The 142,364-nt window shown below is 42.3% G+C and overlaps 9 protein-coding genes across 18 annotated transcripts in view; 5 read left to right on the top strand and 4 right to left on the bottom strand.

The window, feature by feature from the left end:
- Positions 1-12,390, bottom strand: part of hdac9b (histone deacetylase 9b) — a 37,733-nt gene extending 25,343 nt beyond the window's left edge. The window contains exons 1-2 of one of the 3 annotated variants that reach the window (XM_086218666.1): positions 12,178-12,390; positions 10,545-10,609 (exon numbers count right to left, since the gene is read on the bottom strand). In XM_086218666.1, the coding sequence (XP_086074792.1) occupies positions 10,545-10,572 (28 nt within the window). In that variant the 5' untranslated portion in view covers positions 10,573-10,609; positions 12,178-12,390. Of the gene's footprint in view, positions 1-10,544; positions 10,610-11,756; positions 11,935-12,177 lie in introns of those variants that run through there. The other 2 variants (XM_086218667.1, XM_086218665.1) reach the window with 2 other exon arrangements.
- A 3,161-nt stretch (positions 12,391-15,551) lies between these two features.
- Positions 15,552-33,296, top strand: ankrd28b (ankyrin repeat domain 28b). The gene is made up of 28 exons (XM_086218663.1): positions 15,552-16,123; positions 20,322-20,405; positions 20,864-20,942; positions 21,809-21,879; positions 22,002-22,202; positions 24,321-24,408; positions 24,810-24,952; positions 25,157-25,369; positions 25,909-25,987; positions 26,503-26,617; positions 26,922-27,004; positions 27,194-27,257; positions 27,345-27,413; positions 27,499-27,639; positions 27,790-27,901; positions 28,009-28,035; positions 28,138-28,212; positions 28,300-28,501; positions 28,594-28,681; positions 28,762-28,879; positions 29,307-29,526; positions 29,788-29,875; positions 29,955-30,038; positions 30,134-30,279; positions 30,361-30,443; positions 30,561-30,643; positions 30,735-30,826; positions 31,696-33,296. Exons 1-28 carry the CDS (start codon positions 16,097-16,099, stop codon positions 31,977-31,979), a joined length of 3,159 nt encoding a protein of 1,052 aa, XP_086074789.1. The 5' UTR covers positions 15,552-16,096; the 3' UTR covers positions 31,980-33,296.
- Positions 33,297-34,234: 938 nt separating this feature from the next.
- hacl1 (2-hydroxyacyl-CoA lyase 1) lies at positions 34,235-41,036 on the top strand. Its single transcript, XM_086218657.1, has 17 exons — positions 34,235-34,409; positions 34,598-34,702; positions 34,794-34,834; positions 34,910-34,990; positions 35,064-35,136; positions 35,216-35,293; positions 35,455-35,549; positions 35,815-35,927; positions 36,055-36,190; positions 36,387-36,492; positions 37,539-37,622; positions 37,763-37,864; positions 37,985-38,139; positions 38,921-39,079; positions 39,570-39,677; positions 39,751-39,937; positions 40,770-41,036. Exons 1-17 carry the CDS (start codon positions 34,359-34,361, stop codon positions 40,800-40,802), a joined length of 1,707 nt encoding a protein of 568 aa, XP_086074783.1. The 5' UTR covers positions 34,235-34,358; the 3' UTR covers positions 40,803-41,036.
- A 269-nt stretch (positions 41,037-41,305) lies between these two features.
- colq (collagen-like tail subunit (single strand of homotrimer) of asymmetric acetylcholinesterase) lies at positions 41,306-52,289 on the top strand. 4 transcript variants are annotated; one of them, XM_086218661.1, is made up of 17 exons: positions 41,306-42,206; positions 42,704-42,813; positions 43,049-43,141; positions 43,896-43,940; positions 44,116-44,142; positions 45,001-45,072; positions 46,900-46,962; positions 47,046-47,072; positions 47,153-47,197; positions 47,282-47,317; positions 47,407-47,487; positions 48,601-48,697; positions 49,178-49,308; positions 49,877-49,996; positions 50,129-50,255; positions 50,355-50,457; positions 50,544-52,289. In XM_086218661.1, the coding sequence occupies exons 1-17, from the start codon at positions 42,110-42,112 to the stop codon at positions 50,611-50,613; spliced, it is 1,344 nt and encodes a 447-aa protein (XP_086074787.1). In that variant the 5' UTR covers positions 41,306-42,109; the 3' UTR covers positions 50,614-52,289. The 4 variants fall into 4 exon arrangements, with proteins under 4 accessions (XP_086074787.1, XP_086074786.1, XP_086074785.1 ...); XM_086218660.1 differs by having other exon boundaries at positions 50,114-50,255; XM_086218659.1 differs by having other exon boundaries at positions 47,153-47,317.
- Positions 52,290-54,134: 1,845 nt separating this feature from the next.
- Positions 54,135-62,565, bottom strand: plekha8 (pleckstrin homology domain containing A8). The gene is made up of 13 exons (XM_086218653.1): positions 62,348-62,565; positions 61,796-61,912; positions 61,534-61,689; positions 61,292-61,413; positions 60,910-61,068; positions 60,762-60,802; positions 60,513-60,625; positions 58,914-59,214; positions 58,123-58,208; positions 56,611-56,669; positions 56,236-56,437; positions 56,072-56,133; positions 54,135-55,976 (listed from the first exon to the last, which is right to left on the bottom strand). Exons 1-13 carry the CDS (start codon positions 62,409-62,411, stop codon positions 55,779-55,781), a joined length of 1,680 nt encoding a protein of 559 aa, XP_086074779.1. The 5' UTR covers positions 62,412-62,565; the 3' UTR covers positions 54,135-55,778.
- fkbp14 (FKBP prolyl isomerase 14) lies at positions 61,975-64,813 on the top strand. Of its 3 annotated transcripts, none has more exons than XM_086218656.1 (5): positions 61,975-61,991; positions 62,919-63,057; positions 63,446-63,597; positions 63,685-63,812; positions 64,356-64,813. In XM_086218656.1, the coding sequence occupies exons 2-5, from the start codon at positions 62,969-62,971 to the stop codon at positions 64,512-64,514; spliced, it is 528 nt and encodes a 175-aa protein (XP_086074782.1). In that variant the 5' UTR covers positions 61,975-61,991; positions 62,919-62,968; the 3' UTR covers positions 64,515-64,813. The 3 variants fall into 3 exon arrangements, with proteins under 3 accessions (XP_086074782.1, XP_086074781.1, XP_086074780.1); XM_086218655.1 differs by lacking the exon at positions 61,975-61,991 and adding an exon at positions 62,705-62,804; XM_086218654.1 differs by lacking the exon at positions 61,975-61,991 and having other exon boundaries at positions 62,718-63,057.
- A 1,593-nt stretch (positions 64,814-66,406) lies between these two features.
- Positions 66,407-87,769, bottom strand: chn2 (chimerin 2). Of its 2 annotated transcripts, XM_086218652.1 has the most exons (14): positions 87,738-87,769; positions 87,048-87,189; positions 81,209-81,247; positions 79,024-79,079; positions 77,847-77,878; positions 77,439-77,552; positions 76,757-77,027; positions 71,643-71,726; positions 70,738-70,822; positions 69,342-69,515; positions 69,040-69,117; positions 68,350-68,487; positions 68,164-68,269; positions 66,407-68,012 (listed from the first exon to the last, which is right to left on the bottom strand). In XM_086218652.1, the coding sequence occupies exons 2-14, from the start codon at positions 87,094-87,096 to the stop codon at positions 67,841-67,843; spliced, it is 1,398 nt and encodes a 465-aa protein (XP_086074778.1). In that variant the 5' UTR covers positions 87,097-87,189; positions 87,738-87,769; the 3' UTR covers positions 66,407-67,840. The 2 variants fall into 2 exon arrangements, with proteins under 2 accessions (XP_086074778.1, XP_086074777.1); XM_086218651.1 differs by lacking the exon at positions 87,738-87,769 and having other exon boundaries at positions 66,408-68,012; positions 87,048-87,625.
- Positions 87,770-90,679: 2,910 nt separating this feature from the next.
- On the top strand, positions 90,680-96,112 carry cpvl (carboxypeptidase vitellogenic like). Its single transcript, XM_086217257.1, has 13 exons — positions 90,680-90,795; positions 90,917-91,095; positions 91,176-91,297; positions 92,636-92,750; positions 93,329-93,387; positions 93,459-93,538; positions 93,633-93,699; positions 93,893-94,015; positions 94,104-94,235; positions 94,774-94,872; positions 95,000-95,173; positions 95,251-95,433; positions 95,510-96,112. The coding sequence occupies exons 1-13, from the start codon at positions 90,791-90,793 to the stop codon at positions 95,606-95,608; spliced, it is 1,437 nt and encodes a 478-aa protein (XP_086073383.1). The 5' UTR covers positions 90,680-90,790; the 3' UTR covers positions 95,609-96,112.
- A 1,815-nt stretch (positions 96,113-97,927) lies between these two features.
- creb5b (cAMP responsive element binding protein 5b) lies at positions 97,928-141,191 on the bottom strand. Of its 2 annotated transcripts, none has more exons than XM_086218648.1 (11): positions 141,046-141,191; positions 134,541-134,618; positions 134,105-134,198; positions 132,402-132,523; positions 131,025-131,182; positions 117,821-117,947; positions 116,322-116,432; positions 105,534-105,857; positions 103,667-103,894; positions 102,829-102,937; positions 97,928-101,888 (listed from the first exon to the last, which is right to left on the bottom strand). In XM_086218648.1, the coding sequence occupies exons 2-11, from the start codon at positions 134,592-134,594 to the stop codon at positions 101,734-101,736; spliced, it is 1,482 nt and encodes a 493-aa protein (XP_086074774.1). In that variant the 5' UTR covers positions 134,595-134,618; positions 141,046-141,191; the 3' UTR covers positions 97,928-101,733. The 2 variants fall into 2 exon arrangements, with proteins under 2 accessions (XP_086074774.1, XP_086074775.1); XM_086218649.1 differs by lacking the exon at positions 141,046-141,191 and adding an exon at positions 140,689-140,825.
- Between the last annotated feature and the right edge of the window lie 1,173 nt (positions 141,192-142,364).

The raw sequence follows: 142,364 nt of genomic DNA, 5'->3' as shown, positions 1-142,364 counted from the left end.
TGATTTGGGTGCGCTTGCTTTTATTGGGTTACTCTGTCTGGCGTCCTGCGGTATTTCCTGTTGGACCTTCAGGGTGATAGAGAATGCACTTAACAGGTTGGATCAAATAACATGAAAAAGCATTTAAAGGCAGTTATGTTCGGTGCTTAATCTTGAAGCACTGCCAACAAAGTTTGGCAACACCGCTAATGATAATACAGTTTGATGGAGACTGGCTTTTTGAAGAGAGCATGGTGGCACAGTTCAGGAAGAGATGAATGGTTGTACAGTATATTCTTAAAAGTACAAAGATCCTTTCAGAGAGATGTTGATTCATCTGCTGTGAATCATCTATCGGAAATGTGGAAGAAAGACAGAGCCCTAAAACAATTTTAGAAAAAAAAAAAAACAATTTCAAAGCAATTTCAAAGCATCCACTTATTGTTCACTGACCTTGAGGTCAGTTTACTTTCTAACTTTGAATAGGTCCCTGACGTGTGCTTCATCTGCTGCCATAGGCTTTCCAAAAATAGATGTGGAGCACAAAGCACACTGGAAACAGAGGGCAGCACTCAGTATATTTACTGATCAATTCGTCCATCTCTCTTGGAAACCATTGATCGGCTGTATCAAATTGTCCATGTTGTTGTTGTAAAACTTCCACCCTACTTTCAGTCATGACAAGCCCACACTGTGTTCCACATTGTCACCATCTTCTCTTAGAACAACACAATTTATTGACCTTCTCATGAGATGCTAGCTGCAGCCATGCTCTCCTAACATGTTTAAAAAGGGTTCCATATCAGCATTTACAGAACTATGTCACTAATTGTAACAAGCCACATTTTCTGCCATGGATTATTGTAGTTACTGGCTCATGAGTTCATGATGTTGCTTCATATTTTTTGTGATGTTTCTGGCCTCTATGTATTTTTCCATGGAACACTAAATAGCTGTTCTTTCTTTCTGCCACAATCTTGAACGAGATACCTTGGCAGAGGAAATAATGTATCACAATGGGACTTTTCTAGATAAATAAAGAATAAATAAAAATGAAACAACATAGATAACAAAGAGAATTTGGAAGTAAATTTTGGCTACCTGAAACCACAGAATGCAAAATCATTGCATCAGTGGTTACATGACAAAAATGTCTACTAAAGTCATATGCTCCATCCGTAACATGAGACACACACACACACACACACACACACACACACACACACACACACACACACACACACACACACACACACACACCAAAACAGGAACATGTGACTGTGATGGAATACAGCCAAACTTAGCTGACCTTAAAAATTCCCTTGGGGATTAATAAAAACAAAGGTTCTCTATCAGAAGCATTTTCCAATCTACATCCTGCTAGTCCGGCCCGTATATAGCTGGATTATCATAGCCTCGCCCTCCAAAATGTTTTGAAGATATAATCTTAGATTATAATTAAATCAAATATTGATGAAGAAGAGCTCAATTTTGCATAATTACGTGATGCTTCCCACTTGCCTGCTGCTGTGGATTCATCAGTAACCAGAGACAAACAACACTCCAGTCATTGATTTTTATAAGCTCTGCTTTAAAGCAGGAAATCAAGTTTACTATGGGAAGGGTGGGCTGGCGCTTATTGTCCAGGCCACTTCCACCTACGCCATTGCTTCTCTGCACAAGCACAGTACGGACACAGTTCTTTCCTCCTGCGGAGCGTGTCTCAAAGGTCTTGAACATAACAATACCTCAGAAAAATAGCGCTTCCTCTTATTATCAAGGTAGTGCTATGCATACCGGGAAATGTCCCCCACCACCTTGGTAACAATGTTAATGTCTGGGCTGCTCTATATGCATAAACCTGGAGGGGTTCCAGATGTATTTTTAAACACTTTGGGTGACCTTGACATACTGGATCTTATTACAGCATCAATTCTTTTTTAAGATAGTAAAAGAAAAAAATCAGACAGAGAAGCGATCACATAAATGCAGTGGAATTTACTTGCTGAGATTACACAAACTTTCAAGTTAACTGTAGAGATAATGATGATGACGTTAACAACTCTGAAGGAAGTGCCTTTTTCCTCTGCGGGCTACGGCATAGTTTGAATGGGGTCACTTGACCTGTATAATGACGAAAGTAGTGCTGCCTCCATGAATTTTGATGACTTTCTTGTGTCTTGTGTCCATTCCCATGCTGTTTATCCACCAAATCTCAATATATCTGTCTCTTCCTCTTTTACAGACATTTATATCACATTTTATCACACTTAAGATAAGATAACCCTTTATTCATCCCACGGAGGGGAAATTGGTGCTGTTACAGCAGCAGAAACAGAGAAGTAGCAGCAGAAAAATTAAAGAGCAATAAATCGAAGAAACTACAATAAACTACAGTAAAAAAAAAAAAACTATAATACACTTATACAATTACATGGCATTATGGCTTATGCCATCGCTTGAATACACCAAGCTATTATAAAGGCCCTGCCTGTCTCTATGTTTCTTCAGCTAATTCTGCTATTAGTGAGAGTCATCAGCTTGATTTGGAGCAGAGGTGAGAGAGGCAGGCCAAGTGGGGCAAGACTGGTGGATCTTTCTGCAACAGTGCACCCTGCAGGTGGATATAGAGCGCGAGTGCTGTTAGTGTTGAGTACTACAGCTATCACTGGGAATTTCAAACATCCAACTCCCAACAACTATCCATCCATCCATCCATATTCTTACGCTTATGCTGTTAGGGTTGTGGGGTGACTGGAGCCTATCCCAGCAGCTTTCGGGTGAGAGGTGGGGTTCACCCTGGACCGGTCACCAGTCCATTGCAGGGCCAACACATACAGACAGAGAACCATTCACACTCGCAGCCACACCTACGGTCAATTTAGAGTATCAATTAACCTGGTCCCCTTCAAACAACTAACAAGACAAATACTATGACATGCAGCAAACACTGAGGTGAGAGTACAAGCCTCAAGAAGACAAAATGTTGCACTGACTGCAGAGGATGAAGAGCAGATGTTTTTGAAATAAAATTAAACATCTGCAAACAAGTATAGGTGCACATAAAATCACACTTAAATGTATGAAAACATTGGCTCTGTCTCCACCTTATTCAGTCCTCCCTACTCACTAGTTAGGGGCGTCTACGTGGGAGGGGAAATATATAGGGAGCTCAGCTTCAACACGAGAGTAACACTTCCACTACAGGGGTCTGCTACTCAATCACTCTCTCATCAGTCTGCCTGTATCCTGCCAGGCAAAAGCACAACAGTATATGATGTCTGGTGATTACTGACCATCAGCATTGTGGGGTACATTGAGTTAACTATATAGGATATTATTAGTTCTCACTACAGGACAGCACTACAGCAGTATATCATGGACTATATATGGAGTAGCACAGTTGGATGTGTAAATTACAACGTAATGATTCCTGTGATAACATATGTCTATAATTATTGATATTAAATAAAAGAGACTTAAACTTAATCCAATGGATGCTGATCCAAAAACATCATGACTTCATTACATCCATCCATCGTCATCTTCCGCTTATTCCTACGCATTAAGGGTCGCGGGGGGGCTGGAGCCTATCCCATCGTCAACGGGCGAGAGGAAGGGTACACCCTGGACAGGTCGCCAGTCCATCGCAGGGCCAACATAGAGAGACGAACAACCATTCACACTCACAGTCACACCTACGATCAATTTAGAGTATCAATCAGCCTCGTCCCCAATTGCATGTTTTTGGACTGTGGGAGGAAGCTGGAGTACCAGAGAGAACCCACGCAGACACGGGGAGAACATGGAGACTCACACAGAAAGATCCCGTGCCCGAGCCGGGACTCGAACCCCGAACCTTCTTGCTGTGAGGCCACAGCAAGAAGGTGCTAACCACTGCACCACCGTGCAGCCCACTTCATTACATATTTCCTTCAATTATCTGCATAATTGACCAAAAGAAAAAATTAATTTGACCTGCTTTTACACACACATGCACGCTTGCGCTACAATCACCCAACCTCTAGTCATGAATTGACAAGAGTTTAAGCAGGAAAAAGGAGGACAAAATGGCCAAATGGATTCAAAGTTTAAGGGGTGGAGCTACGTCCAATACTAAAAGTTTGCAGCAGCAAAGAAAAATAATCTGACAGTTAAGTGCAAGGCAAGAAAAACCTTTCTACTGCTTTGAACACAATATTGTGCTGATTGGTTTGTGTATATAAAATCAGTGTAATGTGTAGTGTAGCAAAATACCTAAACACAACAGTAATAAAGTAAAGAATGGCAGTGCTTCTTGAGAAACTAAGGACCATCCCAACGCTAGTGAGAAGAGACTGATTTTGGAGGTAGCTGCTCACATAGCAGTGCCACCATGCTGTTCTTGGGAGTGTCTGCAGCATTCCAGACCTCATCCCTTCATGTCAGATCCAGTAACCAAGCTGACCAGAAGCCAGCCCTTTCAATATCACAGAGTCTAACAAGCTTTGGCTGTTTCCTTTATCCAACAGACTGAAATTATCAGCACAATTATCATCGTCAATCAAGCTTTAGTAAATAAACAAACTGATTTGATGAAATGTCAGTAAAAGGATGAATAAAAAAACACCGTAGATCTCTGAAAAGCTGCTGATGTAAAAAGTTTAGCATATAGGATGAGAAATTACTTAAATGATGAATTGGTTGTCAAAAGGGTTGCATTAGTTTTCTGCTGATCAGCTCATCAATTATTGGACTACTCTTTGCAGCTGTACTATTTGATTGTAAAGACAAGCAGAACTTGGACGTCTACTTCGGAAGAACAAAAAGAGAGATTCCTACCATCATCAGAGCAAAACAGACATAAAAAGAGAATAGGAAAAAACATACAATCCCCTTTTTATTGGTTATTTATGCTTCAAGATATCATTAATTGACATTTTTGTACACTCTCATAAATCTGAGGACAGATTTTTCTGTTTTGAAGAGCACATTATGAAGCATTCCCCTTTCATGATTCCATTTTTGGAAACCTTACATTTCAGCGGCTAATGCTACTCATAGCTAAAAGGAGGAATTTAGAGTATGCTTTAAGGTTGTCACCTCAAAGGGGGGTTTTGAAAACAGGTGGGCTGCTAACCCTTTCACACCTATCTGGCTGTAGAGACCTTTAAGAGGGCTCTGCTCTTAGATATTCAGCCTGTGTGTCCAATCTCTGTGTAATTCTTGGATCAGTTTGTTCTGCAAATTTCACGCAAAGTGGGGAGGGGTTACGGCCATGACCTCCCACAGTGCCATAACTCACAGGATGCGCCAAGAGAGGTGGCAGATGAACGGGAACAACAGAGAGATCAGAGCCTAGGCCTCAGAAGGATGATGAGATTCCAATGAGGGACAAGGGCCTGTGAAGTCGGAGGTTTGTCTGTCTCTACCATCAGAGAGAAGGGCGTCACCTGTGACAGTTGAGCGAAAATCTGCCCATCAGGTCAAGCATTCCGAGAGCTCTGAAGCACAGCTCATTTATCACCTTCACTGATTTCACTCCGCAGACGTGACAGAGCAGGAACGAGCTAATCTGGGAGCGTCAGCATCTCGCCTGTCAATGGGAACACTAAACAGATAAGCACACGAGATGAAAGAGAACATAAAAGAGAGGAACTTAGGACAGTGGACACAGGCAGTGTTGAGCTGCAAAAAAAAAAAGTGAATGGAACTCAACTATATTACATCCGCATATTCATACAGAAAAACTGCTCTCTGACAGAAAGTATAAGCGATTCATCTGTCCTAAATACATGAAGCAGTACCCGTTACTCTCCTCATTATTCATTCACACAAAAGGCCTCTCAAACACATGAATGATTCATCTCTCCAACTCCGTTCTGACAGGAAGTGGAAACAAATGCGTCCACTCAGACAGCCCTGTGGTCTCTTCGGAGAACAAACCCACCAAGCTCTGGGTCTCATCTGCAACAGGAGCCAGACTACCCCTCTGGGCCACTGTTCACCTCTGCCTTCCATCTATATATAGAGAGAGAAATATTCCTCTTCACACAGAACTGTTCCTCAGCAGCTCCAGCCACAACGCTTGACTTGTTCACCCCACCAGATTTAGGATTACAATTGTATTTATAACATATATATCATTTTCAAGACTTAATAAAATGTTTTTAGTATGCAATATTTCTGTGGCACCTGGATTCCATTCAGATCATCTGCACAATGTCTGCTACATAGCCTCACTCTTGCTTCCACTGTAGCGGCAGCAGCCAAGAACAACAAAACAAATAAAGGTGTGAACAAGGCTCCATTTCTTTTTTATGACAACATGCCGAGATAATATCCAGAACTTCACTCCATCTGCTTCTGTTTAACCTCAAAACACACATGGTAGAGTGTGATTAAATAAAACGTCTGGACAATACAGAGTATGAAGTTGCATCACTTTCTAATGACTCTGAAAAACAAGGAGGTCTTACGATTGATGACATTAGTTTTTTTGTTTGTCTGCCAGTAGATTTAGAGTAGACCCTGCTCCAGAATAAGAGGTGGGGTAAAGTTAAAAAAAAAATTACACAAGTTGTTCACACCTCACCCATTAGCAACAGCAGTTAATGACAACATTCTGTGTGGTATTTTGCACATAAAAAAACAACAACATAGCAACATCCATCCATTTTCTATAACACTCAACCGTTAAGGGTGACGGGGGAGCTGGAGCCTATCCCAGTAGCCTTCGGGCGAGAGGCAGGGTTCACCCTGGACAGGTCACCAGTCCATCGCAGGGCCAACACAGAGACAGACAACCATTCACACTCACAGTCACACCTACAGTCAATTTAGTGTATCAATCAGCCTCGTCCCCTCTTGATGTCTTTGGACTGTGGGAGGAAGCTGGAGTACCAGAGAGAACCCACACAGGAACAGGGAGAACATGCAGACTCACACAGAAAGATCCTGTGCTCGAGCTGGGGCTGGAACCTGGAACCTTCTTGCTGTGAGGCAAGAGTGCGAACCACTGCACCACCGTGCCGCCCCAATAGCCACATGTCTGCAGATAAAATATGATCACTACTGTGTCCATGACTAATTTAATGTAAAAAAAAAAATTTGACAAAAAACTTCTAAAAAATGGATATAGTCAGAGAGTTCTTGCATCTAATGCATGCAGCAGCCTTTTTGAAGCATGTCAGGTATCTAACGGTTTCCAAGTAGGAATTCTGCCCTCCCAGGTGGTTCCAGTTGAAATTTCCACGTGGGAACTCAGAAATCCAGACTTCTAACCTCAACTGAAATATAGCATAAGTACTCATGTAACACACGTTTCACATCAAGATTGCACTGCGCTGTCCTCACATGGTATAAAAAGCAATGTGATATATCGTGTGTGTTCTCTAGTGCCAACTAGTGGACGACGGAAGTGATATATCAACCACAGTGCACCTTTGAGTCTGCTCATTCATGAAAAATTCAAATGTAATCAGGGTTCACCTCGGGGGGAAAATCCACACTGCAAGGGCCCACTCATTAGGGCCCAAGCAAAAAAAATTGCCTTTCCAAAAATATCAGCTCTCTGAGTGCCTTCCAGTTCACCTTTTTGTGTGTTTGACTGTCAGCAGAATAATTTTTAAAATTTGAGGATGGATTTTGATTACATTTGGTAGGATGATAGATCTGGAATTCGGGGGAGGACCAATCCATTCGATTTTGTAATTGATCAAGAACTGGGCCTGAAGCCATCGTCTCACCTTGGTGTAAGTATGTGCTCTCTTGTCATTTATTTCTTAGGATATTTCACCTCTATTACAAATATACATACATGACATATTTACAGTGACAACATCTATTAATGTGGAGGGTTTATGTGTTGGTCCTGACAAAAGTTGATTTAAGAGTCTTGGCTGGCCTGGGGCTGAGTTCTGCACTTTCCGAGTACCCTTAGTTATACAACTTATTGACATCATATTTATTTTGGAAACTCTAAGAGGAAAAGTGCAATCGGAGAAAAACATTTATGATGTCGTTCCTTTATTAGAAAACATGACCGTCAGCCAACTTAGACAAATCTTTTAGCAGGAGAAGACAGTTCATGTGGTGATCTTGATGCCCTTTGCTATAAATATAATGCTGTATCTCAGCACATATAATTGCTAGTTCGTCCTGTCATTTAAGCCTCCTGATCCACACAAACCAAGAGAACATAACAATGTGCCACTGCAGAACAGAGACCGGCACCGTCCTCTGGGCATCAACAGCAACACCCCTCCTCCCCCAAAAACTCACTGACCCAAACCCATTTTTTTCCAGTCTAGGAGAAATGTCAAGTCCAGACCGAGAACTTGTCTCTTTGAAGGGAACATAGCAGCTAAATATAGCGTGGTAGCCTCTATGCCTCCTGACATACATCAGGCTCTACTAGTTCTGCTAACCGTGGTTAAATTTGGCTGTCTGCCATGTAGTCACTTACTATTAAACATCATAACTACACAAAGAAAATTATAAGCGAGCGGCAGAGAACACTCACTGTTGCCTGGTAACCTAATGCTACATTGGGGATTCATCTTATTATGGAACAGAAAACACAGCCAGAGCCAATAATAGACCGTAGACGACACATAAATTAGTTTAAGGGTGTCAATGAGCGTGGCCAACATGAAGCTGAGAAGCCTATCATGAAAGATGTGTGTTTCAGACCAGCATCTTGGTGTTTCTGTAATTGCAACCACTGGTAAAATTACATAGTGACAGCTGTCATTGTAAAAGTGAAATGATGGATAGAATGACAGCTTGGTCCTAGGTGCTTATTACCAAAGCTGTTTTTAAGTGTTTTGGATTCTACAGGATAACATAAATTTCACACTTGCCAAAAATATAGAGATCATCACAGTCATGTGCTTAAAATTCAACTACCACCAAACTCTTAATGAGTTCTTTAGAGGCCAGTAAAATATGTTTAATGTGTTATTAAAAGCTTATACAGAGGTTTCGCCTGTTTTACCAGCTTACTTTATTCTGTACTGTATAAGCCAATATATTTATATATATATATATATATATATATATATATATATATATATATATATATATATATATATATATAAATTTTTTTTTTTTCAGCTGTGGCTTAACACTTTAAAGGAATGTTGGAATCCATGGAGAGGCCATTGACAGAGAAAAACACATTTTGTGGTCTTAAGATATAAGTAGGTCCCATACTTTGATTTATTTGTGGCCACAAGTTCTAGTTTGTTCCTATGCTTTCATTAATTTTAGCCCAGAGGATATAATTTTGAAGATAATTTCTGTCTTGTTTTTTTTGTCTATATCTCTATATGGCCACTTCAGAGCTTCTTCACATCCTGAGATTACCGTGTATTCATTTTTATTATAGAGTAATAGAAAATATCTTACTGCTATTCTACCAACTGCATATCGTCAATGTATAGCAGAAAGTATTGTTACACTGGCACTCATGTACAGAAACCCACATACACACAGGTTTCCGACTATGAATTTACAACAATTATTATTTTGCTTTAGGTCAAATTTACATAAAAGATTGTCTCAATCAGTTTGTCATAGTTGCCATCCTCCAGCACAGAACACCCTGGCATTCTTTTTCTCTTTTGGAACTGGGATTTCTGCTGAGCGACATGAAGGCTGCCTTCACACTGTCACGGTCAGTCAAGGTTGGCACACATACACAGGAAATAAATCCACAGTGACAAAGCGTAATTCATCACTTTCATCACTTTAGTTGTGAATAAAAGGGAGACATTGTATTTTCCACACTCTGATAAACACGCTCACTCTCACTTCTTATGTCATCTCTGCTGGCAGTTAAGTAATTATTGTGCAGTGTAAAATAATTTTACCCACACAAACCTGATGCCAACTTAAAGACGAGCTCAGTATGAGCATAAAACATGCTCCTTCTTCTGTTTGACGAATGCATACCAGAACATGCTATCTTTCAGTGAATAATTCATAGAAGCCTGCCAAGAGTTGTTCAATCGAAAAACACTTTGTCTCATTAACACATTCTTTGGTACTATGAAATTATGTGTCAGGCTAAGTGTAAGGTGCTGTTAAAATGACTCTCTCTCCCTGACACAGCTCAGATGGTACCTGCCCCCTCAAGCCATCTGAGCGGCACAGACATCTGTGAGCATTAACCTGCCAAGAACAAGTCTAATGTAAAAATATCATAAATATTCTGAAATGGAAAGACGACTGAAGGGTCATTTGGAGTGACTGCAAAAGGCTTTCATGTCAAGTATGAGCTGTGTTTTTCTTGTCAGAGTGAAAATGTTCCTGTGTAGGTCCATGGATCTGGTGTTTTCTTATTACCTTTGTGTGACAAAGACTGAAATGCTGTCACCGTACGACACCCTTCACCTGAAGAGAACGCCAAGGCCGTCAAACAAGAACCATTTCCAATGTAACACATCTGCTAAATGTTTTAGTTGGAGTAGCAGGGCATCCACAGAAAAGCCGAGAACCAAACTAATGCTAGAACAGCTGTACTGTCATTTAACTTGAATTCACTGGCATCTAAGAAGATAAATGAAGAACATGCAACTTACTTTTGACTTTGTACTCCAGCGTGTTCATGTCTTCCCCTCTGTTCACAATGTTGGTACATCAATATCTGTAGGAAAAAAATAAATCCTTAACTAAAATTGGGTATGAATACATAAGTGAATCTATTTTTTTCTAAATTCAGGACTGAAACTAATGTTTTTTTAATGATTGATTAAGCTGCTGAATATTTTCACAATTAACTGATCAATCATGTAGTGATAAAGTGTCCAGAAATTTCTAGAAATGCTCGTCCTAATTTCCCTGAGCCCCAAGTGATGCATTCAAACAGCTTTTTTTTGTTCATCCAAGAGAAAATTTCCATTATAAATGACAAAAAGGCAACAAACCTTATATATAAAAGTGTGGCATCTGCAAAAGTTTGACTTCTTTACTTTAAAAAAAATTACAAAAACAAAATTAAGAAAATTGAGATATGAATATGCAAATATTCGTATTGCTTGATGCAACTTGTCTTCTATTTCTATGTTCCACACTGTCCTTGTCTATGCTGAATTCTGAAACAGGATCGGGTTCCAGGATATTCGCGATGTCTGAAATCAAACTCCACCTCTGAAAATCAGATTTTCAATCGGCACTGAGAAAATTTCACCACTGAATGTGAAAGCATCCTTTTGTAAAATCTGCACATCTGTTATTGTACACAGCAAATGTCAAACATTCAACCGTGGGAGGAAGAAGAAAACACTTTATGGCTGCAGAGGGACTTTAACTTTGGATTTTGAATGCATGACATTTACTTATTGCAGAGTAATAGTGGTATTTTGTTTGAGGAAATTACATACTGTAACGGGAGACAAAAAATTTCTAAAAAATCACCCGTGTTACTGTGTGTCATGATGAGATGATGCAGCCCAAGGATTCTGAACCTATTTGTTGAGAGCAAACATTCGTAAGCAACAGTCTATTTCTGGTGGAGACTTTGCATTACAATAGCCTTGCTGGAACAGTCTACGGAAGCAGTGGTGGTGAGGTCAGTCATTACAATAATAAGCGAATTACGCTTTTTTCCACTTTTATGCGGGGAATCGCGATGTGACGCCTCCGGTACATTTTTTTATTGGCGGATTCACAATAGAAAAAAATAAAACGACCACATCTGACCCCTAAACAAACCATGCATCCATTTTCTTCCGCGTATCCTGTTAAGCGGAGGGGGCGGCACGGTGGTGCAGTGATTAGCACTGTCGCCTCACCGCTAGAAGGCTCTAGGCTCGAGTCCCGGCCCGGGCACGGGGTCTCGCCGAGTGGAGTTTGCATGTTCTCCCTGTGCCTGCGTGGGTTCTCTCCGGGTACTCCGGCTTCCTCCCACAGTCCAAACACTAGAGAAGACTACACATATAGCCTACGGTCAATTTCGAGTATCAATCAGCCTCGTCCCCTCTTGATGTCTTTGGACTGTGGGAGGAAGCCGGAGTGCTAAACAAAATATTCATTCAAATATCAATGCGCTGGTCAAGGTAGCTCGCGAACAAGATTCCCAATAAGCTAGTTAGCGTCAAAACATATAATTATTCCTCTATGAATATTAATTACAAGCAACTATTTATTTTTACATAATGCTTTTTAATGACACTTAATACCGTTAATGAACTTCTTTTTAATCAGTCATATCACCTGATATCTCTCCACTCACACTGGTGAAGTAGAGACGGACACGTTGCTCGTCTGCCTCGAGGACAAGGTTTGTTGGCGGATGTCGACCGGTGCCTTTGCCTGTGTGACGACTGAACTAAAAATAGTCCCACTTGGTGGTTATAAAAGCCAGACAAACAAGAGGCAGACAGGCTGATGCGTCTGCTCTACTGTCCTCTGATAATCTCCGGGAGGAAGCTCTACTCCGTCCGCTGGCTGCCCCCAACAGGTGCACAGCCTCCATCACCATCGCTTCATCTCTCATTGCACACAATATAGCCAGTATTGTTGATCCTGCACAGATCTGATAAGAAATTGGCTCAGAAAACGCTGACAGCATTTATGTACAAGTGTTGCTCGCAGCTTCAGGAAACCTGCGTGTTTCTTTATTGCTGCATAACCTTAAATTCTAAAGAGTGACCACAATGACAGCTGCATCTACGAACAACAGTGACACCCTCTAAAGAAATAGCACCTGTAGCGTCAACTCCTTCACTGCCAGCGTTTAGTAAAGCGCAGGTAAGCAGCGCCTTCTACTGGATTTACAAGTCATTGCCACACTCAAGTAGTACAACGTTTATGAGTAACTTTTGACCTGTAAATATAACCAGGGATCCCATGTTTGTGTGTGTGTGTGTGTGTGTGTGTGTGTGTGTGTGTGTGTGTGTGTGTGTGGAGTTATAGTTTATGATGTCAATCAAAAGTGGGGGATGAACAGCAGCTGTCTATCATTGCATTTTATGATGCGCCTTAAACCTAACGAAGCACTTTCCCACTGGTTGTTGAACAAGCCGAGAGGTTTCTATCTGAACCAGGAGCAATATCCGTGTGATTAGCACAGATTATATACAGATTTGTCATCGTCATAAATCTACAGCTGTTCGCAGTCTCACATTTTTATTTGTCACTTCAAAGCATTCTTCACTGCCTCTCTGTAGTTTACTGTTTGGCCCAGTGGACAAAAGTCTTCCCTGCAGGAGAATAACAAAGCGCGTCGCTATTCTCACCAAAGGTGTTTCCCACGTCAAATGTAACAGTGTGCTTGGATGCCACAATGTTTGTTATTGTTCACTGGAAAGATCTGATGCTTGTCTTATCTTTATTTATGTCTTCCCTTCCTGCAGGCTACAAGGAGACATAGGGATTTGGATCTGCTGTATTATGTGACTCTCCAGGAGCAGCGGTGGGAAATGGGTGATGGGTGAGTTAGGATTCTGTTTTCACTCTACCCATCTTGCCGCTGTCCTGCAGCAGCTGGGGTCGACTCAGTCAGTGACACCACTTTCATCCCGGGACCTTGACTGTTCAGCTGTTTGCTATCTCTCATCGTGATGTGTGGAAAGACAGGGGTGCATCCCAGGCATGATCCTGCATGTCGCTGTGGTTTTCTCTTCCTTGAGTAGGAACCCACGGCTGGCATCTGTATTTTAAGGGCCGTGTCCTTTCACAGCAAGAAGCGTTAGTTTGTCTGGATAAAAGAATGCGATGAGCTTTGCAATGGCCACAGATATATAGAGTGATGTCACTCAATACAGCAAACCAAAAGTTATTGTTTAAAAGCCTGATTTTCCTGTCCATAAATGAGGAAGCGTAGTCAAACTCTTTTTTACGCATCTGGCAGGCAACAGCTGTAGGTTGTAGGAAGTGTGCTTTCAGGTTTCCTTCAGTACATTTATCAGTCTGTTTATGCGTCCCATTTTCGTTAATGTGATATCTCTGGAATGCCTTAAAGAAATTTCTTCAAATTTGGCTCAAATGTTCACTGGGATGAACTGAAAACATGTTGGTCAAAGGTCAAGGGTTCTCTACCCATGTCATCTGTTTGTATGCACGCCTTATTCTCATCAACGTGTTATCTCAGGATCCTCTTGTTTTAAATTGTTTTCAATTTAGCCTCAAACATCTACTGGGACTCAAAGATGAACAAAAACATTTTGGCGGTCAAATGTCTCTGCACAACTGTGATGCAGCATTTCCAGTTTAAAACTTGTTTCAACTTGCCTCTGTATTTGTATTTATAATCTTCTGTCGTATTTGGTCGTTTTTTTACTTTTCATGTTTCCTTTGGCTCCACAGGAAACCTAAATTTTTGGTTTGACGACAGCCAAGACGATTGTCTTAAAGAATATTTCTTTTCTACCTTAAATGTTTACTTACTAGAATAAATCAGCACCAAGTTATGGCATCGAAACATCATCACTATTTAAAAGAGATCTGTGAGCTCCAGCAGCCTCTCTTGATTTGCTGATGTTCTAAATCCAGGCCTGAGAAGCACCTGAGATACATCTCATTTAAAAAGGTGGAAGCAACAGCCTCTCTCGCTCTCTCCCTCACACACACACACACATACACACACCCACACATACCAACACACACCACACACACATGCAGTTATCCTGTAAACAAGGAGGGCATAAACACAGGGCCGGGCTGTGTCAGTTTTAGAGATGGGTGGGTGGGTGGGTGGGTGGGGGAGTGTTTAGGCATCTGTTTTCTTCATTTGTGCAACTCCTTTGTCCACAGTTTTTCTTCTTTTTTATTTTAATTTGTGGGAACGCTCCTCCACCACAGCCTCATCAGTGAGAAAGTATTCCTACTAGAGTTACTGTGGCTTTCGGGGGGTTTAGGAGCAGATCCACGAGGATTACCCCCAGCATAGGCGACCAATCTACACCCAAAATCATCAGCATAGTTGCCCCCCATGTATCCAAAGCCTTGAAATGTGAGACTACCATGGAAACTTGTCTGGTGTGCCTAAGCCACATTCTTTCACAGGACCATTAATGCCTACTTCACTTACAAAAATGACTTGTTTCCTATGTTGTACTGGTTATTCTTTGATGGAAAGATGTCCCTTGATGGCACGTAATCACTTGAGTAATCTCGGTGCCCTGCCCGACTGCTGAAGACATGGCTAAGATATTAATGTAGGGAAGTCGCATAAGATTTGACTTTAATTCCTGAGACTTAAAATTCTGAGTACTTCCTCTAAATCTAAATATCCTGAGTCTTTGATAAAAGTGTTGAAAAACTGAATGCACCAACAACATAAAGTTTTGAGTCCAAGGCTTTAACTTTATGTTATTTATTTTATCACAGATTACACAGGTTGACTTATTTATCCAAGTCAACAGGTCTATCAGATTCCTCTTGTCTCCTTAAATGTGTACTGTAAGTACTGATATTGACACTTGGACTTTAAGTCAATAGAATTCAGAATAGTACAATTATACGTCTTATTTTAAACACATCATCTAATTTGAAAGCTTGCTGCTACGTCACTAGAGGGCCACACTGCGCCACATTTTGGATGTTGGGTCACAGGACCAAAATATAATCGGCGTGTTAACCAAAACGCATGGAAGACTGTTCGGCGAATCCAATTCTTCCGGAGAGAAAATTATTTCTATTCATCATTTTAATCCAATTGCTCTTCTTTAAATCAGCATTGCGATCGTTTAGCACAAACGCCACTTTTGTAACGGGATACTTTACCGATATTTTCATCTGGATATTTAATTTTAATTTTTTTAAACAATGAAATACCTGCATAAAATATGAGATGAATCGTCAGTAATGCAATATTCAACACAATGCGTCTGTTGCGGGGAGCTGTTGGCAACAACCAACCAATGTCGTTCTTACTGCAACATAGAGCACTTTTGACCAATCGAATTGCTTCGTTTAGGAACGTTGAATATGGCGGCTGTAATGTTATGGAGTTTCCGCTACTCGCTAATTTCATGCCATCAGGTTAGTAAGCTAGCAAGATAGCAACGCTAGCGTCACGCTAGGCCTCCAGCAGACCAGCGGGAGAGGTACCAAGATCAAACCCTGCTGTTCGGAAGGAGACAAATAGCCCTTTATGAATCTGCATGAGAACAGTTAAAATCCCAGAAATATGGTGGTTCTCAAAATTCGAGACCAGGTAGGTGAACATTGTGTCAAAATCTAACCCTAAGTTTAAGCTAATGTTGGCAGGCTAGCATTAGCTAGCTACCCCGATTTCAGCGTTTGCCATCAGAATGTAATTCGAGTCCGACCAGCTATTCTCTGAAATTTTCTGCAGTGTTTCACGTGAATGAAGATACTGAATTGTCACCTGCTACGCGTGTGTCACACAGTATCAGCTATTAATGCTCGGTGGAACACATGTAGAGTCAGGTTTTTCTTGGTAACAGGACGCATTACATTTACATGGAAACACATGTTCAAGCGGTTGAGTAGTAACCTGCTTCTATTACTGTTTATCTCCAGCAACTAGACAGATCCCCCTCTGTTGCTTTTCATTGGGGGAGGTTGACTTGTGAGCGTATTGTGACAAAACAGCACAGAACTTGACACTTTAATTTCTTAATGATTCTGTGGTTTAATGAGTTCCATTGAAAGTGAATAATGTAGTGAGAGGCGCTCATCATAACAGCCCAAGCGATCTATTGACTGGGACTCCAGGACGTTTGTGACAGTTGCTTCGCTTCCTCCAGCTGGAGATGTGGTGTGACGGCTGTAAGACTGGATGACATGTTAAAACTCAGTGATACATCTTAAATTAACCATTCATCCAAATTAGCTGAAATTTGTTTGAATGGTGGCTCTAAGTTGGAATAGAGAGGTGCTTTCAGAAGTCCCGGAAACCTATGTTTATTCTTTATAACGAATGTATAACAGTGTTGTAGACAAGTTACATCCTCGACTATAGTCATTTAGATTCCGTCCGTCGGAACTATTCCTTAAAAGTTATTATACTATACTTAATTTCATTTATTATATGAAGTGGGCACAAGCAGGTTAGTTTTAAGAGGTGATGAACAATATGACAGGATTAGACATGTCTCTCATCTCACTATTTTAACCTCTTGACATCTACTTGTGTAAACAAGAATAGCCTTCTGTTATCATTGGAGAACTTGTTTTGCACATGGCTGCTATTCTAGTAACACACGTATGTGCGTGTGTCTTTGTGTGTGTGTGTGTGTGTGTGTGTGTGTGTGTGTGTGTCTTTGCTTGAATGATCTTGTGCCTGGGCTCCTGTGAGGCTGTGTAGTTGCCAAAGAGCTGTCTCCATGGTGATGGTATTAACTAGGCTGGCTTGCATGAGTAGAGGAGGTGCACACACAGTCATGCAGCTAGAGGAGCATAGAGAATCTCCTACATCACTTGTGCAGGACTGTAGAACTGAAAACAAAATGCAGATTTGTCTGTCTTTATCAGAAATTGTCAAAACAAGCCAGTGTGAGGAGCACAAGTGCGTACTTGTTACACTGAATTTGTCCCCAGTCAATCCAAACTTTGTTGAGCCCTGAAGATATTCATGGGAATTATAGAATGAAAGAATGGTCTCCAGTTATTGAAAAAGTGATGCCAAGGCACTAGCTGGTAGTCATCTGGGTCAGCCTGAGTACTAGTGAGCGTCAATCCATCTGCTCAGTTAGCTTGTGACTGTGCTTCAGAAGGTAGTAAGTGCACCTATGAGACTGCTTAAAACTGAAACACTTGTTGAAACTCCCACCTTGTCAAATTGATAACAGTCCATTCTGTGTTCACTAAAAATATAAGTACTTTCTGTGTTTGACTTTTTATGCGCCGATGCAACAGTAAAGTCAATTTTATTGATGTCTGTCTTTAGTGGGATTTGTACAAGACTTATTCCTGTCGGCTCGAGGTGGACGTGCTTGGCTGTATGCACAGATTTCATAAAGCCTTACAAAGCACCATGGGGAATTTCAAAGGATGTCGTTAGTCATTGAAACCTATCAGGAAGCAGCTCAGAAAGACTCACAGGATCCAACAGTTAATTCCTTTTGATCTGGATTATAAATTGTGTAGCTCAAATGATACTATATACTATTAGATGTGTCCTATAAGCCTCAGGACTATACATATGCTAATGAGGCGGTGATGCAGTGAGAGAGGGATGAAATTCTAATGACCAAATGTCATCTGCATACACTGATGTGGCTGTAAATATTCAGTCGCAAGTCTCACGTTCAATAAACATTCAAGCATGGTGCATTGATCAGCACTGATAGACCGATAGATTAGGTGATTCATGGAATTTTTTCATTGGATATAATTGTGATTATTTTGACTGATATTGTGATGATTTGCAGCAAGGTTGATTCTTACAACATTGTATTCATTTTAAATGTAAAAGTCGTAATAGTGTCGATGGTGTGATAATTATCGGGCTCTGTATAGGCAGGACATCTCGGCAGTGCAAATGCTGACGCACAGTTAGCCTATAATGAGTGTTATGTCCTTTTTTTTTTTTTTCATTTTGAACATTGTGGTACACCATGTTGCCGTTTCGATGATATCGCAATTAATTGTGCGGCCTTTATTTATTTGTTCAGAGACCAAAGTCCGGAAAGAGTTAAGTTTTAGTGGAAGCCAGGAATGTTCCATCTGGGTCTTTGATGGGTAACCAGTTGCAGCCGCTGGAAGGGATCCCCTGCCCTCACTGCTCTCCCCATCCATGCCAGCCTCCTCCCCCCGGCAGCGGAAAACATCCTGATCCAAGACTCCACTGGTGTGCAGGAGGAAGACATAGACCAGTGCTACAACGCTAGAACTCCGTTAGCACAAAGCTCAATCACGCTGTTTTTTGGGGGGTTTTTTGTGACTGATGAGAATTCCATTGATTTCAGCAAATACACTTGGCGAGTCATAGAGGTGTAACAAAGGTTAATGACGCATCTCTCCTCCATGTAATTGACAGGATGCAGTTTTAGAATGAAACAAGCAAAAGTGGGAATGATTCATCATGTGCTGATGCTTCTTTATCGGTCAAGCTGCAGCCAGCCTACTTTAAAGATTGTATGGAAAATTATTTACCTGAGCTGGTGGTCACAAGATAATGGGAAATTATGATTTCTGTTATTTGAAAAATGAAATTACGGTAGATAGATATTGGCATATTGGTTGCTACCTGCTATAAAATCAAGAGAAGGACTGCTGTTATGCCATTGGTTTCTGCATTTTATGTGCCGTTTTAGAAAGAAAAATGTTAACCTTGGCACTTATTAGAAATATGTTCGCCCATGTAGTATATCTATGATAAGATGATATATATTGGCTGATCGATACATCTCTGATAGGCCCCAGACATTGGCCAAACGGTGACTTCAGTATTTGTTGTGCATTATTTCTTATAAGTCTGCATTTTGGATTTCACACCATCCAGCTAAGACCAGATGGGAATATACTAAGGAAGTAACTGTGATTTATTTAGTTGCACACCTGGTAGTCGCGCATGTGAAGACTCAGTCTTGTGTGTGTGTGTGTGTGAGTGTGTGTGTGTGTGTGTGTGTGTGTGTGAGAACACGCCTGAGAGAGTCTGAGTCAGTGTTGTGACTTTTAGAGAAGTGAGAGTAGGAAGCACGATACCTGCATCAATCGTCAGTCGTCTAGTGTACTTCATTTCGAATCCTGGTAACTTAGATTGTGTTTGATTTTTTTTTTTTAAGCCATTCAGACACATGACATCATCTCATGTTGGATGGGTTCAGTTGCATCAACTGGAGACTTTTTATTATTATTATTATTATTATTATGGCTTATCTTCTTTTTACTTTCATTAAGGTGGAGCCATTACAAAATCAAACTACTGAAATACTGTTAACATTTGTACCTGCCAGACTTTTTTTTTCAGCTTCATTTCCTCTCGTCTACCTCAACAGGCTTGTCTTCCAGACGCGTTAATTATATTTGAGTGAACATTGAAGCTGCGTGGTGCTGCAATGTTCAGTCATCACTCATTTGAAGCATGTGACTGGATTTTATTCATCCAAAATCAGACTTTGTTTTTATTCTATTCGTCTGGAGTCTATATATGATAGAGTTCCCTGCCTTGAAAACAGAATTGGCTTATTTGAATGTGGTCAATAACAGTCTGCTAGTATCCCCCCCCCCCCCAAGTCATGCTTTGCTTTGAGCTCTCCCTAATCACAATTATTTTGGAAGTGAATCGTGTGTGTATGTGGTTCCTGAACTCTCTTCAAGGTTCTTTCAAAACCGAACCGAATCATACACAGTTCAGAGGTCACTCTAACTGTGCACGTCTTCGCATTTGTCGCATGTCAAGATAAAAACCTTGATTTGACTCACACACTCTCTGTCTCTTATAGCCTGCTTTGCTGAAAGCTATTTTCAACGTGGATCCTGATGAAGTACGATCGCTCATATTCAAAAAGGAGGACGTGAACGCACAGGTAATCGCCCAGACCTTCACATCCGTTTCCTTGTGTTTGGTCTGTTTGTATGAAATACCCAGCAACACACAAGTGAAAACCTAAAAACGTAGCACTGTCCTTGAAAAGCCTCAGGCAGCTTGTTGAGTAAATAACAGTGCAGTGACAGTTCCAGCTGCATGTTCTAGCTCTGCTTATTTTGTTGCATTCCTCGCTATTACTGCTCGCTGGTGGGGGTGTTTGATTCAGAATAAGGCTGCTTTGTGTTTACTTGAGTTTCATTGGAAAGAATCTGTGTTTAACCCACTTTTGAGGGCTGTTAATACTTATTTCTCCCTATTTAGCACTACACTGTGCCAAAGAGAGTAGTGATCAGTTTAGCTGGCTCATATATAGTGGAGCAAGAAAACATAGTTAAGTTGCAAATGTACAATATGGAATTCGTATTTAATCCCAGTGTTGTCTTTGACACCTTACAGGACAATGAGAAGCGAACTCCCTTGCATGCTGCTGCCTATCTCGGAGATGCAGAGATTATAGAGCTTCTGATTCTTTCAGGTATGATTTTTCATCCTAAAACGAACTCAGACTAGAAGTTGGATCTTTCCGAATTGTGATTCTGAATTAAAAAACAAAACAACATTGCTTTCCTGTCCACCTGCCAATTTATGTGTGTCCAGGAAAGAGTAGAAGCCATGAAAAGCTAGCAGATGCTAGTTCACACGCTTACTGTTAGCCTTCATTCACGGACACCAAACTCCAGTGACCCTGAGCTCCTCTTGTTTCTCTCAAGTCACAGCTGTGGCATCATTTTTCCCTTGTGCGATGAAAACGCCAAACTTGTTGCGTGTGCATGTTGTGAAGAGTTGAGAACTGCAGTTTTAATGAGAGCCACTAGATGGGAAATGGTACCTCACAACAACAGCTTGAGATTTCTACATTTTGTTAACCGCCACAAATTGTTGCCTGTATTTTTACAGAAGGAGTTTGAAAATACATTAAAGAAAATCACTGATTACTTAACATGTTAACAAATCAGAGTTAGTAGTTTATCGTTTAAATATAGTGAAAATGTGTTCATTTCATCAAATCTTCCCCTTAAACATGAAAGCGAAATGGAATTATAGATTTGGGCGTTTGGTAGAACTTTAGACTATAATGGCAATTTTCAGTATTGAAACTTGGTGGACTGTTTTAATACTTTTTGAGTTTACAGCCAGATGATGCAGCTGCATTCAGTGTTGAATATCTACCAACTTTCCTGTCCGGTTCGCTCAAACTTCTAACCTACACCTATAGATGTGCTCTTAGAGTTTGTCCCTCAGCTTGTCAAATGGCTTAAATCATTCTGTTAAAATATTGTGATGAAATTGTATGACCTTAAATGGTCTGACAGCCAGCGTCGTCTAACTTGTGTGTCGTAGGTGCCAGAGTAAATGCCAAAGATAACAAGTGGCTCACTCCTCTGCACCGAGCTGTTGCTTCCTGCAGTGAGGTATGTCCTTATCTCACACACACACACACACACACACACACACACACACACACACATGTTGTGATTGTGCATACAAAAAACCAACTAAATAGTCTAAAACTAAATCCTGTGTTTTCTTGCAGGAGGCCGTCCAAGTACTGCTGAAACACTCTGCAGACGTAAACGCCCGAGACAAGAACTGGCAGACGCCGCTTCACATCGCTGCAGCTAATAAGGCTGTCCGCTGTGCTGAAGCGCTCGTCCCACTACTCAGCAATGTGAATGTGTCAGATAGAGCGGGCCGGACCGCGCTGCATCACGCAGCCTTCAGCGGTCACCTGGAGGTAACGTTAGACCTCAAGTATTGATTGACTCCCCTGTGAGCCCTTGCCCTAAAAGTACTTGAATCCGTTTAGTATTGATTTTGTTGTTCAATGGACGAATTCCCTGAAGAACCAAGTATACGCTAACATCAGGGTGGGTGTATTTTACAGCTATAACTAAACGTGTCTAAAATCCACCAGACAAGCCAGCCTGATGTTGTTGGTTTTTAGTCCGAAAGTCTTAAGCTCCCTGATGGTCTCTTACTGAAAGGAAGTGTTTCTGCTCCCCTCGCTCACAATGGTCATTGTATGTGGCAGTTCAGTGGAGAAGTGAACAATGGTCACGTTCTTGCTCTTTAAAGAAGTGTGATGTGAAGCTGTCATCGTCCCCTTATAGCTCCTCTGACTGCCTGCCAGAGTTGTGCCAGCCACAATAGAACTGTCACAGCCACAGAGAATCATGTATAATCATATTGATGACCACATTTACACCAGTCAGCTGTTCCACTTTGTTTCCAAGGGGAAAGTGTTTTGTGTCTGCATGGATAAAAAGCCAATCAAATTTTTACATTGAAATTTAGATTATTGCGATTTCAACAGAAAAAGTGTTTTGTTTCCGAGGATAATCACTAATGAGCATCATTTTCATGCTTTTTGAGTGTAAATGCAAATATTAGGCACACAAAGCTATAAACAAACTGCATCTACTTCAACTACTACTAGTTTTGCGCCTGTTCTATTTTCAGCATGAAGGTGTTTCATGCCCGCAGCAACCTTTTTAGTCTTTCCACTTTTTTCGTGTCTGCTTGTTAACAACCGTCGTTTTTAAGATTCATAAAAAGCTTTGACATTCACAAGTGTGGGATTCACTGATGCAAAAAGAAGCCCGCAGATCAACAGAGCTACTGTCCAGTGAAGCAGACAGTCTGTAAGGAGATTACACTGAGGGCTGTCAGTCATACATTGTACTCACACTTACAGCACCACAGGTTCATGGTCGCGCTGGCGTGAAGTCATATACTGTATACTGATTGCATGTAAGCTGATAAGACAAACAGTGGAACTAATCGTGGCTGAGCAACACAGTTGATGAGAGACTGAGCCTTCGGAAGGGCAAGACCATGTCAAGATTGAGACCAACGCAGGGTGAGGCTGAACTGAGACCAAGGCCGGTTAAGACCAAGCCAAGACTAAGGCAGGGCAAGACTTAGACTAAGGTAGGGTGAGGCTGAACTGAGACCAAGGCTAGTTATGACCAAGACTAAGGCATGGTGAGACCAAGTTAAGATCAGGACAAAGGTAGGGTGAGACCAAGTCAATACTGGGCCTAAGGCAGGGCAAGATTGAGTTGAGACCGAGGCAGGATGGACCAAGTCATGACTGGAGTGTACTGAGAAGACACAAACAAGATTTTGAGAGACCTAGACTAAGGCAGGGCGAGACAAAGTCACGACTGAAACTAAGGTGAATTTTAGCCAAACCAAGAACCAGGCAGGTTGAGACGTAGCCAAGACCAGAGGCAGGAGAAGGTCTCTCCAAGGGTCCTGCTGCAGTATTTACAGACAGCAGGGGGGCTTTTTTTTTCCAAAGTTTGTTTGCATTTGAAATCTTAATGGTTTGTATTGCTGTATTTAATTATAGAGGAATTGGCTGACATCTTCATCCCAGCTCCTTCTACTGACAGTTGAAGTGTGTGTGAAGGGGGGTGGGGGTGGGGGGGCAGCAAGGATTCTAGCCATGTTCTAAAGTAATCAGCCAAATTATAGGTTGCATTTGAAGCCGGATGTTTTTAGCACCACAGCAACACTGGACAGTTTAACGCTCTGTGTCATCTTATCCTGCATGAACACACAGTTTTCAGTACAGCATTGATCAGTAATTCAAAACAGAATTTCTTTTAAGCTCTGTGAAAGCTCATTTAATTCATGAGAGTAGATCAAAGCCGGTTCGGGGTGTGGACATGCGGATCTGTACATCGATCCTGCCATCAAAGCATCACACACGGTTTTCTACATCATTGTTCCCACTCAGACTTTGAAGGACAGCACCACACAATTAGCAGCGTTCAGTCGCAGGCCACCCGACACATTATTCCTGATTGCCTTTTTTTTTTTTTTTTTTTGTCTTTGTTGTCATCAGATGGTGAGGCTCTTACTCTCCAGAGGCGCCAACATCAATGCCTTCGACAAGAAGGACCGCCGCGCAATCCATTGGGCGGCCTACATGGGTAATAAATCAAGACTTTTTCAATCTTTTATCGTGTGAATAGTTTTTCATATACGATTAAGAAATCTTCTCATCTCGTGGTCCATGAAAATTTTAAGAACCGAGTTGAATTTTTGATTATTTTCGCAGGCGTAGAATGTATTATTTATTTGATGTAATTTTTCTAGATGGCGTTAGAGTGCTGTGGAGGACTTCGTCACTGATGACATCGATCCTTTTAATCAGTGTAGAAGAGGCAGATTGTATTACATATTGAGATGCTTCAGTCTCCATCTGTTGGAGGAAAATTGCTCAGTGCAGCCAAATAAGAGCAGATGAAATATTTGCTGTTTGATGGCTTGTTTAAGTAAATTGTAAATTGTCTTCTTTCTTTCTTTTTCTTTCTTTCTTTTTTGTCTTCAGGGCACATAGAAGTAGTGAAGCTGCTGGCATCTCATGGAGCCGAAGTGGCCTGCAAAGATAAGAAATCTTACACACCCCTACATGCAGCAGCCTCCAGTGGCATGATCAGCGTAGTCAAATACCTCCTGGACTTGGGGGTGGATGTGAGTACCTCCTACGACTGTACTGTCATTACACTGTAAAATGCTGATAGAACCTCTGCTTTGATCATGAAAGAAAAGCGATAGCGCCCCGTGCACAGATTTATGGTATTTATGTTCAGGTCTGTGACTCATCACGCTGACACGCTTTTTCAACAACAGTCTAGAAAATGCTTTTGAATACATGGCGTCCATCTGTGTATCTAGATCAATGAGCCAAATGCATATGGCAACACCCCCCTCCACGTGGCCTGCTACAACGGGCAGGATGTGGTGGTGAACGAACTCATCGAGTGCGGGGCCAACGTCAACCAGGTGAATGAGAAGGGCTTCGCTCCTCTCCACTTTACCGCCGCCTCACGCCACGGGGCGTTGTGTCTGGAGCTGCTAGTGTGTAATGGGGCTGATGTCAATATCAAGGTGAGTCCAAACTGAAATGAAACCTTGATCCTGGAGACTTAAACTCAATAACTGACTCTTATTTTTCGGGCAGTTCCATCAGGTTGAAATAATCACTTTTGATAAAATAAGGAATATTTACGTTTTTGAGAGGTAGTAGCGCTCTTACAACATTTAAGTGGTCAAACGTAGTGTGAGCACATGAATCCATCCTTTCACAAATGTCCTGCACAACTGGTTAGCAGTGAAAGGAAAGAAGGAATGAATGAATGAATGAAAAGGCGAAGATCTGCACCCAGAAAGTGCTTGGAGCTGCCACATACAAAAAGTGGAATTTGGTATCAGTGGGAACAAATGCTAAAACACACTCATAAAAAATGCTCTGTGGACAGGGACAATGACAGAGTGGGCTTTTTTTTCCCCTTAGTTTGTGCAATAAATTGTTTTTATTGTTGCAGTTTCATTCAAAGCATGAACCAATTTCCATTTTCATATTTTTTAGGTGAAAGCTGTACTCATAACCTCTTGAATGATTTTGCCATGTCTCCGCTTCTTTCCAGAGCAAGGATGGCAAGACTCCCCTCCACATGACAGCCATCCACGGAAGGTTTTCTAGGTCTCAAGCAATCATTGAAAATGGTGAGCTGCTCGAACATTCAAATCCACACGACTCCCTGAGACGTGAGGGATTTCAGGATGATTTCCCAGCATTGGCGGGGTGTGTGTGTGTGTGTGTGTCTGTGTCTGTGTCTTTCTTCTTCTTTTTTTTTTTTTTTTTGAAGAACTTTATTGCAGTTAGTAACATATATCATTAACATGACATCAGTTACATCATGGGAGTACAAAACACGAACCAGAGCTCTTGAATAAACACCTAGAGGTCTTGGGCCTGCAGTTATAGAGTGTATGTGGCTTCCTTAGTGTTCCATGCTCAACCAAACTGAGGAGAAAGTAGAATATCCCAGCCAACTTGGAAGCGATCAGGAAATCAGTGCAGGACCGCACTCACTTAGCATCATCCCCCAGTCAGTTAAATTGTTCTGATCCAACCACGGGCGTTGTGGCATGAAAAAGACATATGGTCTCTTTGAAAATTCTAGAAGTACCTCTCAGTCTCACTCAGGTTGAGCACTTGATTTGTCTTCTCTGCGAAGGCGCTGAGATCGACTGTGAAGATAAGAACGGAAATACACCACTGCACATCGCAGCTCGATACGGACACGAGCTCCTCATCAACACCCTCATTACCAACAGAGCTGACACGGCTAAGTAAGTCAATCTTTAACAAACACAAACCAGCTGGATGTTTCAGATCTTTCACCAACAGACAGAAGAAGAGAGATGATGCCGTGGCAACTTCCTTCTGTAGCTCAAAAATCACAAGTTGTGCTCAAAGATTGTTTGTATTTTTTTAACTGTCTGTACATCGCACAACACCCTCTTTCTTATGACTATCAGTTGGGACAAATCTCTAAAAAGAGGTCTGCTGGTGAAAAGTGATCAGCAGCTGTATGGATTTCAGTATGTAGAAGTGTTCATGTTTGGTTGACGTGCGTTCTAATGATCTTTACAGACGAGGGGTCCATGGTATGTTTCCTCTGCATTTGGCTGCTCTGAGTGGATTCTCAGACTGTTGTCGAAAGCTTCTGTCCTCAGGTGAGACGATCTGATGAACTCTATCGACTCCCAGAGGTGTCAAACCTACAGTATGATAGAGCTTCTGCATTCACAGGGTCCAGATTTAGTACGGCGAGGGCTTGTATTTTAATTAACCAAGTAACTTGTAGAGGATGGCAGCTACTTCTGAGTAGTGGATCACATTCCCAATCCTTTCCTCTGATGCAGGCTTTGATATAGACACACCTGATGACTTTGGAAGGACCTGTTTACATGCTGCAGCTGCTGGAGGGTGAGGACCACAGGACACCCAGATAGTTCATGACCCCTGAGATCAAGACTTAAGTCGTCCTCACGTAAATCTCTTTTGATTTCTTAGAAACCTGGAATGTCTCAATCTCCTGCTCAACACGGGGGCAGATTTTAATAAAAAGGACAGCTTCGGCAGGTTCGTGGTGTTTAACCTTGGATTTTGGAAATGGCCCCCCAGTTTCCTCAGTTCAGTTTGAACAGCGAACTGTTTGCTTTTCCAGGACCTCTCTGCACTACGCTGCTGCCAACTGTAACTACCAGTGTCTGTTTGCTCTGGTGGGCTCCGGGGCCAGCGTCAATGACCTAGACGAGAGGGGCTGCACGCCTCTCCACTACGCCGCTGCCTCTGACACAGACGGAAAGTCAGTAATACTTTCAGCATTGCATTGCATAAAAGAGACTGATATAAAAGTTAAAAGCTCACATGCACGGAGGGGTAGACTGTGTTTCATTTGAGGACACAAAAGAAGCTCTTGTTTCCTTGACTACAGAGCCCTTTGTTGTGTCTGCAGGTGCCTGGAATATTTACTGCGAAATGATGCTAATCCAGGGATTCGGGACAATCAGGGCTACAATGCTGTGCACTACGCCTCGGCGTATGGACATCGCCTCTGTCTGGAGCTGGTGAGAACTTCACTCTAGAGTGCACGGTCCACATCACCTGCACCATCTCTTTCATTTTTGCGTTACTACATCGTAACCCATAACTGCATGACCCTAATGTTTTTCAGATTGCAAGTGAAACACCTCTGGATGTGGTGAGCACAAATTGTACTTTTCCTCTTTATGCATGTATCATTTTTTCCAAATCAGAAGTGTGTGCTCCAACTGGTCTGTTTTTTGTTGTTTTTTTTTCCCAGCTAATGGAAACCTCAGGGACAGACATCCTGAATGACTCTGATGTCAGAGCTCCCATCAGCCCCCTGCACCTTGCTGTGAGTGACTCAGTTTCCACGAGACAGAATAATACACATTTTTGTTTTATTCACGGCCTTTTTATTGATGTTAAATTGACCTTTCAGGCATACCATGGGCACCACCATGCTATGGAGGTTCTGGTGCAGTCTCTACTGGATCTGGATGTGAGAAACGGTCAAGGACGTACGCCTCTAGACCTGGCTGCATTTAAAGGCCACGTGGAGTGTGTGGACGTCCTAATCAACCAGGGTGCCTCTATCCTGGTCAAAGACTTCGCCTTGAAGCGAACCCCCATCCATGCTGCAGGTGAAGAGAAGGAAAAACGAGTTACTTATTATCTATAAACTTGTATAATCAAGCTAATTAATGCTAACAACTGCTTCGTGAATTCCCTGCAGCTACTAACGGTCATTCAGAATGTTTGCGTTTGCTGATCGGAAATGCTGATCTTCAAAGTGCAGTAGACATTCAAGATGGAAATGGACAGTAAGTCAACTTTGAGCTGAATTTCTCATTAGTAAGAGTTTGTGAGACATTATTTAACGTCACGTCTTGTTACTCCTCAGAACGCCTCTGATGCTGTCAGTCCTGAGTGGACACACAGATTGTGTATATTCGCTGCTTAATAAGGGAGCCAGTGTAGAAGCCAAAGACAAGTGGGGCAGGACGGCCCTGCATAGAGGAGTGAGTGCACCTCTCCTGCAATACATTGCTGTACAAAACGTGAAACTGAAACTTAACTCACTGTCGGTACGAGACCTGAGCCATCAATTTGATATTTTTTCAATCATATTTTCTTTACTTAAGTGTTTCGAATGTTGCTACCTTTCCTTTTCCCTGCTAAATTCATGTTTTTCATCTGAGTGTATTTCAGCAGTTGTTCTTGGGTTGAATTTCAGGCATGTTGATACAAGCTGCTTCCTTTTTTTTTGGTTTGTTTGGGGGTTTATTTGCTCTGCGTAGTTCCCTCAAGTTTTTGATTCGAGCAGCGCAGCCTTGTACGTGACCAAAACCACAAATGTCCCTTGTGTGTGTCATCAAAGGAGTAGGACTCCTCCCCCGGAGGGCTCCATCAGTAATAACACTCATCTATGTTCTCGGCTGGTTTCAGGCTGTGACTGGTCACGAGGAGTCTGTGGAGGCCTTGCTTCAGCACAGCGCCAACTTCCTGGTGCGGGACTGTAAAGGGCGCACGCCCATCCACCTAGCAGCAGCATGTGGACACATTGGGGTACTGGGAGGTCTGCTGCATGCTGCCCAATCAGTGGAAACACTCCCTGTCTTAACAGACAACCAAGGCTACACCCCACTGCACTGGGCCTGCTACAATGGTACAGAGATGAGGGTTTGAAGACCTCATAAGCATCATCAATGTAGTCATAAAAATGCTTATTTTTCATGCTTGAATTATTGATACATGAAATACAGGCATGCTGCAAACCAAATAAAGAGAAGCACATACGCAAGTGTATTTGAGGCATCGTATTTCACATCTCATGCTTGTACATTTCTCAATGCACCCAATGTTTAGAGTTGGACACATTCTAGAAGCCTGATTGTGAGTCCTGGCTGAGAACTGATTTCTCTTGCAGGTCACGATACGTGTGTGGAGGTTTTGCTGGAACAAGAAGTTTTCCACAAGGCTGAAGGCAATTTGTTCAGCCCCCTCCACTGTGCTGTGTAAGGCCTTGTGCTGTTTTCTGATTTTATTGTTGCTTGTGAGGACAGATGAAAGAACTGGGACTTCTCTCTCCTTCAGAATCCATGATAATGAAGGTGCTGCTGAGATGCTGATAGACACGCTGGGCCCTGCCATTGTCAATGCCAAAGACAGTAAAAATAGGTGAGCACATTCATATTAAGACAATTTATTGATGTACATTGCGCCTGCGTTGCCTGATAAAACCGTGATCCTTGCTTGTCATGATGCGTGTGCAGGACCCCCCTCCATGCTGCAGCCTTCACCGACCATGTAGAGTGTCTCCAGCTGCTGCTGAGCCACAACGCTCAGGTGAACAGCGTTGACGCTGCGGGGAAGACACCGCTCATGATGGCTGCCGAGAACGGACAGACCAATGCTGTCGGTAGGTGTGGTGCTCTGCTTTAATCTGCACACCATAATGTATCAATGAGAGAAGTTACTAACCTTTTCCTCTTGATGTCAGAGCTGCTGGTGAGCAGTGCAAAAGCTGATCTCACTCTGCAGGATGGTGTGAAGAACACTGCACTTCATCTTGCCTGCAGTAAGGTGTGGTTAACCACTAGGCGGCCCCGTTTCAACCACCACTCCATACTTAATTACCGTTAAAGTACATTTCTGGGCTGCTTTGTTAGTGATACTCATCAAGCTGTACTTGTTCTACAGGGACATGAAACCAGTGCCTTGTTGATATTGGAGAAGATTACTGACAGAAACCTCATAAACGCCACTAACGCCGCCTTACAGACGTATGTGTCGCCTGATCGGTCTTCTTCTGTAGCCGTATTTGTGTGAAGGAACAAGTCAGTTATTTGTTAAGTTTTTTCATTCTTCTTTAAGGCCTCTACATGTGGCTGCAAGAAACGGTCTGACTGTGGTGGTGCAAGAGCTGCTTGCTAAGGGAGCCAGTGTTCTTGCAGTCGATGAAAACGGTAAATACACACATTTCCTTTGACTAAATACCATTACTTTTATCTCCAAACAATGAGAAATGCAAATTAAGACAAGAACAGTCTAGTACCAGGTTTTGAATGGGTGTGTATGTGAAAACCGGCTCCGGGCCGTCTGGCTGAGTTGCCTCATGGGTTTGGGGGGGGCTGGGACACTGTTTAGTGTGTGTTTGTAGTGTTTTTAGTGCTGCTAATGTGTTGCTCTGCTGAGCAAACATAATAGGGTCTTCGCCTGAAGTACCTTCAGGCTCAGGCCCTAATTAAAGGTATAGCATAGCAATGTACCGAGCAAATGATCTGCACCTGTATGAGAAGAAATAACTGACCATACCAGCAGGTGGCAGCAGTCAGTATTCATCCTCCAGATATGAACAAATAATTTCACAAGATTTTCTTGCCACTCATTTGATAATCTGCTTCTATTAAGATATAACAGAACTGCTGTTTTTCATGATGATCGGTCAAATTAAAGATGAAAAATTGAACGTTCTGCACTCTGGTTGAAACTCAGTTGTTTCTTTGGTCGCTTATGTTTCTCTTACCGTGTTGTGATTCACTGACCAGCCAATCAGTGCCATTTCTCTCACAGACGGCCTGTGGTGCTTATTCAGCATGTTCAATTGGCTTGGGAAGTGCAGACCAGTGCCAAAGTGCAGGCCACACCTCAGAAACTAGGGCCACAGATGCTCACGACAGCTGACAGTTGGCCCGTGTTGTCAGGGGACCATGCAACATGAGAAATTGTGACATGTTTGTTTGTTGTCTTCAGCTGTTTGTACAGTTTTCATAAACACCAGCAACAAATTGACTTTATGATGTCTTAGAATAAACCCTGATTGTCACTGCTTCAGGTTACACCCCCGCCTTGGCTTGCGCTCCCAACAAAGATGTGGCCGACTGCCTAGCCCTCATCCTCGCCACCATGATGCCTGTGTCCCCCTGCACCCCGGCACCCACCCTTCCTTTCAGTGCCATTAACCACTACACCACCAGCCCCTCTAAGAGCGTCACCTTCGATAGCCTGCCGGTGCTGCGCGGCCAGCACAGCTCCTACTGCAGCTTCAACAACATCAGCCATCACGATGGCTTCTACAAAGACGAGGAGCTCAACGACTCGGACTCAGAGACGTACTGAAGGACAAGAGGAAAAGACCGTAAATGCGATAAAATACACACACACATACACACACTGTGTCTTAAAAAAAAAATCACCCATCGCCAGCTTGGGAGGGCAGAAGAAGAGAAAAGCCCACACAGGAGCCTTAAGAGTCCCCACCTCACCCCCAAGCCCCCCCCAACACACATCAGAGAGCAAGAGAGGGAGGAGGATCAGCAGGCTGGCCCACACTCATCCCAACCTCATCCAGCACCAGGTGTCCTTCAGCTGCTACTGAAGCTAGCAGCTAACCAACATGGACCACCTGGGAAAACTGCAGTTGTTGGGCGAACAGCAACCGTTTTACAGCAATAACATGCTGAAGAGGGATGGTAGCATCTCACAGAAAGCTAAACCGACATGGACCAAAAGATATCAATGCATTTTAACCTAGTTTTAACATTGTAAATGAGGGGGGGGGGGGGGGGTTGCAGACAGTCTTTCCATTTTTGAAATTTCTGTGAGAATTTAAATATTGATGTCGGCACACAACATCCATCAGAATGCACTTGTCCTTCAAGTCTGTACATCACACAGGAGGGAAATGTTTTTTTGTTGGTTTGTTTCAAGATCAAATTTTTTTTTTAAATATTCATGTCTTAAGCTCCTTATCCTCTAAAAAAAAATAATAAAAAAATTCAAATGAACAGACCCTGAGTAATTTAAAAATATTTGTACACCAGGTTATTTTTAAGTTGATTAACCTTACCTTTATGTATTGACCTGTCCATTGCGGTTTAGCCTTTCAATAATAAATTATTTGTGTACTTTTTCAGTTAATATTTATGTTTTCATTTTGTGCCTTCATTAGTTACTGAAAAAATGGGTTTGTAGAGGCAGCTGTGAAAGTAGAGTGAGACTTGTAAGAAGCACTGATCGGATACGGAGATATCCGAGGCTTTGTGAGGAGAAACACTGTAAACCAATGATTGGACAGCGTTGATTTTCTTCCGTTTGAGTGACATGATTTTTTTTTGTTTGCTCTTATTAGTCAGTGTTTGTTGACAGGTTCTGCTTGCTTTAACGTTAAAAAAAAAGAAGAAACCACTCAATCCTTCTATGATTCAAAATTCCCAAGTTTTCTCTGTTGAAGAATTGTTTTAACTGGAAATATGTACAATAGGTTTGCTAGCTTGATTAGAATGGAAAAGCTTCTTTTCCTTGCTTTTTTTTGTCTTGAAGAGGGATGAAACTACAGTGTATATAGAAATTATGACTGTGAATTCAAAGCTCCAATGAATTCTTTCAGTACTGAGATTGCTGTATATTTTATGAGTAATAAAGAAATGAGTTATTTAATAATGACATGAGTCTTTTGAGCCTTTAATCTAGTCACACACAAAAAAAAAAAACCCAACATGAAGCACGAGGACAGCAGTTTTCACAGCAGAGGATGTGTGGATGTCAGTAGAATGAATGATTGCTGAGATGTGTTCCGCTGCCTGGGATCCTGATTCGCGTGCTGACTTGAGCTTTCGTGGATGGAGCGATTGTTAATATCTGTGCTTTTCTCACAATAACAAGTTTATGTGGGCTGTCAAAACCCAATAAGTGCAGACTTGTGTGCGAGATATCTTGATTTTGAACAGAAATATTAAAAAAGCCAGAATCAATACAGGCAAATGACATCGATTCATCACAGCATGGCATCAGAGGAGCAATTTGGCACGTGTAACGTTTTGTGAGAAAAAGATATATGTGAAATCATAAAGTAAAGCAGAAACTAATTTATAATCAAAAATATCATCATTTCAGCTGGCAGAACATATACCTATATTCAGAAATTAGGTAGAGAACTTTGGCTGAGAAGCTTTGACATTCAGTGTACAAATAACAAAAGAGGAATATTTTATTAAAATATTTTAAATGCATGCAAATTGACAGAGGGAGCTTTTTTTTCTTTTCAATCTTCACCAGAGAGTTTAAGTTTGGATTAATATCAATTAAAAAAAAAATAAGTGAATGAGACGTTCATTTTATGTTCAAGGAATTTGCACAAAAAACATCCGACTCTTTGACCTGTTTATGTAGCTGTAAAATTTTGCATCAGTCGAAAACTAATATTTAACACAAATATCCACTTAATGAATGCTCAAGTCTTTGTTTATTGAGTTGTTTTTTTTTTTACAATGAATGTTTGCAATCAAAACAGAGCCAAACTTTGGTTCGTGTGACGTACACAGCGTCGCCCCTCATTGGCTATCAACCCGGAAGTGATAAACGGGGCGGATTGTCTTCATGTGAATCAGGGACGAACAGAAGACTGTTGGACGCGCCTGTTAAAGGTCAATAACTTATCCGTGTAGTTAGTGAGGGCAGTATTTAGTCGCTCTGTAAGCAGTGAGAGGGTTAGTTAGCATGGACGAAGTGACGGGAGCTCAGCTGATTGCTGAGGCTCTGAAGACTCAGGTGAGTATAAACAAAACACTGCTAAGTTTTGTTGAAGTTTACTGTCCAACTGAAACTGAGCCTGCAGCTGCTGTTGAAAGCGTGTCAAAGGTCCTCTGAGGTGCTATGAGCGCTTATAACGGATTATTACATGGCAAAACAGGTAGACTAGCAGCAGCTAATCTACAAATATAATTGTGTGTCTGCAGAGAGTGGAGTACATGTTTGGGATAGTTGGTGTTCCTGTCATTGAGGTGGCCATGGCTGCTCAGGCTGCAGGAATCAAATACATTGGGATGCGCAACGAACAAGCGGTTAAACACTTAAATTTGTGCTCATCAGTTTCCTTCCTAAACACAAGCAATGCTGTGTTGTATTAAAATCAGGTCTGCTTAACTATTGCAGGCGTGCTATGCTGCATCTGCCACCGGATACCTGACCGGGAGGTAAGTGATCTGGATCATGCAGCAGCTGGTGTGTCAGCTTGTCTCTCCATATCTCCTGTGGTTATCTGTATCCAGACCAGGAGCCTGCCTGGTGGTGTCAGGACCTGGACTCATTCATGCTCTAGGAGGGATGGCCAACGCTAACGTGAACTGCTGGTACGACTCCTAAATCTAACCCATACTGACACCTGGTTGTACGATTTATGAAGTGTATGTTGGCTTCGCACAGGCCAGTGGTTGTTATTGGAGGGTCATCGGATCGAAACCAGGAAACAGCAGGGGCCTTTCAGGAATTCCCCCAGGTGATACGCAGCCACATGTTGAATCTGCCTGATGATGCGTCACGAGTGTGACTGTATCTCCTTTTCTCTTTTGTTCCAGGTGGAAGCGTGTCGTCTATACAGCAAGTTCTCTGCTAGGCCGAGCAGCCTGGAAGCCATTCCTGCTGTGATCGAGAAGGTAGCACCCATGCCTGTCTGCTCTGCCGTCGCCTCCCTCGCTTTATTTTATCATATATTTTTGCTTGGTTTCAAATTTAGATCAACTTACTGCCATAAATCGGAGTTCTGTTGTGTATTTTTAACAAGAATATGACATTTACTGTTTTTGCTTTCTCATAGGCAGTTCGCACGAGCATTTATGGGCGTCCAGGCGCGTGTTATGTGGACATTGCAGGGGACATGGTCAATGCTAAAGTGGACAGAAGCAATGTCAGGTTTGGTGTCATTTATAATCCTAGAGTCCTAGATTCAAGAATCCTTTATTTGTCATGTACTTGCAGACATAAAAATGAAGTTTGTAAAATTGAGATTATATAAATAAGTAAAATAGTAATGTGCTAAAAACTGTATTTTAAGGTACAGTCGAGGTTGCCTGATGCTGGAGACTCAGCACTGGTGGTAAATCTCCTGCAGGTTGGAACGCTCCAACGGTTACAGACACAACATGTTGACATTCAAAGGGTTGCGTTTCTCCTGCAGATTTGTGTCCTGTTGTCCGCCTCCTCCGGTCAGTTCTGCTGACCACAATGCAATCAAAGAAGCCATCGCCGTTTTAAAAGCAGCCAAACGACCTCTAGTCATCGTTGGCAAAGGTAGCGCATTGAAGCAAATATGCACTGGGTCTCTTTGGCATGGAAATAAACTGGATTCATTTCCATCCTGGTGAGTCAGAGCGCGTTTGAGTGATGATGATGATGTGTTTGGTGTTGCACCCAACAGGAGCAGCCTATGGGCGAGCAGAAACGGCTCTGAGGGATTTGGTGGAGCTGTGTGGTCTGCCGTTCCTGCCCACCCCCATGGGGAAAGGAGTGCTGCCTGATGATCACCCCAACTGTGTCGCTGCTGCCCGCTCAAGGTCAGCCTCTTTTGGTGATATCTGGTTTATTTTGGTTTTTATGACCATCATAAAGTAAATGTTGATGGCACAATGTGCCAGAAGTCTATGAACAATGAATGAATGTTATATATGCAGAGCTACAAATACTGTTCTGCTGTCGTCTGTTTTCTGTGTTCCATCTTCTTGACCTTCTGCTCTTGTTCCTGATACAAAGGGCTCTTCTCCAGGCGGACGTCGTGCTTCTTCTAGGAGCTCGGCTCAACTGGATCCTGCATTTTGGTCTGCCACCCAGATTCGACCCTGATGTCAAGGTCATTCAGGTATGACCCTGTAAGGTTTACACCTACACTCACCAGCCTCTTCACCAGGTCAACTCTTATGTTGGCATGAAGTCTGCTTTTATAAATACAATAATAGTTTTGACTGACGTTTAACTACATGCTTATTGTGGAGGTTATAGTTTGTCTTGATCTCGAATGGCCAACCCTTTGCATTTCGTAGAGGGGCACCTATCAATATAATGCTCTCTAGTAGACCCGCCATGATGACTCCAGTGATGAATAAAGTCACCGTTCACCTTGTTACTCTGTCAGGGGTAGCAGTGACAGCTGTAAAAGTATAAATTATGATTGAACTGTTATGTGAATTTTGAAGCATTTATGTGTCTTCCAAACGACGGTTGCTGAGGACAAGAGCCACAATAACATTAAATGTCATCACACGGAAAAGTGGCGGCGTGGCTCAGAGATAGAGTGGCTTCCTAGCAACCCAAGGGTCGCTGGTTCGATCCTCACTTCCCCCAGAGACCATGTTGAAGTATCCTTGAGCAAGATACTGAACCCCTCATTGCGCCTGATGGCCCTGTGACAGACTGGTGACCCATCCAACCCCCCTTCTCACCCAATGTCAGCTGGGATAGACTCCAGCCCCTCAGCGACCCTTAACAGATAAACGGTATAGAAAATGGATGGATGGATGGGTCATCACACAGAAAAACTGCACAGGCAGCTGGAGCGAAGTTTTGCTTCTACAGTTTAGTTCCTTCCTAGTTTAGCTTTCTTCTTTTAGTGATTGCATTCTCAAACCAGGAATCATAAAAGTGGTGTTCATTTGTATGAATCCTCTTCCTGGGGAAAAAAAAAAGTTGTTTGCCACAAAACTTATTTTTGGCAGTAACGAGCCCACGGTGATGCTAAAATCCAGGTCACTCATCCCTGCTGCATTCTGTAGCTGTATTTTAATACCATGATATTAATATTACAATGCAGTCTGTGTTTCTTTTTCCTGTTCTGTGATTCACTTTATAACGAAACACTCTTGTGTTCTAAACATGCGTGTGTCTGTGTGTGTCTGTGTTTGTGTGCAGGTTGACCTTTGTGCCGAGGAGATGGGTAACAACGTGAGGCCCGCTGCTGCTCTCCTGGGAGACGTCAATGCTATCATCACTCAGGTATTTTAATGTGCGCACAAACTCTCACCCACTTGTTTTTGCTTCTCTCCTGCGGGTCTGTGTCATGCACTTGAAGAGGTACTTAAAAGAACCTCTCATGTGTTTGTTTTTAATCACTTATTCTTCTTTTTTCCCTTCAGCTCAGAGACTGCGTCTACCAAGACGGATGGAAGTATCCGTCTGATACAGAGTGGTGGAGCACATTGAAGGAGAAGGCAGCTGCTAATGCAAAAATAACAAAGGTGCTTTTTTTTTATGTCATTACCCAAAATCTGTTCCAACTTGTCACATCCTGATTTGGATGCTTTTGTGGTTGTTGTTGTTGTTGTTGTTGATGTATTCTTTGTCTTTCCTCTGCACAGGCGCTGGCTCTCAAGTCGACATTGCCTATGAACTATTACACAGTGTTTCACCACGTCTCACAGCTGCTGCCGCATGACTGCATCATTGTCAGCGAGGGGGCGAACACCATGGACATCGGTCGAACAATGTTGAACAACTACTTCCCTCGACACAGGCAAGGACCGCTAAAAAACGCCAGTGGTGCACAGGAGCTTGCAGAGGTTTTATGGCATGGCATCATCCGCCAAAATAGAAATCTTGTAAACTTTTAGCAGCTCTGAATGTATGCAAGCATACTTCCGGGACATGCGCCGTTCATGGCGGACGAGCCCTCAGAAACCAGTGAAACACAGGAAAAATGCGCACTTCAACCAGTGTATTTTAGACTTCAAGTACTCACAAATGTCTGAGCTTGCAAACACGTTTTTGTTTCCTGCATCATTGCTTTGTGGTTGTAGAACACAGAAAGCGTCAGACATGTTAGTTAATGGTGACCAGCTGCTCAAAAATGTTCTGTTTACAAACTCTTGAGCGCAGCATCAGGTATAATCCAGGTCTTCTTCAGCCAGCTGTATGCTCAGTAATCCACAAACACATTGGAAAAATGAAAAAACTCTACTGTGGTGGAGAGTCGGTTGAACCCGTTTGCTCAGGCTTGTACACCCAAGCTCAAGAACAAAGTGTTTGTTTTTGTAGCTCACACCTAAGTGTTTGTTGATTAATGAGCACATAGCTGGGTACAGAAGATGTGGATTATACCAGATGATGCGCTTTAGAGTTTGTAAACCGAGAATTTTGCATCTATTAGCCCTTAGTCACCGTTAGCTTCATGCTAAATATATATGTCTGGCTCTTTCTGCATTCTGGAGTCACAAAAAAGTCATGCCGGAGACTGATGATGCCTCTTCATGCGCATATTTGTTCAGATGTGGTCAGCTAATCCTCCGCTTAAGCAGGTTGGATGCAGGCACTTTTGGAACAATGGGCGTCGGTCTTGGTTTCGCTATAGCGGCAGCTGCTTTGGAGAGGAGCGAGAATAAAGGCCGAAGGGTCGTGTGTGTCGAAGGAGACAGCGCCTTTGGATTTTCTGGCATGGAGGTTGAAACCATGTGCAGGCAAGTGAATTTGCTACCGTGGATTATTTTGGGGCTTCGTTCAAATCAAAAGTCCAACATCTGAAATCTAAGAGAGAGAATATTTTGAAAGAAAATTCTTTCACCATGGGAAATATTATCAGTCCGTCCAAAAAGAACATTGAAAAATCAAATTGAAAATGTGAAATGATCATTGGAAGTTGGAAATTAGAAACAGACAATAGAAAATCTCAAAGTAGAGATGAAAGGGAAAATGAGAATTCCTGACTTTACGTCGACAAATTATCATTTCACATTTAAATCTTCTATTTCATTTAAAAAAAAATTCTGGGCTGACCGAATTATTTTTATTGTCATAAATTCATAATCTCTTAAATAATCTCTTCATTTTCTATTTGGACTTTAAATCTAAATTATAGCAACAGTAATCTTCCATAATCACCCCTTTTACTCTTTAATCGCAAAAGGAACTGCAATGCAGGTTTATTAACTACCCTCTGTCTTTTAACAGGTATAATCTACCAGTCGTCATTATCGTGGTCAATAACAACGGTATATACAGCGGCGTGGATCCTGAGACCTGGAAAGAAATGGCTAAAACGGGGGATCTGGCTACTGTGTGAGTAATGCAGACTCAGGAGTCACAGCTCGATGATGCGCTGTCTTAAACTGTGTCTTATCTTGCCTGTCAGAGCCCCTCCTGTGACCCTCCTACCTGAGGCGCGTTACGATGAGATCATGACAGCTTTCGGAGGTCGCGGGTTCCTGGTGAGGACGGAGGAGGAGCTACGTGATGCCTTACAGCTCAGTTTGAGTGACTGGGAGAGACCCAGCCTCCTCAATGTGCTCATTGATCCTTCCTCAGACAGGAAACAGCAGGTACAGCATCCCTTCAGAGATAGATTTGTTTCCAGTCATTAAAACATTAAAAGTTTTCTAGAGCTGCGGAATCTCCATTTGATAAATGGAGGGGTTCTTTTGTCTGCACATAAGGAGAGAAGTTGAAAGGCAGGAAGGCATCAACTTGACGCTGCAAAAACTTTAAGCAGAGACGATCAGCTATGAGGGGACACAAGCGTCCCGCCGCCAATTCATTTATTCATTTCAAACTAATGTTTATTAACTTGACTTGCACGCTTCTTATAACTTGAACTATTTTATTGTCTTAGAATGGAAACTAAAATTTGCTTGTTTCATTTTACCTGCACGTAAAACACCAAGAAGTCGGACAGCAGTGATGACTGGTGATGAAACGACTGCGATAGGTGATGAGCAACCAGCAGCTCTGTGTTGACTTGACTCGGTCTCGTCCTCATAGGCCGACGTGACTGACATGCCTTACTGAGCAGTAATCCACACACCCCAGGTGCACGGTAGAACCGTCCTATTCCGCTCACAATCCCTCCACCTCACGCCGACCCGACCTTTCTATTTCAGGGTCCCCATAATTAGACAGCCTGGCCCCGTGTGTTTATGTTGAATGTATCTACGCAACCCTTCGCAGACGTGTTTGTAGGTTTTATTGTTGGACTGTATCCATGGCACTCTCAGTTCCATGATATTGGTCTCCTTTTGTTACTCTGTTCATGAAGATCAAGCTCCTTCCTGCGGGTCTCTGAATTTTGCAGCAAAATAATTTTTTAGTATCATTTAAAAAAAAAAAAAGTTGTCATTTAAGGGAAATATAACACGTTTTTATATGTATTTCCAGGAGTTCCCTTGGCTGACACGCTCCAACTTATAGACGGAAAGAGAGGAAGAGAGAGCGCCAACCCTGCTAACGCTATTTTATCATCATCATCATCATCACCATCATCATCATCATCACCATCATCATCATCATCACCATCATCATCATTGCAGCAGCGACGGTTTGCCTCAGGACACTGGGAAATATAAAGATGCAAATTGTTTACATGAAGTTAATGTACATATATATTTTTTTAATTGATTCTTATTACACACTAATACTGCAATTGAAAACGTAATTCTACAATAAAGTATTTTGCAAAGTAATTGATGAAAGTTACGCCTCTGTGTCCAGTAGTGATTACTTAAACCTGTTAAAATATTATTATACTGGAAAATTTATATTGAACACTTACAAAATACTTTGACAGTAAATTTCTAAATCTTTTTCTGGCATTTTGCCCATTTGTGCATTTTTTCCAATTCCCACTTGATTTTTTGTTGTAATTTTCTAAAATGATATTGTCTATAAATCATTCACAGAGGCATCTTTAAAGAAAGATACGGAAATTATCATCTTAGATAATATCAATCAACTCCTGAGTGCATTTTGAACAGTTATTACATTTGTGTTTGTATGTTCATTCTCGTTAAGTCGCATGATTTTCTCACAATCTAAACTCTTGCAAACTACGGAGACATTTACTTGTGTACATAAACATGGAAAAATAGTTCTATATATAGTCATTATTGCCAGGGATATTTACCGCTCTCACATCTGTTAAAGAGCCTCTGTGGAAAAGCAGACAATTAATTTTGCAGGACTGTCTGGGCAATAAAACCAATCTGGCCTGGAGTAAACTGATACGTACCATGATGCACAATGGCACTCATCGAGCTTAAGAATAGAAGTACTCATCCAAAAGAAAAACAACAAAAAACCTCACTACTACACTTATTATGGCAGGATGAGTACAATGAGCATTAGTGTATCGTTTGAAAAATGCATTCATACTTTTATCCAAATTCTTATATGAAGCTTCTTTGGAAAAGCCAAGTGTGGGTCAGTCAGAGCGGAGAGAGGAGTGGAAACAACAAAGGCACCCCCCTGCAGTAGTAGAGATCTAATATTGGCACCCGAAAGCAGCTGGCAGGCTGTCTCCTGTAATTTTAGTGCACACTGATGCGAAGGAAAGATTTAATGGGCATTGGTCGACGTACCCTCTTCTGAGGGCGTAAAGGAGACGGAGCAGAGAGGGAGGGGAGCATAGAGAGAGGACGTGGAGGATAACGGAGTGGACGAGGCAGAGAGTGAGGGCTGCTGTGGCTCAGAAATAAAGTCTGACAACTCTCTGGAGCACTATGACTCTTCTAACGCTTGGACTGTATCTGCCGCTGTGGTTTTGTTGCGGCCTGGCTCAGTCCTCTGTTTTGGACAGCTTTATTTCATTCCCAGCAGGTAAGAATATTGTGTGTCTATGCATGTGAGTGTGAGTGTGTGTGTAGCTTTTGTATACAGAGCCGTGCACCTACAAGGACATGGGGTGTAAAAGCATGGATAAAAGGCTCATTTTAGGACTTCTTTTCATGCATTTATTTATTTTCTCTTCATGTGGGGGACTGGAAATGCCTCTATAAATAGCTGGAGTAGCCCTTGTGCTTCACGGAGAGGCACTTCACGTCTGTGTCCAGCTCTAGGAACTCTACTGGATGGCTGGCATGATTTGATGTTGTGCACCTGTTTTGTTGCTGCTGCACATTCAAACATTTTTGTTAGAACCGTTTATAGTGTTGGACATTCATTTACGTGTGGTTCGGGTGCATGATAAACCTTCTCATCCAGAGCAAGATTCATACAAGTTGACTTATTAACATGACCTCTCCTGATTGTCTCTGTCTAATTCGGACACCCGGCATCATTTCCTGTGTGGCGGACCGCCTGCACGCCTCTCACAGCTCTCAGATCGCAGGAGCAGCAGAGGAGATTCAGTCCATGCTGTTTACTAAGTCCACCTCCACCCCCACTCTTTCCTCCACCCCCTTCACTTTGGCGCCGCCACACTCATGTGAGTCAAAGTCATGTGACTTTCTATTGTGGAATATCGGACTGTTGACATGTCCTTGGGTTGTATCCAGACTGCCCTGCACTTACTGTCTTGTGACCCCCGAATGAACCTTAAAAAATTTGATGCAGTAGAACGTTCACTTTCTTTCTGTTGTTTCATGATGATGAAGTGCAGAATCCAGCATCATTCTACTAACTCGACTCTCTGAAAGAAATTTTCTGTTTTATTTTTACAGAATGAAGGTAGCGGATCACAGACGGGCAATGAAGACAACAGTTCAAAGTGTGCGCGTGGCCCCCCTGGACCTGCTGGTCCCCCCGGCCCTCAGGTAAGTGTTGGCACTACACTGTCACGGTAGTATTCAAACCCGTTCCCACATTTCAGTAGGATTCACTGCTGAATCCCAAAGTCTCTGTTTCATGTCGGTTTGAACGTGTTAAGAGTTGGTGCTTAAGCAACACATGCTCTCATCTCCGCTCCAACTTGAGAGTTCCTGCAGAGTAAGAGACAGGGATCTCTCTGGCCCATCCAACACAGCAGTCCATTAACGCTCTACATTTAGCTGAGACACAAATAGCCTTTTTCCACTGCCTGCCAGTGTGCCACATGTCATTTTCAGAAACTGTCCGAAGAGTTGTCTGCCTGGAAAGGCGTACTGGGGCTGCGTAAATTCCAGGGATTACCCGCACAACCATGTGCCCATGTGTGTACTAGAGAGATGAATGATATAAAGATATTTTATATCATTTACCAGAGCCCTTTAAACCTAACAACCTTTAACATTTCATAAGTGACAAGCGGATCTGCGTGTCGTGATCAAATGTTGTTGTTGCTGTGTTTGCCTGTCGCAGGCTGTCTCAGCTGCAGCTGGACTGCAGCGGCATTTCTGTTTATCAAAAGAGACCCACGAGGCACTTTTTTAAAATCAATAGTAGCCACTCAGGCCTCAGCTAATTGAAACTGCAGCTGAGGACCTCCAGAAGCAGACATGCCTTTCTGCTGGGATGTTATGGACAATAAAACTAATTCGGAGGGATATGTCTGTGATTTATGGGTACATATTGTTGTTTAATGTTTACCAGGGTCCACCAGGATTACCTGGTATAGGAGGGCCTAAGGGAGAGAAGGTAAGCACCTATCGAGTCCTATTTCATTTATGTGCCTCGTTATACACTGTTCAGTATGCTCAGTGTCTTTTAAGTGAAATTCTTATTGACCTGTTGCTTAAGATGCTGAAAGATGCTTGCTGGAAATGTATTTAATGGGCACTGTCCTTGTCCCTCCTCCACATCCTGTCGTCAGGGAGAAATTGGAAGACCTGGGCAAAAGGTGAGAGTCTCCATTAATCACTCCATATTCTCCACTAAATGGATTTACTCAAAAATGAGATACAATGCCTGAGCCTGATCGCTGAGAGCTGTAACTCTGCCAGCGCGTGGTTGTGAGCAAGCACAACCTTGACAGGAGACAGCACAGACTCACTGACAGGCTGTGAAGGATGCAGAGCTGCTGAGATAGCTTATTTTGATGCGGGGGGGGGGGGGTATACACTTTCCCATCGACTGCTCAAAGACCTCCAGCTCTGTAAGATGACCCCGCCTCTCTATTAGAACGGAAATCCACACAGCTTCATTGAATGTTCAGGACAGGGTTTGATCAGGGCCCCTCAGAGGGAGAGAGTCAACTCCCAGAAGATGGGTGAGTGCAGTGGAGCCGTAAAAGTGGCCCGGTGGGAGAGCCTCGCCGGCTGGTGGCCTGACTGAGCAGCTTTGCAGCACTGCAGTGCAATTTAGCTTAGTGCCTCAGCCAGGTCATAAATCATTTTATTTCCCACAAGCAGGGTCTCCTGTTCTATATACAGGCTATCATTTAATTAAATAGAGCAAAGTGACAGGGCTCGTTAAAGTCATTCTTCCCCTCCATGCACCGCTCTACTAGTCTGATAAATATTGTAGCAAGCATCCTGTCAGCTTATGCAGCAAATGCTGCACTTAGATTTCTTTTATTTTACCATACGGACATTAAGAGCTCCTGTTATTGGATTGTACTTGTACATCTCTCATCCAGCATTTTTTAATGTCCCGATTTTATAAATAGCTAACTGCATCAGTGGTGTAAGCAGAGCTTTAATTAGGTTCGATTAGGTGTTTCTATGTGTCAGGCCCTAAACGTCATCTCTCCCACTAGGGTCGGACTGGTCCTCCTGGACTCCCTGGGAAGCAGGGACCAGCTGGATGGCCGGGACCAAGCGGGCCCAAAGTGAGTAAGTCAGACCTCATCATGTACACTCACTGGCCACTTTATTAGGTACACCTTGCTAGTACCGGGTTGGACCCCCTTTTGCCTTCGGAACTGTCTTAATCCTTCGTAGCATAGATTCTACAAGGTACTGGAAACATTCATCACACACTTGCTGCAGATTTGTCGGCTGCACATCCATCATGCGAATCTCCCGTTCCACCACATCCCAAAGGTGCTCTATTGGATTGAGATCTGGTGACTGGAGTTCATTTGAGTATAGTGAACTCATTGCCACGTTCAAGAAACCAGTCTGAGATGATTCGAGCTTCCTGCTGGAAGTAGCCATCAGAAGATGGGTACACTGTGGTCATAAAGGGATGAACATGGTCAGCAGCAATACTCAGGTAGGCTGTGGCGTTGCAACGATGCTCAATTGGTACTAAGAGGCCCAAAGTGTGCCAAGAAAATATCCCCCACGCCATTACAGCACCACCACCAGCCTGAACCGTTGATACAAGGCAGGATGGATCCATGCTTTCATGTTGCTGACGCCAAATTCTGACCCTACCATCCGAATGTCGCAGCAGAAATCAAGACTCATCCGACCAGGCAACGTCTTTCCAATCTTCTGTTGTCCAATTTTGGTGAGCCTGTGCGAATTGTAGCCTCAGTTTTCTGTTCTTAGCTGACAATAGTGGCACCCGGCGTGGTCTTCTGCTGCTGTTGCCCACCTGTCTCAAGGTTCGACGTGTTGTGCGTTCAGAGATGCTCTTCTGCATACCTTGGTTGTAACGAGTGGTTATTTGAGTTACTGTTGCCCTCAGCTCGAACCAGTCTGGCCATTCTCCTCTGACCTCTGGCATCAACAAGGCATTTTCGCCCACAGAACTGCCGCTCACTGGATATTTTCTTTTTTTCGGACCATTCTCTGTAAACCCTAGAGACGGTTGTGCGTGAAAATGCCAGTAGATCAGCAGTTTCTGAAATACTCAGACCAGCCTGTCTGGCACCAACAACCATGCCACGTTCAAAGTCACTCAAATCCCCTTTCTTCCCCATTCTGATGCTCGGTTTGAACTGCAGCAGATTGTCTTGACCATGTCTACATGCCTAAATGCATTGAGTTGCTGCCATGTGATTGGCTGATTAGTAATTTGAGTTAATGAGCGGTTGGACAGGTGTGCCTAATAAAGTGGCCAGCGAGTGTAGTTAATAATGTATGACAGGAGAGCAAACACGGATATTAGCCATGTAGATGGCGATGGGTGACAGGATGAAAGAAGAAGCTGAATAAACGAGTGGAAGATGAGCAGTACTGTTTTCAAACAAAGATATCTTTTACTGATGCAAATCAATTTCTGCAGTCGTGTTCATAATTATTTTTAAAACATAATTTCACAGATTGATGTCATGGTTACGATTAATTGTGCAGCATTAGAAGTGAGAAGTGTGCCCTGAGGCATGTCTTCCACCGAATCTTTCAAACACAAATCCTTTGTGAACGTTTGTATTTTAACCTGAACCACCTTTTTCTAAATCGAACCTCTCTCTGACAGGAACCCTTCAGAGCAAACGTCTCCCTTGTGCGAGGGAAGAATGGCGTTCTTTGCTCCAGTAGAGCCTCTAACTCGTCTGTGTCAGAGCTGTTCCTTACTAAGACACTTTCAGTTGGTTTTCCCTTGAATTCGTTTGTCACCCGTCCATTTAAATGTTCAAAGAAACATATGTAACCCACAACTGACCCTTTCTGCGTGTCCACGTCAATCTTTATCTTAGATGTTTGTGTGTAACTCTCAGTAAAAGTCAAACCACTGATATCCGATTCTTGGTGTTTTCATCTGTCAGGGTGAGAAAGGTGACACGGGTCTGATGGGTTTGCCTGGTGCCAGAGGACCAATCGGACCAAGGGTGTGACGAGCTACATATCAACTTCTAAACTTACTCGAACTTTGTGCCATCACGAATATTAAACGTTTTAAATCTGATTTCAGGGTTTACCTGGATATAAAGGAGAAAAGGTATGTGACTAGATTTGTTGGAATTATTGCGAAATAGATTTAAAGTTTCTTTTTCATCCGACCCACTTTTGCATGGACAGGGTTCGCGAGGCGATCGTGGTGACAGTGGCATGAAAGGTGACAAAGTGGGTGGATTTATAAGCATTAATTTACTGAAAACATTTAATTGGGAGATTCATTTATGTCAACTGACTGTCTTTTATCTGCAGGGTGGAATGGGCTTCCCAGGAATGCTTGGACAGAAAGTGAGCGCCGCCTTGAAGGGTCGTGAAATATTTAAAATGAGTCATTCAGACTCGTCCGGTGTTAATTTGATCTGATTTGTTTTGTGCAGGGTGAAATGGGTCCAAAAGGAGAACCGGGTATTTCAGGAAACAGAGGACCGACTGGTCGACCGGGGAAGAGAGGCAAACAGGTGATCTGTCGATGGAGTTAAATTGTGTCACAGCAATATTCTCAGGACTTTTGTGTGTGCAATTGGACATTCCTCACGTCTCATACTCTCCATTTCATTGAGAAGGAAAAGTGAAGATTCTGAGAGCTGATTTTCCATTCCTCCCCTCTGCCGTTTCTCGCAGGAAACGCTCAAATTCTATTATTCGCCATAAATGCATCTCTCAGACATGAGCCAAGCTGCCAGATCGTCTATGAATGAAACACAATCTGGAGACACAAACCGCACTCTGCATTTAGTTTCAACCCACCTGTCACCACAACCTGGCAACCTGGCAACCTTACACCTGGCTCAAGGGATGTGTGTGTGTGTGTTTGTGTGTGTGTGTGTGTGTGTGTGTGTGTGTGTGTGTGCAGCTGCTTTCTGCACAAGCGTTTGGTACAGGCGTTCCACCTAAATACCCAAATACGCATGCAAATTTAGTTGGCGCAGTCGGAAAGACATGTATGTTCATATTCACTGATACAACAACACAAAAACTCCTTAGCAAAAGCATTCAGATATTTAATCTCTTGGCCCAAATTGTTAAAATGAAAGGTAGCAACCTGATATTTTGTCATAACAAATTCATAAATATAAATATGCAGAAAGTAAATCTCATTATTCTTCCTTCATTGAACCCTTAAATATTGTACAGTGGCTCTCATTTACACAATAGTAGTAAAACATCCACGTCATCAATTGTAATTGTAGATTACAAGAACCTGCTTGGCGACAGCTTGAGATTCAAATTTATTTGGAAAAGATACGCGCTGTATTTTCATAATGTAGTTTATATTCAATATATTTGTTCTCAAAATGTCAAATTGTGCACAGTGAGACATCAAAAAATGAGAGGAGTTGAACCCTTCTTGAATCAGGAATCGTAAGGTTGCCGGCTCAAGTCCTGCTCTTGACTGTATCAAGATGTCCTGTAACAAGACTCTGAACCCCAGTCACTCCTGGCCAGGTGATTGGCTCATTCCATGGCAGCAATCTGTGTGTGTGTGTGTGTGTGTGTGTGTGTGTGTGTGTGTGTGTGTGTGTGTGTGTGTGTGTGTGTGTGTGTGTGTGTGTGTGTGTGTGTGTTTTCAGGGAATGAAAGGGGACCTAGGCAGTGTTGGTCCAATGGGACCTGCAGGCCCTCAGGGAACTCCTGGCCACCCTGGTCCTCCTGGTTCACCTGCCACAGGTGAAAACATTTACCTCCCCTCACATGACTTGAACCCGTCTGAACTCTGCTGGATTGTAATCAAATACAGACACAATGCTTGTCAGATGTCTCCAGTTTGGAGGGGTACATTTGTGCATGGCTCTGCACTTCTCTGTCCCGGGACAGTATGAGGGGCAGCCAACACCCCCATCAGCAAAAGGAAGCACGCTCAAGAGTCCTTGTCTTGTTTGGCAGCAGAGAAATCGAATCCCCTGAGGTGAAACAAAATGCTCTCATCATGACATCACGTAGCGAAAATGGAATCACAGATGGCGAGGCCCCCTACAGTTTTACAAATAATATGTCACCACGTGATTAAAGTGACCTTTTTTGTCTCGTTCAGGTTTCCAACATTGAGCGCATCTTGACTGAGGAATAAAAAAAACTATCTGTGCACTCTGCTGTCTTCTGCTGACATGTTTCATCTTTTTAAGCACTTTTCTGTCTTTCTACATTTAGGACTTTATATGGTTGGAGCAAAGGGTGCCCGTGGTCCACCGGGGCCCCCTGGAAAATGTAGCTGTGGCTCTCATGGCGGTTCACTTTTTGATGATTATCCAAGCAGAGGGAACTATCCCAAAGTACCAGCGGTGAGTTAGAAGCAAAACTTCAGAGTGAAACATTTTACCCCAAAAAATGGACACAGAACTTTAAAACAATCAAATTAATGGAAAAAAAAAACCTGGAGTATTTGTACACATAGCAGCGATACAGATGTACACTTTTCTACCTTTATGGCACTAAATTTCCTTTACAGTGTTGTATCTACCATCCACACACACAAACACACACTCTTTCTCTCTCTCACTCACACACACACACACACACACACACACACACACACACTAACCTGCTCATCAGGAGCTTTTAGGGATTTAGTACAATGCTCGAGGCATTTATATATCATCTCTGATATGAAGGTGGGTGTTTGTCTCTTCAGCCTGAGGTGTTAATAACTTCTGAATTAAAATTTAAAAACACAAAGTATGAAAGGATAAATAGAAAAGATATATTGAAACTGTTTTGCCTGAAACTGTGTGATATTACACTCTGAAGCTCAAAGCTTCAAAATTGCACTCTTCAAAGACTCAAAGTAAAAAAAATGCAAAAAATGTTGAAAACATACAGCAAACCTGCCTTTTTTCTCCTGTCATGCAGATATTTGTGGTGAGCAGTGAGGAGGAACTGGAGAACCTTCATGCAGACAACGCTCTTGCATTCTGCAAAGACCAGAGATCTCTCTATTTTAAAGACATTGATGGCTGGCTGCCAATTCAGGTATAATTTAATAATCTATTTGACGCTTCTTTGTCTCACAAATTATCAAGCAGCTTTTCCTTTTTCTTTTTTTCTTTTTTTAAATTTTGCTCAAGTTGTTTTTAAACTCTGTTAAAGACTTTTCCATTCCAGCTGACACCTTTCCAATCCATGGAAAACGCACCTGATGAGGAAGGTTACTGCGGCGACGGGATAGTGCAGATTACTAACGGCGAGGAGTGCGATGACCGAAACAGAGTTGTCACCGACGGCTGTGTCAGTGAGTCACATGTCTGTGGTTTATATTAGCTCCTCAGTTGTATTTTGTTTTGCAAATATAACATGACCCCTCCACCCCCGCTGTCTCCTCTTACAACAGAGTGTAAACACGCCTACTGTGGAGACGGCTATCGCTATGAGGGGGCTGAGGAGTGTGACGGGAAAGACTTTGGGTACCAGACGTGTAATTCATATCTTCCAGGGTAAGCACAGAATCCACTTATATGAGTTCAAAACTTTGCAATGATTTCTTAGACTCACCCAAGGGTGTTTCTCTTCGTATTTGCAGGTCATATGGTCACCTGAAGTGCACGCCGTTCTGTGTTATTGACTCCACAAACTGCAAGTATTTCACTTGAGGAGGAAGCTGGACCTTGCGGCGGGATCCTCTGTGTGTTATTTGCTTGACACATAATAATTTCACAGGGAAAAAAAGATCACTACTGCTACAAGCAAGAGACTCTGGAGGAATAGGCAGCCACTGATTCTATGATGAAAGAAAACCAAAACACATTCTATATATAACTCCTCTGTATTGCTGCTATGATGCCACATAGATCCCCGGAGTTATAGAGTCGGTCAGCAGGAAACTTTTATCAAATAAAACACCAAGGACAACTGCACTCTGTCTTAACAAGCAGGACTTAAGACTGGCCTCCTCATGTTGCCCGATTGGACGGGAATCTGTCTCTGGATGCATCGGTGGAGTGACAGCAATGCAGAGACCTGATTAAGAGCCAGTGGGAGATGTTGCAGAGTAGCTGGGGCAAAAGTGTATTCGTCTTTACCCAGAGAGAGAGAGAGAGAGAGAGAGGCAGTAGGACATCGTGGCCTCAGTGTGAAAGACACTGCAAAGCAGTTTGCATGAGGCTGGAAATACTAAGACCATGAAAGCAGCTGTCACCGTCAAGCATGTAACCTATCACTTTACTTCTTATTGCCATGAAAAAAAAGGTTCAAATTCAGTTATAAATGCCAAACCAGGAATGTGTCCATAGTCAAGCTATAGATCAAGGTTTACCGCATCACCACCTTCAAACGGGTCCTGTGAAACGCCATCGATCGACTCGTCTTGTGGTGACAAACAAAAGAAAATCTCTCAGGAACAAACAGGTAATGTATCTCCATGCAGCACATGTCACAGGCATCCTCCACTACCCTCTTTGTGAATGAAATGGCAGCGACTGTACATGGAGGCACACAGGAAACTCACACAAAAGGTTGAAAATATCAAGAAATCCTTTAGGTATGATCCCTGTGCCTCACTGAGAAATGAAATATACTGTTATGTGAAGGCTTGAAACTGTTATGTTCTTAATTTTCTCACTGCACAGGAAAGGCTGGAATCGTCCGCTGCTGCTACATAGGGGAGGAAGTCAATTCCAGTCTGTTCTATGGTCATTACTGTAATACTCTAATACCTCTTTATCCAGTCTTTCTGTCTTACGGTAAACAGCAGCAGCAACAGTTAACAGTGTAGATGTAGTCTGCTGTGTCGTGGGCACCAATCGTGAAATATAAGCTGACCTTTTCCATAAGCTACTGTCGCAGTGCCAAGGGAGACGTATCCTCAGCCATACTTATTCTTCTGTAATAGCAGACAAACAATTGAAAGATAAAGACTGTTACTATATCGTGTCCGCATGCTAATGTGCTAACGCGTGTGAAATGCTTCCACTTTGTCGAATATTATTTTGTAAGTCATTCATCAGCATAGCAGGTGTCTTAAGATATGTCAGCTGCTGGAGTGTAGTACTGTATATGTGACACACCTTATAGGATAGAGGTGAACTGTGCCACGCACAAAACTGAAATACTGTTTGGAAACTATGTTGAATGTTCTGTTTATGGCCTGACATGTTGTGCTTTAACTTGTACCGTGTATGCACAGCAATGCTGAAACATAACATGCATGTGGTAACATATTGTAGGCTTTACAAAATATAGTAAGCACTGTGACTGGGACAGTGGAAGATTGTTCTGTTTCTGATATGATTTATACTGATGTTGTGGACAATTTTAAAAGGAATAAAATGGGGATGAAAATCATGTTTTGTTCATCTTGTTCCCTGGTGCGGTGCCTGGTGTTTGAGGGGCCGTGGGTTGTGTGATGTCACAATATGTCCCTGTCATCTCAGTGTTTCCTATTGCTCTCCATGTCAGCGTGTCATCAAAAAGGCTCTGTCATCTCTATGGCTTCATCAGCTCAGTGTGTCTCCTCCAAAGCTCTGTCATCTCTGTTTGTCATCTCAAAATCTCTGTCATGTCATTGTGCCAGATCCAAAAACCTCTGGCATCACAGTGTCATCTCTATGGTTCTCTGATCTCAGTCTGTCATCTCAATAGCTTTGCCGTTTCACTGTGTCACCTCCAAAGCTCTGTCATCTCAGGGACTCATGTCAGTGGCTTTGATCATTACAGCTCGTCAGATCCAAGACTGCTCTTCCTCGGGGCACCAGCGACGCGCACACAAAGTTTGACATTGATCAGATCAACAGTTGTCGAGGTCAATACATTCCTGCATACCTTCAGAGATTTCCTGCATGTATGCAGCTTTTAACACTGCTCAGGGGTTAGTCAGCAGCTTGTTGATGTAGTAGTGGTGACAGTGATCCGAGGCTCTTCAGAAAGCCAATACGCAGTGATAGAGATGCTATTGATGTTCTTCTAGAGGAGGACTCTTAGCTAAAACAGCCATCAGTTGGAAAATAGACACTGTCAGCAGCCTCTTGCAAAATGCTGCGTTGGTCTAAATAGTAAATAGACCATGCAGTGAACTCTAGGACAGGGCAGTAGCTTTTCGTTTTTTTGTTCTATCTTGATGTGGGCCATCAGAGCTCAGTGAGTCTGGAGATGAGGCGCACTGATGCAGAGTGGGGGTGGGCAGCCGGCCAGAGTTACAGCAGGGATGTTTGTGGTTGGATGCGATATCCTAACTCTATTAGCTTGCTGTATTTCTTGTCTAAATGACATCAGGACAATTTGTCCACCGAGATACCAGAGTAAAAGCTTACCAAGGCAAATCCATCCCATCGTGTGCAAATTTGTACCGGAGATGTCTCTACTCACTGGAGTGCAGTGGTCAACTGGAGTCCATGATGAAAAGATCTGCTCCGCACACCGAGAGGAAGTTGACTATTTATGGAGGTCAGGAATTTCTGGCAAATTCTTTTATAAAGTCATGTTCTGTTTGTCCTCAGGATTTTTTAACAGACCCGCTTCACTTTTCATCACAGTTGCAGGATCCACTTCGGCTTTTCTTGGGCAGGATCCTGTGACACTTTTTCCAACAAAAGGGTTTATTTTAGTGCAGGTTAGGTTGGTGCAGCGTTGCAACTGTGGGGACAGGAAGCAGGCAGGGGCCCAGCTGTTGTCCTGGGCCAAGAGAAAATCCCTGACCTACAGGCAGGAATGGTTGGCACGCAGGGTGCTGTAGTCCTGGCCGGGGACACAATACTGCTCACGCAAAACACTCATTTAACACACACAGCCGGATAAAGTGCTATTAAAGCTCAGAGCCGCTGTTGAAGAAACCACAATACCTGTTTTGACAAGTGAAATGAAGAGAAGTGAAGGTCAGTGAGAGATGGAGGGATTAGTTACTCAATATAGTTATGTCACCCGCGGGAGCAACATTACAAGGAATACAATTAACGATGTACCAGGGCCAAACCCACACAGGATTACAGAGACAGATGCCAAAATCAGGGAGTAAGAAAATGCTGGTGAATATGATTTTTTTTTTTTAGCAGCGATACCTAAAATGTGGTAATCAAACATAAGACTTTAAATAGAGGCAGGATGTGTTACTTTCTAAAACAAACTTTTTACTCAGTTCACTGAAAATAATAAATTCCCCTGGGAAATGAATTATTGTAAACTACTCCCAGACTCTTTTTCTCACTTGCACTCTGCAAAAATCAGTTTCCATATCAGAAAACGTACACGCCGATGCAGTACACAGCATTATCTGGGCTCAATAACGTACTACTGTACCTCTGTGGCACAACACTGACTTTAATAATGAGCACAAACTAGTAAAACTGAATTATATTTATTAAGTACAAATCAAATAGCATCTTATGTACATTCTTAGAAAAAAAAACAAAAACAAAGGTTTGTCATATTACAATTACATAGTTTAGGGATTAATATCGGAATTTATCCGCAACAGGAGATCAGCCTATTGCACATGAATCATGTAAACCTGCTGCAAATTGCTTTTTTATTGTTTACGAACTGACTGTTTGCATTTTTAAAGAGTAAACAGAATACTTAGAATGATGCTAAAAAAAAAAAAAAGAATACTGCGCGGCAGAAATCCTGTGAGAATGTTCTTTTTTTTTTTTTTTTTAGTTGGCTCAGTAACTTTATGGCCCGAACATAGTGTCTTAACAATCTTTTTTTTTTTTTTTTTTTTAATTGTTAAACAGAAATCATAAAATATCAAGTGGCGCTGTTAGCAACACTCACTGCAGGGGAGTTTCTGGATGAGAACTGTGTAGCAGACTGCTGCCGTCGGTAACCGAGATGAAGGAAAACAAACGTATTTTAGATTATTAACTCGGGGCTGTCAACTACATTCGATTTCAATTGGCACCCACTTCACAATCCAAGTGCATGCTCTGATACAAATACCCATACAGTGACCCAGATGGCATTAATCAGGTGAGAGACAATAAATACACATGAAGAAAATGCATACTATGCATAGGTTTGTGCAGACAATTTCCACATAAATAATCAGCAGGTGTCAGTACGTCAACACTGTATTATTTCGTTTGTGTTGTGGTACTATAGGCAGCAGAGGCTAAAGCCATTCACATGACAGTTCCTTTTTGGTCCCATTGAGAGTCACTGACATACAACGAAACAAACAGATTTAAAAAAAAATAAAATAAAATAAGGGACAGAAAACAAACAAGCAAACAAAAAGGATAATAATTTCCACTTAACTTCAACAGTCAGTGCAAGATAAAAGGTTGCGGTTTTACACTAAAAGATGGCCCCGTATGCTAAAGCCATCACCTACATATGCGATCATCGACTAAGTAATGTAACAAGGTTTCTGTCGAAGTAGTGCTTCGTTTCAGCCTTCGTCCGTTCTGATTCAAAGGGGGGGGGGGTTGGACTCTCATCAACTCTGTGGGACAACAAATCTGGGAAGTTACCCTGTGATTATGTACCTTAAAACATAAATAGTACATACAAATTCACAATAGTGACAAAACGTGTTAAAAAAAAAAAAAAAAAGGAAAAAGCCACCATTCGGCATTATGATCCGAGTCAGGGGCTGCAAACCCCTGCATGGCCTTCAACCCAGTAACTTCTTTGTTGATGACTGCTTGGCCTGCTGTGGCCCCTTAATGCCGACATTCATGATTTGTTCAATCCTCCATTCTTGAAGAGTTTAATGCCTCACACTGACACGGGACATGCGCACACCATTTTGTACACAAGATGCGACTGAAGCAGTTCTTCCTTCAACGCCTTGGATTCACTTTTGTTCGTCCTTGAACTATCTTTACACCACCTCGTCCGACTCCAGATTATATTCTTCATAGAGGTCGTCCAAGATGGCCAGCTGCTTCTCCATGGCGGGAAGGTAAACATCCAGGTCCCTGTGCATCCCGCTTGTGAAGCTGCTCTTCAGCTCATCGCCTTCTCTGGACACCAAGGCAGCGGTGAAACCTTGATAAGACGGAGCAGCTCTCAAGGCCAACTGATGTGAATTAAAAAAAAAAGAAAAAGAAAGGGCAGCAGTCAGCACGGAAAAACATCAGACAGAATAAACATCGGAAACAGAACGCGACCTACAGCAAATACACCTCGAACCACCCATCCGTGGTACTGGCGAAGGGTCTTCCCATAGGCGTGATCTGAGTGACAGAAGAGAGCGATTATGAAAACATTTGACACAGGACGAATTTAAAAGGATTTGTGTGTGTGTGTGTGTGTGGGGGGGGGGGGTTGTAACTCACTGAGGGCTCCCTGGATGTCTTGTTCTCCTGCGTTAACCTCTGACAGAAACTCCTTCAGAAACTTCAAGCCTCGCCTGAGCCACATCAGAGCCTCGGTGGCTGAGTTGCGTACCTGGGCAACGTCAGCGTGGACTTCATGCAGCACGATGGACTGGAGCGTGGGGAAGCTGTCGGGGTCGGACATCAGCTTCTGGTGGATTTTCTTCCGAAATAAGAGAAAAATACCCTCAGATATAGTCTCAGGATATTAAGTGTTGATCTTGTATGTTTGCATTTCAATGACATGTTAATGAGTACATCCTGTACTGCAGCCTGCGAGCTGATAAAGTTCTAAATCCTGCAGTGAGAGGAAAGTATTCTCGCATGTCCACTTACCTTGATATTTCCAACAAAATCCATTTTAACTGGTGCAAACACTGTGGAGCCCAGCTTGTCTGAGAAGAAAAACATCGATCATCATTTCTTTGTTCTTTAGGAAGAATCCATTTTGTATCTTTGAAAAAAAAATAGAATGTTGAGGCCATCAAAGACAGCTTGACAGAGTAACTAGTTCAGAGGATAATTTCATCTCTTTGAGAGAGACGGGAAATACGGAGTGGTGACAGAGACGGAGGATTTCTCAGACTTGTCTCAGCGTCTCTGATTTGTAGGACAGTTGTGACATGTAGGCTACAGGCTTCAGCTGTTTATAAAGGTGCTAGCAGCTCTGACAGAAGTTTACACTCATGCAGGTGATTTCTAAAGCTCTTGAGTCCATTTAAACTCACCACTTTTATCTTAAAGATAAATTTAGACTTGCATCTCACCCAGAGCCAGGATAATATATTAATACTATAATATGTTGTCTTATTTAATTGTCAAGAGTGTGTGTGTGTGTGTGTGTAAAGATGAGCTAAGCTTAGTCTGCTCAACAGACACCGTAGTGGCATGAGTAAATACATAATTCTGACTGTGTCCCACAACTTCAAACCAGAATGGTGACACTAGCCTCCTCACTGGGAAACACATCTGAACATCTGGATCAACAGCTGCTGCTCAGTTCTGGACACATTTCTTAGAATGTTAGGTCGAGATCTCAAACAGAGCATGATGTGTATTTTGTTTTGGACTGTAGTTGAAATCTCGCGCTAATATAAGTGCCCTGTATGTGTGTTTTATTATCTATACAGGGTCTGGACCATAATGGGCCGACATGATTGGAAAATTGTGAATACCATGTAAACTTGTTTTTAATATAATAACATCAAAGCAGTTTTCAAATATTGACAAAAAGAATCAATGTGGAGCATCCCTGGTTCTTGTGGTTGAAGGGTGGTGAGTTACTCTGTGATTCCAAACTCTAATTTCACAAACGTGATCTTGACTCATGCAGGTGGCAGTCAGTCAGAAAACAAAAATCACCGAGGTTGACATCCTACAACTCTATTATCTCCGCAGCTCGTCGCTGATGGTTGACCTCCCGAACAGTTGTTGCGTTTAACTTGTCTGGCCACTCAGTGGTTTTACTTTTTTGTGAATGGATCTTCTATTCCTGCAACGGCGCTTTGTGTAAGTATTTACTCCGCTGCACTGACTGAGCTAATACATACAGGTGAGATGTACTACTTACGTGCAGAACAAAAACACACATTCAACATGATAAACGTTATCATAATATTGAGTTTTTTTCACAAAGAACAAATAAAAGAGTTCAAAAAAGATGCGGAAGGAAAATAAAGTAGATGTTAAAAGGACACCAACGCCAGCTTGTAGACCACGTAATAGACAGAACATGCAGAAGTGACACGAGGGGACAGGAAAGTCGTAGTTTTTTGAGTTGAACGAGTACAGTGAGAAAAGAAGAGAGTGGCAGATGAGGAGGAGGAGACTGAAAAGTGACAGGCCTACCTAATACAGGTACTATTGCATAGCATGAGTCCAAAAACTCTTGTGTGGGGATACCATTGTCGTCGTCCAGCCTTAAATCACTAAATCTAAAAAAGTGAAACAGATTCAAACAGGAGAATAATGCATATTAGACACAAGTCACCCCAACTTTTATTGAATCAAACAAAAAAATGAAAAGGATACAAACAACAAAGCCAGAGAAACGATTCACACACAAGTGTCATGCAGTTCTATGCCTCACAATACCTGAGAAACTGTCTACAACATAACTGAGCTGCATTTTTTACTAAATATTCAAATAAATGGTTTCATCAATTTTGGATTAAAACACTCTTCGAAGTGAGTTCTCATCTTGCAGCTGAATCGGGCTCCCCATCATGGTAGTAATACTTGCCTCAAAGCTGAACATTACACTCTTCACACACTAGTGTTCAGTAACACTCTCAGAAATGGAAAGAACACCAAAAAAAAAACTTTACAAACCCAAATATCAGACGAGGGTCTCTCTGTGTCATGTAATCAAGAGAGAACACACTATTATAAAACATGTATCATGACAGCTTCAATGATTTAAAACCTGTTATTAGTCATTTCTACTCTGCAACATGGTTATATATCTATATCTATATATCTATAAAAGTTTCACAAAGTACCTGTCTGGTCTGAAGAAGCAGCAGAAGTGCAGTGCATTGAGGGCACTTTAATACTTTTAACTTAATACTTCACTGGTGCAATATCGCAGTACGGGTGTGTCCTAAAGGATGTGGCCTTCCTGAGTAGCATGTTCATACCTGTGACTCATTGTGCTGAAGAATGTTTCCACCTGCTCTGTGTCTTCAGGCTCCGTGGAATCTTGGAGACTCTCTTGGTCATTCTGAACCTCAGCTTGGTCTGGAACGGTTTCCTGTACGTGCTGAGGCTGGGCAGCATCCCCCTCTTCCTTCTCTGGACTTTGGTCCGTCTTGTGCTCTTGTATGGCCTCCGTTATTTCCTCAGCATTGTTCTCCTCAACGTCGTCGGGCTCACAGGGGTTCTGGGTAGTGTGTAGAGACGGATCGTCTTGCTCTTCCTTTACAGGGTTGCTGCCATTGGCTGTATCAATGATGAACGACAGAGCAGACAAGCACAGAGAACAATGACTCCTATTAATAGAAGTATGGCCTGGAAATTAACAGGCACTAAGAATATGGCTTTTAATTATTTCCAGTCACATTTTTTATATTCTTATTAAGCTAAGCTTCTTTTTATAATAGTTGTTTTTTGCCGCACAGTGGTTCCAATTGTTGCCCCACAGCAGGAAAATCCCAAGTTTAAGACCCATCTGTACCAGGGTCCTTTCTGTATGGAGTTTGCACATTCTCCTAGTGTGGAGTGACTTCACTCTGGGTGTAACATGTCTGCTACATTAATTACTCCTCAAACAAGGTACTGGAGGAATATCTGGAGCTGAAAAAGTAAAATTTTGGTGACTAAAAAATTCCTGCAGTGTCTCTGAAACCACTGGTGAGGTGCGGGGACTCAAACCTCACGATCTACGCTCAGTGACCTATTTAGTCACTGATGTGTATGTCAAGAACAGCAAGATACGACATTTTGTATAACTGCACTGACCTCTATAGGTTGAAATGTTTAGAGTGTCACAGTTGCTTATGTTAAAGTGTTACAGGTCCGCTTATAACCTCATCCAACTGAGATGCGATGTTTACCAATCGTACACTGTGATAACATAATGTCCTGCAGGCCACATGGTGTCCACTGCTGGAGAGACGACAGAGCCACTGGCTGGTTAATACAAGGTTACTGGAATTTGAGAGGTAGTGACTTGTGTGACGTGATAAAACTTTGGTATTGAAGTTCTCATCTTGATCTGAATTCAATTACACGTATTCACAAGCAAAATCCTGACTCTTATCTCAGCCTCTCAGGCTGTAATCTCAAACACTCAAAGGGAAAAGAATTTTGGATTCCTCCTTTCATAGAGATCACTACACGACCAAGGCCTGAAGAGAGACAAGCATTTATGCTGTGCTTTTTGCATTTAAATAATAATTATATACTCTTAATGACATGAATATGACATGGTACATGACCTATGTACATAGAATATTTATGTCAAAAAAATAAATCATCAACTATAGACTGTTGGGAGTTATTTCACATCAAAATCTGCCTCTATAAGACATCCTTGTTACTGCTAGAGGAAATGCAATAATGTAAAAGGCATCCATCACTGTCCATTCACAACAACAAAACACTCTTATCACATCAGTTCAGATGATACACACAACAACCAGGCTCCATCTGTGCTGGGAGGTTTTTTCCTTTATGGAATGTAATAAAGGTTTTCTGTTTTGCCGCACAGAAAGTGAATCATGGTTAACCTGACTTACCTGATGGGGAAGGATGTTGTCTGTCTGGTTCCTCTGGTCCCTCTGCTCCCGAGTCCAGGCTATGGCTGTCATGTGCAATTGATTCTGCTGTAGTTTCAGACATATCTCGCCATCTAAAGCATACATCAGCGAGTGTTGAAGTCGGGAAACTGATGAAAGGGTGTTCAATTTGTGCCTCACATTGATGTGAGCGATAATTGTAGACACAGAGGGAACAAGGTAAAAGCAATAACGACAAAAGTAACCTACTTTTCTCCGAGGTTCTGATTTAAATGATTGACAGGTTTAATCTGTTGAGGAGGGAAAAAAACATCAGGTAATTAAAAGCAAATATTTCTAACATTTCACGAATGATTATTACAGTCTAATGAGAACAGCGGCGGTAAAAGACATGTACCTTCTGAGGTTTAATAGCTGCTACTGGGGGAGAACCTGGTGGGCTCTGTGTTGCCATGTCTGTTGTGAAAGTGTGATTAGCTATCTGCATGCATTCCTCTAGAGTCTTCAGGAACGTAGTGCATGTCGTCTTCACCATGTTTCCAGTGTCTATGCCAGTCTAAAAAGGGCACATAAAAAAAACTCCCATTGTCAACACCGCCGTGACTTCAGTGGTCACTAGCATGCAGAAATAAAGGTCAATGTGTACGACAATATAAAATCTATTAACTCAAGCTCTTCTTTGCCAGAACAAGCACACACACAGTGACTTGGTGTCTGTAGTTGCAGTTTCACATGATCTCCCGCAGCTTCTCTTATTTCATCAGCTCATTCAGTCTTACCTCAGCAGTATCTCCTTGCTCATCAGTGTCCTTGATTTTGTTTACTTGTTGAAGCAGGAGGTCACAATACAATCGAAGTTCAGACATCTTAGTTTTCAGTGCCTCCGTATTCTCCTGGAGCTCTGAAATAGTAACAGATGCACATGCATGGGATGAATGTGTGGAAAGCAAATATTACATTCTTGAGAAGAGTAGCTGCATTCTCTTCTAAGCTCTATTCTGTTGTTAAGGCGAACAATTACCCTTTTCTCTCTTTGTTCGGTTGTCTGTCAGGCAGGCTTTGGCTGTTCCCAGTGCCACCAGCCATTTCTGCCTCTCTGCTGCATTGATGGCTCTGAGGTAAAAGTACTGCTCTCCTGGTATGGTCAGGTCAACTCGCGTTGTGTCAGAGGAATTCACTATAACACAGCAACAGCTAGTTAGGATCATACAACTCAATTCAAAAGGCCACTGGAATGTATTAAAATGAAATAAGACGTAAAAGATAAACTAGGCCATACCAACCTTGGATTTCGCAAACGGAAATTTTAATGCTGCCTTTGCAACCTTTCCATGCATCTTCTTGAGAGTCATAGTAAGACAAAGTTCCTCCATCTAGTACAAACCAACGTGGTTGCCACCCTGGAAGGAACGTAGCATCATTACGACATCTGAAGTTTAACGGATGACCCTGATGTTCGATACTGACTGGCTGAACTAGGTATCTGTTTGGCTTCCTAAACTTTTACTCTTATGCTATGTTAGCAATAACTAATCGGTATAGTTAATCTAAAAAAAAAAAACAGATGGTGGGATCAAATTTACTCGAACTAGCCAGCAATAGGTGTTAATACCTCATAAATATATCAAACATTAAATTCGTCACCCAGCCAGTTATAAATAGCCGATGTAATTCCGAGAGGTGCGTAAGCTCCGACAGACAAACTGCTAGCTAACGTTAGCTTGTCCATAGAAACTCAATGCAGGAGCGCTATGTACGACGCTGTCATGCTAGCTAGCGCTCATTAAAACGGCAGCTACAACCAAAAACACTCAAAGAACGCAGGAATAACTCACCGCTTATGTAATTGGTCCACTTATAAAGCATTCCCTCCATTGTTTGAGTAACTGTTTTTGCCATTCATTACTTGTTTATCATAGCGAGATAAGGCGCACAGCTGATTGCAGCGACTCCATCGGGCCCCGAATGAGAGGTTTCAGGAGTAGCGTATACGGCTGTATAATTCAGAGACGTAGACAAAAGTGCGTAAACTTTTTCTTGAATCGAGCTATAAGTGGTATTTTAAGCAGCAGTTAAGGTTTTACGTACAGTGGGTGTGGATTAGTTCGATTGACACATTAAAAACCAATTAAATTTAGGAATTGTAGATTTAAGGCGGGACTTTAGGGAATCATCCAATAGAAATGAGAGGTGGGAGAATAGCTGAATTAGGGTCGCGTTCACTGCAGAAGTTGGTTGCCACGTAGTTGCCAAACTTGCTATGCACCGATGACTTTTAATTGGGAAAAACTGGTTAAGATTACATTTTTAATTTCTATTTTTTCTAATGAATAGAATTGCATGTCAGAATGAATCTTCTGTCTATTTGTTCGATGCTGTACTCACTGTTTGTATTTGTCAACGGAGGTAAACTGCCTGAGCCTGAAGTCAAAATTGAAGTTCTACATAAACCTCTGATGTGTTACCGCAAGTCAAAATATGGAGACATGCTTCTTGTCCATTACGAAGGTTACTTGGAGAGTAATGGCACCTTGTTTCATTCCAGGTAATATTTTGTGGGGGGGGGAAAAAACTTTAAAGAATGCTGCGGTATTGGCTTTGCAACTTTGTCCAATCAGGATCATTATTGCTGTTATCAGTGTAAAGCTCACGGACATCAGGAATTGTTTCATTCACTTGCATATTGAATAGAGATAGCTGTATGTATGTGTATAGTATAATTGGTTGCAGAATAAATGGAGCTAGTTGCATATATTTAGTTATTATAATGAGCTGTTCATCAATAGCGCTAACATATATCATGATATATTGGATGGGGTTGCATGTGTGTATTTCAGAACTCCACTGCAAGCATCTGTGTGACATCTAGTCTGTATGTACTGGACTTTCCCCTGTCAAAAACCACTGTGATGGATTTTTGTGTCTGTCGACAGTCGAGAACACGGGGATAAAAATCCAGTATGGTTCACCCTTGGGATTCGAGAGGTGCTCAAGGGCTGGGACAAGGGTCTGCAGGACATGTGCTCAGGAGAACGCAGGAAACTGACTGTCCCTCCAGGTCTGGCGTATGGGAAGGAAGGACAAGGTAATATAAAGTGTTTATATCACACAAACAGAGGTCAGCTCCAGCATCACACATCTGCGCATCTTTTATTATTTTGTTTGTTTACAGGAAAGATCCCTCCCAGCAGCACTCTCATCTTTGACATCGAGCTCATCGATATCAAGAATGGTCCCAGGTCACATGAGTCATTCCGGGAGATGGACCTCAATGATGACTGGAAGCTCTCCAGGCAAGAGGTGTGTAATTATTTTACGCTGCTTTTCAGTACAGCTGCCTCAGGATTTTATTACGATCATAATAATAATACACACTTTATTTATAAGGCGCCTTTAGAGTTGACAAATAAGACAGAAAGTAGGAAACTCCAGGACACTGAATTAAAAACAGAAACCCAAACAGAAGCAAAAACCAAATTAAATTAAAACAAGACAATAAAAGATACAAGAACATAAAATAATAATAATATATACAAGGACACTAAAAGAATGACCTCACAAAAATTCATGGCTTTAAAAATCTGTTTCAAAAAGGGATATGAAAAGGAGTCAGTCATGGGTAGGTCGTTCTAAAGCCGGGGGGCCCTGATTGCAAAAGCAATGCAAAACCGGCCAGAGAGAATTGTAGTGCTGCACGAAATCAACGTAGCCAAGACAGAGATAAGGTGATGAGCCGCTGCCTGGCTGCACCTCCTGAACCACTGGAGTTGAAGGAGAGAGTGACTCTTGGTTTGGTTTGTTTGCTTTTTATGAACGCATTTACCTGCTCTGCATGCACCACAGGTGAAAGAGTACCTGAGGAAGGAGTTTGAGAAACATGGGTACTCGGCTAATGACACGCATCACGAAGGGATGGTCGATGATATCTTCACAAATGAAGACGAGGATAAAGATGGTTTCATCTCCACCAGGGAATTCACCTATCAGCACGATGAACTTTAACTGATTTCTTTTTTCTTTTTTTTAAAAATAAGTTATAATATTTATGTCAAACTCCAAACAGCATTGTGGTTTAATTACTGGTCAGTGTTACATGAATCTCCTTCTCACGTCTGACTGAACTTGCATTCACTACCTTCATGTATGACGTCCAGAATACTGAATATTCATGTCTCAATTCTACAAGCACTGAAAATGACACCGCAGATGTATTTGAATTGCAGTATTGGAATTTTTTTTTTTTTTAATGAAAACGGATGTGTTTTTTCTTTAAATAAAACATTGTCTAAACAGTGTATGTGTTCTCTTCATGCAGTTGATGTGGCGTTAGACGGCGCGTGCATGTCCCTGTGAATCACTAGAGGGCGGTATTGTCCTTGACTTTAGTATCAAACTAACCTCTCTGCCCTCATCTTTTCCCACTGACTTCTGAAATGATCAGAGAGAAAGTAATCTGTCCTGAAGAGTTAATCAGCAGGAAAGCTGCAACATACGCTCCGAAGGAGTTCAATCACTTACAAAGATTTAGAAGAATTATGATAAATTAGCCCGTAGACCCCAGCTACATGGAACCTTTTCCTTCAGTTCATGAATAATTGCTGTGAGTCATGAGCAAAATGGTTAGACTTTGAAGAGCCTCTTGAAGGAAATGCTCCCTAAACTGAATGGAACTAAATCTGGAGCAGGAAACAAGTTGATATTTGAGTCGTTTGAGGGAAGACCCTTCATCTAACAGACTGACAAACTGCATTAATGCGAGTCCAAATCGTGTGTTTTGTTTTCCATTGAGTCATGGAGGGATGGGATTTTTCATTCAGCAGCACATTGGTGCTGAGGATTTGAACATGTTGAAGTTAGAAATAGAGATTTGCTACATATGCTGCTGCTTGTGGTAGTAATAGTGTTGGATTATTACTGCGACAGATGTAAAACAACTGCAGAGTATAATATGGGCATAGGCAGGCTCTCTTTCTCACACACACACACACACACACACACACACACACACACACACACACACATACCAACATGCGGGACTAAAGTATGCGGGCCACAACAGTTGGCTACAGTTTGGAATCAGCGATGCAGCAGCAACAGGAAACACAATATTTGACACATCAGTGTTGTTTACAGTAAAGTACTGCGAGATTCTGGTAGAACACTGTAATATATTTCAAGTAGATTCAACTTAAGTTCACCTGCTGCCTAAAAACTCAACTTGAGGAGAAGTTTCACTCGAATTTAAAAGTACATTTTCAAGCTCTTTCTATAACCAAATGGGAACCTATGCAGCTGGGTTTATTGGACTAAGTTTAAAGGGTTTGTCGGTAGAAACTTGTTCTTCGAAATTAAAAATAACCGTCCATTTGACAGAGTTTGCTCATCTGGTGAACCAAGCATACATTTATACTCTCTTTCAACTCACAATTGCAAATTAAGATAATTCATTCTGTGTTCACTCATATTTTGTCAAGTTAAGGTAATTTTTGTCTTTGTTTCTTCTTTTTAATCATTTCTACTTGGATTCATTGCTTATCCTGATAAACTTTACAGTTTTGGTTTGGCTCCCTGACATTGTTACTTCCTCCCCTTCTCACTTTTCATTGGTCATTTAAAAACGTAAGAGAAATTTATGAGCCAAGAGACTTGATAACTTGAAAACAAGTTTAATTTTTCAATGCAACAGTGTAACTTAATATCTAAAGTGCGTGTCATGTCAAGTGGAGTTAAAGAGAGGAAGTCCATCCGTCCATCCATCTATTTTCTTCCTCTTATCCTGTTAAGGGTCGCGGGGGGCTGCAGCCTATCTCAGCAGCCTTCAGATTAGAGGCGGGGTTCACCCTGGACAGGTCACCAGTCCATCACAGGACCAACACATAGAGACAGACAACCATTCACACTCACAGCCACACCTACAGTCAATTTAGAGTATCAGTCAGCCTCGTCCCCTCTTGATGTCTTTGGACTGTGGGAGGAAGCTGGAGTACCAGAGAGAACCCACACAGGAACAGGGAGAACATGGAGACTCCACACAGGAAGATCCTGTGCTGGAGCCGAGACTCAAACCTGGAACCTTCTTGCTGTGAGGCGACAGTGCTGACCACTGCACCACTACGCCGCCCAGAGAGGAAGTCATTTATATAATATTTGCCTGGAAGCATCTCAAGCTTTACTTACTTTTAAAAAAGCTCATGACGACTGAATTAGAGATGAGGAATCCTGGCTAAATACTGTGGATGAATATGGAGCAACAATAGTTTACACTCTTCTAGATTAAAGATTTACATCCTTTAATAAATCATTTTGATAAATTACATTTTCAATTGCAACCATCACAAAAATACATTTCAATAAAATGGATTTGTAAAAAGGGTTTTACGGAATCACATTAAACCAACTGTGGTGGATACATGCTCGGTACGACTAAAGTACGACTTCAATGTCGAGTGGATGGCAACTACCGCTGCACCGGGTGATGTCACTCCCACCAGCGTCTTCTTCACCTTGACACGTGAATAGTTGCCCATGTGGTGCAGAGGCAGCAGCGCCATGTGGTTTCACACAACCAGTGTTGAATACCACTTTTCTCCTCACCACTACATGAACACGGTAGATTCTTCTTTTCATATTTAGACATCAATTTCACAAGCATCATTCCCGACAGTATTATATCATTGTGACAAAAAAAAAGAACATGATGCAGATTAAAAGACAAAAATAAACATCTTTACAAAATAATTTTTTACATATGTTCCAAAAAAGTGCTTCGCGAATGACCAATTGATCTTTGTTGTTTTTTTACAGTTCCAATGTTGATCATTGCATGGTTTGATTTTATGTACAATAAAAGGTTCTGCGTTGTTATATTCAAATTTTAACCTGCATTCCCACACAAAAAAAGAATACAATATGCACACATGACGGGTGGGAGGGTGAATGCGGCTCTTGCTTTGAGGCTTGGTTTAAACAGCACCAGGTTTTCAGTGACGGATGATCCACTCCGGAGGGCAGATTCCACACAGCGCCGCTATCCTGACAGGAGATAGTCTTCAAGTCAAAGACAGAGAGAGAGAGAGAGAACAACCCTGTTCCTTGGTAAACATACTGGACTGAATATAAAAATGATGGTCTTGCCTGAGAATGAAAAGAACCATAACAAGACAATGTCGATTAACATCCACTAAACAGTCATGCGAGAAAGAAACTTCTCAAGTTGAATTTGACTACAAACGATCCTGAAGCTTAATCAAGGTTGGCTTGAATTTCCTCTTTGACAGAATAAATAATTGTCCTTTTATTTCTGCTGGAAGGTCCACGTGCCTCAGTTGTTAGAATAAGACATCTTCATGCTCGATCATGAGCTGCACCACTAGTTTTTGCTGCCTCATGTCATTCAGTGTTGTCAGGGCGTTCTGCTCCGGTGGCTGCATGAGCGTCGGACCAAAGACGATCCCCAGGTTCTCAGCATTCATTAAATTGTCCTTTTCAAACATGGTGACCCTGCAAAATAATAGAAATCCAAATAAGTAGAGGTGTAGACGATAATAACAACTGTATTGTATTGTTAGATGTATCCATTAATTGAAAGACCAGAAAAAGAACGAAGATTGTTTTTCATAACGTGTGTGTGTGCACGTGTGTGTGTACTGACCTTTTGAGGTGAGCCATCAGGTAGCGCAGGGTCTCATAGTGAGCTGGAGGAAGCTGCAGCAAGCCCTCGTGAATGGCTTCCAGTCTGGACTCAGCATTTGGAATCTCTACATGAGGTCAGATATACAGGTCAGTAGCAGATCGCGGTGGCGCGGCAGCAAAGGTGACGGAACGGAGGAGCTCTTACTTGCGGCTTGAATGAATTTAGAGTACAAGTCAAATGTGATGACTGGAATGGGAAGGTCTCTCAAGTACAGCTTCAAAGCACCAGCGATGATGTTGATGTCTGCATAGGCACTGGCGCTGATGTCAGCTTTCTCCCCATCTGTCGATACCAACAATAAACTAATAACTAACATGCCATTTCTATTTACTTTCAATAAAAAAAGCTGCAGATTTCACTTTGTTTTTATTCATGAGATTATTTTGATCCCAATTAGCTAATGCCATGACATCATGTAGTATACTTTGAACATAGAATCATTCAGACGACACAACTTTATCATCAAATCATTAAACTGAATTCACCGAAAGAGAAAGACAAGTCAGCAGAGGAGATGAGGTCATGCAGTTAATTGTATTAAGTTTTCCTTCACTGAAAGCAGCTCTTACATTTGAGTTCCATTCTGTAACGACTCTATAAAAAAACAGTAGATTTAAGGAGGTTTGTCATTTAGGAAGAAGCCAGATCAGATGTTAATTCTGATGTGCTCTACTTGGACAGAAAAGTGCTGTGGTTTCTTGTCATTTAAGACATTCCTGAAGAATAACCAGAACAACTGCATGATCTCTCTCTGCCTATTTCATAACACAAATCTATGAAATAAAACATCAGACACTTAAATCCCGGGGCAAAGTAGATCTGATGACGACAAACCTCGATCAAAGGCGAGTCTCACGTCCTCTATGTGCTCGGAGAAGCCGGATACTCGGTACAGACCCTCAGACTTCATACCTGGAACGTTGGAAAACTTGCCTCATTCATTTTCTACACCGTATAAATGCACAGTAATTTTTTTTCACTCCAACTTCATAGTTTATCTTAAAAACTATTTCTGTCATAATGTTTAGGATTTGAAACCTTGAAATGCCTCTTTTAACAAAGTGTCGCTGTATTTATTTACTCATATGAATCCGAGTCTTTTCTGACAAAAGCACACATGATTATTTGGGTTGTACCTCGGAGTTCTATCTCTCGAATACATATGTCCACCACCATGGGTCTTGTGGTGTTATGAGCCTTGACGAGCGTAGTGAGGTCACAGCTAAACACCTTCTTGATCCTGCGCAGGTCCGGCTGGCAGTCGCTGGGAACCAGTTTGGAGCACTGTTTATGTACATTCAGCCCACAATCTAAAGGGGATAAACACAAAAGAGATTAGACGTACACAGATGATAACAAACCATCACAGCAGGATTAAGACAGCAGTTGGAGAAGGTTTCCCAGAGTCAGTGATAAACTGTACTGTCAGACCGCACACCCACAGCTTAGCTGTCTCGCTGCATTGCGCCAAAGGTAGATAACAGCAAACATGGCAGCATGGGCGGGCGGGGGCAGACGCTTCAGTTTTAGTCACATGTAGCGGGCTGGACAGTGTGTGTGTGTGTGTGTGTGTGTGTGTGTGTGTGTGTGTGTGTGTGTGTGTGTGTGTGTGTGTGTGTACATGCCTGAAAAGACTCAAATAATGATTTAAACTGAGCCACTTCTGTGGATGAACCTGTCTGAGTTAAAGTGCTCATCACAAAGGTGTTTTAATGCAGAACTGAAGTGAGAGAGATAGAAAGAGAGAGAGAGAGAGAGAGAGAGAGAGAGAGAGAGAGAGAGAGAGAGAGAGAGAGAGGACAAAGACGCTTCTCCTCCTACTCCCAGAGCACATGAGGTGTCTGATGATACTGAGTTTCCCTCTGGCTTATCAGCATAGCAAATGTGTCAACAACAAACACACTGTTTAGGGGGAAAGCAAGCTAGTCTAGAAATGTGCACATCAGTTTTCAGGACTGTGTTTGTGCTGAGAACAAATCTTGTGACTGAGGAGGCTGTGAAAACTGCACAAACTACGCATCCAGCCCATTGCTCTGCTGCTATATTTAGTCAACACCGTTTGACATGTGTTTGACCTGAAATCTATCATCGTCAGGACATGCACAGTACATAAGTCAGTAGAAGTGAATTCTGTCAACTTCAATGTCGACAAGATGTTGGCGTAATGCATCCCATTGCAAGACTTTGTACGACGAATAAAGGAATTAGAAATTAGCGTTCAAAAGACATGTCTCCTTTCAAATGTTCTCAAGGGAGCAGAATGTAAAATGAGAGACAGCAGTTTGATCTTTCTAAGGGAACATGCTTTGATGATTCATTGACTTGTTCACCACACATGCAAAATGTTAAATTAACATTAAAAAGGAGCCTAATCAAAGCTCCAATAAAACATCTCTCTTAGGGATTACGCAACTCCTACAGCCGTCACGGGACAGCGTTAGCTACACATCATAGTGTAATCCATGATTTATACAAGATTCTGTGGAATCTGTGACAATCTGTTTTCACGCTGTCTTGTAAATATGTATGTACCTGAGCAGCGGACCCCCTGGGCGATCAGGCCCCACATGAAGTTGGCGCAGTACTCACACCAGTGAGGCCCTCGGAAGGTATGGACCTGTACACAACGACAGCAAAGAAATGATCACTCTGTCCAATGTAAACAGGGTGACGTCCCTTTTGATGATTACTTTGTGATCCCAAGCTACTGTGCACGGGAACCTCCCATCCCCACCGCACACCTCCACCCATCCCACCACCCACCCCACCCACTAAATGCAAGCATTTGTATATACCAGGCAGATTAAAGGATTTACTATAATGTGTCTGGCATCTGCTCCTGGGCAATCGGACACACACTGGCAGGAAGGCCTGCAAGTCAAAATAACAGATGTTCACCCCAAAACACTGATAAGATTACAAACGGAGGCACACCTGTACGCACTGAACACCAGCACACACACCTTCAGTAGGTGGTAGGAGAATGATGAGTGAAGCGGGCATATGGCTGGTGGTGAGGAGTCTGTTGTTTTTGTTCTTTTTCAAAGGGGATGCACACAAAAAGCTTCAGGCCATTATAATCTGTTAACTGAAACCCAAGATACGGTTTCAAGAATGTTGAGGTTCCAGGGCTGAATATTTCCCTGCACCATACATTATTTTGTATATTCAAACAACCAGAACTCTTCTAATTCCAATAATAAACTATTCAGTAACATTTGGCCTCTAAAAACAGCAACCTAAAACACAAATGCTCTTTGAAATCAATGATAATTGATGTGGTCTGCTGTTAATGGATTGCGTGTCCATTAGTAACCTGTACAGCTTGTGATGTCAAAAACTGCAGAAAATATATTTGCTCCGTAGGGAAAATGCAAACGAAGATTCAACAGCATGTGAACACAGCTACCAAACTTCACAAAAAAAAGTCTGCTCACCTTGAAGTTATGGATCTTCTCATATGAGCACTGCTTCTCCTGTGTGTCTTTCAAGGCACTTCGCCGCACCAGAGGTGAAGAGATCTGTGGACAGGAGGCCAACAGTTTTATAGGCTTCCACAAAAGTGTCCCCTTGGTCCCAAGTTTGACCCCCAGAGCCAAAGCCAACAACTCTTGTCGCTTCCTCTCTTGTATTTTAGTCTTGTGGCTTATCAGCTCCCTGCCTAAACCACCTCGTTTCTCTTCAGCTGCCATACTTGATTGATCTGGTTGCCACAGTCTCTCTATCTCCTCTGGGGAAAGGTGCGAGATGTGAGAATTGTGCAGCAGACGCTGCCGGCAACAGCCCAAAGAGGTTGCGGCTTCAGTCCACTCCCCACTGACCCAGGAGGCCGACTGATGACTGCCAGCACAGGGATGGCTCTGCATCTAGTCTGAATCCAGTGAGCAAGAAGAGCAGGGGGAACAGGACGGGCGGTGGGTGGCCTGAGGGCTGGAGTGTGCCTCACACAATGGCCCTCTTTCACACGCCCAGAAAGGAAAGAGAGAGAGCGAGAGAGAGAGAGAGAGAGAGAGAGAGAGAACAGGGTCGGTGATGGGGAGGGGCCAGGAGGTTGAGAGTGAGGGCGGTCGGGTGCTGTCAGGACTGTTTCACACAGCTCAACAGCTCTGTAAAGCAGGATCAATAGTGCAGACGCCCTCTTTATATCCCAGAGCACACACTCCCATTAGCTCACTGCCTTCCGGTCACAGTCCACTCCACTTCACTGGAGATACTCAAAATGCCAGCAGCTCTCTGTCACCGCTGGGCCTCTCAAATGTGTGCCAGCTCAAAGACAGACCCGTGGTTCTTTGGCCCTACGGAGTCAACGCCTTAGTCCTCGTCATTCAAGAAAGATCTTGACCTCCAGCTATGCCAGTCAGTTGGTGGAATTCCCCACATGCTGCTGTCCAGACAGGATCCTCCAGAAACTCTGACAACAGACTCGGCTCGCCAATCACAATCTGAGAGGTCCAGCAGAGCCAGACCAGCAACTGGGATTGTAAGAGATTACTGCCTAAATCCTTACACAGGGAATAATCCCGCAGTGCCCAAATCCAAGTAAAATCCCAAAGGAAGCTCATTTGAAGGTCTGCAGCCATTTAGTCTTTTACCAGTGGGGGGCTGTTGTTACGGTCATGCTGAATTTATCAATGTTGGAGCTTCATGTAAACAAGCAGCAAACAGCACAAGGCTGTCTGCTCAGCCAATTATGTATCAGTGCAAAATTAGATAACACAAAGTGTAAAATATCTGCAAGGTTGCAAGAGCTACAGAATATAGAAGAACATGGAAAATGAATCAAATTAGAGCATTTGCCAGAGAGCAGGAGAGCGCCTGCAGAGCTCAAATGAGAGCTTTGTGCGACGGACACAGAATTAGAATAAAATGTTGCCGCTATTTTCCTTTTGTCTATGATGCAAAGGCAAATTGTCTGTTAGCAGTATGACGGACAGGACAGGTGAGGATATTTGTCATTGTGCTAGACATTCTTTGTAAAGACCTACACATACCACCACAATTCAGCTGGACAGCTAAAGTCAGAGGTGGCAGACAAGAAATATACCACTCTGAGATATTTTAGCCTCGTGAGGCAAGAGGGGAGGGAGGCGAGGGCAGCAGCGCTCTTTGTCTGCAGGCAGATGGCTTCTTGTCTCTTAAGAAGAGAGTAGAAGAAAGGAGACAAAAGGTAGTCACACAACAAGCTCTGATTTCTTTTCAGAGGCTTGGTTCTTTTATTCTTGCGAGTCTTTGTGAGAGCACAGCTGAGTGAACTCTTGTGAGTGAAAACTTGGACTCATGGGAAAACAACACAGCGGGGACTGACACAGTAAGACAGCGGGGATGTAACAACCCACATCCTGAACAAAACAGGCTAAACAGTGTCTTTAACAAACAGACAAATAGACACACTGTGAAGAATCTAACACACAATATAGTCCCGTTATTCAAAAATGAAAGAAGCTGCAATGTTTGTCTTCAATGTAGAAATAAATGCCCTCTTGTCTACAATTGGAATGTGAGGATATTTGATGACTGACCTATTTCATGCAATGAAATCAGCTATTTACTGGTTGAACAGGTAGTTATCCCTACAAACAACATGGTAATTTCTTTAAAAATGATTCCAGGGCACATAACCAGACCAGCCTGTCCAGTATCCCACTGATATTCAACCAGTGTGGTGAGAGTCAGGAGGAATGTGGCAGAGGTTTTTAGCCACGGAGCAAATTCCTGCACATACAAAAAGGAAACTGAGGAGTTGAGTAGTGGTTGAGTACCCCTCTCTCACCCTCGGAGAAACATTTTAATTACACAAGCATTTGCAGTCATGAAGGTATCGACCTTCCAGACTAAATATATGTTGACTACACAGTGAAGCTACTGTGCCGCTAATGCCTCAGGGCGCGGCTACGTAACCGCTAAACATGAAGTTCAAAAGGCGACTTTCTCACATTCAAGCCGTCAGGCCAGTTTTTAGCTTCTCAGACAGAAAAACACTTTTCTCCCTCGGCTTTTAAAAGTGACGGGTGAGTGGTTTGGAAACGCAGGCTGACAATGCCTCCCATCATCACTGCTGTCACCCGCTCAGATCTACAAACACCCTAAAATAAAAGGCCTAGATACCAGACTAGCTGACATTTAGCTCCTGACACAATCCAGATTTCCTCGCCTCAGTGAGAATCGTGCAGTTCCAGTCGACATGTTCTTATCTATCGTATCTACCTCACTGTTACTGCTGCATCTCTACACCTACACTAAGGGGGTCATGTGATCACCTGTCTGTCTGATTGTGAACCGGATATATCAAAATGGAAACATTTTTTTTTAATTAGGTGGAGAATATATTAGAAGATATTCTGGTAATATCAGAAGCAACAACTCATTAACTGTTGGAGTGGATCTGGATCAAACTGTAAATCCTGAACCCTGGTCTGAGCCGCTGGCGGTATATTCTGTAGTTCTAAACGTTCTTTTTTTTTTTCTGAACATGTCACAGATGAAATCTCAATCCTTGATTCCATGATGTGAAATGGTTTAAAGGAGTAATTTCCAGTTTCAGGAAATCCTCTAGATCCTTTCCTAGATCGGAGATCCAGGAAACCTATATTTTGTGGTCACTATGTTCATATTCTATCCACGTATCCTCTTTGGCAAAGCTGCTGGCTCAGAGAGTCCTATCTAGTAGGTTACTGCTTTTTTTGCACTTCTGTACGGAAGCCAGGAAAAACTGTACTTGCACAATTTTTTCATGCTGGTATCTCCTCATAACATAATATGGTCTCCTTCACTTTTGTCATCTAGTAACGCCATTATCTCACTATAACAGGATATTATCACATCATCGCGAGTATTCCTCTTACAATTCTGCAAATGCAAAACTGCATTCATTGACTTGTGTGATGACAGACCAATCGAATCAAATCTACATCGGAGCAGCGAATCAGAGCGACACTGATCGACAGTAAACTCTGTGTGCAGCACATGCAGAAGCCTCCACGTTCTTCCTGGAGGCTGATAGCGTCACGTGCAGCTGATCTGAAAGTATCATAAATCAATGGACAGCTGAATGATGGAAGGCCAACAGGTCAAAATGGCTGCATTAATGGTTTATGTCTCAAGTTACAGAGACAAAACACAACAATTGATGCTCCTGCTGACATGGCAGTTGTGTGTCTGTCATTGACTGACTGTCAACATGAAGGGGTAGACTAGATACCTCCAAAGCAATGAATCTGTCTTAACCTTGAATCATGAATCAAGAGCACAGCTAGTGTTCATCCAACCAAAGAGTTGTAAGCATCATCAGGCGGCAAAAAAAGGAGGACGCAAGTTAAGACTGCCCCCTAGTGGAGGGATTGTTGTGGAGCTTCCACAGAAATAAAACACACAGACACACAGAAGAAAAAAAAACAACCTCAGCCCTTCCTCGTTCTTCATTGGTAAGTCATTCACAGACTATTGTCCGATAACCACTCAGGAGCACCAATGAACACAATGTGTAATTTGTCTCACCCAAGATGAGCGTGTGTGATATGCACAGCAGCCAGAGCAAAGTCCCAGCCGTCCCCGTGGTCATCATTAGTTTTCAGAGGAGGCAATGAAGCATGGCAGCAGTGATCACACCCAGGGGCTACGGGGGATAATGTACATCTCACTCACAGGACAAAGTGTCCTTCAAAAACACTCGTGCTACAGGAAAGGTTCAGTGGAGTGGAAGTAGATCAGAATTACAGTGTAGCACAGTGTCTGTTAAAGGACCCGGGGGAGAATGTACAGTACCTGACAGTTTAGGTTTCCTGAAAAAATGTTCACACGTCTTTTTTTTTCTCCTGGTATTTGCTTTTAAAGATTGTGGGTTAATAAAAGAATTTTAGCAATTAACAGAAAATTAAAAATAAGTTTGAACTACTGGCTTGATTGCTTTAGAAATATTGATCTAACTTTACAATAAGCCTCCCCTTATAATGGATTAATAAACTGTTGTAAGCGCATAATTAATTGCATCATAAACACATCATAAGCCATTAATTAATTAGTTATAAATAATTTATAATCTAATTTCCAAAACACCACTATATGTCATACTGCTGCAGTTTTACCCCTCTAGGTTAAAGAGCTGATGGCCTGCCTGACCTAGAAGCATAAAAATGGAGACTTATTGTAAAGTAGTTCAGAAATACTGGACAACAACCTTTACGTTTGGTTTCAAAGTAATCATTTCTAACAGTGTCAGTGACGTGTACTTTTAAGTGCTCAGGAGTACAGGTGAGCATGGGTTCCCTTAGACATAAGGCTTTAACATTTATTTCCATTGTTAATTCACCCTGAAGTATTTCTTTTATTCATAAATAAACAAGTAGAAAATCTGACATCGTCACAAATGACAAGAAATCGCATAGCAGCCAATATTTTTATCATGAAACAATGAACTGATCATTAATTGTTACTCTTGTTTTTGCTGCAAATGATGGCTCAAAAACACATTTTCAGGGCAAATGCTTCAACTCTGGTTTCACTAACAGAAAAGTTATAACTTACTATTATATGGGGGGGGGGGGGTTAAACTCACCCTTTCATCCCGCTGGAAAGTGACCCTGCGTGGTTCTGTGCGTCCGCGGCTCAGCCTGTGTACCATCTTATCTTTCAGCAGCGAGGTGTAACCCAGATGCTCGTAGATGGGGTTGGTGGTCATTTTGGCAATGTACTCTGCTGCCTTGGTCTCGATGTAGAGAGTGATGAGGGCGTCTGTCACCAGGTCATGGACTGATTCAAACCTCTTCTCCCCAACAAAGTGCTTCCCATCATAGAACAATCTGTAGTTGAGGGTCTGATGACCAAATCTGGATTGAGACAAACGAGGACGCAGGAGGAGAGATGAGGAGGCGACTAAAGCAGCATTTACACTGAAGGGGAAGTTTTTTTTTATACCTTTAACGTAACATTATACAAAGATGTGTAACTGGAAACGACAGGGAATATCTGATCTGTCCCCTCGGATTACCATCACATTGGCAGACATCAGATTATGTTTGATTTTAGGTTTATATCTTTGATCTGTGCCACATGTGTGCAAAAACAGAATCGGGTGACTTGCAGCAGGAGTGTAGTGTGGGAGTGCAAGGTTGTCACCCCACCCTGTCTTGAACCCTGGTCCCAGGGTACAAAACATGTTCACCTACTGACTGCAGCACCAAAGATTATGATTGTTTGGTACCTGATGGACCACGATTCTGAACTGATTGTGTTGGTACCTTAAGGCCAAGGTGTGAGTCCCTGGCTGTCTCTGGCTCTCCCTGATGAGGTACGAACCCTCCGCTGCCACCAGCAGCTCATCTGCATATTCTCGAGAGATTATGCCGTGAAATCTGGAAGAAAAAAACACAGTTGGTATAAACCCTATAAACCTGTTTTATTTTCAGCCACAGCCACAAAAACAGACACAAGCAAGCACGCACACACACACACACACACACACACACACACACACACACACACACACACACACACACAATTGGCTCAGGTTCTTACTCTGCAGTATGACATCTACACATCCACTCACTTAAAGCACATCTGATGCTGGCCAATAATGATAAATAAACCAATTCAGCAATAATTGAGACAGAGGGACATGAGGAGGTCAGTAATTAGGTCAAACTCACTCTCTGCCATAGTATTTGGGCCTGCTCTCCATCTGTGAAGCAGAGAAGACACATTTGCTGCAGCAAAAACAATACGAAGGCTGAATTACATGTCTTTACAGAACAGTTATGAAGACATGAAGACAAAGCGAGTCCTGGCTACCAAAGGACAGACAATCGCCATCATTGTCTATGTATCTGTATCTCTTCAAAGCTTTAAGAAAACAGCTGGTGATATGTGGCGGGCTATCACTATGTTCCTATGTCAGAAGAACACAATAAACTGCAAGTTCAAAAAAAAACCTGGATGTTATGTGTCTTATGTGTTTTACATTTACAAAATGAATAGCTTGAAAATAGTTTTAAAACAGCGTCATTTTAATGCTAAACGCGAGTAGGATATTCAACCACATGTCCACAATCCAAGCCCTCCACCAAAGAGACTGCCGAGGACGACAGCGTAGGATCTGCTAAAATTTGGTTAAGAGCACTTCAGTAATATGTAAACTCATTTTGTGCTTCCAAGTGGTGAGCCGCCACTAGCCAGCCCACGAGTTTCACTTCAGAGGATGTGAGAGACGTGTTTACCTCAGGCCGCTCGGCTGCGTAAGTGAAGGCAGCGCTCCAACATCACTACATGTTCTTGCTGAAGCCACTTGGCCAGGTCGTGATTGTGAAGGAATATTAGTGTGAACAAATGTTAATATTTTTTTAAGACACTGACTAATCAGTCTGTTGGTCTTTAATGTGAAATTCAAAACTTGATAAATGGTGGACATCAGCGCAGACACCTCCTGCCTCTGACTCTGAAGGATGAAACAAACCAGCTGCTTAGAAATCACACCTTAAGACGCTTTCTTTCTTCTTCTTCTTTTTTTATTCAAGTTAGAAAAACAGTTTTGAATGTTATAAAATGTCTCCAAACATCTGAATACGCCCCTGAATGAGAGAGAATCAGCGATGATAACCATGACGGCTACAACTGTTGGACTATAATTTATATTTTCACGGAATGTCTTCTGTCTGAAATTTGTTAGTGGTGTTGTGTTTCACAGTCTTGATGGCAAATAATTTAATAAATGAATTAGTTTGTTGAGAAAATGTCTCTGTCAAATGATGCTGAAATTGGCTTTTTTTCAAAAACAAACTCATGAATGAAAATGTACCCCGCTGTGCTCAGAGTGGCAGACGTACTCACCTCCTGAGGACATGTGATCCTCTTTGGTCTTGGGGCTTCCTGCTGTAGTTGGTACACTGAAATACACAGATTATAATTAAAGCCCATGTATGTACGCAACTCTGTTCACGGTGTAATTACATACATACAGTAGATTTGTGTCTTAAACCCACATCCTGAACGCACACTTACACACAAGAGAGATAAATGATGTAGTGCTACACTGGACAAATTTAACTACGCATAAACGATGATGTCAAGGTTCAAAACGGCCTTGAATTTATACTGTATGTGCAAGGCTGAGCAGTCAGTGGTTGCCATGACAGCAGCCATAGATCTGTAACCTATTTGTATGAATTTAAACTTGTTGTGCATTTAATTACAAGTGCATATTTCACTCCAAGACTTACACATGCAGCAAACCAAAGACTCTGCATATTAGACACACTGAAAGTATTAGGAACACTGGCAGTAAATCAGTCAGGCAGGGTGAAAATGGAATTGAGGGATTTGCAGCATTCTGAATAATCACCACAAACATCTCAGCACCCAGTTTGTAACAAATCGTGAGTTAAACGTGAGAGAAACCAAAACAAGCTGTGTGTGCGCCACAAAAATGTCACCGAAACTGAAGAAAAAAAGCTCAGTGTGTTTTTAAATCCTTCATAGGTTTGTTAAGTTGCATAATTTCTCCCTGTATTTATCTTTTTATTGCAAATATGCTGAGTGCTTTTCCAACAATACTGTGTTGGTGAAAAAAGAAAAAGAGAGCTAAAGCAAATACACCTCAGCGTGAGGCTGAGTTAAGTCTTCGCCACAGCAGATTCTCCTGCAGGGGAAGGAAGACGCCTGACTGTGAGTTTTCATGTTTTGTCAGGTTAACTTAAGCCAACCAGCAAGATCTGGATGTCATCCATTCCTTGGACACAGAGAACTCCAAAAATACCTCAGTTAGAGAACCAGAGGAGACTTGAGGAAACAACATTATTGGAAAATGATACAGAAAACAATGGAAGATAAGCTATGAATAATAATGTAGTATCACTGAAGGATGGTCACGGCTTCCATTTCCACTCGACGAGCTCTTTAAATGATTCGAGCTCTGCTATAGCATCAAACATGGTGGAATCAACCCATTTCCTCCCACAACACTGGTAGAAGAGGTGGGTGCTTCTTTTTTAGTGGAGTTGCTTTACAGGTTGAAAATCTGAATTTCTTTGGTGATGGTAACCTATTTTACTCACAGATTAGGAATGCGCTGTGATTGTGTAGGCGAGTGTGTTTGAGTGGGTCGGCCTTGTGTGTGTGTGTGTGTGTGTGTGTGTGTGTGTGTGTGTGTGTGTGTGTGTGTGCCTTTTGAAACCTAAAGCATGTCTAATTGTACTATCCAAACCCAGTTCTTCCATGTGTAGAACGTCTGCCAAGGAGGTCATGCTTTCAATGGTGCTTACTTGTCTTTCAGAAGGTTTCCTCATAAACTATGAGGCCAATTCTCACCAGTCTTGGTAGAGAAGTGTGCTATAGGCCATGGAGGAACCTTTTCCATTTTGTGGCAGGTTAATCATCATGACACCTGGTAGCAACAGGAAATACCACGTTTTTTTTACACTTTGATGTACACCTCCTAGTGGCTCGACAAGATTAAACCACATTCATTCTAAAACGCCTTGAGAACTTGGTGATGAGTAGCTGGGAAGACTGGGAGTTTTTGTTAAACAGTGTTACCATGGCGAAGCAGCCAAATCAGATAATTCACCATGGAACAGTAACCTCTTGTAACTTGACTCTACATGATCAGATCTTTTCCAAAACTCACGCGTTTGAAAAAAAGTCCCAACCTGAAGACATCTGACCGAATTTAAGTCAGAGCACCACCTAGTGGTGACAGGAAGTTAACGTAACGTAACAAACATCATTTGATTAACATCAACATTACACAGTAGTGTCTTCATGTGATGTACAGCAACATAATACATAGCAAGTGTGAGTTCTCTGGTGCCACCCGGTGAACAAAGGAGGTGATATTCACACCACAACGCACACATTAGTGTGCTCCTTCATGCAGGATCCAACTATGACATACACACATACACACTGTGGCATGCAACCTGATTGGAATTGAGTGCTTCCTCATCATTTATAGACCACAAATGTGCTGTAAAGTCAAAGTGTTCTTCTGAGCATATTGACAAAATGAATTACTTACAGTAGGACTTCCATATGGGTGGCTGGTAATCCTCAGGGTCTGTAAAACACAAAACAGAACAGACTGCAGTTCTGAGTTGACTGTGGCATTGATAGACTTGCTCCTCTGATTTACACCTCCACTCCTATGGCCTGTCCCAGGGGATTCGGCTCTGCACCGTGTCCCTGTTGTTTATCTCGCAGTGATAATTATGCATATGGAACCCCCTCCTGCAGCTGCATATTGAGATGCACCGGTAAATACACTCCTGATCAGTGCCTCTGCTTTAGGGACAGTCAGTACAGATGCCTGCTTGTTGTGCTGCTCGATGTAACCCACCAGAGGGAGGAATCTGATATCTGTTGGGAATCTGAGCAAAGAACAATCCAACAAGGTGGTGGGCAGTTGATTTATGATGACGAACACTTTCCTGTTATACTCAACAGACGCTATATTACTGTTCGCTCTACTACATTTGGGTGAAGTAAGGACACTCCTCCTCATAATTTAATCCTTCAGGCTCGAGGAGCATTAAGTGCCAGACCCACTGCTGGAATTGACTTTCATGAATCATATCAGAAAATACATGCTCCTCATGTTTGACATTCTTTTGAATTCTCTGGAAGATGTTCACCACACCTCTCTGGCCAGAGGGAAACACACCTGAGTCCTGGTACTTTGATACAGGTAGAGGCCAGCAAGTACTTGTTGGATGTGAGGGACAGCCAAAATGTGAAAATGACTCAGAGAGTACGGTGTCAGAGTTAGAAGTGTAGCACGAAATCTCTTACAGTCTCTGTATATGTTGTGCTATTTTTGGGCTGTTATGACTTGAGGAGTAGGCAATCAGCGTCTTTCCTTTGTGCTCTTTTCTCAGCTCACTGCAGCGAGAGCTTGACTGGAAGCTGTTTGCAACATTATTAAACAAACCAAAAGCTCATCAATGTTCTCATTAGAAAAGAGTCTGTGAAGAGCTATTACAGTGGAGAGTTGTGATCAGATAATGAATAATTATCTAGATGATCAAACAGCATCTCCACCGAATTTTTTTTTTTTTGGGGGGGGGGGGGGGAGTAGATGATGTTGCTGGAACCCTGCACAGAAATTTTGCCTTCAAATACAACTAAAAAGCACTCAGGCTGTTGGCTGATATGTGGCCAAACTGCCTCAGGAGGATATATTGTCCTAACACTGAAGCTTTGTCACTGTGTGTTGCAACAGTTTGAAAGATTTATTCCGCTGCGGCTTGTTTAAAGAATGTGATTTCATCTGGTCGGCTGCCAAATATTCTCTTTCACAATCTGATTCTTCTTAATGAAGGTATTTCAAGTCTGGAGCGGCTTCATTTGAGAAAAAAAGGCAATTCTTAAAGGTCAATTATATGGGAAAAAAAAAGCTCACGTGCAAATACGCTCGGCTAGGCTCAACCAACACTCGCACACATGCGAGAACGCGCGTCTATGAACACACACACACACACACACACACACACACACACACACACACACACACACACAGACACCCTATGAACATCAAAAAGAATTTCTAAGCAGCTCTGAGTTTCTCTGATGATCAGGGAGAATTTTAAATTCCGGTGCTGCCACAGGGACTCTTCCCCTGAATAAACATCTACGAAATGTATTTTGCCCTCACCAGGCTCAGACGTCCAATAAAATAATGACCAGCGGCTGTGTAACCTATATGAAATCACATGCAAAAGTCACATATACAATATTGTGCATTAAGTTGTGTTGAGTTGTACATGGTTGACAACAGCTCATCATCTATTTAGTGTTTTGTGACAGGAAGGATTGATTTCTTCTATAGTTTTCCTTTCAGGTTCATATTATCTCTGCAGTACACCGCAAAGCATGAGGAAGCTCATCGGTAACTCAGTAGGTTCTGCTGCCAGCAACAACAAATGGATGCTTGGCAAGTCAAAAAGTAAGACCAGTTATGAAGCAGTCAGCAGAAATCCTCAGGGATTGGTGACGTCATTTTGTGACTTAAACTGCATCGATATGGGTTCCCTCTGCTAGAGAATGGGATTATTACGTTTGGATTTTATATTTTATGCAGAAAATCAGCTCTATGGCAAACAAACCTTTGTGAGACCAACGCTTTTTGGACTCAAATGGACTCAGTTATTTTCGGTGACGTAATCTTCACAAATGAGCATCACTTTTTTTTCTTTTTTTTAAGCATTAATTTGATCGCTAGAATCTAAAGCTAACGTTGGGCTACGAGATCCATGACTTCAACACCACCGCAACTGCTCCACGCTTCAGCATGTATGTGCTTTCAATCACCTGTGAACCAAGGGGTCATCAGACTTGTAGCTAGTGGGTTTAAATTCATATACATACACGCAGAAATACAGTGCGCCACTGTGGTCTCCGTCATGTGGCACTAACAGTCCCAGGATCAGCTGTAGCCGACTCCGTTGTTACTGGTTTGACTGTATAATGGTGGGAAAATTATTCTGAGTGTCACAAAACTACTGCATCCTTTTCACTATCAGAGTTTGATTAATAGGGTCTGGTAACATTTGGAAAGTTATGGGTGTAATTCATCGATCCTCATTCACATTCATTTCCCATCCACTACCATTCAGGATGCTAAGCTAACTAGCAGCCAGCCGCTCTCTGGTGCACACACAGAGGAGAGAATCTATCTTCTTGTCTGACTGCAGGGAGGATAGTGAATAAGCGTATTTCCCAAATGTTTGGTGGGCTCTTTAACAAGCAGGCAACAGGCAGAAGGAGAGTGGCAGATCTTGAAAGTGTTTTTTTTTTCTTTTACTTGGATTGGTGCATCTCCAGTCTCTTTTTTCTATTAATTTCAGGCTGTGTGTTGAGAAATTGGAGGAACTGTTTTTATATATAAGTGTATTCATTATTACCTCCACCCAAGAGACTCTGTTTTTGTTTTACTAGAATGGAAGAAACCATTTATTGAATATAAACAGAACATTAGCATGAATATTTATGATGGCAATTTCCTTATTTCTGTATGTTTTTGCTGGTTTAGTCACATGCATGAATGACATACAGAGACAACACATGCCAAAATATAACTGTGCACGACGAGCAGATACCCACACACACACTCCATACTGCTGTAGGGAGACCATCTGTGTATTACTCTGGTCCAAAACTGAAACTGCAACACTGTCTTCGTGCTGACCAGGTTGGGGGTGGTGGGGTGGGGGAACAAATGTGCTACACTTATAGATTGTTTAGTATCATATACACCCCACAAGCAGAACTAACGTTTCCCTGCGCTGACGCAGTAAAACATGCGGCTGATGTCAGTGTCTAGCGCAAGTCCCACTGGAAAACACAAGAAACAGAAGAAGTGGAAAAAGTGCGAGCAGAGTTTGACACAAACATGTGCCTCCTTGTCTCCTTGAACAATTTGGTCATTTAAATCCTGGAGCACAAGGCGCATTTTCATGCTCTTTCCGTTATTTAAGCTTTATTTCCTGGAGCCGTCTGGTAGATGGTGTGCTGCTGGTAGAGCACATGCTTCCACATGCACTGGTGCCAAGAATATGTAGGGATCTCTGATCTATGCAAATAGCCAGGAAATATCTTTCCGGGGAAAGCAAGAGTTATGCTGGAATCATTTCTTATTTTTTCTCCTCTGTAACTAGTGTTTCCCACCTGTGTGTAAAGGTTGCAACTATCCATTGTTTGAACTTACTGTATTTTTCTTGTGCTTTTCAACCGATTTAGGGATGCAGTGTTTGCGTTCAGAATGTGAAATGTTTTTCAATTCTGATCCGAATGTGATATTTTTTCCAGTTTCAATCTGATTCTGATACACATCTATAATTACCAATACTGATTCAGACCCCAGAACATTTCCTTCTTAGATATGATTCTTATGATCATTGCTATCATCTTAGCGATGACATCATCAGGCTGTAGTAAACCAAACATCACTTCTAATTAAAAGAAGAAAAAAAGATACAAAAATGCACTGAATCTAAATGGACTGTGAAACAGTGGATATAAGATCTGCATGTATGGAAGTGTGCCTTGTTTCGTTAAAGGTTCCGGAGAGTTCATGGTCAAGTTTAGGAATGGAATCTGGATGCGTGCGTGGAGCAGCACCATCAATCCTGTGTCCGGTATCGTTGGTATTATTCCGATATTTTCCATCCCATCTCTAATCAAACATCATGACTCTCAACAGAACCGTTGACTCTTCCACAGACGTACAGGATGAGTTTATTTACACACTCTCCCCTGAAAAAACACACCTCAAAACAAGATTACGAGGCAGACAGAAGCAGCCCGGAGCTCTTTATTTGCAGTAAAAACCTAATACGGAGCAGAAATAGCGCCTGGATTTATTTTTTTTTTGAGTCATATGCCTCGTAGACAAGATTATTCAAATGTTGTGTCTGACTGCCAAAGAGCTCTGCTTGAAAATAATCATACCCTTGTGACAACCACTCCATCCCTGGCAGCAGCGCAGCTTGTAACCTCTGATAATTATATTGGGAGCCCAACAGTAATGACAGCCCTCCGATGCCACAGAACGAAAAGACTTTCCTCTTAAAGCAGCAGTGGTCAAACAGTAAATTCACTGCTTTCTGAAACACACACACACACACACACACGAGATAATGCTTTGTGAAACATGTGGTTACCCCAGGCTGTATCATCTTGGAACGGCGGTGCGGCCCTCCCATTGGGCAGCACCTTCGCTGTGGGGTGTGTTTAGGAAGAAGATAAACACACGTTGATGTCTCGTAGGATTTTAAGGCAGATTTTCGACTCTTTCAATTAAATGTAAAATACTACTGGAAACAGAAGTGCTTAGCTTGATATTATATACAACCTCTCCCTCCTAATGTTACACACACACACACACACACACACACACACACACACACACACACACACACACGCCTCTGGTTGCTTCTACATCAAACAGCACTGTGATAGTGGAGTTTGTACTTTATACCCTGGCAAACATCAGCGAGGAGCTTTATCAACACAGCTCTGACGATATAGCGAGACAAGCACTGAGCTGCTGGATCATTCTGTTTAAACAGCTGCAAACCAATTTTCTGTTCTCATTCTGGCCCAATTGAAACCCTAAAATTGAATTTTCTACAAAGATATCAGCGCTGAACTACTCTCCTGCATATGGAAATCAGATTTTTTTAAGTACACGTTATACAGCACGAGCAGTGTATCGTCAGAATTTTTTATTTTTTAAAAAAAGGGTTTTTTTTGTCAATGGATTTCTTTCATTGTCAGAAAACACCCAAGCTTGGCGCTGCATTTTTGGGAGGTGGTGGTAGTGTGTGTGTGTACGTGTGTGTGCGTGTGTATGTGTGTGTGTGTGTGTGTGGGGGGGGGGGGGTAGAGCACACAAGCCAAAAATAATCCTCATAGTCAGCCAAGTGGAAAGTCAAGAAGGGAATTATGGAAATGATTGGCAATCTAATGATAAGGTCCAAACCCACTGTCATAGTGAATGCATCTATCAAGCTCATAATCCCTCTGCACATGCAAGAGCCGTCCATTCCTCCTGATACTCCTGCAGCTGCAGACAGATGGTGAGGAGGCTTTTCACTTACCGTCAATCCTGAAACACACCACACACACACACACACACACATACACACACACACTGTATGATGTTACAAGTGATCTAGATGTTACTGAAGAGCATATGGGGATGACTTCATTCAAGATATTGGAAAAAGTCAAACACATGAAACTCCAAACTCCCTTCACATTTTATATTTTTGCAATTATTATTATTATCATAATTTTCATTATCGCTATCATTATTATTATTACTATGTGTAGTGGATGTGGCTGAGATGAAGTCCTACCAGATGACACAGATGAACCTGAGAGGCTTGAGTTGCTGGATGCTGCCATCCCAACCCGTTTCAGGACTCGGTTACTCCCGCTCGCAGCAGCTCCTCCCCGGCGTCGGTGCCTCCATTTCACTCACGTCCCAATGTGCTTCACCTTTAACGAGTACGGCGACTATTTTACGTGTCGTTGTATTCCAAGCCCGTCTGTAAATGTGTGTGTGTGTATATGTGTGTGTGTGTGTGTGGAATCCGCTCCTCCGCGGCGCGCCTCGATGAGGAGCCTGGCTGCAGCGTACACAGGAGCTGTCACAGCCACAGATGAGCGATACACGCTAGAAGGAAGGGATCTGCACCCAGCGAAGCCTTATTTCCTCACACTGAGCGGGTGGAGCGCAGGTCTGGGTTCTAGGTGCCATGCAGACGTCGCTCTGGCTTCCATGTGCCACTTTAAGGATCGTAATAAACACACCAGACTGCGGAGTAGACGCGCCTTCTTAAAGTGAAAGTTTGGAGGCTGCGGTTCCACATGGAAACATCCCAAACAAGCCAGTTTTATTCTCCTCGCAGTCACACGCCATCGCTTTGCCGTCCCCCTCCCCCCCCCACACACCCAATCAAGCAGGTCAAACTTGAACGTAAACCACCCGTCAGGTTTGGTGTCACATTCTTTCATCTTGTTATGTCATGTTAGGTGAAAATAACCTCGAGTGGATGTTTCGCGCCATCTGCTGGGTCTGCGGATGACAACACAGAGGAAAAATCATGGATGGCATGTCTGTGACGTCACCCCCCAAAAAAGAACCAAAACAAAAACTAGACAAAAACAGAATATGAGAAGGAATGTAAACAGGAAACGTGTTTACCCGAGAAAAAAAAATCCCCCTTTCCTGAATGAATAAATTTTCATGAGAGAAAAAATATTCTGCTGTTTTTTCTACATTGAGATATGATAATGATAATAAAAATAATCCACAAACAATGTTTTCCTAATTAGGTGGATCATTATTTCTTTTGATGGAAAAAAAAACAGATTTATGATAAGCTTCGGGGAAAAAAGATAGAAAATAGTGCAGGGAAACTTAAATAATATAAATAGACAGGTTAATATATACAAAGAATATAAAATAATAATAAGCAGGAAAAAATTTATCTCACTAATTAATAAAATCATGTGAATGCAATGGACCTCTGAACATGTATGTAGATACGTTTTTGTCCAATGTTTTAGATACACAGATTTCTTTAAATTATATATTTATATTTTATATGTATTTTAAACCTTTGTGCTTTTCTTGTAAAATCTTGCTTTTTTAAAGAAAAAAAGAAAGTAAATAAATTCTTTTCATACCACTGAATAAAGTAACTTTATTTCTACAACATAGAACTTTGGAAGCTAGCCACTTCACCGGTACCACTAGCATTAGCTAATCCTGGTACGCTGCTAGAGCACCGGCTGGCTAGCCTCCACACTAGCATCTGCTGACCAACATTTGCTTCGCTACGCCAACCATGGCTTTGCATAACTTTGTGTTGTCATTATTCATTGTTACTTTTCTTCAGTGCGCAAGACGTTAGCTCAGCTGACGTTAGCTCAGCTGACGTTAGCTCAGCTGACATTAGCTGCCTCATTTCTTCTTCTTTTTTTCTAAATCAAAGGACTACCGCAGTGCTAAACCTCAAAGGGTCTTCAATTGCCGAGACTACGTCTTGCTAATCAGGAATTCTTTGGCGCTTTACTCACCCTATCTTGGAATGATGCACTCCAGCTGTACTCTTAGGGTCATTTGCAATATACAGTAAATGTTTCAAACTAGATCAGAGGTCAGATGTTGACCACCCATTTTCTTCCTGTGCTGACATCTGGTGGTCTATTTCAGGACTGGCACGATGTCACCAGCAAAGAACATCTGTGTGGCATCAGAATTAAAAATAAAAGGATTAAAAACTGAGAAATAGTTGTATGTTCTCATGTTTAAGTTACAAAACCTTTTTTTTTTGCAAGACATTTTTGAGTTAGAGCATTTGATCTAAACCGTGACAGACTGAAGGAAAGTCTGGATTGACTTTTGCATATTTAGAGAAGGACCTTTGCTCTCCACTGCTTAAGTTCCTCTTCCTAAACTGGTACATGAAGGAACCTGTTGGTGTAACATGCCAGCGTTGAGTGGACGATGTGGTGGCTGCCCCACTGCATGGAGGATACCACCTCTTGACCAAACGTCCATGGCCTCTTAGAAGGGGCCCCGAGTCGGATCTCTGGAGCTCTGAGATGAGGAGAAACCTTCCTCCTGCTCATGGCCCACACTTGACAATTAAATATTCAATGATCAGGTTTTCATTGACATAAAACAATAAAGGTTCGAGCTCGACTGTATCTTACTTGTGCCGCGTCAGAACGTCTGCACCAGTCAGATCCTGTTGAGTCAGAAAGGCTATCTATTCCATAACCCACTAGCCAGACCCTCAGAGGCTGATTCCACTGACGTGATGTTCTCGGGTTTGAGGTCAGTGTGAATTATCTTCTGGCGCTGCAAAAAACTGCAGATCTGTAGCTGAAATCATGAAAACAAAAGTCAGATGTAATGCAGGTCCTCATCAAAAATGTAACGAGCTGTCGTTTTCCTACATTGGAGGAATCCGTGTTATCAAAAGGCAAATTACTAATTATAAATAATGTCTAAATGTAATTATATAAAAAAACAAACTACTTTCAGGGGTAAGTTACGCTACAGATTGTGGAAACTAACCTGATGCACAACACAGCTGATCTCCCTCAGCTCCCGAGGCCGGCACCTATCCTGGATGGAGAGGACGGATGTAATAGACGCGTCAAATTCCATACAAAACCTTTCCTTATACATGAAGGAGCCTTTGCACGTGGCAATATTAAAATCTTTTGGTTGTGTGGAATGGAAAACCTAACAAAGTAGAGCTTCCATCTAAACACCAACAAAACAAATATAAATAAGACAATTGTTTCATTTATTATTCTATAGGCAGAGGAAACTTGTGTTTTTGATATTCTTATGAACAGATCCTTCCATCCTTCCATCCATTCATCCATTTTCTACCTCTTATCGTCTTATCCTGTTTAGCGTCACACCACCCCTTTCTTTTATTTGAGTGATTTTTAAAATCAATGAATCTATCAATCAATCAATGTTTGTCATTGCACTATGTACAACGAGATTTAAAAAAAAAAACTCCATAAAGTGCATTCATAGGAAACAAAGACGAGACAAAATAAAAATAAAGACAAGAGAAAATAAAGTGACTTTAGTGACTTTTAAAATCATGTCACGTGACGTGTCATGAGACATTTCCCGCGAGGCAGCACCTGAGGGGAAGGTGATCAATCTCTAGTTTTATCAGTGCGTGTATATCAGAATACTTAAGGTGGATGTAGAACTTTTTTTTTGTTGGCAAAAAAAACATTATAACTTGACAAACAATTCGGCTTCAAGAAAAACACATTTATAGATTTTGAAGAGAATGAGGAGGACAAATTATTATTTTCTTCAGGGTCAAGCATTTTTAATTAATGTAGTTTTTCTCTACGCTTTGGTTGGTAAGTATTATTCTGTTCTGTCAAAAAAATGTAAATAAATTTGAGGTGAAAAAAAATAGAGGCACACCGAGCGTCACCCTGATCACGTGATCCAGAAGTTGTCACGTGACCACGGCTCAGCCGCTCATGTGATTCAGCCTTCACGAGCTCACTCGGTGACACGGGCTGTTGAGAGGGGACGGAGAACATGAGGTGAGTACAATTCAACGTGTGTCAGTTGTTTTTTAGCCCACTCACGCACGCACATACACACACACACACACACACACACACACACACACACACGACACTGATCAAGTGTGTATTTCGGCAGGCTGTGGAGGGATACAGTAGGGCTCCTGTTGCTGCTGGCCTGTCTGGACGCTGCACACTCCAGGGGATGCTCGTCCCTTTTCTGCCGGAAATCTCACCGTATCAGCGGCTTCAGTGGCGTCGACCCCGGGTCTCCTCTCTTTCTCACCCCTTACCTGGAGAAGGGCGCCATAGATGAGGGTACCCACGTTTGCTGCTGCCGTGGTGTCAGTCAGACGCTTCCTCAGTTCCAGCTTGTTAACTCTGCTTGTTTGTTTCAGCCAGGAGATTGAGTTTGGTAGGAGACCTGCCCGGTGACAACGTGAAGGGTCATGCTGGTTATCTTACAGTCAACAAAAAATACAACAGCAACCTCTTCTTTTGGTTCTTCCCTGCACTGATGGTAAGGTTCTGAACGCACCAGATTTTTAGGGAATACAGTTATTGTCCCAGAACTAGACAAGAAGATGGATCCCCTTCTCTCCCCTGTGTGCATGAGGAAGCCACAGGGACCAGCTGACTGCTAGTTAGCTTAGCACGATGAATGGTAGTGGATGGGAAGTGTTAGCAGACCTCTGTCAAAAGTCATCCATTACATCCATCAGAAATAGTCCTTTCCTGCATTCATGTAATCGGAGTTGTGCACAACATTTGCAGGAAATAACGTTTCCAAATGACGATGCCTCAAGATTTCAGAATCAAACCCATAGTTTGTTTATTTCCTGACAAAACAGCTGGGCGGGGCGATGAGACATAGCACCTGAAAAGCCCCCTGGTAACTTCAGCTGACGACACGATTGTTGATGTCAAGAAGAGCTATGTCTTGTTGATCATGGCTTACTTTGGCAGAGAGGATGAGGATGTTTACTGCTGGACTAAAAAAAAGACCCTGAACCTTATAAATTCGCTATAAATACTAACACTTCCCATCAACCACTCTTCATTGCGCTAAGCTAACTAGCTTAGCTTTTTCAGGGTCGCAAGTCCCTGATGCTCCTGCAGTGGAGAGAATGGTATCTAATACTCTGGGGAGGATAGACAACAAGTGTATTTCCAAAATTTATTTTAATTTTTTTTTAAATTTTCCCTCCTCTGACATGTTCAGGAGTCGCCTGTGTGTCAGCGCTGCAGTCTGACAGCAGATTTCGCCATCCTGCTTTTCTGTGGACGTTTCTTTATCTGGAGGCTTTCAAGCAGCGTGTACTCAGGAGTTTGCCTCTGTGTTGTCAACTGTTGCAGGAATGCCAGCCGTGATAGATAGCAAAGGTTTCCGATTAACAGGAATCGCCCGGATTAGTTTGGAAATATGTTTTTGTTGAATCTAAAAGCAACTCAAATTCATAATTCATCATTCACAGTCATGTACCGTGCAGTAAGGGCTGACTCATGACGTACATGTATTTTTCAGAATGCGCAAAATAAACTTATTTATATACGCATCCACAGTAATCACAATTATTTTATTTTCTCTGAATGATACTTCAAATGTAATGAAATAAAACAAACAAACATGTAATGGAGGTTCAGAAATAATCTTAAATGTCCCAAATCACACAGGAGCATTGAAAATAAAAACCCTCACTAAGAAGAACCCTGAGCTCCGTTTTGTCACTCAACCGTTAAAAAAAGAGTAATAAGACACACACGGTTTGTCATTTCCTGACTAAACTGTTTACTCTTGTGGACAAACTAAAGTCACCACTAGATGGCGCTGAGGTCTTTAAATCTGTGTGATTGACAGCCCACCCAGGAGAAGCCCCCCGTGCTGCTCTGGCTGCAGGGTGGCCCAGGTGGAACCTCCATGTTCGGTCTCTTCGTGGAACACGGACCGTACGTGGTTTATAAGAACATGACGGGTGAGAACCAGAGCCGGACAGTTAACCTGAAGACGCACCAAAACACACTTTTACAACCTCTTCATCGTTCTCTTGCCAGTGAATTCACCTGGTGGAGGTCTGAGCTCTGCGAGTGCTGCTACTTTAAAATAATTCATATTCTTTGCAAGAAATTACGTATGTTATTTTCTGCTTTGTACTGTAGTGAGGTTGCTTTTTACTGCAAAACTGAAATTTAGAAGTCATTTTCATTTTATGCAGTTCAGTTAGCCACCATATATACCTGTTGTTAATGTATCCATTAATGGAATATTTTAGCATATTTTATATTTTGTATTATTTATAGCCTATTCTTAAAAAGTGCATGCCTGAACTATGATTTATATTTTTATATATATAAACAAATGCTAGTTCATTCACCATAATGAATCAGTTGTCTTTTTCTTGTTGTTGTTTTGTTTGTATTCTGTAGTTTTATCAGAAAATGTGATCCAGGTGGATCCTGCAAAGGTTGCAGTGATGAGGATTTAGTAGATTGCAAATTGAAACTGTAGTGACTGAGTGAATGTCTGCTGCTGAGCTTCTCTCTCTCTTCTCAGTGGGTTTGAGAGATTTCGCCTGGACCACCAGATACTCGGTTTTATACATCGACAATCCGGTACGTGCCAGATGTTTCAGTCCAGGTGGCTGGTGTCCGTGCGCCAGTCTCAGCATGCTCCATTTCTCCAGGTCGGGACGGGTTTCAGCTTCACTGATGACGACAGAGGCTTCGCTCAGGACCAGGATGACGTTGGCAGGGATCTGTACAGGTACGGCGCTGCCTGCTAACTCAGACATTTTTCAAGCTCGGTTGCGAAACTATCCAACTCTAATTCTTTTTGTCTGCTTTTTTTTTTCCCCAAGTGCTCTAACGCAGTTCTTCCAAATCTTTCCTGAGTATCAGTCCAATGATTTCTACGCCACTGGCGAGGCAAGTGTTTTTTTTTTTAAAGCTAATATTGCACACATAATGCTAGTTCGGATGATTATTTCCAGGTTAATGCATCTTCTTATTCTTTATAGAGGTGCGCACAGTAACAAACCAACACTGCAGTAGTTTTGATTGAATAAAACCAAATGAACCTGGCGGGGATAAAGTCCCTCACTCATCTGTGTCTGTGTAGTCGTATGCTGGGAAGTACGTTCCTGCCGTTTCATACTACATCCATAAAAACAACCCCACCGCGAAGGTGAAAATCAACTTCAGGGGAATGGCCATCGGCGATGGGCTTTGTGATCCTGAGATGGTACGTAGATGACAACAGCGCCTATGTAGTGTGACCTTTGACCTGCTTAGTCGTCTCATGCATCTCTCTCTCTCTCTCTCGCTCGCAGATGTTGGGCGGTTACGGTGAGTTCATGTATCAAACAGGAATGATCGATGAAGTCCAGAAAGAGTACGTGGTGGGGCAGACGGACTACGGGGTCAAACTCATCCAGCAGCAGAAGTGGGTCGAGGCTTTTCAGGTCAGTATTTACCGTCGTCACTTTTTTTTTTTTAACATCCCTCATCATTCAAAGGTTTTGTTTTCCGCCACCGTCGATAGTTGGGATCATTTAAACATTGATTATAAATATTGTGTTACGATTGATTGACATAGTAGACACACTCCATCATGGCAGGCGGTGGTGACATGAGGTGAGCCTTTACTAGTCTGTCACTGGTGAAACTCCACTGCAGTGAACAGAAAATAACAGTGATGTAAACCAGCAATACAAATGTTGGGAAATAGAGATAAAGATCAATACTAGAGGGCTTTCAAAAGTCTAAATTTTCCCAATGGTAAATCTTTCTCATTGTTTTTATTACTGCATTCCTTCATGTAAATTTGCCAACAGAATTGTATAAGTAACTAAAATCCTTCATTTTCTACATGAGCTGACGTCTTCAAATACTTTGAAACAGTTACGCAGTCGTCTTTCAACCAACAGAGCAGCTCCGTAGTGGCGTGACCTTTGTTCAACGAAGTTTTTTTCTTGAGGGTTTCTACATCTCTGACCTCAGGTATTTGACAGTTTGCTGAATGGCGACATGTTGCCGTATCCATCCTTCTTCCAGAACGCCACAGGCTGCACCAACTACTTCAACTACATGTCGTGTCAGGTACTTTCAGACAGTAATCTGAGTGTATCCATGCTTGTTTGACTCCTCTGAGGACAACAGTAATCTACTTAAAACACTAAACCACATAGTGTGTGTGTGTGTGCGTGTGTGTGTGTGTTCACTAAAGGAACCTGAAGATCAAGAGTATTTCTCCCAGTTTGTGACTCTCCCAGTGGTACGAAAAGCCATCCATGTAGGCAACCTGACCTTCCATGACGGCTCTGAAGTGGAGAAGCACCTCCTGGAGGATGTGATGAAGAGCATCAAGCCCTGGTTGGGGGTTCTGATGGACAACTACAGGGTCAGGACTCTGGGGTTCTGTCAGTTTGTAGATCCAGATCTAATATGGTTGACACTCGTGTCCTGGTCCCTATGCAGGTCTTGATCTACAGTGGTCAGCTGGACGTCATCGTAGCTGCTCCTCTGACTGAGCGCTTCCTGCCTACGGTCAACTGGAGCGGAGCCGCTGAATACAAAACAGCACCTCGTTTCCACTGGAAGCTTCAGCCCGGTGACACGGAGGTGGCCGGTTACGTCAGACAAGTGCGAGAGTTCTTCCAGGTGAGCAGGTTTTCAGGAGAGTGCGACAGGTACTCCACAAACAGCTGTTTTTAACATCTGTTCTGGTTTCACTCAGGTCATCATCCGAGGAGGGGGACATATTTTACCTTATGACCAACCGGCGAGGTCCTTTGATATGATGGACAGATTCCTGTCAACGCGGGGCTGGATATGATCGAGAGCAAATCTTTGATGAATGACTCGGCTAAAGGGGCGCTGATTGTCTCATTGCATTGCTGGATTTGCCAGCGATTGATTGTTTAATTCAGAATTTTAGCCGATGGGACTCGAAGGGCTGCCCTGTGAACTGATCCCAGCCTGCTTCACCATCTCGCAATCAATTATTAATGGTGCAAAAACTTGATGCATTTAAGTCAGATTATCAGGCTAAAGTTCTGTGATATTTTTGGGTTGATTTCCTGTCTGTCGTCACTGGGTGAGATATGCTTGTGTTTTGATGAGTGCACGGTTGGAGATAATGGTTGAGAAAATTCCGTTGAAAATAAAGTGCTTTTTCTAAGCTGGCGTGTCTTGAATGTCCGGAGCAGCGACATTTACAGCCTGTGGCTGAACAGTTGATAGAAATTTGATCAAAACCCATTATTTCCTAATGCAAGTTGTGTCGAACTTAGACTCTAGATGTAGTGTTACAGTGCTGAAGAAATCTCCAACCTGCAAGGGGTGATTTACGGTAGAGACAAAGGAAAACATGATTTCCCTGCAAATATGGTTTCAATAAAAATTTGAACAAGGAAAAGAATAATTCCTTCCAACAATGTGAATCCTATCCTGAAATGAAGAAAACAATGAAAATTTTAGAGAAGTTACAGAAATTACCTTCAGAAATCCCTGCAAATTAGAGTAAACGTGGTTCCTTTATGAACATTCATTCAATTTATGATTTGTCAGCATATTATTTATATATATATGTGTATATATATGTGTGTGTGTATATATATGTATATACATATATGTGTGTGTATATATATGTATATACATATATGTGTGTGTATATATGTATATATGTATACGTATATATATGTGTATACGTATATATATGTATATGTGTATATGTATGTATATATATGTATACATATATATGTGTATATATGTGTGTGTATATATGTATACACATATATATATGTGTATATATATATACACATATATATATGTGTATATATATATACACATATATATATGTGTATATATATATACACATATATATGTGTATATATATACACATATATATATGTGTATATATATACACATATATATATGTGTATATATATACACATATATATATGTGTGTATATATATATATACACATATATATGTGTGTATATATATATATATATATACACATATATATGTGTGTATATATATATATATATACACATATATATGTGTGTATATATATATATATATATACACATATATATGTGTGTATATATATATATATACACATATATATATGTGTATATATATACACATATATATATGTGTGTATATATATACACACACACACACACATATATATATATATATATATATATATATATGTGTGTGTGTGTGTGTGTGTGTGTGTGTGTGTGTGTGTCCAGCAACAGTCCTGTGAGGTATCCAGTTATGGCAGTACTTTACCGCTCCTGGAATAAAAAAGTTGTAGTTATCAAACTGTACACCAGGTGTCAGTGTGCCCCAAAGAGTAGTCACATCATCGCCAAAACTAAGAAATGAAGTCATCACTTTTGTTTCAAGACAAAACAAAACATCAATTTATAAATCTCATGACATCTGAAGTATTTGTTGAAGGATGTGCATGCTGACGCTGACTATATATAAGTCATCTGTTATTAAAAAATATTTGCGTACTAGAGTGAACTGTGATACTGTCAATTATAAAGTTGTAAAGACAGTTGTAAAGTAAAGACAGTTTAATAATTCATTCGTTCTCTAAGGCTTTGCAGGAACTATTTAATTTGAGGTTCAACAACATGTTTAGGGAGACTCAATCAGAGAATTGCGAACTATTTGTACACAAAATAATCGCTGTGATGTCACAAGATTATTCGTCGTATGTTACAGAACAAGTGCTTTATTTTCATACCGTAATGTAACTGCAGTGATAACTTTAACATCTGTACAAATGCAAAACAAAAATGGAGACAACGTCATTACAGGCAACAACAACAACAACAACCACAACAACAAAAAATAATGTACAAAGTTATGCAGGCAAGAATCAGTTCATTACATATAAACAATATAAGCGCTGAAATGAGGCTTGACATATAACGAAATGCAACAAGTGCTATGCAAATATTATTTACACACATGTACCACACATGGACTCCCTTCAAAAAGAAAGGTGGTTGCATTACATGTACATGATTATAGAAATTAATGACTTTATGTACAATATTTATAGGTTTGTTTGTTTTTTTTAAGATTTAAACACAATTATAACATCATTAATGCACAGGAATTGTTCTCAATCTCTCTCTCTCTCTCTCTCTCACACACACACACACACACACACACACACACACACACACACACACACACACACACACACACACACAGTCACGTGTACACTCATACCGTACTGCCATCTGTTATCTTTGCCTGCCTATGTAGTAACACAACCTGTCGAAAAAAAACCCAAAAACAAAACAAACTTCAATTTCAAAACAGCAACATCCTCTGACTGATTCCAGTTTGAAAGTATTTTGAGGTCTTAACTATATTTTCTCATGTGTGTATGGCGTGTACGTGTGTGTGTGTGTGTGTGTGTGTGTGTGTGTGTGTGTGTGTGGTGGTGGTGGTGGGGATTTGCAATGGTTTCATGATCAAGATGAGGTTGCAAAACAACCAAAATAAGGCAAGCTTTATTTGATAGGGTTGGTAGAACAAAGCCCTTTTTTAAAGAGAAGCTGTTTCTCTGATTTCATCAGCTCACACACACACACACACACACACACACACACACACACACACACACACACACACACACACACACACACGATCCTGCACACATGCACGGATGCAAAGGATAAGATGTAAACAGTCTTAAAGCCTCTACGTAAATGTGAATATAACCAAGGTAAAGAGCATCTCCAATTCACAGGTAAGCTTCCTTCATCTTTGATACAACTGGGATTGTTTCCAGAATATAAAGGGGCACCGACTAACTGGTGCTGCGTCCATCTTACAATATGAACTCTCCAAGTCTTTCTTTTGACAGTAATACATGCCAGGCACATTTCTCTCCTTAAAACCAAACAGTTAAGGTTCTCGCTGGTGTGTGAAAAGGGGATCACTGAGACTTACTGGGACATTAATATGGCTATTCTAGCCTCTGGCATGGCAGAGGACAAAGTGCATAGACAGCTCTGGGATCGCTCCACCTGTCAGCGGAATGTATTTCCTCCATTCTTACTGTAAAACACAGTGTATTATGGTCATCAGGCTAAAGAATTGACATTCCAAGTCAGAAAGTGGAGTTCTGGTCGAGTTTATCCTTCGCCAATCTGAGACACAGAGGAAGGCCTGAGAAAGATAAGACTAATGAAGAAGTCAGAGGTCAATTATTTTTTTCAGTCAGCTGGCTTGAGCACCAACATGCAGCAGACATCCAAGACAAGAACAGCTCAAACTGGACGGTGCGTACCTCCGCCAAGGTGATGTGACGATGAAGAGTAAAGACCTTCGCCCAACCCCATGTGAAAAGTGACATTTGTCACTATGTTAAAGCTCTAGTGCATCGTATTTTGGAACTTTACATTCAAGCATTCGCCAAATGAGTTTACATGATGCTCGTTGAGTTCATCGCTGTCAAGTAAATCTGGTACATAGTGTGCCTGCTCTGAAGGCAGAGCTAGCTACTTGCCTGAAGCTAACTTGAAGAATTTCTTCAAAACCTTTGAATGTTATTAGGCAAAATGGATCAAATTCAGATGATGAGTCAAACAAGTCATTTCATAGAGGCTGCACGGCACTTAGAACAATTAATCCACCACAACTGAACAGACACAGCAGATTACGCCATCGCCAGGAAGGCTACTGGCCAGAGCTCTGGTAACTTGAACACGGATAAACAACGTCATCATGCGGTTCTTAAAACCTTCCAAATCTTATCAGACCAAATGGATCACATTCTGATAGTGAAAGGAGCCATTTCACTGGGGGTTGTGCAACGCCCAACACAATCCATTCATTTTTTTTACAGCCGAACCTGTACTGAGGGAGTGGCTACAGCGGAGCCGATACTCAGCACTATAGCTTTAAACAGACCCGACCCAGAACTGAATGAGTTCCTCCGTGGCTGAAACCACACCCCTTCCTCAAGTCTGGTGAGAGTCAGCCTCAAACATTTTACAGAATCCTGCTAACAGACACACAAACAAACGGCACTGATTACATGACCTCCTTGGCGACGGTAACTAACGATGGCGTAGTGAATCAGTGAGAATCAACTGGATCTGAGTGTGTGAAGAAATGATCATTAAGGAGTTCGAATGTGACATTCGGTTGCCTACAGTAAGCCAACAAAACATTTGAAGAAAACTTCAGGCACATTGTGACATTTTCAAAAGCACAGGCATAAAACGTCTCTTTAGAAACTCTGCTTAACACTATGCCAGTTGTAGGATTACAATCAGAAAAAACACGCTCACAACTTTTCTCACGCACTCTTATTTTATCTTCTTTCTTTACACACCTGCTGAACTTTGTTCGGCAGAGGAAAGAAGGCGAAACACATAGAATACATAATCACATGCACACCCAAAATTATGCAGATCAATCAAATGTTGTTTTTTTTTCATTTGGAATTTGAATCCAAAAATATGGACTCAGATACACAAACACACATAAAATTCAATAATTAAAGCTTCAGTTGGTCCTGGAGAGCACTGGAGTTTCAACCCCTAAGCTGCCTCACTGGTATCACAGTGTACAGTTCTGTAGCTGTAACAGCATCATATGTCCACGGGACCAGACTGGCTTGGCCCTGCTGATCGTTCTGTGGACATACAGTAGATGATCAATACTGCCTTGTATTGCTTTCCTTTGATCATATTTTCACCATCATGATGTATTTTGTTACACTCTTTAAAAGAGCACACCAACTTAGGGGTAAATACTCCCATTGTCCATCCTTCCCGACAGCCAGACCACCCTGAGACCCTGACAGCTAGGTAGCTTAGCACAATGAATGGTAGTGGGTGGCAAGTGTTAGCGTGTCTTAGTCAAACGTCATCAGGTACATTTACTCCAAACAGTCTTTGCCTGCATTAATAGAGCTAAGGAAGTTGTTCTGAGGCTACCATTTAAAATCCCAATATATTGTAATTTTAGGTTCAGACACATGGCCAGAACCACTTTCCAGGCAAGGCAGACTGCTAGTATTAATGATGGTCTACTTAGTAAGAGAGAATGAGGACGTTTACTTAGGGACCATCCAGATCCTGAATTTTATCCATGAAAACCAGTATAGACAGAGGAGGGATTATAGGTTTTGGAAGATAAGCAGACAAAATGGAGGAATGCTAACCCGTCCATCCACTATTATTCTTTGTACTAATCGAACTAGCAGTAAGCCGTTTTTTGTGGGTGTCAGCTCAGAAATGCAGGAGAGAGAAGGGTAGCTATCCTCTTGTTTGAGGAGCATCCCCGAAAAGTTGGCGTGTTCCTTTAAGAATACCACTGACAGAGATAGCAGTCATTGAGGTTTCGAGGGTGGAAAGGGATCGCTACACCTGCTTGCATATTCCTGTCTTCAACACAAAATGGCAACAGGTTTTCAGACCTAGCAACATCTCTTTCACTTGTTCAAAGTTTACCGCAACAAATCCTGCATACCCTTGACATACTGTCCACAGTGATGCACAGAAAATGATGTGACTCATATGTCGATCATACAGAGATGTAATGGCTGCTTAATGAGATGACAGTCTCCCCTCTGGTTCCACGAACACAAAGGGCGAACTCACTTAAACGCTGCATGAGATCTGCAAAACTCCACTTTTGCTCAAAAGCACAAAAAAAAGGGATGTATGTAAAAAAGAGACAACAAACCATACAACATTATGCATTAATAGGGTTGATCTATAAAAATACATACTGTGGCTACTGTATAAAGAACAGCCTCAGAGGCCTTTGAGGTTTCTCTTGATGGAGTGAGGGGCTGGTGGGGGTGTGGGGGTTGGGGAGCAGCATGTGCAGCTGGAGGCCCTCAAGAAGCAGGGGTGAGGCGGGGAGACTAGGGGTCTACAACCAGGGTTACAGTCACTCTTGTCCCTAGTGGATGGGGTTAATGTCTGTGCGGTGGTTGGCTTGTCCGCGCACATTGCTGCCCCCTACAGTTGTGGTGGAGGTGGTGATGGTGTTGTGCTGAATGACCTGCTGCTGCGTGCAAGCTGGCACTGGACTGGCTGCCGGACTGCTCTCTGGACCTGTGGAGACAAAGGAAATATTACTGAGAATGTGTGCGTGTGCGTGCGTGTGTGTGTGTGTGTGTGTGTGTGAGAGAGAGCGAGAGTGTGCGCGTGTAACCTTCACAGAGGCCTTAAAATAACCGATAATACAAATATAAAAATAAACACAAACCAAATGTCATTATTAAAAAGTTGATTTTATTAGCTACAGTTCAAACAAATCACACACTAATTTCAAACATAACATCTCACCTGTCAAAACAGGCTATAAATAGACAACAAAAAAATCTAAAAGTGACTAACTGAACTCCATAAACACGGCTGATGAATTATGGAGGCATTGAAGGTGACATCTGTACACAAACTAGACTCATCGATGAAAGTCTCGCCCAGTCTGGGAGATGGCTCTCCACTTTATAAAAGAGCCATTCAGCCAGGAGGGATGTGAGACTTATTTTCCTGTGCTACAGCCACACAGGGAGGTGCCTTATTCTAATTACATGGAAATGTCACCCGTATCCGTATCAACGGGTGGGGCTCTGATGTCATGAGTGGCTGAGCCGAGGCACAGTCCAATAATCATCAAGATCCTGGGAATCCATGCGAGTTTGTTCACCGATGAGCGGCTTGTGACGTATTTCTCACGTAGAGTCTCGGCAGCTGAGGTGCCGTCAGATGGAAAAACAAGTCTCATATGGGATTCAGACCACCACCTCCCAGCCCAGGAAGAGTCCCGCAGCAAGCGTGGGAGCTGGAAACCAGCATGTACTGTAGGAGCGAAGATTCTTGGCAGTAACTGTGTGTCCATCAGTCTGTAGAGTTTATACCTTTGCTCTGGCAAAACAATTAGCAAGGATTTCCACAGCGGCGCTATCTGGACTGCAGGACTAAGGCGCACAGATGATGGCGTGTGTTTGGTCAGACTCTGTGTGTCTGTGTTTATGTTTAAGCTACTCACTGAGGTAACCTTGGGACTCTTTCTGCATAGTCGTGATGGGACAGTCCTTGTGTGTGAGGAGAAGCTGCTTGAGTTGGGTCACCTCGTTCTTTAGCATGGTCACTTCATTCTGAAATAGAACAGCACAGAAACACTCCACAATTAAAGTATATTCTTATCACAACAATAGCAACCATTGGGTTATCGTATACGTTTATAAGCTATCAACCTGGGCTACATTAGTAAAACAGGGTATTTTTCAACTTTCTTCAACAAGAGACTGTTTGAGTCACAGTAAATAAGAAAGCACATGCAGACACAGCGGTTACACTGAGAATCTCATCATGTGATACTATGATACTTTATCCACGAAAACAATAGCAGACCTCTGGTGCTGGCAGCTGTATCTTTATGACCTGTGGCTACACCTTTTGCTCTTCTTTGTTTTTGTACTTAAAAATGAAATTGTGACAACAGCAGACTTAAGATTGTTTACCGATTTAGGGTCCTGATAGCATGTAGAGGGCGACCATGGCAAAACTTACACACCGCCCTTCTGCAAACACCCAAGACATGATGAATAATGAAGGCCTGTTATGATGACATTGATGAGGGAACTGCAGAAATCTGTTTCTCCTTAATGTCTTATCTATTATTTAGTCAAAATGAAAGCAGTAACAGCTGCTTTAATAGAAATATTGAGATTCTATTAATTTAATATCACGAGAGGATGTTTTGAAGTATATTGCAGTATAAATACTGCATTTTGTTCTTCCACAATGCTGGCTGTTTTAGTAGCAGACTACATTTCAAAGCTGAGATGTGTGTCAGTTTTTAACACCCGTAGTTCATCATGTACCTGAAGCTGCATGTTGGTCTGAGTGAGCTCTTCTGCTTTCTTCTCTAACGACATCACCCACACTTTTCTCTTCTGTCTGCATCTTGTCGCCGCTGCTCTGTTTCTTTCAAGAAACTTCCGCCGACGTTCATCCGGATCTTCGTCCACTACTCGCCTACGTCGGCCACCGCTGGGGGGCGGAGACTGCAGCGTCTGTGTGGGCTGCATCTGTTGGGTTGCAGGTGACATCTGAAACATGAGGGAAAGGTATCAGCAGCAGCAGCAGCAGCAGCAGCACTGGGGTCTGTGATGAGACCGTGTCCATCTACATCACCCAAATAGACACTTGATCATTCTGACACAGCTGGAAATCCTCCAGCCACCTGTCTGCTGTCCCTCCTGCCTCAGAGCAAGCATCTATACATCACCTCCTGCAGCTACTCCATTTCTGGCAACTTCCCCAAAAACAACATCTGGTTGTGCCACGTGCTCCGTGAGCTCCGCTGTGGACGTCAAGAGTGAGTGAGTGAGTGAGTGAGTGAGTGAGTGAGTGAGTGAGTGAATGAGTGAGTGACTGAGCCAATTCACCAGCTTGCCCACCTTATTAAAGAGGTGTCAGGCACTTTTCCACCGCCCACTTCCACTCAGACTAACACCACCAGACACAGTCAACTGTACGTGCACTGACAGGTGGGTTGACATAAACTTGGCAAGGTCAAGTGTTTTCAGTCTTTAGATCATTACCATTTTTATGAGAACCACGGAAAATACAAGCTGCTTTAATGGATGCTGAGTATACAGCCAGTGTTGTTTTAATGCTTTCATGGCAGATTTGGAACATATAGTGACTTGTATCATTTGATGTCAGATATGTCTTCATCCAAAATGCTTGTCATTGCAAACAACATTAGACAATGCAAGGTCACAGTCTCACATCATACTATTTTTAATGTAGTGGGCCATAATTTCAGATTTTTCATGCAAATTAAACCAAATATATTCACAGCTAAGATGTTCCAAGACTCTTAGGCAAGGTTGGGGGAGCAATAAATGTTTTTTTTCTGCACCTGGAGCATGTTGTGGCCACACCATGGCAGCCTGGAGTGTAGTTTCCAGAGACAGTTCTGAGCATCTTTTATAACAGCCACTTTATAGCCTCTTCATGACCTCTGTGTCAGGCCTCTGACACTGACCTGTAGCTGACCAAGCTCATCGGAAAAATGAATTCTGAGTCAGTTGCCAGGAAACTATTTGGCATTAAAGGTGTATGAGGGAAAATATGTTTGTCCAAGGACTTACTGAGAATTCGAAGAATCATTTTAGTTATTCTTTCGCAAATAGTGTTTTTTGCCTTTCAAGTACTCACAAAATAGGTTGTCTTGAGCTCACAAAGATATATTTTTTTTTCCCTCTTGCATGACTTCTCCAGAATGCAGAGAAAGCCAGCAATGTACATTTTTATCTTGAAGCTAAAGGCAATTGATGGCTAACAACAGCTACAGTGCAGCAACATATATGATATAGCTGAGTAAAGAAGATGATGCACTTGAGAGTTTGTAAAGGCTTTTGGACAGGTTTGATGTTGTTAGCTGTCAGTCGCCATTAGCTGCAATCTAACTGTTAGAGGCTTTCTGCATTACTGAGTCATGAAGACGTCATACAGGGGGGAAACAACGTATTTGTGAGCTCAAGACACCTACTGGTGAGTACTTGAAAGGCAAACTACCCTTTTTGTGTGAAGTATGGCTTTGACCTCTAAAAAATAAACCAACAATGCTGCTGAAGCATTGCCTTTTTTTAGTCAGGGTTCACATGCAAGAGGTCTTATCAATGTGGTATTGAACATGTGGCGGTGCTTTTGGGCTGTCTCAATGCAGGAACTTCTTACCTGTGAAGCAGAGTGCATTGCAGGGTGCGGTGAGGTCTGGTGTGGGTGACCGGGATGGAGATGGGGATTGTGGGAGTTGTGATGGGGGTTGTGCCCCTGCGGGTGATGGTGTCCACCCTGCCCATGTCCCTGGTTGTGATGGTGATGGCCGTGGTGCTGATACGCGTGGGGAGGGGCTTGCAGGTGCTGGTGCGGGTGTGAGTGCATGTGATGGTGGGCGCCTTGTTCCTGCCGTGATGACATCATCTCCATCATGTGGCCCATGGAGTTCATGTTTCCGTTGGCGATGGCGCCGGGATGGTGCGAAAGTGCAGCCTTCAGCCTCTGAGTAGACAAAATAAAGCTTGATATTTTACATCCTTCTCAACATGTACCTGTTTGTGTATATTCTTATTTGGTAGTGCGCTGATGTTCAACAGTTACAGAGCAGCTACATGTTGATGAATGGCTCCATAAATTCAAATGTCTGGGGAACAAATCAAAGCCACTCAGGCTGTCCTCTGTCTCTCCTTCATTCCTGTCATTCTCCCTCTTTACCTTCCATGATTGCCCATCCCACCAGGCTCTCCTCTTCATATCCCTAATAGCTTCCCTCTCTTTGCATGTGTGTTTGGACGGCTGCCCGTAAGATGAGCTCTCTAGTAAGGTGTGAGCCGCAGATTGCGCCCTCACTGTTGACCCAGCAGGAGCTTTGTTGCTTTAACCGTGTGGTCTACTTAGCACCGACTGTGCCGGCATTGGAAGGAGACCAGAGAGAAGCTCTGTCAAGGTGCACTAGTGTTTCTTGTGTTTACCAAATCCCCCTCTCCTTAAGAGTCTGTTTTTCTGGGCATCACATAAAGACAACTGTGAGGAAAAAATTAAACCCCAAACATGCAGGTGCAAAAATATGCTTCTATGCTTCATCTGTTGCAGCAAAAAAAATACACTTCTGCAGCCTTTCATGACTTATTTACATGTTAAGAGCCAGAACCACAGAGTCGATTAATACATTTCCTGTTTGTGCACTGCTGATGTGAATGACTACAGAAAATCCACAATTATCTTTTGGTCTATATTTGAGCATAAAAAAGTTAGCAAACAAAGGCATTCATCTGAAGGCTACTGTTGTGAATTCCACAAAGTTTTCTATTCTCTCTCTCCCAGTGCTTTGCTCCTCTCTGAACTCCCTTCCCCCCTCTCCCAGCTGCTGTCAGTACATCCATGGTGTTTCCAGGGCCCATATCTTTTAACAACCTTCACATTCATGATTCCCATAGGGAAAGGCATCCAGCTGGTCTGGATCACAATGCTAAGACATGACCGGAGCACAACATCAGCCCTACACTCCTCTTTCCCACTATTCGTGAGTGAAAAGCTTTTTACCAGAAGGAGGGAGACACAGTCCACTGAAATATTTTTGAAATAGGACAGAATACTCTATTGCTTTGAACATTTTAAAATTGTAAAAGTATACACAGCATGTTCAGGAGTCTAGTGTCTTCCCTAGGCTGAATGTCTTTTTTTATGGAAAGTTGCACATGAAACCAGAGAGTGAAATTATGACCTTGCCAAGCCTGTTTTGGTTGAGCACAGTTTCTGCTTGTCATATCAGGAGATGCCTGAAATAGTGACACAGCTCTACACATCAAGAGCTAAATGATGTTTCTCTCTGATGTCCCTCATAAGGAATTATATTTTGAATTTGCTTTCTTTGTGATCCTATTACACTGATACATATCCTTCACCACAGCCTTAGGAGTACAACTCCTGGGGGCCACATGCTTCCTCTTGACCTGCACAGCAGGGATTAAAAAAAATCACAGAGTATATTTGAACGCACAGCAACCGGCCTCAGGCCTGCAGTTGTCCACAGCACCACAGTCATACACAGGTGGACCGAGTGTAACCAGCAACAGTGAGATAATAATATGCTGTAATAATCTGCAATAAAAGTGAATCATCATCTGGCACACTATTAAAATACAGAAATAATAAAACACTCGACTGACATGCAGCTAAAACAGATTTAACCAAACTTACAAGTATCCGTCATTGTCACCGGTGTTGACATCTTCCTTGTATCACAGTATCAATTCAGAAGCTGACAGACCTCACAAAATTACAAAACACTCCTACTTACCTTCCTCCTTCAGCTCGTCAGTCAGCACCAGAGAGGTGAGCCCCACCCCTCTCATAAAAGAGGCGACCAATCAGAATCTGGCAATCTCAGTCTCTCAGCAAGAACACAAATCATCACCTCAACTGAAACCAGGAAAGACCTGCTGGCTCATCTACCTCTGTACTCATTGTTTTTGTGGCCCCACAAAGGCTTTCACCATGTGGGTAGGATGATCAGCTGGGGCTGCTGGAGCTGCTTGCCAACCAGACAGCAGAAAGGACAGAGAGGATAAAGGGAGGTAAAGGGGGGCAGTGGGAGAGGGAGATTAGATGACTTCTAGTGTCTCCTCTACACACACACACACACACACACACACACACACACACACACACACACACACACACACACACACACACACACACACACACACACACAAAATCATCCCAAGACAGTGAGTGCTCATTTATCAGTGTCTCTGAGAGCAGTCCAGCTGGCAGTGTGGAGCTATCTGTTTATTAATTGAATTAGCTGGCTTCTGAAGAAACCCAAGTGTTCGAGGACAGAGGCAGGTCAAAGAGCTGCAAGGCCCCTTAATAGTGGTGATTATGAATAAGACAAGGCTGTGACAATTAAAGGTAAATAGAAGACTGATGTGGCAGACACTGTAGTGATTTGTTCTAGCTAAGGTTCATTTTTACCTTAGCCGCTTTGAAAAAAACTGTCTCGTCCTGCGTCAAGTTTTCATCGTGTTTCATCACGCTCATCCATGTTAGGTCAAGTTTTAGTTGACAAAAACCTCAAAATTCTAGTCTCATCTTATTCAAAGAAAGCCATATCTATTGCAGTTTAGTTTTTAGTCATTTTTTGGCCCAGTTCAGATCGGTGCAACACAGCAATGCAGTTATAGAATGTTGCAGATAAAATTGCAGTTGCATGAACTGATAGAGTCCAAGACAATTCATCATGTCTAACTTCTAATATCAGTTATAGAATTTTAGAAAGTATTCTTTTTGTGCGTACAAATTTGTATTGAAAAAACGGAATCAAAATTTTAGAATGTTTTCGAGATGCTTCAGAATGTTGCAAGTTGCATCACGTCTTGTTGCAAATCCTTGACCTGAATTGGACTTCAGTCTTTTGATTTACTGTACATGTATGTTAGCTTTAGTCACATTTTAGTCATTTGCTTATTGATAAGTTGAGTCTTGTTTTAGTCTGTGAAATGTGGAAAAGGCTAGTCGACAATGAAAATACAATATTGATCTAAATAACTGTGACTCAACAAAGACAACTCAACAATAAGATAATAGAAGAGAGTAAATGAGTATAAGGTATTACATCAACACACTCCTATTAAACATTACATTTTAGAGATGCAATGACCCGGTGCGTAAGAAGACAAGACCCTTACCGTGATATGAATCTATCCCTGCAGCTATCTAAGAGCTCTGTTGCTCTCCTCTGTCTGGAGTTGAGACACAGCTCAGTTAAAACCAACTTGGCCAAAACTTAAGTCTTTGTATCCACAACCACAGTGACGCAACTAAGGGACATTAGCAGAGCGATGATGAGCAGGCTGTGACTCTCAAACACCTTCATCAGGCTCCCTAATGCCTCTTGAACACATGGTTGTATTTCCCCAGACTGTGCTAAGCAAAAGAACTTAGCCAACATGTGCATTTTACTCTAATAACACACCCATACATTTCTATTGCAGCAACATGGCTGCCTCAGAAAACAGTCATTAAGTCAGTGAAGGTGTTAGCCTGTGGGCTAAAAGGTGCTCACGGGCGGGATGGCCTAGCTTGTCCCATCACTGTAGCACCTGTTTAATTGGGAAATGCAAAACAAAGCATAAAGCGCAGCATGATATAAAGATACGGTAAGGATATACACAATCACTTTATGATTGATAATCTGGAAAATAACAGCAATCGCATGCATTTGACACTCCGTTTCATTCATTCTGACAGTGTACTGAAAGCAGGAGGCTTATTGATTTTCCACAGCTAAAACACCATCCCTGACTCAGGCATCTTTTGCCCAGAGGGGAGCTATCTCCTCTCAGACCTTTGCCCTCTGATCTCTCAACTCCCACTCCCTTTTTTAGGCTTTTCTCATTTATGTGGTTTCAGGGAGACCAGGTGATCACCCATTAATGATATTTATTAATGGCCACTTCCTCTCTGACACAGCGGGCCTTTGAGTGATGTCCCTGTGAGTGCTCTGGGCACATCCTGAGAACACACTCAGGTTTCTCCCTGCCAGATGACTTCATATCTATTAACCCTGGGAGGGGAAAGCAAGAGTGTAGAGCAGGTACAAAAGGAAAAGACCACGCCTGCCTCAGGATGGGTAAATCAAACCCAGTGAGGTCAGGGTGAGCACTTTTATTCCCCTTAAAAGTGGAGCAGTGTGCTATCTGGGGACCTGTGGCCCTCTGGCGCCTTACAGCAGGTTAGAAAGATTTAGACAGTCTGTGGAGTCATCGTTTAAGAGCAAAAAGATCACAGCTTCAAATGGAGATCTTCACATTAAAAGGTCCACATGAAAGCATTAAAGCTTCTATCTGTCTGTCTGTCAGCCTATTGTTAACAGCAGCACTTTCAGTGGTCATTTCTGCGTGATCTCTTATTGCATAATTCATCATAGCAGTAACTTTCCTGGCAATATTTTTACAGGCCTCAGCCCCCTGACTCCCTCTCTAAACCCAACATGGGTTCACCATCTGCAGTTCAAAGCAGGAGTTGGGCTCTGTTGCTTTGCCAAGCACTCAGAGGATCTAATTCCTTTCTCCACATCTCCACCACTATAACCACCATACCTGCCTGCAAAACACACTCTGTCCCCTAAAACTCCACACCCCCATTAGTTCAATTTTATTAGATTTCCCTCTCGCCCAGAGAGGCAGTAACATACCCCCCCACCCCCCACCCTCGCTCTCTCCCACACACCTCTTGCTATCCCTCCGCCCCCTCTCCCTCTGCTTGCCAAGAGCTGGGGACTGTTAAACTGATTTCCTCAGGGAATGGCGGGGCAGACAGTCTGATGGGAACACTGGGCTGTAATGTCGCCCCCTCTCTCAGGTTCTGGGCCAAGCGGATCAGAGCTGAGCAGAACAGAGTCTCCCTGTGGTTCCAGACACAGACGGGAGAGATGGACATAGACTGGCTGTTCTGCCAGGGCCCGACGCGCTAGTGGTGCCCGCAGGAACTGGCGGTATGGGCACAGTGAGACACACGCCCACTGAGGAGCATGCTCCAAAAGCATGCGCTCATACTCTTGGCAGCTTCTTCACCCTGTCAAGTTAATGGATGGGTCTCTGACTCCAGTCTGTGTATCCCCACTGTTCCCTCTCATGTAAAGCCCTGCTCCAGAGCAGCCTACATGGTTATCACTACACTACCACAATACTCAAGACACAGAATAACACAGGCGGGGGGGCACACAAGGGTGTAGAATAATAAACATCCACATACTATATGTCTCAATTTGAGACACTGAGGGGAGACAGATTATTTGTACATCATCATGGAAATAAAGCTGACTTACAATGTGATGGCTTCAATTAAGAGCAATTTCAAAGACAAAAATAGAATCAACTAATGTTTGTGCAGATGAAAGGTAGAAGAACCCTTAACTTCCCTGTTACTGTATAAAATTGCTGCCAATGTACTTCAGTTTTATAAATCGTTGTTGTCTGGAGGTCTAATTCATTTTTGGCTCAAGGAACATATTTAAGTCATACTTGTGAAAACCACAGGTTGAGGGTTAATTGATCAAAATGACACAAGAAGATGTACAGAAGGAGAGGACTTTTATGTTTGATAGCTGCGCGGGGGAAGAAACACAAACAGAATTAGGTCCAAGGAGATCTGATTATGATCCAACTGGTCAGTATTGACCATGGTGAAAATCTCTGACTCCACAATCTTCATCCAGGAATATCTCATTCACTGTTCCAGGGGGATTCATGGTCACTGGACTGTCCCCAGTCTGGCCCATGTGGTGATGGCAGGTGGCTTGCCTAAGCTTGGCTCCACCTGATCCCAGTCCCATTCACAGGCCCTGAACCATAAGAGAATGGCCTTCACTTAAACCTCCTAACAGCACAACTAAAACAACAAGAAGCCATCCAAAGACAAACAGATGCCACACTCTGCACCTAAACAGCCACCCTCATCCCAAACCTCTGTACACATCTTAAATGTACCAGTTAACACAGTGCTTTGATTAACATGGCGTAGAGGCTCAACAGCTATGGTGGTTCACTATAACAAGCATCATTGCAATAGACAATTGAGAGAAGAAGCCTGTTAAATGAGAGGAGCATCGTCTCAACACAACATGTCTACTGTATATACCTTTGAGCAGTACTTTATACAGTATGTCTCTCCTTCAGACAAACCTAACACTTTGGCACCACAGTTGAAGCAGTGAAGTGGGGGTGGGGGGGGGTGGGGCTCTTTGGTCTGAGTCCAACACTGATAAACTGACAGACACATTGATCTAGCCGTTCTTCTCTCTGCTGAATAAACCACTCACCTCCATCACTCAAGACAGAAGTGAATTTTTGTCATCTCACAAGCTTCCTTTGCCCCCCCCCCCCCCCCCCCGCCTCAAGGTAACTCTATTTCAATATGTCCTGGCATGTGTCTTGAATCATGTGTGTCTGTTTGACTATTTATCACACATCCACATCTGCATGTTTACTTAACTAACCGCACATATGTACATAACCGATCTGTATCAAAACTATGTGCAAACTCTAACATAGTGGTTTGTTTTAGCTCAGTAATCCACAGATGTGTTTTGACTGCAAGCGCAATGATTGCCAGAGAGGGTGCCAGTGCAATGAAAGTGAGACATTCACTCACACACACACACACACACACACACACACACACACACACACACACACACACACACACACACACACACACACACACACACACAATCATATATAGTGCGCTAAAGCTTAGTGAAGCAGCCCGCAGATTCAGCTGTGCTCTTAGCTCACCGTCCCTTCTCCTATGACATCATACCCTGACAATGCCACCATTCATACAGATGTTGCTTACAAAACCTGGAGTTAGACTCCTATTGTGTGTGCTGCTCCTCCTCACAACAAGAAGTTTCGCCTGAGGTGCTCCCCTACTGTGGTGGTAGAAAATGCATGTGCGCTAATGGTTTAACTGCTCACAAATGACTTCATACTGAGCTAATCGCCGAATAGGTCACAGCATAAAAGAGCTGAAAAGGGACATGTGTAGCCGCTTCACACACGCTTTATTTTCTAAAGATTTCTGAACAGAATATTTGTACTGTTCTTATGTATGCTTTGCTTTTCAGTGTAAAACTTGATCTTTTCGCTTTTAAGCCTAATAACCCTTCAATCCCGAAACTATCCTGAAACATCACAACACCAAAGGGCTGTGTAAATCAAATCTAAAAAGCTACATCTGTGTGCAAGAAACACTTTGATTATGGGTCCTCATGTGTACTATGAAATGTTTCTTTAAGAGACGCGCTGTTTTTTTCCCTCCTCAAGTAAAAAAGGAGTACATTTAGAACATGCCAGGAATTATGTCATCCACCCGTCGAGTGCCAGCTCCACAGCCAAGAGAACAGCAATGGAGGAACATATAGTATTGTTTACCTCATAAAAAACTCAGCACCTAGCCTGATGCTTAGTGACAAATTTATTGTCCTTAGTAACAATGTAAACAATAGATAATTGGACACTAATAAATTGCACATTTTCATACACCAGCACCAAAACATTACAAGGGCCTGCTGTCTGAAATTAGCAGGCAGGCGGGATTCAGAAAGTATGGAGTTCATTTAAAAAGGACACAGAAATAAAGTAAAGGACCACCACTTTGAAGCTTGGTGGTATGAGCTGAGTCGTGCCCAATAGTTGGCACACGCATGTTATTTAGAGCCAGTTTGATAAGGGCTTCTTAAATATATATCTCTCATTGAGAATACCTGGCATGTACGCACATGTGAGTGTGTTACAGTCATTTCATCACCATGTACACAGTACGTATATGCATGTTTTAGCCATGAGTCACTTATCACGTTTTGACGTACCTGACTCTGTATGAGTACGTATGTTTGTGACTGACTGTGAGACACAGTGTTGAGAGGATGAAACAGAGCTGGAGCAGACGGTGTGTGTGTGTGTGTGTGTGTGTGTGTGTGTGTGTGTGTGTGTGTGTGTGTGTGTGTGAGTGCGTGTTTCGCGAGGCCCTGTGGAGAACTGGCTCGAAGCGGTGATGTAATGCATTGGCCAGCGTGCTGTGGAACTTGGCCTCCTCTCTGCAGTGTTTCCTTCACACTACGAGGGTCAACTATCCCACAACCTCCAGCCCACAACACGCTCCATTCTATTCCCCAGACCACAACAGAACAGGACACAACCACACCCCGCCGGCACCATGAGCACCCACTGCTTCATGTGGAAAAAAAATAAAAGACGCTTGAACCAAAACTAATAAAACTCTCAAATCTCAGCAACACTCCCAGACAACAAACTAAAAGCAATGAGGGAAAACATACACGTCAGTTATTACACCACTGGGCTTTGCTGTACCACTTAAACGATGGCACTTAAGGAGAAAATAGGAAAGAGAGCAGAGATGGACACTGATGTGGAGATACCGAGTCTTTGGCTCACAGAGCACAAACAGAGAGCTTAGAGTGAGATATGAGTCCCCAAGGGGCCACAGCAGTCCTTTGGCTCATTAACTATTTACACCAGAGACAGGCCTCCCTGCTGCTCTGGCCCACCACAAAATCAATTAGCCTTCATTAGCCCAGGCTCTGGGCCCACAGCATGCTTTCTCTGACAGGGGAGGGTTAATCCTGCTACAACGGCCTCTAGTTACCACAAAATATCAAACAATCACAAGCCAGCACATACAGGCACAGACGCACACACGCAGAGAGGCTAGCTCCTTTCAAATCACTCACAGGAATTCTTCCAAATTCTCACTACTGCTTGTGTCTCAGAATATCAATAATGTCTCTCACTTTTCAACTCCCTGTCTATCTATTTCCTTCATGTCTATCAAAGTCCCGCTCGACCCCCTTCTCCACTGTAGTAATGTAAACTTTCAAGAGAAGGAGTGCATCCAGGTCCATGCCTCTGGGGTGTGGGGTTACAGTGTGGAGATTTCCCATTGGCGGAAAGTCAACATGGTTGGGGTAATGCGATTAGAGCTGGATTGAGAACGTCGCAGGGGACACATGGGCCTGATCATGGCCCAGTTATCCGATAGCGAGGCCGTATTTATCGACCCAGCCCGGGCGAGGATATTACAGACATTAGAGACTCCTTCTATGCTTATGAAAGCCATAGTGGAGATCACACCCGATAACGCAATTACTCTCTCACTTTCTGCCGACAATCGTGGAATTCCATCAGTTGTGTTCAGACATCAGGGATCAGAATCTGGACTGATCCACGTTTGGTTGTTGTGCCTCATATCTGAACGGTCAACTAACCAGAAAGTTGCATGGTTGAGAGGCCTTTTAGTGAGTGAATATGTTTATGGGAGGCCTAACAGAGCATTTACAATTCAATTACACAGATAGGAGGAGTAAAAAAAAAAAGAAAAAAAAAAGAGTAAGATGTGTCTGGACGACGGCCAGAGGAGAGATAAGCCTAATACACTAATATTGTGTTACCCCAGCAGGTTACCATAGGAACAGTTGAGGAGATTCAAAAGACTACAAAGACGATCAATCTTGAGAGAGCAGGAGGAAGAGGGAGAATTAAATGCCCTGGGAATGCTCCCGCGCTCCTCTATCAGAGCAATAATTCTTCTAATGACCTCTACCACCTCCTCTCTCTGTCTCTCTCTCTCTCTCTCTCTTAGCAGGATCTTTCTCTCCAACAAACTCATCTATCCCACAACATTTCCAAACATGAAGAGCAGCAAATGCTTTTCATTACAGTGAGTGATTTTTTTTCTTCTTTTTTTTTTTTTGATAACCAAGTCATGACATTTGCTCTTATTTCCACAGAGAATTTTTTTTTAATGTTAAGAGTTATGTACTTTCAATACAAAGGTTGGATGACGGTCACTTTGCTAAAGAATTAATCAAGTCATAACATATGTGTTTAAGTGTTTATTTATTTGGCATTAATCAGAGGTATACTGCCACCCATTGTCTATTTGCATTACAGCAGCACAAGTATGCAAAATGGGACCAAGTCCAAGGTCTCCTCTTTTTTTCTATGATTACTTCTTTAATTCTAAGATTCCGTTTCCCTTCTGTCTCTCTACTCTCAGCTTCGCCTATTTCCCGCTGCTCTAACTGCTTGCTTTGTGAAGGATGAGGTCATTTGATTTTTTCCCTGCTGTGTTAAACTAGTGCTAACAAGTTGCAGGACCTACAGAACATGTTCTGTACATTAAGATATACATCAGGCAGTCAGTGGGCAGCCGAGCCACAACCACATAAAGGGTCCTTTATTCCAGCCAGAGTCTCCAATGCCGCACTGGCAGGTTCAGACACAGCTTTGATTACACACCGAATGATGAAATCCACACAGACCTAAGAGTACAGCCTGGCTGGCACAGCCCAGTGGAAAAGAGAGCTGCAACACTTTGAGCGTCGGTGCGTGTGTTTTCATAAATGCATATGTATCCTAATGAATATGTGCATATACTCACCAGTTTGGCCTCTGAATGCATGGAGGGAATGTGAGTGGATGAGCAGGGGCTGCTGTGGGCAGGTCCTTGCATACCCATCATGTTGGCGCCCATGGACATTTGTCTCTCCATCTGTAGATTGAAGCACAATGAGAGAGGTTAGAAATATTATTCCAACCACAAAGACATTATACATTAGATGGGTCGATAAGCACTGAATATTTAGACATTTTATGTGAGATTTATAGCGACTTTTATGTTAAGCATACTGCTTTCACACACACACACACACACACACACACACACAAAAGTATTAAAAGTGTGAGATATCCCTCTGCACAGTAAGCAAAGGGGGTGAGATGAGAGAGCATGAGAGCCTGATTTCACATGACAGGCTGCCCAGTGCACAACTCTGTGTGATGATAACAGGAGCTGACCCAAAACAGGAAGCCAGTATGGAGGGACTTAACACAGGAAGCTGGTGAAACAGGGGTGTGTGTGTTTGTGTGTGTGTGTGTGTGTGTGTGTGTGTATGTGTGTGTGTGTGCACACGTGCGTGCGTGTGCGTGCGCATTTCAGATAATAAAGGTGTCAAGTGTCAGTCAGACTCAAACCCCCACCCCTGTTGGTGCAGGATGTGTGATGCAAGTTTCGGTTGTTTGAATATATTTGAATCTATCACCACTCGTTTGAGGTTACCGCTTGCCTCTTTGGTCAGGGTGGTTATAGCTGTAGACGTGAATGCAAGGAAATCAACTGGATATGAGGTGAGGGGTCACCTGTGCTGGGTGACAATGGGAGCGGTGTACACAGGAGACCTTTTTGTGAGCGTCTGTGAGTATACATGTGTGAGCTGTCATGGCTTCCCAGCTGCTGAACTCTGGGTGGTGTGGTGGTCTTGATGAGGAAAGGCCCCCTTTTCCATCCCCCCTTTTTTGCCTGACCCCCCCTGCCTTTCCACAGAGAATCAGGCCTCGAACCTGACACACAGCCTTAATTGCACTAAGTGTGTTTTGTGTAAAAATATCACCCTAACCTGCACCCCTTTCCTGAACCGTCAATCTTCTCCCAAATCGCTTAGCTCTTAATTTAATAAACATGGGAGTTTTTTCTCATACCATCAACATGGTCTGTCTTGTGTTACAATGAGAACATATGTTGTATCATTAGAATCCTGATATGAGGAGCTTTCTGCGGGTTGTTATCATTCCCTGCTTCCCAATATAGGTCCGCTAAATCTTTTTGGCTTAATTACAATAAAGTCTATGTTTTCAGCCCACAGCTAGATTTCTACAGGAGAAGACTGTGATAAGTCATTTTAATGGTGACAGAAAGCACCCCAAACTGTAACCCTACATTGTTTATGTGGAGTCAGAATGTGCACTTTGTGTGTGTGTGTGTGTGTGTGTGTGTGTGTGTGTGTGTGTGTGTGTGTGTGTGAATGTGAGTGAATAACAGTGCTTTTGCATGTGTGAGTACTCCAGTGATTGAGTGTACTCTGTGCTCCATTGTATACTCACAGGCATCAGCACAGCAGAGGAGCCAGGCATAGTTGGGTCTGGCAGAGTTCCAGGCATGGAGGCTGGCAGAGGCTGTCTCTGTCTGTTTCGTAGGTGCAGCAGCGAGGACAGAGAGCCTGGGACAGGCCTGAGAGGGCACACAGACATAACACAAAGCACTTCAGGAGTGGCACTAGATAATGTGAGTGTTAGCCTTTCCTTTGTCAAATAATTGACCTAAGTACTCTCGGTATTATCAACACACTGACACTAATAATGACAGACAGTATATGTATAATAAATATATTACGTTGTATTATACACACACATTGACGGTTTCTCTGACACACACGTTTTTTTGATTATAGATGTTTTGGGAATTCATGCTGAAGGATGGTCCTCAACCAATCAGTTAAACTTCATATGAATGAACGTCCCTTACATTGACTCCTCACCAAACAAGTTCACACTTTATATGGAGCTAAAAATGTGTCTATGGGGACGCTCCATCTTTAGCGCACTTGTCCTGATGCATTTCATGTCACCCAAAAATGTCTTGTTAGAGCTGAAAGGGGAGTAGTAATAGTGATGGGGTGCAGGTGGGAGTATGATGGGGAAAAAAACTATGAAAGTCAAAGAAATATTTCTGATAAAAAGAAAAACTTATTGTATGGATTAAGAATGAAAGTCAAAGCCTCAGAGAGTAAGGAAGGGACTGAGGGCAGACACAGATGTGGTGTTACTACTCTTGGTACAGGCTGGTATTTGTCAAATATTTGGCAAAGCCTATGTAGCTATTAGGTTTACTCTACTAGAGTTGTGTCTTGTTACTATGGAAATGTTCTTTTTGTGGAACTATTTCTGAGCATGAGCCAGGGGACTTTCCAGGGTAGTGTAATATTAGCAAGCTAGTTAGCAAGCTAGTTAGCAAGCTAGTTAGCAAGCTAGTTAGTGGGTTTACTAAAACACTTTAAGGAAACAGGTGTTTATAATGTCGATCTGATCAGAAAACCCCCAAATACTAACTCTCAACAAACTAAAAAAAAAAAAGCGAGTTGCCACTGCCAGATATGACATACAGCTTCCACCTGAGTTGCTGTGATTACTCTCCTCCATTGAGTTAGATAAAAGGTATGCTTAATAGCTTTAAATTCATACTTGCAGCAGAGTTCTCAGTGTTTGTCAGCAGATATTATGCTCAGTTGTCATGGGCAAGGAAGTAAATAAATACAGTACATCTCTAATAAATACACTCACTTGCCAGCTTATTAGGTAAACCTAGACAACGGCAATGCAGCAAAACACAACAGCACTGCAGTACGACCATCGCGAGGATTATAATGTCCAGTTTTTATTGAACCTATTTGAGAAAGGCTTTGAGTTATTTTATTTGTTATTTTGGTAGGCTGTTCAATTGTTACTGGGTTTTACCTAAAGACGTTCCTAGTGATTTGTCAAGCACACTTCATAAAAATGGGATGGGCATATTTTAGGAGCACCTCCCGAATGTTTCAGAACTAAACCAACCAAAGAGATATTTAATGTAACTCTCTTTATATCTCTGTCATAGACTGTCTTAATGACACGAGAGCAACTGAAACACTGAATTGTTTGCCTTATAACTCACAGTTCATGTCTCAGTGAGCAGGAGTTATCCAACATTTCTTACATTTCTAGTGAAATATGTTAAACAAATGTGTCACAGTCCTTTGAGAGGCAGCAATATAAGCTGTTGAAAATAACACTTAAACTATCACAATTTTGTCTTAGAGAAACTGTGGGAGGAAACTGCTCCATCATCCGTAGGCAAACATTTATCACATTTGAGAAGAAATGTTTTCCCCAGAGACTTTCTTTTTCAGTTTCTAAAAAGGTTCTTTTACATGAGTGAAAATTGAAATGTGGATGTGTATTCATGCTGAGGTATCTGGGGAGGTTCTGGATATACTTTAAACACAGTTTTTGTACTACAATGCATGAATAATGATGGTGATGATTAAGGCATTCTATTTGTCATTACAACCACATAAGATGCGCATTATGAAAAGCCCATTCAGAAGCTGCTGGAGTGGTGGAAGCCCTGTGGGAAGAATCTCCCTTAGTGACCACAAAAGTGGACCAACAGACTTATCCACACTCACGGCCACATCAATAAATCTCATGTACAGATGAGGCCCAGGCAATGCTTCAACTATTGTCAGTCACTGGCTCATGCAGCCGTCCAAACACTACACTCCATCTGCACATAGTGACATCATTTATACAACTGCCACCAAATCCCTGCTTGTAGGAGCACAGATTCCCAGCTGCAGGGTATTGCTTCACCCTAATGCATTCAACACCCCCCCCCCCTCCAAAAAAAGAAAGCACCAGCTTTCACAACATGATTCTTTAATAAGACGTACCTCTGCAATCAATAAATCTCCTGTTATCAGTGTCGTCAGGATGAATGAAGCCTCTTGTCAGTCAATAAAGCTCAATTTCCTCCAGCATTTAGGAATTAGTGCAAACAAGAAGCATTTAGGTTAGCGGTGTCCAGCGCGGTAATGTAATCAATTGGCCACATCATAGTCTGGATTATGGTGAGTAGTGAAGGAGTGATAGCTGTATGGGGGTGTACCACAGCAAATGGTCCCCCACCTGAATAAATACCTGTATTTTTCCAGGCCTAAATATGTGCATTTACGCTCCAGACATTTTCGATTGCTCCGCACACACACGGGACCATTACCATCCTGACTGTGTGTCATTTCTGTCTAACATCCCAATTTATCACAATCACCCTCATTTAACGGCACGTATGACATCTGAGCAACACTGCGAATCCAAACATTTCCACATGGGAAAAGTCATGAAAGTACAATGAGGTATGCAGTGTAGCGCCGCACACTACGTAAACAGTCTCCTTCTGCCAGCGTTTGGGAGGATGAAATTAGAAGACATGCTGTTGATTTGGTTTGTTGGATTCTTATTCAGTACGATGTCAGTCTGCTTGACTGTTCTTTTTTCTATTTGTGGATCCAGAATGAGATTTTTCCAGCCAATTTTCTCTCCTTACATCAAAAGAAAATACATTTTCAAAGTAAATAACAGTATGGTGTAAAGAGTGGCTCATTTGACACATGCCATGAAATGTTTTCATACGGCTACAAGCATCTTAATGCTGTTGTATTTATCCATACACACACAGCACAACAGTACATGTGTATATATTCATATATCTATTATATGTTCAAGAACATCCTGACCTGCTACGTATTAACAATGCTGACTTAATTCACACTTTAACGAAAGGTTTCAGAAGTGTATTCAGGTTGTGGTCTGTAGATTTCCAGACAACATGTGAATAAAAGTCAAAACTCAACAGCAACCATTCAATGAAAAGCGCCAAAGAATATCAAATCAGCCTAATGACTGTAAATCTGGACATAGATGATTTTTTTTTAATTGCAACACAATAGAGAGCACTAAAACAGAGCCTTTGTGACAGCCAATAAGCTGGTAGAAATGTGTACGCAGCAGGTCAAGCATCAGCAGGTTGTACTGTTGAGAAAATGAAGAAATGATGGAAATTGTGTTGTGAATATTTCAATCCCATTTTACAGACAGTATTAACTCATCAGCGCGCACGTGAGATTTACATGCATAAAAAAATGCACTGAGGAAAAAAGTTATTGACTCGTTTTATTTATAATTTGGTGAGTTAATTGACATAAAAATCAGTATGGGATATCATCAACCTTAAAGCGCTGTTACCTAAATTGATTAGCCTCTTAACTAAAAGTAAAAAAAAAAACAAGCAAAAATCAGGCCTAAAGATATACATTTTAAAGTTTAAAAAGTTATATTTTTAATGACTGTTTACACTGTTCCCTTTTTTGAGTGCGACCCCTAATTATCATTTTTTTAGAAATAGAAATATCATATATGTTTCTTATTCATGGTTTAATAAGGCAACAGAGTGACACTTCGCGTAGGTTGTCAGTTTATAAGTCCTCCCCCCACGAGAACTCTTTCTCTGTTACTGTTGTCACACATTTGCTAAAGCAGTGTGTGAACGTCTATGAGGCGGTGGGGCTGTGGTACCACTGAGGGGACTGATAATAGCCCAGGCTGTGGGCCCCTGGGGAGAGCAGGGAGACACTCCGCAGTCCTGACCCCGCACTCTCACGTTACTGAGTGCCTTGCTCGCAGCAGCCAGTTCCCCTCCCAGAACATCCACCAGCACTCCACCCCACCGTCACTCCATCATGACATCACTGTAAGATCCTCTTCACTTCCTGAGTGCCTCTTCTGCTTTATATCGCTTTCTTTGCAGTACTTGTCTGCATGTATCGGCTGTTTTTCTGTAAATGAAAACAGGCGATACATGTTACACAGGCGATAAATGGAGCAGATTTGACAACTGTTCATTGTGCTGTTTGTCCTGAGTGCACCTCACCTCCAGGCTCTCTGAACTTGCTCGCTCTAACCTACAAATCCTGTAGTTAGAACACACACTAAGCTCCACTGTCCCAGTCCCCACAGTCCCAACGCCAACTCAAGGACTGGGGGACTTTAACACAAGGAGTTTGGCTGCCATCCAGTAGAGAGAGAGAGAGAGAGAGAAAGAGAGAAAGAGAGAGAGAGAGAGAGAGAGAGAGAGAGAGAGAGAGAGGTGCAGTCTGTCCACTGACTCATATCCTTCCCTTTCTGAGTTTGCTCCAGCAATGATGTAATGCTCTTGGCTTTTCGCCCTCCCCCCACCCTGTGCCTGCCTACCCCCAGATTTTGTCCCTCCCTCCTCTCCTCCTCTTGCTTTTCCCTCTCTTTCCCTCCTCGACTAGTCCAACAGCGCTGCACTCGCTCCTCGCTGGGTGAAGTCACTGTGAGCTCTGGGTAGACACAGCAGCTAAAAACTTTCGAACGTAACCAAAACAGCCCAGGGCCAAGTTCCAGACGTTCGGGAGACGGTGGTGCAGTCACCATGGGAACAGAGGTAAACAGAGGGAGAAACAAGGGCCTCAAACAGCTTGCAGCTGCCTGGCTCTCTGAGTAAACACTACACAGGACCTGCCCCTGATTTACTGCCTTTAATCACTGGTGGGAGGAGAGTGCCATGGGGTTTGGACTGAGGAAATAATACGAATCTGATCAAATAAATCAGCCCTAATGGGTTACGACACAGGCTGACTTTTATTAGAGGGCTAGAGGAGAGATGGATGCTAGGAGGGTGCTACACTGCAAGGGATGTTGTGATGGATCTGGGATGGGGTGTCCTCTCATTAGGGAGCTTCAAGCTGAGTAAAGTTACGCCAAATCACAGTTGAGGAATGGCAAATGATTGCCTGATGTGAATTAGTGGCGTGTTGCTGTATTTATTCTCTAAATACGGTATTTGCTAAGTCCAGCGAGGATGGGCTGACTTTCCATCACAGCAGAAGCATAAACAATGTTGGTGCATTCCTATCACCACTGAATCTGACAAACCCATCAGCAACTGTCATCTTGTTACAACATAAGCTGGCGTGAGTCTGCAGCACCTGACTGGTGTTGTAACATTGGCCTCCTCTTTCTCTTTCACTTTCAATGATACATCCATCCATCCAGCCAGCCATCCGTCCATCCTTCCGCTTATTCCTGTTAAGGGTCGCGGGGGCTGGAGCCTATCCCAGCGGCTATGGGTGAGAGGCGCGGTTCACCCTGGATGGGTCGCCAGTCCATCACAGGACCAACACATAGAGACAGACAACCATTCACACTCACAGTCACACCTACAGTCAATTTAGAGTATCAATCAGCCTCGTCCCCTCTTGATGTCTTTGGACTGTGGGAGGAAGCTGGAGTACCAGAGAGAACCCACACAATGATACATCATTTTCTTTATCTCACTGTAAAAACATAACCATTTAGTAACATTTTTGTTTCTCTACCAAAAAATGCAATATTTACTATATCTTCTATAAATACATACGTGTGTGTGTGTGTATATATATATATATATATATATATATATATGTACAGTATATACATACATATGTGTGTGCATATATATAAATATACATACATGCATATATACATAAATTAGCTATATTTATCTCTCTCTACATATAGATATAGATATATCCATCCATTTTCTTCCGCTTATTCCTGTTAAGGGTCGTGGGGGTGTGGAGTCTATCCCAGCGGCTTTTCGGGCGAGAGGGGGGGTTCACCCTGGACAGGTCACCAGTCCATCTCAGGGCCAACACATAGAGACAGACAACCATTCACACTCACAGTCACACCTACGGTCAATTTAGAGTATCAATCAGCCTCGTCCCCTCTTGATGTCTTTGGACTGTGGGAGGAAGCTGGAGTACCAGAGAGAACCCAACTCTCTCTCTCTCTCTATATCTATATATAGATATAGAGAGAGATATAGATATGAATTTTGGCCTGCAGGAATTGGGGACCATTTTATTTTGAGTTGCAGTGTTTTGACCATTGATTTTTTTAACTCCTACCTCAATTACTTTTCCCTGTACAAGAGGAACAAGTGATGTGACTGTTCGTTGAAGATACGCCGATGCAGAGCCAGTAACCATCATTTTAGGTTGTGTAAACAGCAGCAGCTCACTTGTAAACAGCAGCGTTGCGAGGAGTGGCCTACGCCTTCCGTAGGCCGGCTCACATCACTTGACCGTTCATACGTGCAGCGTGAATATGAGAAGAAAAAGGCCCCACAAGGGAAGTGTTTCTCAAGGGAGCTCCTTGGTTCCTGTAGCTAAGTTCCTATAACTGCTTCGTCCGAAAGCTCTCATCCTGCCACCTGATTGCTGTCTTCCACCATCAGTCTCATCCCTTTGTCTCTTATTCCATTTTCCATCTTCAATTTCCCTTCATTATCTTAGAGCATTTTTCCCACACCTTCATTCCTCTGATCCCATTTGTCCATGCTTCTATCCAAACATGATCTATATTTTCCGTTCCTTGTGCAAACAAGGTCTCTTATCCTCTCCTGCACCCGACTAGCCACCATCCTGGTATAAAACCTCTGGCCTCCACATCTGATGCCTCACCTCTCCCTCTCTCTCTCTCTCTCTCTCTCTCCTCTGCTCTCAGAATCCTTCATTTCCTCTCCTCCTTCTACCTCCTGCCCCCCTTGTTCTCTCTTCCATCAACCTCTGATCCCTTTCTTCCTCTCCTCTGTCTACCTCTGATCCCCCTTTTCCACACTTCCCTGTACTGTGATCCCTGTGCTCCCCAGAGCTGTGAGGCATGTCCCTGTGTGTGAGTTGCTTGTGCAGGAGCCTGCATGTGTGGTGGCCCCGGGGCAGGGATGACACAGCCCCGCTGGAATGAGAGGGAACAGAGTCTGGGCGTTCCTCTACAAATGCACTATTAAACCCACTGCAGTACACAATGAGCTCATCTTAATTCAGGTCAGATGTACATCCTGCATTCTCTCTCTTCCTTTTCCTCTCTTTCCATTTTTGTGATCAATTTCATTGTATACCTGTAAACCAACTCAGCACCTTTTTTTTTTAACCTCTGCTCTCTCTACCTACTATTGCTCTATCACCACTTCAGGCTATAGAGCGACATGGTTGGCTATTGCTCATGTTTTCCTCTAGAGAAGTGTGTTAGTCAAGTCGGGGCACGAGGCCACTTCAGGCAATTTGTAGAGGTCTTCCTCTGCTGTACCCAGGACAGACATTCCTCCTTATCTCTTTAAATGCAAGACAATCATAAACAATAATAAAAGATGTTTTCTTAAAATTGGGAAATCCAGGAGGTCAAAGGTTATCAAAGGAGATGCAAAAAAGCCTCTCTGATGACTGTCTTGGAACTCTCCCTTTTGTAGGGAGTAGAACGCGTATAAACACTATGAGTGCAGTTGTTTTTATCACAAGCATAACATTACGCAACATATTAAAATGCAATACGCATTTCATCCTGGAAATCATTACATCTCCCGTTACAACTATTGTACCACTTTAATTGAGCATTTACTAATTAAAAAAAAAAAATTAAAGGTTTGGGAAGTAGAAAGACCAATACTGCACACATCATGGATTAATAATAAAAATTGAATTTATATCGCAATTTGCAAGAGACCTGAAGATGTTTTAGATCAAGGAATGGGCAGGACTGCAAGTAATAATAAAAACAATGACTGGCAGGGTTGAACGGTTAACTAAGGTCATAAGCCCTGGTAAACAGGTGGTGATTAAAGTGTTTCTAGTGATGTGACGTTAAGAATCTCTGTCAACATCCAAGAAGCACAATTCACTTTTTTAAAGATTTCAAGGACAAAAAAAGTCAGGTATCAATACTCAACATGAAATACTTCAAGTACTTATAGTCCTCAGGTACAGATTAGTGAGCTGTAAGTGCACACCAAATGTGTCAGGATACACTTACCCCTTGCATGACAGCCTGCTGCTAAGACATGAAAACCGACATCTACTTGTTTTGCTTCCTTCAAAGATGAAAATAAGGACCACAAGCTAGTGGCTTAGAGGTGTGAAAAACAAAATGTATTTAATGCAGCATTAAAAACAAAACCACAATTTGACTTCCCATAGAGCTTTGCACAGCAAAGTGGCAATCAAGCTTAAAGCAGCATGCAATTTTGCCAGGAAAGGATATCAGAAAAGTAAAAGACAAATTACTGACAATCTGTTAAGGGTGTACCCTGCATCTGACCCGATGGCAGCTGGGGTAGTCTCAAGCCCCCTGCTATACCCTGAAGCAGGATAAGCGGTTGACGAAAGATGAAAGCCAAAGTGAAGAGGTCAACTGTATTGACTGCCGTTATTTAATGTTGTTTCTTTAGTTAGTTTAATTTAGTTTTGCTGTAATTAGTTGTTATTTGAGTACAAACCAAACCCAGCTGAGCTAAAAGCTGATGCAGACTTAAGATGAACGTCTGTTTAGAAACTCTCAAATGTCTTGCACGATACAATCCAAGTCTTCTCTATCCAGTTGTATGCTAAATACCCTCGAAACACTTTAGAGCTAAAAATGACCAAACTTGATAGAACAACCATTTGTGTGTGTTTGAACTCAGCTTACGCATTCAGTGGTGAACACGAATACCGACACGTTGATTCTTCATGAATTCAAAACATCTACCAGTGGGTAAAGTTTCACTTTAAGGGCAATGTTGATATTGTTGCTCATTAACAATGTTGCCCTGTTTTAATAAAAGCACCTTCCTTTCTGCACAGACAAATTTGATTAAAGTTTTTAAATTCCAGAGCAACATAAACTGATAATCAGTTACTACATATGACCTGTAACCACGACTCACTTAAACCAGCTGCATTCAGGCTGATTGTGCTATGTAATGGAAACAACTGGACTGAAATTCTCTAAGGAGCCAGAATAAAAGAATGTCATTTTAATGCCTTGTGCCCACACCCATCTATCCACAAGCGAAAAAGTTGAGGTTTGCACAGAATGTTGTATCTCACATGGTTGACTAGTAATGTCCAACACATTTAACTCTGACATAACTCAGCACCAGATGTTTATAATTGAAATGCAGAGAGCATTCAAATGTGTTGGACACCGCTTCCCTTTGTATGATAATGATAGCCGTGACATTAAGATCTGCTGGCTGTTTCTTATGCCTGGTTTTAACACTGGTTTGTGTCAGCGGAGCTCCCCAAAGACCTTGTTTAGGGACTCGGAGCAGGAGAAAAGAGAGAAGGAGAGAGGGAGAGAGAGGTCCTCAGGTTTCACAGCTGCAGGCCTAGCTCAACTCTAAAGTAAATGGACTTGAGGAAAGCCAATCCTAATTGATTCCAAGCCTCAAAGCTCTTTAGTAAACATTGTGGAGCAATGAAAATGACTTGTTATCCTAATTCATTGGATGCTCACTCTGTGTGTTCAACAGAGCCCAGGAACAATCTAAGGAAGCAGATGAAGCTGAACTGATTTTGTTTGGTGATTTCTTCTCATTCAAAGACAATAAACTCACTGGCCATTTCATCAGATGAACTTGTATGCTCTAATATCATCCAGTACAAAAGCCCTGCCAGGACCAAGTAGATCAAATATTGAGAGGTGTCTGATAATTTGACCACTTCATTTAAGCACATGAGAAGGGCACACTAGAGTATTAGAAACTCCTTTAGAATAAAGCACTAAACAACAATACTACAACAACAAACAACAAAACATCTAAACAACATAAATAAAGTATATTTATTACCTTTCTGACAGTGTCATTAACAATATAACAGTATAAGATTTGTCAGCATAAGTCCTGGCTGAACTCTCACTTGGGTTGCAATGCATTTAAAAGGCGTGTCAATGGGAAAATTCTTTTCAAAGCCTGATAAAATGTGTAAAACTTTATGTCTGCAGTGGTTATATTCATTAATACATCCCCTCTTATCCAGGATAAAAAAAAAAAAATCTTTTGTCTATAAAATTGCTTTTTGATTTTGTAGAAACGTGCCAAAAAAAATTGGTTTCTACAGATGAAAAACATCGTTTTTTTGGTGATAAGATTTTCTCCATAAAATCACAGAGAGATAAAACTATTTGGAATTCTCACAGATGGAATAGGAAACTACTGATCTAACCCTCACTTGGCTCTCTCAACCTGGACAGAACACATTTATCCTGTGAAGTGTCCAGCTTGTTGTGCGAGTAGGAAGTTCCTGTGGAGAGACCCTGTACATGGAGCCTTTGGTTAGCGCTAATGGTTTCCTGTGGAAGCCCTAGAACTCAGTGGAGGGGTTTCCTCAATCTATTTTCCTGCTGATGTGAACATTTCCAGGTCACTTTTCTCTTGTGTGAATCTATTCATGCGATTCATGTGCTTGAATTTCACCATCCTACCAAACCAATGACACCTTAGCTGACGCAGCAAATATGCAAAGGGTCTGGGGGGAATGACTTCATTTCACTTTATCTGGGACTTTGGAGACGGTCCTGTGGCTGCCGACCATCATATCGTCTATCTTTAAGTGATGTGTGCAAGCACTAAAACCAGCAGTCTCTCAGCAAATCGGTGACACATTTGTGATTAGGGCAGAGCAGTTTTATCAATTCTGCGATATACATTGATATTTTGTTTTCCCAGAGAGTATAGATTTTTCAGTCGTGAGTATGGATATATTAAGCCCCATTCAAATCCCCCGTGTCCCGCACTTTGCAGGAAGAGCAGTTAGGTCTGCCTGCCGCTAATGTCGCTGTAGAGCATTTCTAGCTACCCAGACACCGACGCCTTTCTCATCCGGTTAGAGCTGAGAGAATCAGGAGAATGGCGGCGACCATTGTTCCCTCTAATTTCTCATGTGTCTGGACGTACACACAAGCTCCCTGAGCACACTGAGGAGCAATGTGAGCGACATCAGTTGAGCACGATGTAGCCACACACCTGTTCAACACCTGGGAGCATAGCTAGGTACATGGCTCATTAAAAGAATCAAATTACAGCAGCAATTTCTTTTAGTTTACTTTTAATATTTTCGAGGGTTTACAACTCAACCGCTGGGCCACTGTTGCCGTCTCTTATCTCTGCAGCACTGTTGTTAGTTTGCTAACCTGCACGGTGTTACGGCACGTTTGGGCAGGGCACATACAAGCACTGTCGATGCTATGATTGGCTGCGTAGCCTAAGTGAACCGTATCGTATCATTGGCTGGACACCTGTCACTCACCGAGTTTATGCACCGCATAGATTTTCTTGTGTGCTGAGAATGTGCTAGCGGTGGGCGTTTGTGCAAGCGCGCAGTTTAGAGGGAACATTGATCAATAAATGAAACTAATTTTCTCACTACATCTTTGATTCATTTTGTCCAGCATTTGCAAGCTGCCAGTCAGAGCCGTATGTTGTGTAATTGATGCTTTCAATTCAGTTAATTCAATCCAAGTCAATGGAACACTCACAAGATGTCACCAAGATCACGTTGTCCCTTTAAGATCTTTCATAAAAGGATGTAAGTGTATTGAATTGTATTGTGAGCTGAAAATCGTGATATATACCGTGTTGTGAGCCCAATATCGTGTATCATAACATATCGCGAGATTGGGTATCGCTAAAGCCCTATTTGTGATCGTCACTGTGAGCAGAAGTGTTGGGTCCGTGCCTCAGTAAGGTGAGGAGTGTTTAATGACAGGTAAACTCAGGTGAAGCAGGCCCAACAGTCTCTGTTACTGGCAGTGATTGCTGCTCCTCCAAAAGGGATGAAATTCCATCCCCGTCCTTGACAAAGAGCCTGACAGGGTGTCAGTCAGGCTTAGTGATGGGCCCCCCATCCAATATTCACCAGCTCCTCAAGCTGTAAATCTACACAGGACAACCTCGACACAGCACAGGACTATAAAACTGAGCCACCTCATTGTCTAACTAGCTCGCCACAGGCCGGGTTTACAGTAACAAAGACTTGGCACAAGTTAGTTGAGGTTTGAAGGAGGTCAGTAGAGTGTTCTCTTGAAGATGAGATGTTTGTGTATGGTCCTGTTTTGATACACCATGGTAAACCACACCATACACATCACTTTCAAAATGTTCAATGTAACTCCATGACAGTTGGTAGAGCTTATAAAATCATCCCCGCACAGGTGGATTAGAAAATAAATGTATGCACACACTGACTGGGATAATGAAAATAGGTGCTTTACTCTGTGACCTACTGGATGGTTAAACTCTGCAGGTAAGTGATGAGGCAGCACACCACCCAGACGCTGTTATCTCTGTCGGCGGTTATTAAACACCTGTGGCATGGCGGTGTCAAGGTATCAGAGAAACACAACTCCATGCTTGTAGCTGCCATTCCCATACAGTGAAAGGAACAATCTCAGAGCATGAAATGCAAAACCGTTGTAAAAGCAGTCATGAGCTGAGGCTTCAACAATGACCTCATGTCGTCCTCTGGGACCCTCTTTGGCATGTTAGGCTGCAGGACAATACTGAATGAACAGCAAAACATGAATCGCCAACACCCCCCCCCCCCCAAAAAAAAGCAAAAAACACACACACACACTGCTCCAACAGTAATAAAACACTGGCATTACCTCAGAGACTACAGGGGGATGACAATCGGTGCAGACACAAAGAGGACAGAGTCAGTCTAACGGGGATGCTCAAACTGATAGAATACACTCGTCCAATCTGTCAGCAGTTCTTATCAGTGCCTCTAGACCTCATTAACAAACTGTAGTAAAGCATACAATAAAATCTACATTCTCAACTTGATTACATCTTGCCAGTGATCTACTGAGTTCCCCAGGCAACACTCACCCTATCTGTCTGTTGGTGGATGGAGCCTGAGTGATGACGGAGCTGGACTGAGGAGAGGGCAGGGCCTGCTGGATCACTATGCTGGTATCATGGTTGCCCATTCGTGCATGGGACTGCTGGTGCTGGCCTTGGCCTGCCTGGCCATGCAGGGAGATGTTCTGCAGCAGGGAAAAGAAATTTACAGAAGAGGTGAGGGAAAATGTGTTATCAGTGTAAGTCAAGCAAAATAACCGTGTTGGCCTTAAGTTTGATGGCCTGCATAAACATTAATCTACAGACTTTTGAGTGGAAACAGGTATCATTATTGTTATTTACTAAGCAGAAGCCTTAAATTGTTTTACCACCATTACTTGACCCTTGTATTGTACGAAACAAACAGCAAGTTTCAGTGATTTGCATGAGGCAACTCTGAATAATGGCCAAACATAAGAGAATAATTCATGTGACATCACGGTACATATATTCTGTATTAAAGGAAAATCAGTGATCAACTCACACCATAGCCTGACTGCATCTAAAAATGTAAAAACAAAACCCTGCTCAATATTGTTTTTGCTCCTTATCTCTTGTCTATTGAGCTATGCACTCCCGGAGCGTCTTGCTCCGACTCGCCTCCTGCTGACTTAGCAGTGCCTCCCATCATAAACCACACAGACCAGGGAGGATAGACGGGGCTGACCTGAGCACAGACAAGCACCAGAGCCAAACCACCCAAACAACAAACTCCGCTACAACATGCAACGTGCATATTTCCAGACATCTGATAAGCAGTCTGTCTTGCGATGATTTGACTAGTGCCCATACGTCTGCTGCAGGGAAGATCTATAAATAATCATATTGTTTGTTAAAAGTCAAAGCTTTGTGACTTTCTAAACGTGTGAATGTCTGGCTGGGGTCTTTGTCTCAGGGGCCTGTCCTTATGTCAGAGAAGAAATCAGACTCTCTCACAGACATGGCTGGAGAGTTGTTTGAAGTTACAGGTTTTTCCACCTGATCTCCCCTCACCTGACAAATCTCCACCTGCTAGGCTTGTCTGTCAGTGCCTATAAGACTGATGTGGGATTGGGGGCGTCATGCCTTTTGGGAGGGGGGGGGGGGGCCAACAACATATACATATACATAACATAACTATGAAAAGGGGAAAATAAAACAAAACAATTAGGAGTGTCTTATATGTTTTACAGGAGAGTGTGATTACATGCAGTTGAGATTGAAATCTATTTGTTTCAGTTCGCAGCATGTGGGTTCTTATAAGTGGCACAACTGATGATGACATCAGATAAAAGTTCAAAACCATGTGACCTAACCCCTGTGGGTGGTTGTGGCTTTAGGTTCACCCAAATCAAGCTGAGGCTTTGTTCCCTGTTCCTGCAGTACCTGTTTAGTGTCTTCTTCTTCCTGGGCCTTGCAAAACTCCTGCTCAATAGAACAGTCAAGCTCGCTGAACAAGCCCACCTCCTCACAGTTCTTCAAGAAGCGTGTTGGTGTTGGTGTCTGGTCTGAAGGTGAAGAGAAAAATAAACAAGACCGACTGTAATGTAAGATAATACTGAGCATATTATGTGATCATATAGAAGAAGAAAAAATCAGCATAAAAGGCAAATAACGCATCATTTTTTTGGCTCATTTAATTGTTTTCCTTTTGTTTTTTGGGCAAATTTTTATTCTAAAAATGGCATTGTTTACTCTTTCATTTGCTAAATCAGTTAACGTAATTTCGAATGTTTATTTTATGTAATTTTTATGTAACACATATGGCTTTTAATTTCTGTTTATTTGCATGATATGTTTATTTGAAGACAGCAAACACTTCATTGAAGCAAATGGAGAAAAGACAACTTCTTCCTGTTCCTTTCCAGTTACGGAATACCGATTTGGGACATGTTCATTTTCCCTCTCGACTGGAATAATATTCATATAATATACCGACAGATTTTAAGAAAACTTTAGGGTGAGGGAGAGATACTATTTTTGACAGCCCTGTTTCAGCTGATAAAGTACAGATCCCACCTACCATGTGGGGGTCTCATTTGTTGAGCGAAGTCAAGCCCTGGTATTCAACTTGACTTTGTGGGGGTGCACACAGATCAGGTTTCAGACAGTTGAAGGTGATTTTAGGATCAGGGTTGTTTCAAAGGCTAAAAGCATACTTCATGGTCTGTTTATCCATTCTGGCTAGACCGAGGATTGACTCAAACTTTCATGGTGACCTATGTACCCAAAATACAGTTTCATCCCAAACAGTTTCCAGGCTGAGAATGTAATACAGCTCTATGAATGAAAATGTGAGTAATGGCAGCTTTTTTTCCCCTCTCCCTTTGGATTGTTTCATCTTGAAAAGGTGGAAAAAAGGAAATAATTGTAGAAAAGCCAGAAAAATAAAACAGTTTTTCATCTTGCTATCATACATCCCAAGACCCCTTTTCAGAGAGCCAGAGGTTACTCACTTAGAGAAAAACCAGTGAGCTCTAGGTCTCAGTTAGAGAAATGGCCTGAGCTGTAACTCAGACAACAAGCGATACGGACACCTGGCCTAGAAAATCCGATCCTGCTGTTCTGTGAGTGTAAATAATGAAAAAGTCACAATCTCTGCAGCATGGGTAAAATGGATCAAACTACTGTCTAGTGTGGCAGCAAAGGATATCTGGACCTGCCTTGGAAAAACACTTCTACATTCATTTAGAATTTTTGTACCTTTGGAGGGTAAAGGAATGAGCAGATCACGATGTCATATACACCCAAGCATCCATAAGGTCAAGACTAATGACATCGCTGACGATGGCTGAAGCATACAAGGCATCAAGGAAGATAAATGTCAAGATATTTAGCTGCTCATTTCTTCAGTCGTACGTCAGCGTCTCGGCTGAGGTGTATGTAAGAGGTATGTAATGACTACAGCTGAGCTGTGACTCTCATATGATTTATGCTACTGTAAACAACTGGAGTAGACACGCCATGAAGTTTTTATGATGATAGACAAGTGTGTCTGAGCATGAGTCACCGCTGCACACACCTGCAAGTAAGCTACCCTGCTGGGGTAGTGTGTGTGTGTGAATCCATTTGATGTGGCTGTAACTCACCTGATAACATGTTGTCGTTCTTTATGGAGGGAAACTTAAGGGTCATCTCATGTTTGTGTCGATGTATCATCAGATGGTCTTCCGTGGGGAATCGCTGTTGGGTTTTTAAACCAAAGGAAATGTTCTCTTAACTTGTTAAACTTGAAATTGACCTTTACACTTAATCCAAAATAAAACAAAGAATTTTATTGTAGAGCATTCGTTCAGGTATTTTCATTATTTAAAGTTTGTTTTTACTCAGTCCCATGCTCCACTATTTGTCCTAGATGCTAAAAGAAGTAACCGACTGCAGTGATAACCTCAATTTACTCCGCTTCGCATTACACACACACACGCACACGCACACACACACACACACACACACGCACACACTGACACAGACACACACAGACACACACACATACAGCCTAGTGTAGTTCTGTCTTGACACACTCACCTGAGAACAGCCAGGAGCGTTGCACACGAACGGCCTTTCCTGGTCTGAGTTCATCACTCTGGCCAACTTCTCATTAAACTACAAACAAGACAAAAGAAGAAAGTGAGGAGAGGAAGTCACCTACTTGAATTTCCCGACCAGCATCCAAGAGGAAAAATACAGCTCATTTTGTCACATGTGACATAAAATGACCTGGCAGCTGTTTCAGGTGCAAGGTAATTTCACGTATAAACACACAGTGTTCTCACAGCACAGTGTTCCAGGATCCATTAAAATTATATTAAGGGTACAGTTTTGGGGTTTCAAGGACTGAAAAAATTTGATTCAAATGCCTCAGAATATCCTTCTCAAGACGGGGTTACTTTAGTGTTTTTATTGTGCAATCAAACAGGGGAGGTTTGCAATGAAAAAGAGCAAAACTATTAACACTGCAAGGAAAAAGAAGTTTAATTAAAAAGGCATTAATACAAATCATAAACTTGCATTTGCAAATGCAAACATTTTGTTTGTTTTGGAACCAAGTCTGGTGGGCAGGATGCACACTGAAGGATGTGGCTTGGATCAGCAATCGTCAATGTGCCACAGGGATGATGTGTTTTTGTCAGCCAGCGCAGAGGTTAGCATCACCATGGGTTCCCTCAACCAAAAGCTAATGAGATTTTTATTTATTTTTTTTACAATCGATGATTCTCATAAATAATTTGAGGTACAGCAAAAGTTTCAGAGATTTATATATTGTTCGGCAAAAAAAAAAATCTATACTGGCTTTATGGTTTTTAAGGCAAAATTCAATCAGTTGCAACTACAAAGCAAGAGTTAGACTATGAAAAAAACTACGGCGCATCATGCATGTATGACTTCAGCATCTCCACAACTAGTTTCACACTTTCTCTGATGACGTTCAATGACAACCTTCAGCATGAGTCCCACCAATAAGACTCAACAAGTCCCACTAGCTAACAGTGCTCCAAGTCCTCAAAGCAGAAATAATGGCTGAGGACAAAAGAAGAAGGGAACATTTGCCATGGAACTAATAAGAGAAAAGAATCAAATTGAGGCTCGTCATTAGCAAGTGCATTTTCACACATACACAGCTACTGTGTGTCCAGATTGACAAAAACAGTAACGAGATCAACCTTGAGAATGACAGATGTCACAGTACAACCAAAAAAAATGTTCTGTTCCATTCTCCACCACCCTCAGCTATTGCCAGAATCAACTATTTCCCTTCAAATTATAATAGTGCAGGACTCTTCCAAGTATCACACTATTAAATGAACCAGATTCTTATTATTTTACGTCTTGGTGAAAGCTTCAGCTGCTTTAAATATGGAAATTTGAACTAAATCTTATCTCCATCCATTTTCTACCTCTTATCCTGTTAAGGGTCTTGGGGGTGGAGCCTATCCCAGCAGCCTTCAGGCGAGAGGTGGGGTTCACCCTGGATGGATCGCCAGTCCATCTCAGGGCCAACACATAGAGACAGACAACCATTCACACTCACAGCCACACCTACGGTCAATTTAGAGTATCAATCAGCCTCGTCCCCTCTTGATGTCTTTGGACTGTGGGAGGAAGCTGGAGTACCAGAGAGAACCCACACAGGAACAGGGAGAACATGGAGACTCACACAGAAAGATCCTGTGCTGGAGCCAGGACTCAAACCTGGAACCTTCTTGCTGTGAGGCGACAGTGCTGACCACTGCACCACCGTGCCAACCACTGCACCACCGTGCCACCTGAATCTCATCTCATTTTATATTTTTGAAAGATAATTATAGACATATATCTTTTCAAGTTTCAGTCCCTGAGAAATGCTCTGTGCATCTCACAGTGAGAACAAGTAAAGGAAGTGGTGACAGTGCAAAAGCAGAAGGTGCAGTTCTGCTATCTGAAAATCTAAATTAGAACAATCTGACTCATTTAAAAGCCAACAAGTGCTTTGAATTTGTTTACCTGCCACTGTTGCCATATGTGTTCCACAGCCACCCCCAGACATCACGTCAAATTTGTATCAGTTATCATTCTAAATGCTTTGGTGATTAAAAAGTAAAACAGAGGACACATTTTTCCAGACAAGAAGGATGTCTCGTCCCTGTGATCTGTTGAAATATAAAAACCAAAAACTAGAGGCCATAAAAATTTAAGGCCCACAAATTCTACAAATACGATCTTGTCCCACCACTCACTTACAGAAATTAAAACCTAGGCATGCTGAACTACACCGAGGATGCAGTCTGCATTCAGCTCAATTTTTTCAACACCCTGATTATGTTTATTGCAGGACTTAAAAACACACACACACACATACACACACACACAAGAATGACAGGTGCATTTTAACTGCATGTCAAGATCAATCCAAGGCCAATGATGTGACATTTAAAGGCTTTCATGTGCATTTTCATCAGTCATTGCATTTGAGGCATCCACGAGTTTCTGTTGCACACATTTAAATATTTTAACCATAAAGTCTTACAAAGCTAATGTAATTGCTTTTGCTAGTAGCTAAAGCATTAAGTGTTGGAAAGATGAAGGCAAAAATATATTTACATTTTATTATAAAGAAAGTGAATAATTTGTGATGTTTCCTGGTATGGAACCCAAGTACTTCACAAATACTGAGGAGACACTGTACTCTCTATCGGACCTAATAGCTTGGTCAGTATCTCAAGTCGTTTATTCTTTCATCAACAAGTTTATACGTTAAACATTTTCATTTTTATTGAATATGGAATTTTCCTTGAAAACGAGACATTTGGAATTTTTCAAATTGATGATTTCTTCTGTCGCATTTCGCTTTCAAAATCAAAAGAAAAGCAACATGAAAAATTATCATGTTTTATGATGTCATTGTGATGCTAAAGGCCAAGTTCAATTTACTGCATAATTAAAGGTCAAGTGGGTAGAATTTTGGATGGATGAATCGTGTTTTCATTTGCTAAAATTTTGTACAGCCAGCAGGTCGTCTTCCACCAAGCCCGCCGTGTTGCGTGTGCGGTAGCCTGTCATGTGTGACAGCAGTTGCTCTGAGTCATTCCATTATTCCATCTGTCATTATCTATTTAGTGTATACTAGCACTAATTAATTTAAGCTGTGCTCTTGAGCTAAACAAGCTAATGAATGCTCTGGTCTGTTTTTTCATCGTGGGATTACTTTCAGCTATGTTCGCATTGCGGTTGCATTGTTTACCGCAGGAAGCAGCTGATCGCGCTGAAGCTGGAGGGCTGTCATGGCAACCACGACGGACATCCCCATAGAAATTATAAGGACACATATAGGCAGAACTCAGAGATGACGGAAGAGAGCTGTTCTCAGACAGCAGAGACTAATGGAAAAGAGGAAAATATGGACCTCACTTCTATTATAATGGGCAACGTGAGATGAGTTAACGAGCTAGGAAGGAATCAGACGGACAATAAATCAGAGTGTGAAGGAAAGAAGAGACGGCTCGCTGCTTTTTTTGGTAAAATTATCACAAAGGAACAATTCTTCACCTTTAACGCTGAAGCATTCCGAAAAAGACACATTTTAACAAATTTTACAGGAACGACTCGGCGGCCCATCGTAGATTCTGCAAGGGTTGAGATCTGCAGCTTGATGTGAAGATACACATTGTTCCTCAACCACATTGTAATAATATCTGATAACAGGATAAAGAATGTGACTGAAACATCAGAATACGTGTGTTACTCTACTCACCACTAATATGAATTTACAAACAAAACAGAAACGCATCTGAAGTTCAAGTCAGCGCCACATGTCACGTGTACGCCATGTACATGTGTCTTTTTCATGCTTACAGACTATTTCCTCAAGCTCAGTCAAAACACTCCAATATTTTGTTATGCTAAGCAGTGCTGTTTTCCCAACAAGCTGTACTTCATGACTGAGCCTGCAGAACAGGGTCTGGACAGGGTCTCTCTGTCAGAGAGCAATGAGCCCTGGTTTCTCGTTCTGTCACCAGTTCCCTTCGTCTCTTCTAGCGGGCCCCTAACAACTCACCTGGTCTCATTTGACACAACAAACAAACTGTGGACTCAAACTAGACCGAGGACGATGGCAGGCTTTAGAACTGTGCTTCAAAAAAACACAAAGACAAGCTGCTGAACGCTGCCCCTCAATCATTTTCAAGCTTTATTATTCTTACGTGAAATGCACTCCAGCTCTCTTCTCTAGCACGTAAAGTGCATAACAAATCACAGCGTAGGAAGTTGAGGATGTAAAAATGGAAAGTCACTGCGGTTACAACGAATACAGAAATTGAGCTTTTATCTTCCTATTTCTCTGAGGGGAATTGGTCATTTCGTCACATTTACCAGGAAATCCAAACCACATGATGCATAAAAATCATGAATCAATACTTCTGTGCATGCCCTCTAAGAATTCTATATCCACAGCTTTCACACTTCATATTATCAGTACTCAACGCCCTTTTCCTTGGAAAGGGCATTTGGCTCTAATTTGATATAGATGTTTGAGTTTAGCAGAGGAAATTTGGTTACGCTTTACATTAACTATATCCTGATGTGAGCGAGGGGAAGGATTAGGGGTCCGGAGTTCGATTTCAAGAGGAACTGGGGAGGAATTCTCCAGGTAGAACGCATATTAGAATTTCAACAGAGTAGAAAGAGTAAGGAGGGATTGGGGTGCAAAGGCGTATGGGGTGAATGCAAGCGAAAACATGCACAGCGATTCAAACCCACGGCTCCCCACAGCCTGGGCCTTTGACAGCACAAGTTCAAGGTAGGATCAGAGCGGTCCCTGAGGCAGGGAACATGGCCCTCTGAGACAATGTCTGCCCTCAACCTCTGCTATGTGTGACAGTGTAAACCTCAACAGCTGTCATTTAGTGCTCTCTTCCTTGACATGGAAACTCATAACACACGCAGGAATAATGCCTAACAGGGCTGCCATTGTTCAACACCTACACTTGTCTTACCTTTTTTTTTTTAAAGAACATATTTGTAATTTTAAAAAAAATCAGAAAACGAATATAACCAACAGTTTATACACAATTAAAGGACTGTTGGTTGGACTGAGCCGTTGTGTTATGATTCCTGTGATTTCAACGCATCCTTCATGTCAGTGGTCTGAGAGGACATTGTCACTGTTAAAACCTGCAACAAACCTCAACAAATAAAAACTCACTTCAGGTCGCATCTCATTGCTGGAACGAGCAACTGGACTATGATCAAGCTGGTAACTTCTGTGGTGAATACGAGAAGAATAAAAGTACAGTTACTAAATAACAGTAACAACATCTAGAGCCTTTAATGTCACTTTACTAACTTTGCGATTTTGTACTTTATCATAGTCTACTTATTAATCCCTTCATCATTTTAAGATGTGACTGATTTATCCTAATGATTAATTTCTACGGAAAACGAACATAAAAAAATGTCTCAGTGCTCGACGTCAAGTTATAACTTTTCAAGGGAGTTTAGTAAGAATATATTCATTTAATCTTTTTTCCCCACAAAAGTCCAAAGTCTTTTAAGCATGTTTTAAGAGCATTTTTTTTTAAATTTCAACAGACTAACAGCTATTAATATTATCAAAAGTAATTAAAATGGTCACAAGGAATTAAAATGGAAGCCTACGTAATAATTTATCAACACTACAGCAGCATCTATGGGACACAAGTGGTTATTGATAGTGTGTCACATAAACACAGTGACAGCAGAGAGTAATCAAATGATTAAAACCTTGTTGTTGTTTTTTTAAACCGTTGCCATAAAGCGCACCCCGTCAGCACAACCGTCCTGAAAGTAACCCTCAACATCTGAGCGGTTAATCAAATATCGACTGGCCTGCAGAATGACGTAATGTTAGTCACATTGCTGTTCAAGAAAAAAAAAAAAAAAAGGGGGGGAAATTTCGTGGGATCAGAGACATCGCTGTTTTCTCTTAAACTGACATGACAGGGAAAAGAAAAAATATTTTTCCAGGCGATCACAAGTGAACCGCAACAGCCCGGGAAAAACACCGGCTCTGCGTATCCCGGGATGGGACAGGCATGACATCGATGCAGGGATGAAGCTTCAGGAGGGGAAATAAGAACAATACCACAGGGGTATCAGATGCAATCAGAATCCTTTGCAATGCTTTGGAATTCAACGGAGCTTGAGATTAATTCCTGCAGACCTGCCACAGCGAGCGGCGGCGGCACTTGACTCCGCGTTCAACTTCGACAACAGTCAACAGTAGACCACCGCACGGACCCCGAAGTCAGATGACAATGCAGTCAGCCTGACGAGAGTACCGTGACACTTCACCACCTGAAGTTGCATGCGTCCGTGAGGTAGAGTTAGAAAAGATGAGGGGGGGGGGGGGGGGGCGAAAAAAAAACAACAACAACACATTGTCCGAGACAGGAGCGAACACCCAAACAAGCTGTTGCAAGAGCGAAAAGCAGGAGAAAAGTAACAAGGGTCGTTTTGAACAAATGTAACAGAGCTGCAGAAGCGCGTGCACCGTCCTCTGCATGATCGGCGAACTTACCAAACAAGTGTAGAAATGTGAAGCAGTCTCTCAGAAGAAACCACGTTGGACTGAGGAAAGATTACAATACGATCTATTTAGAGAAGCATAACGTCACCCCTGGGTGACGTCACGTGGGATTCCTGAAGTTCTAAATCATTGCGGTCCGTTTGGAGGCGGCGCGAGCAGGGCGGAGTTTGCAAACGCACACCCACAGGCATGGATCCGACGGACTCTGCTAGTCCTGGAGTGGGTGTGGTGCAGAGCTGGGTGTCCAAGACTGACTCATTAAGGATGCAAATAACTGCACTGTCCCGAAAAAAAGTTTCAGGAGAATTAAAGTGACACCAAACTGCGCCTGAATTAAAAAAAAACAACAACTCACCTCATCACTTGAGCCAAATTGACATACCAGTGAGAAAATGCAACATATTATTTTAACATCACTTCAAGGAAACACTAAATTTTAAGTGTAAATAAACCTATTTCCCTTTAGACTCATTTGCCATCATCCTCAGAGCCAGACTGGTAGATAGACCCCCCCTCACTCCCAGGTGTGTGCATGAAGGAGCTCAGACCCGCAGACACCAGCTCACTGCTTGTTAGCTTAGCACAACGGTAGTGGATGGGAACTGAAACTACAGTAGAACTAAGTTAAAAACCCCTGATGCAGCACCTTGAAAGTCCGGTTGTGACTTTAGTCAACAAAACAAAGCAAAACCTTTGCTGAGAGGAGAGACCGCTTCTAATCACGGTCGACGCTGTAAGAGAGGGTGAGGAGGGCTACTTCTGGACAAACTGAGATCCTAAACCTTACCAGTTTGATGTCTTTGTCAGAGTACGCTAACACTTCCCACTACCATTCCTTGTGCGAAGCTAACAAGCGATCAGCCAGCCTCTCCAGCTCTCTGATGCACTACAAAGGAGAGAATGTTATCTAGCTTTTTCATTGGTTCTGGGTAAGATAGCAAAAGGGTGAATCCCCCCCCCCCCCCCCCAAAAAAAATAGGTTGTTCCATTCATACTGAATAAAGAAGCTACTCTGAGCAAACTCTAAACTAGGCCTCTAGCATACACTTTCACACGCCATGGAAGTGTGTGAGTGTGTGTGCGTTATGAACAAAATTAACTCTGGTTCCATACTGAGCAAGCATGCACAATACCGTGACCCTGAAACTGAAGCTGAATGGAATACAGCCATCATTCATTTTGCCATTTATACTTGTACTTTTCCTACAGTGACAGGTCCAGGCCTTTTGAATTAACTTGATACAAAGGATACAGTATTTACCAGAGGGGGGTGCCATGAAACCGTCCTTCAATTACGCTTCATGTCATAT

This window comes from Aulostomus chinensis, chromosome 11 (genome assembly GCF_037954235.1).
Source record: "Aulostomus chinensis isolate RoL2024-O1b breed Wild chromosome 11, RoL_Achi_v1.0, whole genome shotgun sequence".
NCBI classification, from domain to species: domain Eukaryota; kingdom Metazoa; phylum Chordata; class Actinopteri; order Syngnathiformes; family Aulostomidae; genus Aulostomus; species Aulostomus chinensis.
Note: the sequence above shows the minus strand (reverse complement) of the source record. Positions and strands in the feature narration are given on the sequence as shown.

Bases quoted from the DNA above. Each gene is read 5' to 3' on its own strand.
- ankrd28b (XM_086218663.1), top strand. From the start codon at position 16,097: ATGGTGGTTCTCAAAATTCGAGACCAG. The intron at 25,988-26,502 runs GTGAGCTGCTCG...TTCTCTGCGAAG, and splicing joins TCAAGCAATCATTGAAAATG to GCGCTGAGATCGACTGTGAA. The intron at 26,618-26,921 runs GTAAGTCAATCT...TGATCTTTACAG, and splicing joins AACAGAGCTGACACGGCTAA to ACGAGGGGTCCATGGTATGT.
- hacl1 (XM_086218657.1), top strand. From the start codon at position 34,359: ATGGACGAAGTGACGGGAGCTCAGCTGATTGCTGAGGCTCTGAAGACT. The intron at 34,991-35,063 runs GTACGACTCCTA...GGCTTCGCACAG, and splicing joins AACGCTAACGTGAACTGCTG to GCCAGTGGTTGTTATTGGAG. The intron at 37,865-37,984 runs GTGCTTTTTTTT...TCCTCTGCACAG, and splicing joins CTAATGCAAAAATAACAAAG to GCGCTGGCTCTCAAGTCGAC.
- colq (XM_086218658.1), top strand. From the start codon at position 42,110: ATGACTCTTCTAACGCTTGGACTGTATCTGCCGCTGTGGTTTTGTTGC. The intron at 43,142-43,895 runs GTAAGTGTTGGC...AATGTTTACCAG, and splicing joins CTGGTCCCCCCGGCCCTCAG to GGTCCACCAGGATTACCTGG. The intron at 47,073-47,152 runs GTATGTGACTAG...TTGCATGGACAG, and splicing joins CTGGATATAAAGGAGAAAAG to GGTTCGCGAGGCGATCGTGG.
- plekha8 (XM_086218653.1), bottom strand. From the start codon at position 62,411: ATGGCAAAAACAGTTACTCAAACAATGGAGGGAATGCTTTATAAGTGG. The intron at 61,690-61,795 runs GTTGGTATGGCC...GCTGTGTTATAG, and splicing joins TTCCGTTTGCGAAATCCAAG to TGAATTCCTCTGACACAACG. The intron at 60,626-60,761 runs GTAGGTTACTTT...TGTATGCTTTAG, and splicing joins AATCAGAACCTCGGAGAAAA to ATGGCGAGATATGTCTGAAA.
- fkbp14 (XM_086218654.1), top strand. From the start codon at position 62,861: ATGAATCTTCTGTCTATTTGTTCGATGCTGTACTCACTGTTTGTATTT. The intron at 63,058-63,445 runs GTAATATTTTGT...GTCTGTCGACAG, and splicing joins GGCACCTTGTTTCATTCCAG to TCGAGAACACGGGGATAAAA. The intron at 63,813-64,355 runs GTGTGTAATTAT...CATGCACCACAG, and splicing joins GGAAGCTCTCCAGGCAAGAG to GTGAAAGAGTACCTGAGGAA.
- chn2 (XM_086218652.1), bottom strand. From the start codon at position 87,096: ATGGCAGCATCCAGCAACTCAAGCCTCTCAGGTTCATCTGTGTCATCT. The intron at 77,879-79,023 runs GTGAGTACGTCT...TCTGCTTCACAG, and splicing joins GGATCACATGTCCTCAGGAG to ATGGAGAGCAGGCCCAAATA. The intron at 68,488-69,039 runs GTTTGTCGTCAT...TGGTATCGACAG, and splicing joins GAGACTCGCCTTTGATCGAG to ATGGGGAGAAAGCTGACATC.
- cpvl (XM_086217257.1), top strand. The intron at 94,236-94,773 runs GTCAGTATTTAC...CTCTGACCTCAG, and splicing joins AGTGGGTCGAGGCTTTTCAG to GTATTTGACAGTTTGCTGAA. The intron at 95,174-95,250 runs GTCAGGACTCTG...GTCCCTATGCAG, and splicing joins TTCTGATGGACAACTACAGG to GTCTTGATCTACAGTGGTCA.
- creb5b (XM_086218648.1), bottom strand. From the start codon at position 134,594: ATGAACTCAGACCAGGAAAGGCCGTTCGTGTGCAACGCTCCTGGCTGT. The intron at 116,433-117,820 runs GTGAGTATACAA...TTCAATCTACAG, and splicing joins CCTCTGCTGTGCTGATGCCT to ATGGAGAGACAAATGTCCAT. The intron at 105,858-116,321 runs GTGAGTATATGC...TTGTCTACTCAG, and splicing joins TGCATTCAGAGGCCAAACTG to AGGCTGAAGGCTGCACTTTC.